The sequence below is a fragment of the Dermacentor variabilis genome, chromosome 8 (genome assembly GCF_050947875.1).
Source record: "Dermacentor variabilis isolate Ectoservices chromosome 8, ASM5094787v1, whole genome shotgun sequence".
Classification (NCBI taxonomy): Eukaryota; Metazoa; Arthropoda; class Arachnida; order Ixodida; family Ixodidae; genus Dermacentor; species Dermacentor variabilis.
The window spans coordinates 84,766,830-84,911,008 of record NC_134575.1 but is presented as its reverse complement, the minus strand read 5'-3'; the positions used below and the strand labels follow the sequence as shown (position 1 = coordinate 84,911,008).

Sequence of the window (144,179 nt, the reverse complement as noted above, 5' to 3'; positions counted from 1 at the left end):
ACATTGTCCTACACAGTGACGATTACCAACAGGCTGAAATCACTTTTGGCTGATGAATTGATAACACAATCAGAATACAAACTTCTTAAACCAAGCAACAAACCTGCCGGGCGTTTTTACCTCCTTCCAAAAATTCATAAAATTCCATCCGCTGAACTATACACTGCTATTATCCCAGGTCGTCCGATAGTATCAAACAACAACACCCCGACAGAGAGCATCTCCACATTCCTTAACCACTACCTTGGTGACTTGGCAAAAACACTTCCGTCATTTGTACAAGATACGCCCCACCTGCTGAGAATTATAGAGGACATTAATACTAAAGGCACACTACCCCCCAACACAATTCTCGCAACACTAGACGTCACAGCGCTGTACACCAACATCCCAATCCCTGATGGTTTATCTTCGATAAAACAAACGCTGTCTAAACACAATGCACAACACTCTACTGAAGTCTACTTGTCTCTCCTTGAATTAGTTCTAACACATAACTACTTCGAATTTGAGGAGAGCTACTACCTACAGATACATGGTACAAGCATGGGTACGCCTTTTGCACCAACCTACGAGAACATATTTATGGGGATTCTAGAAACAGATTTCCTATCGCGCTGCACTAGCAAGCCCCACACATACCTACGATACATACACGACATACTAATAATCTGGGGACAGGGTCAAGACAGTCTAGATAAATATGTAGCATTTCTAAACTCTGTTCACCTAACAATAAAATTCGCATCAGAATCCTCAACTGAGCGCATAAACTTTCTGGACACAACAATATACATTGACAATGGTGAGCTAAAGACAACGCTGTATAGGAAACCTTTCGACAAACAACTGTACCTACAATATACCAGCCACCACCCCAGACATTGCAAACGGGGCATCTTTAAAGGCCAAGCCACACGACTTCGTCGCATTTGCGATGAAAACCAAGACTACATTGATAGACTCGATCACCTTAAAGAAACCCTATCAAATAGGAACCACCCAAACAGTGACCTTCAAACAGCCTACATCGCTGCAACCAAACTTGATCGAGCCGAGGCCCTCAAACCCCGCCCTAGGATCACAAGAAGAACTACGCCTCTTCTTACTACTAAATTCTCAAGCGCACTCCCAAACGTGAATAACATCCTTAGTAAATACTACCCAATTCTTACCAGCAACCAGAAACTTAAGAAGATTTTTCCCGACCCTCCCAGAGTAGCCTACATAGCCTACAGACGCAACACTAACTTTAAAGATGTTCTTGTGCATGCCAAACTACAGAAAAAGAGGAGGTTGGGAACCAATCCCTGTGGCCGCCCCAGGTGCGCTCATTGCAAACATATTCAATCTACTACTACAGTAAAAAGCACAGCGTCGAATTACGCACACAAGGTAACTTCGGCTTTCACCTGCACATCAAGCAGCGTAGTCTACTGTTTAGAGTGCGCCGCTTTAGCAAACAATACATAGGTGAGACTGCACAACAAATTAATACAAGACTCAACGGTCACCGCGCGGACACAAAACACAATTTACCCAAAGCAGTAGTCAGCCACTTTAATGAACATGGCCATATATTTGACAAAGCAAGGCTCTATATACTAAAAACAAATTTCCGTTCCCCTCGCGAAAGGAAGTATATGGAATCATACCTCATACACAAGTTTAATTGCCTACACCCGAAAGGAATTAATTTGGTACGCGGCAACTTACAATCTTTAAAAGCGGTAACTTAAATCTGAAATTCTCACATCATCAACCAAGACACAAAACACATTAGGCCAACAGCTAACCTTAATTCTTAACCTCACCTACTCTTCCATTTCGCAAAAAAAATTTTTCCTGCCTCCTGCTCAATTTAATGAACTCTTTCAGGTTTTTACGTGTATACCAACTGTACGACCTCCTTCTGCCTTGTACACTTGCCCCCACCCGCTTCTACGCGCGTCACCCTCCTGTTTGTTATTCCGGCTTCGGTCCCCCCTCCCCTGCTCTTCTCCCTTCCTTTTTTTAAATCTATTTTTTGAAACCCCCTCATAAACACATTCCGAAGTCAATATGCCCCTTTCGGCGCCTCAACCCAGAGTATCGCCATCTCTGGATGCAGCCGTAACGACACCTACGTTGAGCGACTGGGGCATTGCCCCTTGAAAGACCATGCCGCTGCCTTACAGTCACCCCATACATTGCACCGCAGACTCCTCGTCGTCATCTTAACTATTCCAAAATTACTCGGCGTATTGCTGCTATGCTACTCAAGTCACTCTTTCAATTCATGTTTTTTGTGTGTGTGTGCGTTTTTTTTTTTGTCTTTTGGGTTACTCGCGCACTGACCGCCTGACTGGCCCTTCTCATACCACAAAAACATGCCGCCAACGACTCCCCCTGAACGCTTCTTAACCTCTCGCATCCCCAACACGCTCCCTAGCCCCTGGCTTTCTTAAAATTTTGTTTTTCTCTTTCTTGTTCTTTTCCTCTGTCCCCCTTTTTTCTGTCTTGGTGCCGCCCTGGCTTCCCCACCTTTTTTTTCCTTTCTTTCTGCTTTTGTTTCTTTTCTTTTCTCCCCGCGTGTCTACTTTCACGCTCTTGTCCCCTCGTCTTGGGAACGAAGCTCACAGACGTCAGACGACAGCGCTTGTTTCCTCTGGTAGTCTGTCTCTTTAAAACCAGCCGCCAGCGACAACACCCGCACGTGACGTCACTGCACTAACCCTTTAAAACTAACACGCCGGGGATGACGAGGCCGCCTTTGACGAAGATAGGTCCTCCTATCGAAACGTTGGCCAGCCTTTCTGAGGCACCTTATCCCTGTTTACGAACTTTATACCACAGCTATCTGTCGTGTGATATCTGACTACATAATGTAGTCGCCACTGATTACCCACTGGTTGGCGAGAAGCATTTCCACCCACCTTGTAGAAACTCACTACACTTTTCCCCAGCAGCTTCTGAATATACGGCGCAAAAACTTTGTTCATTTATTAATTTAACGTATCTCTCGTGAATGCTATTTCGTGGCTTCAGACACGTGGCGCAACCTCACTTCTCATTTTTAAACGGCTCCCTGTAGCCGGAATAAAACATCACGACATTGTACACCTTTTTTTTATATTTGCCATTCTCTGTTAATAGCTCTTTAATTTTGGTGCACAACTGCCAAGTTAGTTTCCTCAAGAAAGTCAGTACAAATGGCACATTTAGCATACTAAAACACTTCACATTGATATACTGAGCCTGGAGTTAGCCTAATATAATTTCCCTGTGGACGTCCTCTTAAAATTTATATGCGGCTTTGAAATTGTTGCCACTCGTTCATGGCATCGGCATTTCTTAAGGAAACATACGCATTGCACGGGTCCTGCTGCAGGTATTCTGACAACACACAAATATCATTGACCAATGCTACACAAGCGTAGGAACAGCATAAAATAAAAATTAAGTGGCAGTTGAGCTTTTCGAAATCTTTTCCAAAAACGCGGGTTTGTTCGCATTTAGCCGCCAGCGAAATGCGCCCGCCGTGGCAGGGATTCAATCCCGTGACCTGGTGCTTAGCAGCCCAACATCCTAGCCAATAAGCAACCACGGCGGGTCTCACGTGCAATAGGAATACACATTCTCACCATCGTATTGGCGACAACGCTCACGGTGTTTGTGATATCGAAAGCCTCCCTATTGAGAGACTGATAATCCGATAATAATTGCCGCTCGGCGAACGTTACCACAGGCGATAAATGTTAGACAAGGCGTGACACCATAGTCAGCGCAGCGGCGCCACACATAGCATTCTACTTTTATTCAGGATTTTTTTTCTGCGGTTTTAGGTGCGACAACCACTATCAGGCACACCGTAGTGAGAGACTCCGGATCATTTCTACCAACTGAAGTTCTTTACGGTGCACCCTTTGCATTGCCGGCGAAATGCAGCTGCAGCGGCCGGGAGTGCATCCCGCGACAATCGTGTTTAGCAGTGCAACGCCAAAGCTATTAAGGAACCACGACAGGTATATTATTCGTGGAACACTTTCTTTGGTTTTTCATATTTCAGACACGCGACTCTGCTTTACCCGACACTCGCACTCAACATCTGCTTTAACGGCACAGAGGCGACATCCTGCAGCTGCTAGATGTAGCTTCTGCTCCTTTAACATCATCTAGAGAAGGCTGCGTCTGTGGTGCCATCTGGAATCGCAAACAGAGACTCCTGTGCTCCTTCGACGCAGGGGACGCAAACGCTAAAGCCACATGTGGCAGCAAGGAGAATCGCACTTCGCTCAAACCGGTAACGGCGTTTTTTCGGAATGCAGACCATACCAGGTCTAAGGTTATATAGTGAATTTCTAGCAAGATTTAGAAATTCATTTCTAAAATTTGATTATTATCCCGTTAGCAATGGACATCTACGCCGCTTGAGTTTCAAGCCCAAGCCGTCCAAACCACTTTATGATTATGAGGCACGCCGTAGTGGAGGACTCCGGAAATTTTGACCACCTTGTGTTCTGTAACTTACACCTAGACCTAGGTACATAGGTGTTTTCGTCTCCATCAAAATGCGGCCGCCGTGGCCGAGATTCGATCCCCCGACCTCGTGCTCAGCAGCCCAACAGCATAGCCACTAAGCAACCACGGCGGGTTCCCACTCAGCTGATGCATACTCTAGTTTGGAACGAATAAAAATTTTATGAAGAAGGAGTTTTATAGAAGGGACCATCGAAAAACTTCGGCGCAGGTACCCAAGCATGCAGTTACCATCACTGGCTACATAATTAATGTGTCGTTTGCTAGACAGGTTAGAGTTAATGTGGACCCCTAAAGGAATCGAAAAGAATAGAATTTATTGACAGGAAAGACAGGGAGGTCGACCTGAGCTAGTGCGCTGTACTCTGCTACTCTGCACAGGGGAAGAGGGAAGGGGAGTGAAAGCACTGGAATGGATGATGATGATAAGAGAAGTGGAAATGCTTATTTATATGAAACGGTTGCCTTGCTAAACGTGCTCGTCGAGCTTGGCGTCCTGCAGAAACTTCAACAACACTTTAGTTGCATGCATTGAAGTTGCAGTGTCCGGCCATTGGCCAAGGATAACTTCCTCCCACATTGGTTGTCTGTCAACGCTGGCTAGGAAACTTTCTAACGTCCTTCGCTCCAGCATATATGCTGGACGATCGCACAGTATCTGTTCCAGTGTTTCAGGCATCTGACAGTGTTCACAATCAGGGCTGTTCGATTGGCCGTTGAGGTGTGCGTAGCGACGGGTGAAAGCAACACCCAGTCGAATCCTCTGCAGAAATGACCTTTCGCTCCGCGTAACCTTCGGGAGCAAACAAAATTTACCGTCCGGGCCGATCAAATGTAGGCATCTGTGAATGTCATCATCGTACGCTCTGCATGCCTTTGTAAGGTCCTGCATGAGTGCCGTGATCATGGAGTTGCTGTCACGTCGCAAGTAGGCAATTCGTACTTCATCAGAGGAAGAGAAGGCCGGTCTTGCCTCACTGTCAGCGAGTTCATTGCCAATCGCACCACAATGACTAGGCACCCACTGAAAAGTGATCACGTGGCCACTTAACTCGGCAATGTGATGAAGTTAGGCGATTCCCAGCACGATCAGGTAATATGGTCCTTTCTTTAAAAAACATTTTAGCGCCTGTAGCACAGATATGGCATCGAAGAATACCTTCCATTTATGAGGGGTCTGGGTTCTCATAAAAGAGACAGCCTCCCTATTCCGGCAAGTTCCGCAGCCGTAGATTTTGATTTTGGTCTAACTGAAATCGCCGTGTAATTCAATGTTGTGGGGTGACAAATGCGGACTTTGTGGCAGTTCGCGTAGTTGACATAGTTGACCGGAGCAGTGCGTTCGACGGTGCGGTATGGTCCATCATACTGCGAGAGAAGTTTTGTCGAAAGTCCAGGCGTGGTAGAAGGCACGGATAAGAAGACAAGTGTGCCGGGAGCGTAGTTCGGATTCGTAGCGTCGCCATCACGATTGACTTTTTGTCGTTGTTGTTCGGAGGAGGTGAACTTTCGGGCTAATTGACGGCATTCCTCGGCGTATCGGGCAACGGCTGAAACAGCAGCACACTCTGACGAGTCTGGTGTATAATGCAAAACCGTATCGATGGTATGGGAAGGATCGCGACCGTAGAGAAGAAAGTATCGAGAAAATCCTTTAGTACTCTGTGTAGCCGTATTATATGCGTACGTGACAAATGGGAGGATGATGTCCCAGTTTGTATGCTCCGATGAAACGTACATGGCGTGCATATCAACAAGGGTGCGATTGAAACGCTCTGTAAGCCCGTTAGTTTGAGGATGGTACGCCGTGGTGGTCCGGTAAACTATGCGGCAATGAGCAAGCAGAGCTTCAACCACTTGCGGCAAAAAAAACACGGCTTCTATCACTCAGCAGCTCCCGAGGTGGGCCATGACGAAGAATGAAACGATGGAGCAGAAAGGATGCAACGTCACTGGCGGTCGCTTCAGGTAAAGCAGCGGTTTCAGCATAGCGTGTAAGGTGATCAACTGCGACAATAATCCATCGTTTGCCAGCGGGTGTTAGCGGTAGCGGCCCGTACAGGTGAATTCCCACACGGTCGAAGGTACGAGCAGGGCACGGAAGAGGCTGTAATAAAACGTGGGCCGGATGAGGCGGAGATTTGTGGCGTTGGCATTGCGGGCACGAGCGGACAAACTTTTAGACAAAAGTAAACGTTCCTCGCCAGTGTTAACGTTGCCGCAGGCGCTCATACGTCTTCAAAACGCCTGCGTGTGCACATTGTGGGTCAGTATGGAAAGGCGCGCACATGTCGGAACGCAAAGTCTTAGGGATAACCAGGAGCCACTTGCCACCATCTGGCTGGCAGTTGAGTCGATACAAGAGGTTATCCCGGACAGCAAAGTGGGCAGCCTGGCGACGAAGCGAGCGGGAAATGGGAGATGCAGGCAAGCCAGAAAGAAGATCCAGAAGAGAGGCCACCCAAGGATCTTTGCTCTGTTCTGATGCGCAGGTGGCGATGTTGACCGAGGATACCGCCTCAATGGTGGAGAGTGAGGCCGTGTTGGCTGGCACCGGAGAGCGGGACAGAGCGTCAGCGTCAGTGTGCTTGCGACGTGAGGGGTAGATGACGTGTATGTCGTATTCTTGAATGAGCAGACCCCACCGGGCAAGGTGTCCAGACTGGAATTTTAAAGAGAATAACCAACAAAGTGCATGATGGTCAGTAACGACATGGAAAGGCCTGCCATATAAATAAGGACGAAACTTCCCGAGTTTCCCAAACGATGGCCAAGCATTCTTTTTCGGTGACGCTGTAATTGCGTTCCGCTTTGGTCAGCGCACGACTGGCGTAAGCAACGACGTACTCGGAGTACCCAGGCTTGCGCTGCGCAAGGACAGCGCCAAGGCCAATACCACTGGCATCGGTATGCACTTCAGTTGGGGCGGTCGGGTCTTAGTGTCGCAGTATAGGTGGAGACGTCAGGAGATGGCGTAAGGTCACGAACGCGGTGTCGCGAGCAGGAGACCAGGAGGATAGGTCGTTGGCGCCACTTAAGTGTTGTGTCAGAGGTGATATAATTGAGGCAAAATTGCGAACAAAGCGTCTGAAGTAAGAACAGAGGCCGATGAAGGCGCGGAGTTCTTTTAATGTCTTAGGTTTGGGAAACTCTGCCACAGCGCAAAGTTTTGATGGGTCGAGGCAAATGCCGTCTTGTGATACGACGTGACCCAGAATCATGAGTTTGCGTGCGGCAAACTGGCACTTTCTCAGGTTCGGTTGCAGACCTGCGTTGGTCAAGGACGTCAACACTTGCCTAAGGCGAAGAAGATGCGTGCCGAAATCAGGGGCGAACACAACGATGTCGTCGAGGTAGCAGAAACACGTGCTCCATATTAGACCACGCCCGATATTGTCCATCATTCTTGCAAACGTAGCAGGTGCATTGCATAGGCCAAATGGCAACACATTAAATTCGTATAAGCCATCTGGAGTAATCAATGCAGTTTTAGGGTGATTAACTGCTGACACCGGGACCTTCCAGCAGCCCGAGCGTAAATCCAACGAAGAAAAAAAATTCAGCGCCTTGCAAGCTGTCCAGAGCGTCGTCAATGCGTGGTAGAGGGTAGACGTCTTTTCGCGTTATCTTATTAGGACGAGGATAATCAACGCAGAAATAAATAGAACCATCTTTTTTGTGACCTGAACCACTGGTGATGCCCACGGGCTATTGGAAGGCCGAATTACGCCGCGCTGAAGCATGTCGTCCACGTGCTCACTGATCACCTGATGCTCCTTGGCAGATACGCGGTACGGGCGCTGCCGCAATGGCGCTTTGGAGCCAGTGTCGATGTTGTGGCTGACGGTTGACCTGCGACCCAATGTAGGCTGACCGACATCAAAAGAAGAACGGAACTGGGCAAGCAGGTGAAGAAGCTGGGAACGCTGCTAGGAAGTAAGGTCATGGGCAATGAAAGGTGTGAATAAGTCAGGTGATGGCGTAGTAGAAGTGGAAAGGGCACAGAAGTCAGTGAGCTCTGCATATGAAGCATCGGGCACGTCGGTTGTAAACATGTCATCAAGAGGCTGAACATGGCCAAGTGCTTCGCCGCAAAGAGCCATCAGTGCTGTAGGAAGCGGATTGCAGACAACGATCGCGCTGAGAGCGGCTGAAACGTCAAGCATTGCGAAAGGGACGGGAACATTTTTGCGGGTTATGAACAGTTCCGAAGGAGTGAAGAGGACAGTGCCTTCAGAGACAGCGCCACAGAAGACGGGAACAACGGTAGACGAGTACGGCGGTATGGCGATGTCTTCCCGAAGGACTAGCTTTGCGGGAAGAGAAGGGGCGCCGTCGAGGGGAACGTCACACAGAGGCGATAATTCGACTTCAGCACGTGCGCAATTGATGACGGCGTTATTTCGCGAAAGAAAATCCCACCCAAGTATAACGTCATGAGAGCAGGACCGAAAAACTACAAACTCCACAATATAGAGAACGCCCTGAATAACAACTCTAGCTGTGCATGCTGCTGAAGGCTGAACTGGCTGGGCGCTTGCTGTGCGAAGAGAAAACCGAGAAAGTGGCGTCGAAACTTTTCGTAAGGCACGAGAGAGGCGTTCGTTTAGGGCAGACACAGCTGCTCCAGTATCAATTAACGCAACGGTAAGGACGCCGTCAACAGTAAGGTCGACAACGCTCGAAGGCGACAATGGAGGACTTGTACAGATCGATGGCGACGCAGTTCCTGCCTCCTGAACTATGGCGCTTAGTTTTCCTCTTGCGTGGGTGAAGGGCGCCGACGCATGGAGGAGAACGAGCGGCGACGCGGGGAAGGCGAACGACGTCACCGCAGAATTCACCCGTCACCCGACACCGCAGAATTCATCGAGCAGCAGCGCAGGCCGGGCACATCGCAGCGACAGTCATGCTCACCCTCACCGCTGCGATATTTCCCTGCTCGCGATACCACCTCGAGGACGACGCAAGGGAGATCACTAAGTCCACGCCGGGAAAACTGATGTCAGTGAACTTCCGAGGTGGGGCCGTTGATACTCGACGCGCTGTAGACCTCGTATCGTGCCGACCGCAGAACAATGAAAACACGACGACGCCAGAACCAGTTCCCACCAACAAGATTTCACTGGACATGCCTGTGTTGATCAACGGCAGAAAAATGAGCGCACTTGTAGATACCGGCGCCGATTACTCCATTTTTATTGGCAAACTGGCGAGGGTTCTGTAAAAAGTTACGTTGCCCTGCAACGGGGCACCAGTTCGCACGGCAGGTGGCCACGTCGTAACACCACTTGGCTTATGCACGGCGAGAGCAGAAATTCGCGGTACTGCTTTGTCGCCACTTGTGTGGTTCTACGCGAGTGTTCCCGTGATTTAATTTTTGGGATGGACTTTCTAGACGCAAAGGGCAACAACATAGATTGACGCCGTGGGACACAGATCCGCACTTCGCGTTTTGGACGACAGCATCACGATACCGCCGCGTGCAAAGGTTATGGTTCCGGTCAAGTCCGACGAGCTACAAGACGGTGAAGCCATTGTAGAAGGCAACATTTCTATGTTGCTGACCCAAGGTATTTGTGTAGCGCGAAGCCTTGTGGAACTTCGTGAAAGCCAGAAAACGGTCCTCTTTACCAACTTTACCTTTGAGCATCGGCACATTTTTCGTGGCACTGCTGTCGCCTACGCCGAACCATCAACGGACATCGTCGAGTGCTTTGCTTCTGAAGTGGACTCAGACGACGGTTCTCTCAGAGACATCGATGTAGGCTCCGAGCTTACGGACGACCAAAAGAGCGCACAGCAGGAACTTCTGAACGAATTCCGCGCATGCTTCGCTTGGTCTACTAAGGTGGGCCAAACCCCGATCACAATGCCCCGAATAACGACATCCGCCGACGCACGCCCCATCAAACAACAGCCTTATCGTGTCTCGCCGAAAGAACGTGAGGCGATTCAAGCCCAAGTTAATGAGATGCTAGATGATGGTGTCATTCAGCCTTCGCACAGTCCGTGGTCGTCCCCGGTCGTTCTGGTCAAGAAAGAAGACGCTTCGTTTCTGTGTTGATTATCGACGCCTCAACGATGTCACCAAGAAGGACGTGTACCCACTACGACGTATCGATGACTCTTTAGACAGGTTGCGGCGAGCTTAGTATTTTTCGTCTCTCGATCTAAAGAGCGGTTACTGGCAAGTTGAGGTAGATGAATCAGGTAGATGAGGAATTAAGGGTACTTCCTTTCGGGCTCTGTTCGGCACCAGCAACTTTCCAGCGAATGATGGGCACCGTTCTCGCTGGTCTGAAGTCGCAAACCTGCCTCGTCTACCTCGACGACGTGGTTGTTTTTTCGGCGACATTTGACGAACACCTCAAACGAATGCGGGAAGTTCTCGAAGCCATCCGATCGGCTAACCTCACCCTTAAGCCCCAGAAGTGTCACTTCGGCTACAAGGAGCTTATGTTTGTGGGACATGTGGTCCGCGCGAAAGGCGTTAGCCTCGATCCCCCGAAAACAGCCGCTGTAGCCACGTTTCCAACACCGACCGACAAGAAAGGTGTCCGATGCTTCCTGGGCCTTTGCGCATACTACCGGCGTCTCATCAAAAAATTTTCGAAAATGGCGGGGTGGCTGACTCGACTCACGAGGGACGATGTATCGTTCGTCTGGGCCTCAGAGCAAGAGACTGCTTTCAATGATCTTCGACAGCGTCAGGTGTCAGCACCAGTTCTGGCCCACATTGATGAGGAGGCTGACACGGAAGTTCATACAGACGCAGTACCGTCGGTCTTGGTGCGGTGTTTGTACAACGGCAGGAAGGTATGGAAAGAGTGATTACCTACGGAAGTCGCACACTATCGCGTGCACAGACCTACTACACCACTACGGAGAAAGAGTGTCTTGCCGTCGCATGGGTGCAGGCCAAATTGCGACCTTACTTCTACGGCCTCCCCTTCAAAGTTGGAACCGAACATCACTCGTTATGTTGGCTTGCAAATTGGCGGGACCCTTCTGGATGACTGGCACGGTGGAGTCTACGTTTGCAGGAGTACGACGTGACCATCGTGTACAAGTCGGGCCGCATACACGAAGACGCTGACGCACTGTCGCGCGCCCCTATCGACACTACCAACCAAGACATTGAGGATGACGGCGTTTTTCTTGGGGCCGTCAGCATTACTGATTGGTCCACACGGCAGCGCGCAGACGGCTCACTAGACCTATATTCGAACATCTGGAAGAACGAAACCCTTCAATACCCCGGCACATCGCTCGAGGATTGTCGTCTTCTTGTTTACTACATGGCGTCTTGTTTAAGAAGAACTCCGCTGCTACCAACAAGACATACCTTTTCGTCATTCCAGAAGACTTCCGTGCCGAAGTTTTATTTGCCTGTCATAACGAGCCTCCGTCTGGCCATTTGGGTTTTACGCGAACGCTTGATAGAGTGCGCAAATTCTATTACTGGCCGAAACCTGCCGAGTGTGTTAAGCGGTACGTCCAAGCCTGCCGTGAATGCCAGCGCCGAAAGTCGCCAGCTGTGACTGCAAATCCTATTACTGGCCGAAACCTGCCGAGTGTGTTAAGCGGCACGCCCAAGCCTGCCGTGAATGCCAGCGCCGAAAGTCGCCAGCTGTGAAGCCTGCGGGATTGCTTAATCCGATGAACCCACCAGGCGAACCTTTCGACCAGGTCGGCATGGATCTTCTGGGCCCGTTTCCACTGTCATCTTCTGGCAACAGGTGCATAATCGTCGCCACGGGCTATTTAACGCGGTATGCTGATACCAAGGCGTTGCCTCTAGGCACAGCTTCCGAGGTTGCCCAGTTTTTCATACAGAGCATCGTCCTACGACATGGCGCCCCGTCGCACATCATCACAGAACGATGCAAAGCGTTTACAGCGCAGCTCATTGAAGACGTTTTTAAACTCAGCTCCACAACCCATCGAAGGACAACTGCCTAACATCCCCAGACAAACGGCTTGACTGAACGACTGAACAAAACGATGACTTACATGCTATCTATGTACGTGGACGTACAACACAAGACGTGGCCCGAGATACTCCCATACGTAACGTCTGTCTACAATACTGCTACGCAAGAAACAACACGCTTCACGCCGCTTTACCTCGTTTACGGCCGTGAAGTGCAGACTATGTTAGAAGCAATGCTACAATGCGACAACATCGCTCACCTCGATCACGCCCAAGATGCCGAACTCTTCGTGTAGCGCGCGGAAGAAGCCCGTCAGCTTGACCGAGTGCACATAAAGAAACAACAGAGCATCGATACGCAACGTTGCAATCTCCGCCATCGACAAGTCGAGTTCCAACCTGGCGATCAAGTTTTGGTCTGGACTCCCGTGCGCCGAAAAGGACTATCCGAGAAGCTTTTGAGTCGCTACTTTGGACCTTACAAAGTGTTGCAGCGAATTAGTCACGTGAATTACGAAGTCCTTCCTGGGGGAAGCCAGCCTCCCCGACGTCGACAACCGCAATCTGAGATTGTGCATGTTGTGCGGTTGAAACCGTACTATAGCCCCTAAAATTCGGCGTTTTCAGCCGCTTAGGATAGTTTTTGTTGTTGCTCGTCCCTCAGTGCCTTGTGACTATAACGCACACCACAGTGATTGTGACTATAGCCTATGTGTTCGTCCTAGGCCATCTCGGCGCTCTCACGTCAAGCCTATGTATGTTTTCATTCGTCTCTTTTTTTTTGAAGAGGGGGCAGTGCCACATGGTGTAGCACAGCATGGGGACTGAAGAGGAAGAGAACGAGGTTCGTCTCGGGCATCATGCGTCAACGGTTAGGTTTCGTGAAGTACAAACGCCAGGATCCCCATTCAGCATGTATACTTCAGCAGGGAATACGCGACAATGTATATATATATATATATATATATATATATATATATATACATATATATATATATATATATATATATATATATATATATATATATGCCCCAAGTTGCGTGGCAATTTCCCGTGCATTTAGGGGCTTCTTTAACGCTTGGCACAACATTTTAGGTAACTGGTATTGACCAACAGGATTCCGTATCGGGAGTTTGTCATGTCCCTGTACAATTTTCTCAATGACTATTTAGATCTTATTATTGGATTTGGGAAGTTGAATAATTTATAACGACTAATTGTGCAATTAGGCAGAATGAAAAAAATTTATCTGAGTATCTTGAAGCGAAGGTAAAGAACATTAATTTGGTTCTGTCAAGCTACGTGGCATTCGCGTACATTTAAACTCTAGCTAAGGTTAACTGGGACACCCCGTACCTATATGTATGGGCGCATCATACCCAGTGGCCCCAGGGCAGTTTTGTCAAACTGAGAGAAATTTCTATAGATCAAGGAATAATAATGCTTGGTAAAGAAAGAAAACAAAACTGTCGATGTTAGGGAAATTGTCCTAAGACATAGATAAAAGAAAAAGTTGGACACGTGAGCAAGAATGGTGGAGCAGATCATGAACCATAGAGACTACTGAAGTGACGGCATATTTTAATTTCAGTCAGCGCGAGTTATCTTCGTCTTAGCAAGATTAGCGAGGCTTTTGATTGTAATGCACTACAGAAGGCGTATCTCCGCAAATAAATGAGCGGGTCAGGGGTATGATTTCCCGAAGTCATTTTCGAGTATGAAAAATGCCTTTTGGAGCAGCTTGGAGCCAAGAATTCCATTTTGAAGCAATTTGGACCGGGTAACATTTTATTTTGAAACAATTTAGAGCAGGCCAATCTCAATTTTTGTGGAATAACGGAATATGGCAGCGCACTTCGTATCCACAAGGAAAAAGCACTACACCAACACGAAGCGCGTAGTAGAAGCTCACTTTGTAGTTATAACGTACTATAATATGGAAGAGTTTGTGGAGAACTAGCACGATGCATGCTTTCCTATAAAGGGGAGAATATCGGTAGGACTACGATCGAGCAATGTATTCCTGCGCGGATGCTCATGATGATAAGGGAAAATATGAAATTACACCATCGAATATACCTGGAAAAATGCTTTTTCGGTCACCATATTTCACCATAGACCCAGAGCGCTGCGGGCAACCCCGGGCTGTAAGCGCAAAGCTATTCAATTCTGTTTTTATTGCGATAAAAGTCTATGGCCGCTCTAGACGCATTTCTGCGTTGCCATATTTTTCCGTGTAAAGTTCAGGGCCGCTGTACACCATCGTCCCTGCGTGCCATATGCTGTACAGTATTTTCGAGTGAAAGTGCCCCAGGGTAAGCCAGTGATGGAAGCTCAATTTTATGCGCGGAAGGGAGCAAAGCGTGCAGGATTGCGCGTAGTGTTCTGTCACTCGGAAAGCACCGGCGGGTGCTACTCCGGCGGCTGCTGGGTATAGCAGGGCCGCGCGGCTCCTACCTTGGAAGCGACCTACGATGATGACAGAATACGAGTGCTGATACCTTCGTGTGAGCTGTGTTTTCGCTGCTTATATCACGTTGACGCAAGAGGCAGCACGAAGGTCATTTGGCTGCCACGTTCCCTCACCCCAGCCTTTTGACATCGACTTTCCGCGGCCGTCGAGTGAGATGTGTTTATCATTGCTTCGGCACCGCGTGACAGCGTGCTTCTTAATTTAGTTAGTACGTGAATGCTTATATGTTTATAAGGCCGATAAGTTACTATCTTTTCTTCGTACAGCTTTCTACTAATTTGAGATGGCAACGGAGGCTTCACACCTTTTGGGTGAAACTGAGAATTTTGATTTCAAATCCGCCATTAGGTTCACATGGCGCCTCAGCTATAGGAAGTGACGCGCCGCTCGGCCCGCTCAACCGTATTCTGGTGCACTCTAAATACAGCTGCCCAGGTTGCCCGCGCGCACCGGCGACTGGCCGCAAGCGTCGAAAAGTGCACCGTTATAAGGGCGACAATTCTGTTCTGGAGGCGCTGTTGCTCACTGTGCGGCATGCCAACGGCTGCACTCCCTTTCGTAGAACGAATCCACTCACTGTTCGCAGCGACTGCCGGAGAACAGACGCGGAGGCCGTTCTGGTGCAATTGGCGCTAATCAAAATAGTCTTTAAAAAAGTAGTCTTACTCGATTTTGATGTTTTGTCCTTTCTCCGTGCTGCCCATGGGCGCACATTGAACGAAATATTTTTCAGTAACCGGCAAAACAACCGCGTGTTGCAACACCCAACAAAGCAGCACAGGTAAACCTGGGTGCAGTCGGACGCACATAGAGCAGGGCATCGCAGTCGTGGGGCCAAGCAGTCGACTATGCACGCATGTTTTTGTATTGGCCACATAGCCGCTCAAAGAGAGAGGGACCATGAACATAACTCTAGTAGTCGCGTGTTTGCATGAGTACTATTTTCTATGATAGTTAAATGTGGTCGGCGTATCTGTGTACATTTCCGGCATATTACATGTAAGCGCGTAAGCGTGCTGGTGCTACCTTTGTGCCTGGCATGACAAAATAATATTCACATATTTTACATTATTGTTGTGAAGTGGCATAATGATTTGGCACGTTTAAAATCTGTGAGGCAGGTCCGCCGCCCATCTTCCTTACGAGTTTGAAATCATGCGCGGTTCGCACTGTGATTTATCTTGCACTTAACGTTACACCTATAATTCTTCTTTCCATAGCTCGCTGCGTCGTCCTCAATTTAAGTAGAACCCTTTTCGTAAGCCTCCAGGTTTCTGCCCCGTACGTGAGTACAGGTGAGACACATCTGTTATACAATTTTCTCCTCAGGGATAATGGCAACCTGCTGTTCATGATCTGAGAATGCCTGCCAAACGCACCCCAGCCCATCCTCATTCTTCTGATTATTTCAGTCTCATGATCCGGATCTACGGTCACTACCTGTCCTAAGTAGATGTATTCACTTGCCACTTCCACTGCCTCGCTGCCTATCGTAAACTGCTGTTCCCTGTTAAACATTACTTTAGTTTTCTGCAGATTAATTTTTAGACCCACCCTTTTGTTTTGCCTCTCCAGGTCAGTGAGCATGTATTTCAATTGGTCCCCTGAGTTAATAAGCAAGACAATATCATCAGCGAATAGAAAGTTACTAAGGTATTCTCCGTGAACTCTTATCCCCAATTCTTCCCAATCCAGGTCTCAGAATACCTCCTGTAAAACGCTGTGAAGAACATTGGAGAGATCGTATCTCCCTGCCTGACGCCTTTCTTTATTGGGATTTTGTTGCTCTCCTTATGGCACCCGCCGTGGTTGCTCAGTGGCTATGGTGTTGGGCTGCTGAGCACAAGGTCGCGGCATCGAATCCCGGCCACGGCGGCCGCATTTTGATGGGGGCGAAATGCGAAAACACTCGTGTACTTAGATTCAGGTGCACGTTAAAGAACTGCAGGTGGTCGAAATTTCCGGAGTCCTCCACTACGGCGTGCCTAATAATCAGAAAGTAGTTTTGGCAGGTAAAACCCCATAATTTTTTTTCTCTTTATGGAGTACTACGGTGGCTGTGGAGCCGCTATAGGTTATATAGGGCAGGATTAAACTGGTCAGAATTAAACAGGTCTGGGTTATATAGGGCAGGATTATACGGGTGAGGATTAAACAGGGCTAAGTAGGAAATAAACGGGTCAGGACTGAAGAGGATCAAACGGGGTCTCGTTGCATAACCCTATTGGATGAAACCTGTTTGAAAATAAATAGAATTTTCCAGTAGGGAAGACACGGCAGAGAAAGCAAACGCCTTTTTCTTCAACTGTTGGGAGTGCCGAATTGGATTGAACCGGATACGCAAGATGCTAACTGTCCCAAGCGCTTACGTTTTAATCCATCCAAGTCGTCTGGTAGCCGTTCCAATCTGTTTTATCTAATCGGACGGACTCGGCATCCGTTCCGATACGTTCGTCCGATAGCAGACGACACGGTACGATTGACGGCAGGAAGAGGTCACGGTCACGTCACACCTGACGTCATGGCGTTCATCACGGTTCAAATTGACCAATCGAGTGCGGCTCGGTGGAACGGACCACCTCTGTTCTGTTTTGAAACGCGTACAAGATCGCACCCCTGTTGCCTGCTACGAAAAGGTTCACTGAAGGGTGGCGTGGGGTGGCGAGCATAATCTTGGGGGTTGCTAGGGCAACCGTGGCTGTTTGCTAGTCTCGTGCTGGTCAGCGCGATGAGAGGGATGCAGATAGTGGCTTCTTTGATTGTGTTTCTGGCGACCATTGGCAAAACACAAAGACGTCACGAGAGGCAACGGCGCGACGCTTTCGACATGAACGAAGGCAAGTTCCGAAGGCATTTTAGGCGCCCCAAAAACAGAATGCGATGGATTTGAAACGAGCTAGAATATCGCGGACCACAATATTTAGTATCGTTGACACTGCGACGTAAGGGCTGTGCGCGGAACTTTTTTTCGTTTGCTAAGAGTTGTTTTCAGCAGTGCGTCTGGCATGTAGAAGCTTTTGGGATGTGGCAACCGTAAATCACTCGCATCATTACCGTCGTCGCTAGGGTCATTACGGTTCAGCGAAAAGAAAAGGGGGTGTGAGAATTTTGTCCGCGCAGCATGAGAAAGTCGCAGTCAAGAATGCTTCCTTGGGCCGTATAACGTAAAACTATTCCAATATGTTTTTATTCCAATCTTCTGACGTCAAATTTGCGTAACCTCCCACGGAAGCATCGGGCGGTCACCCGCAGTGCTGTCTCAACAAACCAATCAAATGCTCCCCTCGCTCATAGGAGGTCACTTTTGTTTGCTTGAAAAACGAATAACATTGCCTGCACTGAACGGCTCGTCTTACCTAATTGGCTCACAAGAGGCGAGGATGGTGTTCAAGAGGAGAGGGATTCGATGGGCCGAGCCACTGCAGTGAATATCGATAACCGGATGAAGAGGGTGGTGCCGGCGTGGTGTGCGATGGGTCCACTTTCTCTTAGCTTGCGGTGGCTCGTCGACAATCGCGGCGGCATGCAACGGAAGTTTAAAAATGACGCTAAAACGGATCCTCAGCAAAGAAGAGTTGGCCGAATGAGGTCGTAAACGTGCTGAAAGTTCTCGAAAACGTTACACGGCCACGCAAAAAGTTTTATTACACGCAAATGAACCCATGCTCTCCGGCAGGTGCGAGTACCCAGCGCCTGAGCGATCGGCGGCAGCCATCTTTTTTTCCTTTCGGAACGGGGCAGCGTGCGGGTATTCCGAAGAAAATTCAGTTTTGTTCGGCATATTAATGCGTCTTTAATGCGTACACGTCACTTTGACGCGGTGAGTTTTCGCGGTTTTGTGACGTCGCGTGACAGGCAGGAGAAGTGGGTGCAGCCCGTAAACTTTTGACCAATAGCCGGGGGCTAATGGCGAAAAGGCGTCGAATCAGAAATAACTATTTTTCTTTTTTCGGTCAAGCCATGTATAATCAGTGTGCACAAGTCATATCAGATGGAGAGCTATCGCGGTTGTCGTGACGTCGCATGACTGACAGGTGAAGGGGGGGTGGTCCAAAAATGTTTTTGACCAATCGCGGAGAGGTGATTACAGAATTGGAATAGAAAAGTTTGGAATAGTTTTACGTTATAGCGCCCCTTGACCACGGCACAATTGTCGAAGTTGTGGGATGCGTGGGCGGAACTGTCATCGCAATCGTCCGCCCTAAGAAGCTCAGCCGTGACTAAACGAAATCATATTAGAGCCGCAGCCTACGCACAGAGAATCACTTTGAATGCTTAACGTATGGTGCACCGACTAGCACAAAAAATTAATAAATAAAGCAACGCAGATAAAATTAAACCACTAGCTGTCTGCGCCGGAGGCTCAGTTTTTACTGGAAATTATATGTGCAAGCGTTGCGTACAAACCAATATTTTTACAGAACTAGCAACATCCTTCAGTTTCTCTATCGTCCCCAAAGTAGAAACAAAAATGATGACGTGACCCTGTGACAGAACGCCGCTTGTTCACTGTTCTCCCTCCGTGCCACGACATTCGATTCTTTCTCCGAGTGACGTCAACTTGAAGTAACAGCCATACCTAACCGGTTCCGAAGCGAACCATTACAGAATACGGCCCAGTGCATTGCCTGCTCGAAGTAAAATTGAAAAGCGGGGTGCTTGCTAAGAGTGTGCGCTGTGCCTTGCAATTGAGGACGAAAGTGCAGCACTCCTGAGCTAGACAAGAAATGGCACCCAAATAAGAGGTCTCCACAAGATCGTTCCGTCCGGACTCTAGTTTATCAGCCGAACGAAGGAAGGGCTGAAGCAGCCAAGGTCGAACCCTTTCGACTTGTTAATGGCGATCTACCAGCTATTTACGCTGTCGATAGCACTGCAAATTTGATATCACCATGCAAATATATCCTGGCATTGGCTTTGAAGCGGAAGCCACGGGAAAGCTGACACAGCCCTTCTACCAGCCAGTACAGTTATTGCAACAGCAACTTCGTTGACAGTGTGGCAAACAGAGATCTAGGCAATTCCGACTGATACTTCGCTTTCTACTGACCTGCAGGCCTGTGGCGATGAACCGCAACGCGCAATTTCTAGCGCTGCATGGAATGACCACTGCTACGCTTACACTCGAGTATCCTCCAGTTCGTGGGGTATACTGCAAAAGGCCTGTTTACAACGCCGGCAGCGGCGGTGCAGATAATTTTCCGCCAACTCTTCGAGCGCGTGGTGCGCTTCCAGCCGTGTTCGACACCGAAAGAGCCACGCTAAGCAGACCGCAAGGGCACGCCAAAGCCTCCGAAGCAACCAACGCACGCTTGCGCTATGCCCACATATCGCCGGGGTCGCCCTACCGGGTCGCGCTGCCAGTGTCACAAGCCAACAGCTCAGTCACAGCAACAGAGCGCAGAGCGGACTACCTGCTCGCCAGTTCCGCTCTTAGCCAACGACCGGTTCGCTTTGAAAAATGATTGAGAGATGCGTGACTGTCATGGTTTGTTACCCGTTGGCCGTCGGCACTAAGTCATTGACCGGGTAGACAAGCCAGCTGGTCGTTCCTTACTCACGCCAACGCAGCAAAGGAGTCAGCGTCGGGTGAAAGAAAGGAAAAAAAATATATTTAAAGGCTGACAACGAAACAGAACTTAAAGCAAAAACACAGGAACACTTATCTAGATCTTAAGACAATTATTATATATCAATGATGAAGACAAAAGAAATACACGAGTTAACAGTGCATATAGAAGTTAATATTACTCAAAACACAGTTAACGGTGGGCAACTAAACAGAGTTCAAAAGAAAACAAATGATGGCATGCGCATGACCGGGCAGCAGCAGCAAATACATAAAGCGTGGAGTTCACGGCAGGGCTTTGCTGAAGAACGCTGGCAAGTAGATCTCGCTGCGGGCGATACGATTGCTGGGCTCGGTGTCTCGACAAACTAGGTCTGACGTCCTCCCTCGAGCAGGTTCAGCTAACTTGAAGGAAACTGCCGTGAGCTTCGTTGCAGACGTTAGTTTGTCGTTTCTTTCGCCAACTAGTAACACGCATTTCAGACGCGGCTAGGGACCAGGCAATACTGGATGACACTGTCTCCTTGACGCTTCTCAGCAGAGTTTAGGCTAAGCTTCCAGACTGCTTAACTCGGTCTAAAATCTGCGTTTAAGTAACTTATCCTTTCCTAGTCCCCTGCAATGGGGAACGGGAGATATTGGTGACGATCAAATCAAGCTCATCCAATTGTATCCCGGCTCCTTCCAAGGTCATGTCCGCGTCCATCTTAATTAGGGGCGACAGAGTGGGTGATTTGCCCCTGCTGCTAGACGTCGCGCACTTCAATTGCACCACAAACGCACACCTTTGAGCCCGCGGCGAGGATCTATTCCTTCACAAACATAGGGGAAACGACGGCAGCCGGCCATGCGACGCAGTATCCACAGATACACTGTCAACAATTCGTAGACAAAGCATTGCCCAGAGACACGAACTATTTCGGAGTATGCACACCCCTGACTTCTTAGCAAGCTTCTCAATGCACGTTTTGGGCAGAGAATACACAGGTGTTAACACAAAAAGCCGTCAGGGCGTCACGGTCGCGCCGACGACAAAAACACAATTATCTCTAAACCTTCCTTCCACTTCTTTCTGCCGCTTACCCAAGTTTCCGGCAATAACCGACTTGCTCGCTAGTCCCCATTTCCACCCCCTTTTGGCGCCCGTTGATCGGTGCTTCACCGAACCGAATAATGCCGCACCGTACCAGTGACGTATTCATAATATGCGCGGCCGCGCAAATTTGAATAGGTCACTGGTACGGCTGGTACGGCTGGCTGTCTGTGACGGACTGTGACGCAAGAAAAATGTTGACCAATTACGTGAGGTCAAGTGAACCAGGTCCTCATGAAGATATCTTGGCTATCCCACGCAAACTACCTCCTCGTTCTGCCCGCAGCAGCCAGGTCAGAATTCCTGCATGCCCCGCACAATGATACGACAGCCGGACACCTAGGGTTTTGCCGTACGCTCGCAAGAATAAAAGACAATTACAATTTGCCGCGCCTGACCACCGATGTCACGGTTACGTCAAAAGTTATGAAGATTGCCTGCTTGCAAGACACCACCACCAAGGCCGGCGAGATTACTACTGCACATTGAGCCACCTTGCCAACAGTTTCAGCAGATCCGGATGGATTTGTTGGGGCCCTTTCTGACATCAACATCTGGAAACAAGCTGATAGTCGTGGCCACTGAATATCTCAACCGCTACGTCGAAATGAAAGCTCTGCTAAAAGGTAGGGCAGGCGACGTCGCTAAATATTTCACGGAGGTCATCCTGTTGCAACATGGTGTCCCAGAAGGCCTGATAATCTACAGGACAGCCTTCATGCAGAGCTCACCCAAGCCACTTTGCATTACAGCCAGACCAGCCATAGGAGGATTTTAGTAGCGTCTGAACAAGACCTACGCCAATATGCATGCATTGTACAGGGTCGCTAAAAATATGTGCGAACACGGCGAAGCGTTGCCGGGCTCCGCGGAGCGTCAGCGCATCCAGCGCGGTCGCGCATCAAAACAATGTGGCGCAGGCGCATAGGAGACTGCAGGTGGTGCTTCGTGTCGTCTGCTACAGCGCGGAAGGGCACCGTGCTTGCTTTGCTGGGAAGCGCACCTGTGTGCTGGGAGCGCCCAGACGCGCCGAGGTGGCATTGTCGCATTTTACTGACTGCAGCGCGTTGTTGGTGGTTCCGCATACGGCAAATCAGCAGCGTGTGCTCGCAGTGCAGCATTCTCAGTTAAATGCAGGTGTTGTTTCAAATTTCTTAGCTCTAGTCTGGATTGGTTTATGCTGTTAAATGCCCAAAAGCGACTCACGCTATGGGAGATGTCGACGTAGTAGAGGGATCTGGATCATTTCGACCCCCGGCGATTCTTACCATGCACGGATATAGCGCATTAAATGACCGTCTTTCCTTTCGCCTCCGTCAGGCGCTCCCCACAGAGCAGGCGCAGCGAGACATTCTCAGCACTTGACCGCACTCTGCAGGCAGCGTGGGGTAACGGAGCGCAGCTTTGTTTTCTGTGCGTTCTTCCTTACTCGAATGAGATGTTTTACAGCAAGCGCTGCTACACCGTGTGCACGGAGTTGGGTTCAGCCTTGCTCTTCTTGGTCCATGATCAGCCTAGGGCGAAAGAGCCCGCAGATTGCTTGACAGTACTTGGAATTTTACTATAGAAATGAAAGAAATCACCGAACCTTGCACAATTTTTTTAAAAGGTATCAAGGTAAATTTGTACAATCGTGCGACTTTTTCTTTACTCCAGATATCCTTACTTGCACCATTAAGAAGGCTGAACAACAATGTATTTGGTTGGAAGCTCATGCCATAAGTCAAAGGACCCTGATCGTAGCTCTGAAATGCCTTATTAGAATTATTTCTTCGCTGTTGCCGCGCCACTCACGTGTTTTTCCTGTCTCCGCTGACGCTTCCTGACGCTTTCTGCTGGCATCGCTTTCTTCGAACGTGGTGTGCCATAGCGTAACACCAAGGAAACAGCCGTATTTAACCGCGAGGAAAGGGCCTAATCAGGTAATCAGGAACAAATATTTATTGCAGGAAGCACATTTGCTATAGGCTTCCAGTCGAAAAGTTTCAGGTGGTGACGGTGGCAATAAATAGAACGCGGCACTTGGGCTCTATGCAAGTTAAACGCTCCTTGCAGCAGGATACTTGAGGCCAGAGACGTCATAATAAAAGGCTCCAGGAATGAAAGCGACAAAATGACGCGTTTGCGCGTAGGTTGATTGAAGGCTTTAGGCGGAATCACATTCAAGATCGGCACACAGAATTCATTCACAACAGAAACATCTTAGACGAAATAATTAGCTTTAAAATTTGAATGCCTCTGCCGTCATTGTTGTTGTCAAACATAAAAAGCTTATTTTATTTACTGTTGTGATTGCTCATGGCACACGGCCCACTGCTATATACTGTTAGCAGTTTTTTTTTTGCACCCTTTCACAGTCAAGTTCATTGCGTCGAAAAGAAGTATTTTTTTTAGTTCTCAACAATGAAATTGCTTAGTTTTGCGGATTAAAATACCAGCTGCTAATATTTTGCGGGGATGTGAAAACGTACAAAATGCCAGAACACATAGAAAGGGAACTCCCAAATGCCAAGAATTATTAAGAAAACACTCGGAAGAGAGTGAAATGAATTGCAATTCCAAAGCCGCTGATTACGCATCGTGTTACAAAAACGATTCTCTCTCTTACTTGGCAGAATATTGCTGCATAAATATGTAAACGACGCAAACCCTACTAAGAGCCCTAGTCTGCACAGCGAACTATGGCTCCCGCTCAAGCATTGCACCGGTTCCCTTTGACTTTCTGCTGTCATCTTTTTTTTCACTTAGTTTACCCAGAACGCTGCGCAGTGTGTCCCGAAATATTATTTACTACTTTGGTCATGAGACAGAAAAAGCTCTTACGGTGCCTCACACTCCCAGAAAAATGTGCGAATTTAGTTTGTACACAGTTGCGCTGATAGCGCGTCAAAAGTTGAGATTGTATCCTGCTATAGACGCCTAAGGTGTCCGTGCTCCTCTACGGACATTTTGCACATGGTAGGAATGCAGCACGCGTTTAAAAATCGCCAACATGACGAAACAAGCAACCATCTATCAGAATCGACAACTGGCGGGAAAATTACAACCCCACACTTCAGGTATCCTTTCATGGACCAAAAAAGTAGACATCAAGATAAAGCATCCAATTGAGAACGCAAAACTGATTGTAGGAAATAAAATTAATTGTCCACCCAGTTCGTTGAGGGTTTGCTCAGGCGTGGAGTTTTATTTTTTGGTATGTGCTGCTCTTCAACGAGTTCCATGACCAAGGTCAGTAGCAGGTCGGTTCGCCTCCTACGTTTACGAAGGCTTTCATCCTGTACTGGAGGGGCCTATATAGGGACCTACAAAGGCTCGCATTGGACCTCAGACGCTCCCACTTTACTTGAACAACAATCCATAGTGCGTCCGCTGAGAGGCCGTGCAGCTGTGGGCCGGTCATAGCGCTCTTCATGATGCCCCAAACATTCTGAATAGCATTTAGGTCAGGGGACTGAGCAGGCCATTCCAACACTGCGATGTCACGGAACTCAAGAAATGCAGCAACTCTTTTCGATTTGTGTATTGGGGAGTTACCATGCTGCAGACTGAAGTCGCTGTCCGGAAATGGTCCTCCTAGGAGGTACGCGAAGAGCACATCGTCCAGGATTGAGCAGTAGGCGTCTCAATTGAAGCGGCTCTCTAGGCGAACCAGGGGTACCAGGCCTTCGGCGGTCACAGCGCCCCAAACATTCACAGCGGACCGGCCGCTGGCAGCGACTTGCTGCATTTACTCAGGCATGTACCGGCAGAAAACGAAAAAAAATTGTTAGCGTTGGTAAAAAATGCAGGTGCCACCGGCAAGCTAGAAGGAACAAAAATATCAATTACTGTCTTTTAGGATTGTCTAGCGGTCATTACCGGGTCACCTAACACAATCATACAAAAGATTGCGAACGAGGCCATTCATTTATGAATTCAATTGTTTTGAGAGATCATCAAATATTCCAAGACTCAGACAAAGCATGATTCCTACGTATGCCACACTGTAAAAATTGGCTCTCTATCGGCACCTATTTCTTGATGAATGAATGAATGAATGAATGAATGAATGAATGAATGAATGAATGAATGAATCAATGAATGAACATTTTCGTCATAATGGGGCCTCACGGTTGGGGCGCAGCAATTAGGAGGCGGTGCTTCCCAGCCGGCTCTCACCACTGGAGACCGAGGAGGCAGTCTTGTAGTAAACTGTCTCCACCTGACGGATGATGAGTCTTTGCTGATCCGGGTCGTGGCTCCGGATCAGCTCTGCCCAGGTGGCAAGGTCTGGGATGCTTTGTGATTTAGCCCCAGCAGAATCCTGACACTCCGAAATTAAGTGATTTTGCGAAGTCGTTCTGTGGCAGCCACTGCAGAGCTCAGGCTCCCTAGTGTGTTCATCGTGCCGTATAGAGTACGGAAAGAATCTGTTGACCTGAAGCCTCCTGCAGGCCCTGCACTCCTTTGGAATGAGGGACCCATCCGGAAGTGAGACTGTTCTCCTATCCAATCTAGGTGTTTCTTCATACGTCATGAGATGGTCTTTATTCCCACTCAGGGGCACTTCAAGAGCAGCTCGGACGTATAATTCTCGAGCGAGGCTGTGGGCAGCCTCATTCCCTGTAATGCCCTCATGAGCAGGAACCCATATGAGGGAGACCTCTCCGCTTGAGGGGTATCCTCTTAGTAATTTGGTGGCTTGACTGGAGACCACCCGCTTACAAAAGTTGTGAACAGCTGCCTTACTGTCAGACAAGATGATATTGGCCTTGGTACTGACGCACGTTAGGGCAATAGCAGCCTCCTTTGCCACTAACATATTCCTAATATTAACCGATGCTACAGTCACTTTCTCCCCATTCCCATATTTCTTGATGAATAAGATGTTCTGCGCGATTCAAACGTACGCGCCAGCTTATGACATTCGATGTTAATAGATTTCAGCCGTAACTGACACAAACTCTGAAACTCCAGCTATTACGGTTGCAGCGCTCGTCACTGATTATAGCTGTGCAGTTATTTTAGAGAATTTCTTTATTTTTGTCGAAGTTTAACGTGCCATTTTGCATAACCTACGCGCTTTGCAAAACTATAGTTGTTACGCCACTGCAAAAATTATTCTTTATACTTGTTATAACATGCATATTAACGTGTAAAGCTTAATAACAGTAAATACTAGTGCCTAAAATGATCCTTCATTTTAGGATACAATTGCTTAAATGATTACACTTACCGGCAGTTTTCAGGCCGCCAGACTCGCTGACGCTGGTCCCACCTGGTCGTGAAAGCATATTCGTCAGTAAAGATGACCTTTCCCCGGTGCTCCTTTGTCCATTGCTCATGATCTCGGGTAAGTGCCAGGCGCTTCTCCTTGTTCTTTTCGCTCACAAGTGGCTTCTGTGCAGCTATTCTTGACTTGAGGCCAGCCGCGCGCAGGCGACGCTTCACCGTTGCGTTCGACACACCCAGAAGCCCGACAGTGTTCTTAATTTCAGTCGCACTGGCAGTGGGCTTGTCCACAGCGGCCGCAACGATGTTCATGTCGTCGTCTTCATTGGCGGCTTTGGGACTTCCTGTGCGCGAATGATCCTTGGTTCTTCGTTCCTTTCGGTATGCTCGAACGATCCGGTTCACGGTCGAAAGTGGCCGATTTTGTTAGCATTGATATCCTCCTTTGAGAGTATGCTTATAGGCTTAGCGCGACAATTCGCCATCTTTCGCTCTTTGAAACAGGAGACATCGCTTGCTCTCCCAAGGTTCGGCGAAAAATGACACACCCCTCGACTATTACACCGCTTTTATTAGTGAGGCAACATAAGAAATAAGCAAGGAAAGAGAAAAAAAGTGGCATCACTACTTTTTAAACTGATAGCTGGACGTTTGTCCGCCGACGAACATAAAGAATGGGCTGTGGATCGTGCTTTCACAAATCATCCGAGAATCATTCACTAGTAGATAGCAGTCGCTTAGCTTGGCACTTATTTGCAGCAGCTTATCAGCCGCGCCAGCGGATAAGGCATTGCCGTGCCCAAGCTAGCTCTCTCTGCCAGTTGATAGCCTTCCGTAGGACTGAACAACGCGCTGCAGTCAGTAAAATGCGGCAATCCCATCTCGGCGCGTCTGGGCGCTGCCAGCACACAGTTAGGTGCGCTTCCAAGCAAAGCAAGCACGGTGGGCTTCCGCGCTGTAAAAGACGACACGAAGCACCATCTCCAGTCTCCTGTGCGCCTGCGCTACATAGTTTCGATGCGCGACCGCACCGGATGCGCTGACGCTCCGCGGAGCGTGGCCACGATTCGCCGCGTTCGCACATATTTTGAACGACCCTTACATCGACGTCGAACACAACACGTGGGAAACCGTCCTGCCCTACGTAACCTTCGCTTACAACACGCCGCTGCAAGAAGAAACTGAGATCACGCCGTTCAAGCTGGTCTACGAAAGAAATTCGACGACAACTGTCGACGCCAAGCTGTCGCACGTCACCGATGATGAGGAGCTCGACGTCCTCGGCAATCTTTAACGCGCCGAAGTAGCGCGACAGCTCACCCACCTGCGGATGAAGAACCAGCAGAGGACCGACAGCCGACACTACAAGCTTTGACTAGGCTACGTCGAGCGCTAGCGCGGTGGGCATGTTTGGGTCTGAACTCCGATTCGCTGACAAGCACTTGGCGACAAACAGTAAGGCCGCCATTTTGGTGCCGACAAGATTATCCGACGGATTGGCGCGGACTATGAGGTCGTGCGAGACATTTCGCAATCAGAGTGGCACCGCGCACTCCCTGAACTCATCCATGTGGCGTGTCCTAAGCTTTTCTACGCCAGCTGACAAACTTAGGAAGTTAGTCTCTTATCTTATTGTTGTTTTCTTTAGTACGCGTGGTTTTTCTTTTGCTTTCGTTTTGGTAACATCGGGACAATGTTTTTTTTTTTCAGATGGGGCAACTGACACGTGTACACGTTCATCTTTATCCGGTTACGGTTTTTCACCATCTAACAAATGTTATCGCTTAGTGCAGGATGCACCTGCATGTATCGGAAGTTTTTCGAACGTTATCGATGGTTCTATCCGCCGTCTGTTGTCACCGAACCCTGTATAATCAGATTACATGTACGTTCACCGCAAGATGTGTAGTACTTTGTATAAGACAAGCAGACACGAGCGATTACTCGGAACTTTCGTTGACCCATGTATAAAAGCCAATGCGCTTGACCCGCTGATGAGGATTTTGACGATCGGCGACTGTATTTGCCGCTCGCGTTGTTCTTTGAGATAAGCCTGCTATTGAGGGCAAAGTTTTGCCCAGTAAGACGCAAATTCTGTCATTCATAGTTCCGGTGCTTTATTCTCCATCACTTCTACGTCACATCTGCCGGAACTGGTGCTATCACACCTTAAAAAGGCTACAGCCAATGAAAACACATACTCAATTCATTTTCTTTATTAGCAGTCTATATTTTTGTCACGTTAGGAAAGTGATCTTCCTGCATATCTTGTGAACGACAGAGGGAACTTCATGAGACTTCTTAATTCTTCGTAGACGCCATTCTTTCGCAACACTTGGGCCAGACGCTGCCGGTCCCATTCATGTAATCCCAAGCGTTTTGTGGCGCGGGACACCTGCAGACAAAAAGATAGATTGTATGCGCGATTGCTTTGCAATAACTGCAACACAACGAAACTTTCCGGCTGCTTTGATGATAGGCTTAGGAAGTGATGCAGAAGTTAACTTGGTAGCATGAAAAGTATGCCTCGAGCGGAGCAGGCGCAACATTAATGCTTCTAGTCGTTAGCTAAAAGTTGGAGATACGCTAATTTCAACATGGCGCGTAATGTGCAACTAAATTTCAAACAACTGTGCCTTTCTTTATAAGTTTCCTCAAAAATGATACAACTGTGAATTTGAATGCCCAGACAACAATTTCGTAATTCCATACATAGTGAACTTGTTGAAATTCAGACCGTTTATTTTCCAAAGGCAACGTTTCCTGTACTGCAACTAAAAGATTACCTATCGCAGTGGGCTATTAGCATTGTTGTCGTTATTGTTAGTATTCCTACTGTTACCTGAAATCTTGCCCACTCATTTGTCTAAAAAATTGTTCGCGACTTATTTCCGAAAATATTAAAACATTGCCTTATTCGTCAACGAACCTGTAAAGCATGTGAATACATTGTAATTCCGTAATTTCATTAGCATACTCTGCTGCTTTGAACTAATTATGTAGCATCTCCTCAGGGAGTTATCTGAATGATGTACAAGCATTTTGTACTGACGACGTGGTGTTGAGTAGTCGTCTGCTGGTATGTTTTGTATTATTGCTAGAACGACCGTGAATGAATCGTGAAACCAAGAAGCGTGGTGGCAACACCGAAGTAGTAAGCCACGCTGATGACGTTTCGATACGAAGCCATGGCTGCTCCACAATTCTGGGTAATTAAAGGTGTGCCAATTACCTGCCTGATCACTCGTCACGTGGCCAAAGAGACGCGCTCGGCCCACTGCAGGTGCCTTCGTCGTCAGCTTCTTCCATAGTTGGCTGGCTCTATCTTGAAAGCTATCATCCTTACTGAAGTACAGACGTACCGACAATATTGTCACGTGGTGGTGACAATTTCGCCTCCACCAGATGTCGAGTGGTGGTGCCGTAGAACAACACAGTAGCAATACTGTGAACGACAAAACTAACTTTTGTTGGGCGAACCTGTGCCCGCAAGACAGGCTACACTTATAGCACAACGATAGCGGCGAACACGGTCGGCGATCGTCGAAAACCTGATCAACGGGTCAAGCGCGTCGGCTTTTATAGATCAATCGTCGAATGTTCCAGACTAATCGCTGGGACCCGCGCGCCTTCCACAAAGTTCTACATTATTCGCGTCGCGCACACATGCAATCAGATTACACAAGTGTTGGTTTCAGTCAGTGGATGGAACCATCGATAACGTTCCAGAAACTTCCCACACATGCAAGCGCGTCCTGAACTGTGCCATAACATTTGTTAGATGGTGAAACGTGTCGCCTGATAAAGACAAGTACACGTGTCAATATTTCCATTGGGTAACCATAGAGGTGCTTACGCATTTAAGAAGAAACAGGCATATAATAGGAGCCTAGATGTCCAGGTTGCCTTTGAATGCGCTACTACTTGTTCTGAATGGCATGACTTCTAAAAACACCAATACTTAAATCATAGTATTAAACGCGACACCCATCCAGAACGACCTATTTGCGCAACGTACTATTCCAGCCTACTGTTGTATGTCGTAGGCACATCGGCAGCCGCATCGCCTGTTCATCGACACAGCCTGTGCAACGTGTATGACGGCATGACACCGGTGTGAAACGCAACCACTACCTCTGGTTACCTTCGTCAGGTCCCCTGGCAACATCGCCTTCCTTTAGCTGCTATGAACACTAAAGAGGAGACGTATAAAGAGCGGCTTGGTACCACTACACCGAGAATGGGCAATGTAAGAGCATTACAAGTCGAAAAGTGAATTCACTCCAGACATCTGCAGGCTTGGAGTGACGCCTGACACCAACGAAAGATGCCGAGAGCGAGTGAAGCTATACTAATCCAGGTACACCCAAGTTAGGAAGGCCCTTCACAACGACACTTGCTCACCAGAGCAGGAATTGGCCTCCCTGGTGCAGTATTGGGCCACAACCACCCTGACGATATCTACAGTTAAACAATCCCGTCAGTCCGCAGCAGATGTGGAGAACCTGACCAAGGCGGCGGCCAGACCTGTAACACAGCGGAGGGTGCTTAGGATATCGGAGTACGGACAGGTCGCCAGTGGAAATTGACCGTTGCAACGATTAACACTTGACCCCTCTCGCGTGAGGCTAGCTGAGCAGGACTTTTTGATGAGCTATCAGACATTGTTTGGGATATTATCAGCCTTAGATAGATGGAAGAACTGGTCAGCCTTGGACACTGCTAAGTACGGCCATGTCATCTGCTATAGAGGTCTCCCTGATAAGAAGCAATACGGTGTAGGATTCCTAATCCATAAGGACACAGCGGGTAACATTGACGAATCCTACAGCATTAATGAGAGGGTAAGAGCAGTCGTAATCAAACTTAATAAGAGGTATAGATTAAAGGTAGTACAAGCCAACGTCTCAACATCCAGTAATGAAGATGAGGAAGTAGATCAGTTTCTAGGTATACAGTAGTAATGGATGTCTTCAGTGCAAAAGTTGGGAAAGAGCAGGCGATTGAACAGCTAATAGGCAACTACGGTGTCGATTCTAGGAACGCTAGAGGAGAGAGGCTGGTATAATTTGCAGAAAGGAATAAGCTTCAAATAATGAACACCTTTTTCTGGAAGCGTAGCAAAAAAGTATACCTGGAAAAGCATAAATTGTTAAACATAAAATGAAATTGATTTAGTACTTTGCGCTGATCCCACCACAGTGCATGTTGTAGGAGTGACAGGTAGGGCAAAGTTCTGTTACCATATGTTAGTGTGGGCTAGGACTCACCTCAATTTGAACGGTGAAACAGGAAAATTGGTCAACAGAAATAGGTCAACTTAGAGGCAGTAAAGGTAAAAGCTGACAAATTTAGGCTGGTACTTGCAAACAAATATGCAGCCTTAGAACCGAGAGATGATGACGACATAGAGGTAATAAATGCAACCGTAATGAGGCAGGAGGTTTCACTCTACCCATCGGCGATGGGTAGAGTGCAAACTAAATACACTATACTAATGGGCGTCTTTAATGAAAAGGTAGGCAAGAAGCAGGCTGGAGACAAGGCAGTGGGGGAATATGGCATAGGCACTAGGAATAGCAGGGGAGAGTTATTAGTAGAGTTTGCGGAACAGAATAATATGAGGCTAATGAATACCTACTTCCGCAAGCGGGATAGGCGAAAGTGGACGTGGACGTGCCCCAGCGGCGAGACTAGAAATGAAATAGACTTCATGCTCTGCGCTAACCCTGGCACCATACAAGATGTGGACGTGCTCGGCAAGGTGCGCTGCAGTGACCACAGGATGGTAAGAACTCGAATTAGCCTACACCGGAGGAGGGAACGGAATAAACTGGTACATAAGAAGCCGATTAATGAGTTAGCGGTAAGAGGGAAAATAGAGGAATTCCAGATCAAGCTACAAAACAGGTATTCGTCTTTAACTCAGGAAGAGGACCTTAGTGTTGAAGCAATGAACGACAATCTTGTGGGCATCATTAAGGAGTGTGCAATGGAAGTCGGTGGTAACTCCGTCAGGCAGGATACCAGCAAACTATCGCAGGAGACTAAAGATCTGATCAAGAAACGACAATGTATGAAAGCATCTAACCCTGCAGCTAGAATAGAACTGGCAGAATTTCGAAGTTAATCAACAAGCATAAGACAGCTGATATAAGGAAGTATAATATGGGTAGAATTGAACATGCTCTCAGGAACGGAGGAAGCCTAAAACAGGGAAGAAGAAATTAGGTATTGGCAAGAATCAGATGTATGCGTTAAGAGACAAAGTCGGCAATATCATTACTAATATGGATGAGATAGTTCAAGTGGCTGAGGAGTTCTATAGAGATTTTTACAGTACTAGTGGCACCCACGACGATAATGGAAGAGAAAATAGTCTAGAGGAATTCGAAATCCCAAAGCTAACGCCGGAAGAAGTAAAGAAAACCTTGGGAGATATGCAAAGGGGGAAGGCAGCTGGGGAGGATCAGATAACAGCAGATTTGTTGAAGGATGGTGGACAGATTGTTCTAGAGAAACTGGCCACCCTGTATATGCAATGCCTCATGACCTCGGGCGTACCAGAATCTTGGAAGAACGCTAACATAATCCTAATCCATGATAAAGGGGACGCCAAAGACTTGAAAAATTATAGACCGATCAGCTTACTGTCGGTTGCCTACAAACTATTTACTAAGGGAATCGCAAATTGAATCAGGAACACCCTAGACTTCTGTCAAGCAAAGGACCAGGCAGGATTCTGTAAAGGCTACTCAACAATAGATCATATTCACACTATCAATCAGGTGATAGAGAAATGTGCGCAATATGACCAACCCTTACATATAGCTTTCATTGATTACTAGAAAGCATTTGATTCTGTCGAGACCTCAGCAGTCATGGAGGCATTACGGAATCAGGGTATAGACGAGCCGTTTGTAAAAATACTGAAAGATATATATATAGCGGCTCCACAGCCACCGTAGTCCTCCATAAAGCAAGCAACAAAATCTCAATAAAGAAAGGCGTCAGGCAGGAAGATACAATATCTCCAATGCTATTCATATTGTGTTTACAGGAGGTATTCAGAGACCTGGATTGGGAAGAATTGGGGATAAAATTTAATGGAGAATACCTTAGTAACTTGCGATTCGCTGATGATATTGCCTTGCTTAGTAACTCAGGGGACCAATTGCAATGCATGCTCACTGACCTGGAGAGGCGAAGCAGAAGAGTGGGTCTAAAAATTAATCTGCAGAAAACTAAGGTAATGCTTAACAGTCTCAGAAGAGTACAGCAATTTACAATAGGCAGCGAGGCGCTGGAAGTCGTAAGGGAATACATCTACTTAGGGCAGATAGTAACGGCGGATCCGGATCATGAGACGGAAATAGTCAGAAGAATAAGAATGGGCTGGGGTGCGTTTGGCAGGCATTCTCAGATCATGAACAGCAGGTTGCCATTATCCCTCGAGAGAAAAGTATATAACAGATGTGTCTTACCAGTACTCACCTACGGGGCAGAAACCTGGAGGCTTACGAAAAGGGTTCTACTCAAATTGAGGACGACGCAACGAGCTATGGAAAGAAAAATGATAGGTGTAACGTTAAGGGACAAGAAAAGAGCAGATTGGGTGAGGGAACAAACGCGAGTTAATGACATCTTTGTTGAAATCAAGAAAAAGAAATGGGCATAGGCAGGACATGTAATGAGGAGGGAAGATAAACGATGGTCATTAAGGGTTACGGACTGGATCCCAAGGGAAGGGAAGCGTAGCAGGGGGCGGCAGAAAGTTAGGTGGGCGGATGAGATTAAGAAGTTTGCAGGCATGGCATGGCCACAATTAGTACACGACCGAGGTTGTGGGAGAAGTATGGGAGAGGCCTTTGCCCTGTCGTGGGCGTAACCAGGCTCATGATGATGATGATGATGATGATGATGATGATGAATGAGGCAGGCTTCAGAGGCAGCAATTAAAGTGGAAAGCACGGCACCAAGGCTAGCCGTAGGCAAGCTCTCCCGAGTAAGAAATGACCTAATAAAGAAATGACAAATGAAAGCGTCCAACTGAAGAGATAAGATAGAATTCGCAGAAATGTCAAAACTGATCAACAAAACAAAAATAAGTGATATTCGAAGTTATAACGTGATAAAGAGTGAACAAGCCCTAAAAATAGACGCCGCCTGAAAGGAGTGTAAAGGAAACTTGGCATAGGACAAACCAAGATGTATGCACTGAAAGATAAGCAGGGTAATATCATCAGCAATCTCTAAGCTATAATAAGAACAGCGGAAGAATTCTATACTGACCTGTACAGTACCCAGAGGACTCACGAGTACTCTATTCGAAACAATAATGAACAGTATACATAAACTCCTCCTATAACTAGAGATGAAGTCAGAGAGGCCTTGCAAGGCATGAACCGGGGAAAATCGGCAGGAGAGGATGGAATAACAGTCGATTTAATCAAAGATGGAGGAGACAATGCTAGGAAAGCTGGCAGCTCTCTATACGAAGTGTGTATCGACTGCAACGGTCCCAGAAAACTGGGAGAATGCAAACATTATACTAATTCACAAAAAGGGAGACGGTACAGAACTGAAAAATATAGGCTCATTAGCTTACGCCCAGTATTCGAAAAAAATTTACCAAAATAATATCCGATAGAATAAGGGCAACACGGGACTTTACTTTAGTCTACCAATGGAACAGGATGACTTCAGGAAGGGATACTCTACAATCGATTACATCCAGGTCATCAATTAGGTTATCAAAAAATGCACAGAGTGCAATAACTCTCTGTGTGTGGCTTTCATAGATTACGAAAAAGCATTTGATTCAGAAGAGGTACCAGCAGTCATAGAGGCACTGCGTAATCAAGGAGTACAGATCGCTTACGTAAATACCGTGGAAAATACCTACAGACATTCCACAGCCGGCCTAGTACTACACAATAAAATTAGGAAGTTACCTATAAAGACAGGCGTCAGACAAGGTGACACAATCTCTCCAATGCTATTCACTGCGCGCTTGGAAGAAGTATTGAAGCTATTAAACTGGGAAGGTTTAGGAGCAAGGATCGACGGTGAAAACCTCAGCAACCTTCGGTTTGCCGATGACATTCAGCAACACTGCGAACGTGTTACAAGAAATCATTGGGGACCATAACAGGGAGCGTATCAAAGTAAGTTTAAAGATTATTATTCAGAAGACAAAGGTAGTGATAAATAACCGGGCAAGAGAACAAGAGTTCAAGATCGCAAGCCACCCTCTAGAGTCTGGGAAGGAGTACGTTTACCTAGGTCAACTAATCACAGAGAACCCTTACTATGAGAAGGGAATTCACAGAAGAATAAAAATGGGTTGTAGTGGCATACGGCAGACATCGTGAGCTCCTTACTGGGAGCTTAGCGTCAGCATTGAAAAGGAAAGTATACAATCGTTGCATATTACAGGTGCTAACATATGGGGCAGATACTTGGAGACTGACAAATAAACTTCAGAACAAGATGAGGACCTTACAAAGAGCGATGGAACGAATAATTTTAGTCATAACATTAAGAGACAGAAAGCGAACGGTTTGGATCAGAGATCAAACTGGTGGCACCGACATTCAAATACACATTAGGAGAAAAAAATGGCGCTGGGCAGATCAGGTAATGCGCAGATTAGATAACCATGGGACCATTAGGGTGGCAGAATGGGTACCAAGAGAAGGGAAGCGCAGTACAGGATGGCAGAAAACTAGGTGGTGCGACGAAATTAGGAAATTTGCGGGTGGCTAGTTGGCGTCTGTTGGCGCAGCACAGGGCTAATTGGGGACCGCTGGGAGATGCCTTCGTACTGCAGCGTAAAAACAATAGGCTGATCATGATGATGAATGGAGCCTTTTGCGCACAAGATGAGGACGAAGCAGAAGCTAGGCCTCTTCTTCTGCAGATCAGGACGTACTGCAGTCTTGCTGATGATCTAGCCTAGGCACAGAAGTTTATGGTAAGCGAAGCGACGCTCGTCTAGGCTTAGAGTGAGTCCGAATGGCTTGATGGACGCCAGCACGCTCCGAAGCCGCCTAAGTTGACTGTCCGAATTCCAGGCGAAGATGACAGCGTTCCAAGTAGATGAGCCGGGTCTGCCATTTCAAACCTTATAACACCGTCTCTATCACGTGATGGGATATTGCCTGTGCCAAGCGTATCCCGAAAGGCGTGACTTCAAACTGGTATAGCCCTTATGGTCTAATGAAGGCAGTCTTCTCGCGATCCCTCTCATCGATTTCTCTTTGTTATAGCCAGTCATTTCAATCGACCGACGAGAAGTAGGTCACGTTGCAGAGCTGATCCAATGCGTCGTAAATAAGTGGACGGAGGCATACATTTTTCTCTGTGACCTTCTTCAGCCGACGATATTCGATGCAGAAACGCAGTTTTCACAAAAGTCGCATTATTCATTGATGTCTGCACTTCACCGCCTCCATACACGCCTATTAGGCATTGCTCCTCTGAGAGAACGCAAACATACGCGCACCGCATTTGCGTAAACAATATGGAACGTAATATTCGGTGCATCCAGCAAACGCTGAGCTATGTGCACTCGTGACTGTTTTTGTGTATGACTGAATTTTTCACCAGGGAAGGTGAGCATTAGCAGCGTCTGAATAATGCCCAGACTGCATGCGTCTATATTTTTGGTCGTCGCTTCTGTTTTGCCTGAATTAAGTTGCCTTCTGGTGAAAGTGACAGCCAGTCGCGTCTAACTGCGGCAAAAGCCAGTGTTCGCAAGTGCATTTCAAGTGTTTTTCGGGAAGCATAGATTCCACGAAAATGCCTCAAGCAGACATTTGCAAACACCACAGGTTTACGTCAGCTTGAAGTACTAGACTAGCACACATTTACTGAAGGCTCGTCTAGAAAACATACCTGTAGCTGTTGTATTTGTTTCCTTCCATGGGCCAGGTATTTTCATGGCTTTAGATAATATAACCATCATCATTGTCTAAGATGTACACGATGATACAGGCGACAAAATTCGCACTGCGGTAGCTTCAGCAACAATGGACAGTACTCACAGATTATAAAGCAGCATTGCAAACCCTTTGGACAAAAAGGACTAAGTGAAATAATTATATTTTGGTCCAGGACTTTGGTCACCACCTGGCTTCAGCCGCTGGACATGTGATAGTATTTCAGTGGATTCAATGACATTGCTGTTTAATAGGTTATGAAAATGCGGATAAGGCAGACCGCAAGGGCAATGATTCCATAAAATTTCTAAAACTGTATTTTATTAAACGAAACCTCCTTCTAGGGCCTTTCTTGTTCTTCGTCCCATTATTATCATTATTTGTCTTGAACACAGATACACAGTTAGCAGGAAAGGGAAAGCGAGGAGCAGGCTGGCAACTGCCACCAGAAGGGGCACAACGCCTGCCTACACTTCTGAAGGGAGGTGACAGCAACAGAGAAATGGAAGATAGGAAGGAAGGGAGGAAAGAGGAAAGGAAGAGCAACAGGAAAAATGTAAAGACTAAAGTAGAACACACTACAGATCACACACAGTAGGACCGGTCACTGAAGGTCACGCTGCTACAGAATGTTGAATAGAATGATTTTGACGCTACAAACGAGAACCTCAGAAGAGGGAGGCCCTAGAACGAGGTTTTATTTAATAAAATACATTTTTTAGAAATTTTATGGAATCATTGCCTTTGCGGGCTGCCTTATCCGCATATCCGCCCCATTCTATGCGAATTAGCATGCAATCGAAAAAACGCCGGCTAAACACTGCTTTTTTTAATGAAGAGCTCTGTTTATCTGGACATGGCTAGAGGTGCATGCAGACGACTGAAGAAGTTTATTAAAAGGCAGCGATTCGGCACTTCACCTGTGTCCTGCGCTAAGGAGGAATGAACACCAAGTATCTCCCGGAAAAGCACAGGGCGAACATCAGTCTCGACATCAAACATCCCAGCCGTCGTGGAAGCCAGCCGCGTACGGGGATGCGCTGACTTCGAGGAACAAGTTCAAGTTGTATCGGTGTGGAAGGACTGCCGACGCGCAAGATTTACTTAATGTCACTCGCAAATAAACGAAAAGTGCCTCCAGCGGCCAGTCGCCCGGCAATTTATTGTATCATTTCAAGCGATATCTATACCATTTAAAACGTCGTGCAATTTTAGTTCTCATGAAATACTTTTCCACTATACAGGGTGTATCAGCTAACGTTAGCCAGAGATGAAAAATAAGCGAATGCCGCCTAGCTCGACAGAACCAATGAAATGTTGTTTGCCTTCGCTTCAATATCCACAGACTATTTTTTTTTCATTTTGCCTAATTACATAATTGGTCCAAATAATTGATCAACTTCCGAAATATTATAATTAGATGAAAAGTGTCTGTGTGAAAATTGTAGAGCGACATGAAAAACTTCCGGTACAGGTGTTTTCCAAGCGTGAAAGAACTCCCTAAATGCAAGCAAAATTGCCGTGCGACAGGCCGCTTCAGGCACTATGTGTGTATTCGCGGGTTTATTTCACTCTGGAAAAAACACCTTGTGTAGCACCTATTGAGAAACAGAAAGCTGTATCAGGAGTTTTTCATGATGCTACATAATTTTGTCACTGGCACTTTTCATCTAAATATAATATTTGAGAAGTTGATTAAGTAATTAGGACCAATGAAATCATAAGGTACAACGAAAGAAAAATTTGTCGATCACCAAGCGACAGCATCCAAGATTACCTTGCTCTGTTCATCTGGGCGGCATTCAAATAACTTTAAACTCTGTGTACAGTTAGTTGGGACCCCCTGTCGAGTACACGTATGCGAAAAAAAGAAGTGCATGGACCCAAATTATACTGGCAAAATCTTTAAACACGCCGAATTCATCCCTCAGCAGGCATAAAATTGTCTTTGCGCGTCGTCAACTGTAGGTGGGAAATTATCGAGGTTATAACGTACAAATAATTTACACCTACACATGATAAAGCTTATATTGTGACACTGCAACAAAATTTCGGTGTTTTACATTTCTTCGTGTAAGGTACTTGAATAAGTTTGTTAGAACAAGTGAAAAAAGCATATATTCATAAGGTTGTATAGGGTGCTCTCACCAAATACGAACATCTGCGGCTTATAGAGTCATTTGCAACCAGTGTCACTTATTTGTTAGTATTAGGAAGGGTTAACAAACAATGCATACCGGCGGATAACCGATAAAATAGGTCTGTGAGGTGAAAAGGAAGAAATGAAATTGTTAATGTCATGTGAAGCGTGGATCCAATAACTGATACCTTACTGCAGTAAGCGACAGTGGGACAAGGAAGGCAAAATAATTACGTATGGCACATGATCACGTGTAAGGTTGGGAAAGAGAATAAGCTTAGAGACACAGGATCCCATCCGCTGAATTCCGTAATGTCTACACAGAAAATAAAAGTGAAATATTTATGGCAGGGGAGACAAAGTACTGCGATGATGCTTACTTTGTTGACCCATCAACTGGCAGGTAATAAAAGTGCAATAGGCTTCATCAATATAATGAAGCAAGAGCGGCATATTGAACGATAACCATTTGCCTGTCTAGGCGAATATTTCTTCTAAATGCGTGAGTTCATCCCACAATTCCGCTGTGACGACGGCTGTTGCGCCTCCTTTTATTGGTGTCCGTGTACATGGATATTATTAGGCCCTGAATGCGTCAAAATTCTTAGCTATAGCAGTTGTCTTGTAGTATTGATAAAAACACTGGCTAAATGTCCGCATAACATTAAAAGTGACTGAACGGGGCTAGTTGGTATGACATCACAGTATTGTAGATGATACTGTAAACGTGCCAAGCAGTTGTTGGTGCACAAGGTCCGCCCTGGCTTTGTTTTAAGTGCGAAGCGTTTCTTTGTCTACTCAAAGACAATGTCAGAGCGAGGTCACACTCAGGTACACGATAATCTTTTGACGACCTTTTCGCTCCGAAAAACATTGGTCACCCTCAGAAATGGCGAAGACCAGTAATGGAAATATATAGCGAAGAAAGGCTCTCCAATCGGCTGATGCCCTACGTCGAGCAAAAACCAGATAAAGTGCAAGCTTAGGCGCTCTGATTGTCCAGTATTGGGTATAGTACAAACGGCAGATACAGTGCGAAATAAAACGGCCCAATTGGATCGTACCAGTTATAGTTCAAACAAACAATGTATAAAATGCGAGTTAGGGCAGCCTGCGGGTGCAGCTGCTAAACTGGTCGACTGGCTTTGTGTCACATTGTTGAGGCAACAACTTGGGTCTCTGAACAGCTTGTGTCACTGGATATGCGGCAACGTGTATGTACCTACCATTCTTCAAGGAACCTCTTTCATGCCGACATGGGGCACAGTAGATGCGGGACTCGGTAGGTATCGCTGTTCCAAGATAATCTTTGACACCGCATTTTAGCACTATATATGTGCCACATGCTCTATGCTGGCACCAACATCATGCCAACTTGGGTTAGTGGGTGTCTGCTAATTTCAACGAGCTTGTCTGCCACCAAATTTGGTAACTACTTATGCGCCATTGGAAATATGCCACTCCACGATGACAAATAAGATCCCTTAGGTTTCTTCCACACTTAGTATAATTGTACCCTCATCACAAGGGTTACTCAAGGACAGCAACTCGACGTTTTAGCAGGCTCCTCACAAATGCACAGGGTATTTGCGACATGGTCTATTCTGGTCTACAATGAACTAATTTTTTGCTAACTTGGTTTACTGTGTGTGCATCATACTTCAACGAGTTTCTTTGCCACCAACTTTGTCAACTCGGTATGTGCCCCTGAAGATGTGTCCCTCCACAATTACGAATGAGATCCCTTAAATTTCTCCCACGGCGAGCGCGTTTCCACCTACGTCTCATGGGTTACTCAACGACAGCAACTCGACGTCTTACAAGGCTCGCCATAAATGCGCGGTATAGGTGCCACATGGTCTATGCTGTTCTTAAGGGAACCAATTTAATGCCAACTTGAGTTAGAGGATGCGTTTTAATGAGTGTTCAACTACTCTTCAAGGAGCTTCTTGCCACCTACTATGGTAACTAGGCATGCGCCATGGGGAATGTGCCATTCCACGTTGACAAAAAGGTTCCCTTAAATTTCTCCCACACTCAGCCTAATTGTACCCACGTCACAACGGTTACTCAAGGAGAACATTCCGACGCTTTAGTAGGCTTGCCACATGTGCCCCGGATATGTGCCACATGTTCTACGTCGGTCTTCAATGAACCGATTTCATGCTAATTTGAGTAGTGGTTGTGTGCTAATGAGTGTTCACCACTCTTCAACGAGCTTCTTTGCCACCAACTTTCGTAACTAGGTATGCGCCACAGGGAACGCGCCACTCCACACTGACAAATAAGAACACATAAATTTATCCCACACTGAGCGTAATTGTACCCACGCCACGAGGGTCACTCAAGGACAGAAGCTCGACGCTTTTGAAGGCTCACCGCCAATATAGAATGTATAAGCGACATGTTGTAAGCTGGTCTTCAATGAACTACTTTTATGCCAACTTGGGTTAGTGGGTGTGCGCAGTGGGTGTGCACCACTCTTCAACGAGCGTTTTTGCCGCCAACTTTGGTAACTAGGTTGCACCACTGGGAGTGTGTTACTTCCCAATGACAGATAGCGTCCCTTAAATAGATACCACACCGAGCGAAATTGTACCCCCGTCATAATGTTTACTCAAGGACCGAAGCTCAACGCTTTAGCAGGCTTGCCACAAATGCACTGTGTGTGTGCCCCTTTCAATAACCATATTTATTTTATTCAGAAGAATGCTTCGAGCGCGCCGTAAATACACTGGGTAAGTGCCATTGTTCAATGAACTTCTCCCTACTTGGGTCTCTGAGTATGTGCCACTATAGGTGCGCGGCTAGTGATACAGCACTTCCCAGCTTACGGAAGCACCGGAGAACCAATTCTATTCAATTCTTTATGCAAAATCATCGTCATGAGGATGTTGGGTGCGTCGACAAAAAGCCAGAAGAAAGGCTTGACAGTGGTCGACGCACCCTACAATGACTTGGCAACAGTATCACAGTGCATCATACAGCATGTGTAAAGCATTCGCAGTAGTAACATTGACACAAATGAAACGGTATTTGAACATTACAGGCAAAACAAAAGCAAGCGCAAAGCACTATGACAAAAGTTTCAGCAGTACATAAACTTACATCAATTCACAGCGCGTTATTTAACATCTGTAGAAGAATGTAGCTAAGCATTTGGCGACCGTAATTCGTTCACGTTTTAGGCACAAACCACGTGAAGGCAGCGCGGGTAGCATACTTAAGTTCCTTGCATTTCAAACTTGCGAGGTTTAACATAAATGTGTTATTCTGTCTTATACTTGTTTTATACCGCCGTAACAGCAACTTTTCATGCAGTTGGGGAAGGTAGGTTACGCCAAGTGACGCAAAGATCGGTGCTGTATGTTCAAATCTCGAAGCATTAATAATATTTCGAACAATTCTCTTCTGAAGCATGTGCAGCCGTCTGATATTAATAAATGACGTTGTGCCCTAGACTAAGATACAGTAATTAACGACTGAAGAAAAGAGTGCATTGTACAGCATTTGCTTAACACGCTTCGGTAGGAAATCTTGCAGTCGGGATACGATACCAACAACCTTTGACAACTTGCCCCTGACCATTTCAACGTGCTCGTCCCACAATAAATTTTCGTTAAAGAAAACACCCAGACATTTGACCACAGGAACTATTTGAATGAACGACGTACCCGTCTTTAAGCAGGTCTGCGGAGTAGAAGCAATCTTGTTACGATCGAGGCCTAGATAATACCGCTTTACTTTTTTTCAAGTTTATGGTTAGCAAGTTCAATTCAGACCATTCGTGAAGTAGGCGCAGACACTCTGTAGCTTGCTGTTCAAGATCTCGTACATGTGCTGCTCGGAAGAAGAGAGTGGTATCATCTGCGCAGATCACAAATGTTGGGATCCTACTAAAGCAGACTGTGTCGTTGACATAAAGGAAGAAAAGCAGAGGTCCCAGAAGACTTCCCGGCGGAACGCCAGAGCACATACCATGCTTCTGGTCTCGGAGCCCGCGCGTGCATGACCTACTGGCGCGTTCCAGTAGGTCATGCTTTGTGTCCAGGAAGTGGCGCAACAGTGGAGACCAGTAGGTGCATGACGCGTTTCTCGGTGTTCGCACGCATCGGCGCGCTATGCATTTCAGAGGCTACGTGGACCCTTCGCGGCGGTGTTGCTAGATGGCGCCGGGTGTTCTGAGGAAAGCACGAATGAAGAGTCCCGATGCAGCACATGCAGCTCATATATAACTCGTTTTGGTAATGGGAATATGTTGCGTCACTGTTTTGATTCAATGGTTATGGCATTACCGCAGAGAGCCATCATGAGATGTGTGGTGCCATCTTTTTAACGCGAATCGAATTATAATACTTCGTCTTTTATATTCTATTCAATATTCACTACTTAAGCGCAGACGCGTGCATTTACAGCAAGGACATTTATTTCTCAGTATAATGAGGTAATCTGTTGCCCAAACTATCAGTCATTAAGAAAATATCATCGAACCTAATAAAATACTGTATAAATAGCCTTTAACAACATTAGAACGTCATTCACAACTAGCTCTCCAAGCAAGAATATCTATTGTATGCCTAGCTTTTAAAGAAAACGGCTGCCGAGAAAGATATAAGTTCTGCTCAAAGAAAAAGGTTCCTGAAGGAATTTCGGGTTATGTACCCATGGCGAAAGGGCCCGTTCCGTTGAAGGCATCACTGTTTGTAGCGTAATAGAAGAAATTTCTACATACCAAGAATATATGAAGGAGAACAAAAAACATAAGTTTGTGATTCGTTTTTCCGCCGCGAAACCAAAAACAAAGCTTCAACAAAAAATTGTGTTTCATTGCCCGTTTTCCTTCACAAGGTTGAGCTGTTGTCTCACTACTTATATTTAGCCATACATTGTTAAGCAGGTGAAGTACAGAAGCCACGCTTATGCCGTCATCTGTTCCAACATTTCTGCTCTTTTAAGGAATATTCGAAAATACGGAGTGTTTGATTTTTCAATAGCAAATGAATCGTCCACGATAACCTTTCGAATTAGAACTCGCCGCTTTGAAAATCCTCTCAGCCCTATGAAATATTGAAGTGGAGGGCAAAAATCGAAACTTTTATTTTGCAATACGAAAGGTCCTTTAGCACGGCGGCTACGGTGATCCACCTTCTGAGCTTCTACTATGCCTCTGCCTCTATGTTTTTCAAGAACAATATGAGTCTACCTTGAATGTAGCCGCCGTTAGGGTAAAAAGTGTGACGCCCTGCCACTGTGACGCTTACTATCGATGCCCGCTACTTGTGGGCTGCAGTACTTGCGCGAACCTGTGATTCGAACATTTCTAATTTGTTTTATTTCAAGCGGTTAAGGTTTCGTTCATTTTAATACGGGTTCGAGTAAACAGAATCAAGGCACGATCAATCGCACTTCATAAAAAAAAGCTTCTTAATACATAATAGAATAAGGCGCATACTTTTTGTTGGTTGAAAATCAAGTTTTGTTACAATTGTTCATCCGTTGACATTCATCTATAAGTGTGCATGCGCAGTATTGGTCAGCTGATGTCATTAGGAAGCTGAAAAGTAACTTACCCAGTCACTTCCACTTCATTGGTTGAAGTATTGCAACGTAATTTTTCGCATGGCCATTCAGTGACCTGTACCACACCATTCTCTAGTGTATCATTAAAATAAAGGCACGATGTATCTGCGTAAAATGAAGAACAAAATATATCGCACCTAACCGAATTCTTTAAACACGTTCGAAAGTTTTACGAAACTAGAGCGTATCAGACTGATGTTGCTATTATAGTGGCAATTTCATTATAGACACTGCACCACACGGCCAAGCGTTCTGATGCAACAGATTGTAGAATATATTACAGTTTTAAGTAATGGTATCTTTCATCGGAGTGTTAGCTTGAGAAGACTGTCATGTGAAATAAACTTTAAGAAAACTTTAAACTTTAAAATTCATTTCAGCAACCCCCATGGAAAATTTCGGTTATGTACTGGAAGTTAAAAGCCGCTGTCTAAGGAGCCTTTTACCGAAGAAGTTCTTCAGATGCGTCCATCATAGGAAGACAAAGGACGAATGTAACTTTCCTGTTCTTATTGAGTGACGATTCGAGCGTCATACTTAACAGAGATACTCTTCCCCTTATTCAGGTGTAGCATCAGCGTCAGCAATTACAATTCCTTCACTACCTTATAACTGAACCCGATCGATTGCTTCGCAATGATGTGATCAGCCCACCTCCTTTATCTACACAGAAGCTGTTTATGGCTAAGGTTAAGTGAAAGTTTCCTGTTTGCGAGAAAAAATATTATTACCAGCAATAGCTCTTTCTGCTGCTCGCACGTTCGTCCTTTTCTTCAACAGCTAGCTAGTTGGCTCCCCTCGGCGTAACCGGGCGAAACTGATCGCGCCACTGCTCGCGCGTTAGTCTTCATCCACAGCTAGATCCGATGGCGCTCGTCATGCCAGCGTTCCCATGATGCTTCTCCCCTCCCCCCCCCCTTCCGCGAAGGCGCTGACTAGGGTTATTGTTTATATGCCTCTCTACAGGATCCATAGTTGGGCAAAGTCCGACATCTTGCAATCCACTTTTCTACAGTGAAGTCATCTCTAGTTTGCGCTGGGGCAATTTTATTTATCATACCCTCGAGATCACAAAGGCATTACAGAGGGGATCCATCTCAGGAGCTGGTTGCAGCACTGTGGAAGCTACACGAATTCTTAGTCAATCAATAAGAAACCGAATCTTTCTCGATATGTGCACATTCGCGCCAAGCGCGTTCGATCACCGTCTACTTACCATCATGTTACATTCTCCATGGTTGGTGGATTGGGCAAGAAACGTTTTCACACCGTAAGCATAGGCTGCGTTTGCATGCATATTACAGCAAGGCTTCGCTTTACCTACACGCTTTCCTTCAAGTTATGTTGCAGCCTCCTTAGCAAGTACAACGGGCGAATGCGCCTACAAATGTTCACTTGCTCCACAGCGTCTGCTCGGCGTCTACTTGGTGTGTACTTGGCGTTTGCACGCTACCGTATTCACGTACCGTGCTGGAGCGAGGTAGTAAGTTAATGATGTAGTGAACAATTAGGCTTCCATAGTCTCGCCACTGTCAGCTCATCAACAATTCTAATCCTCAGCCGACATCTACTAACTATAAATGAAACCACTTTCACGGCTTCGAGCCGTGTCTGTATTCCTAGCAGCGTGAAAACAAACAGCCGATCTCTATCATTACGCCAAAACATACCCAATGATTTGACCTCAGCTTGAAATGAGACTTAGCGAAGATAGATATTGCTGATTACTTCTTTGCTGAGACGGATGACCCCCCCCCCACCGAGACAATAAATATGTCCATACCTTTATTCAAAACTCTCTGTCACCTATTGGTCGTTTGCTGCACTGCTTCTCTGGTCATCTTCTTTCGGAGAATAGAGGAGGATGAGGACAAACTTTATTTGCTCTAATTTGGCTCATGTCTCTTTCTTCTTTCTTTTTCCATTCGCTACATTTCTTGTGGCGACATTGTGCACCCCACGCTCAATAACTGGGTCCCTATAACGTAAAACTATTCCAATAGGTTTTTTTTTCCAATCTCCTGACGTCAAACTTGCGTAACCGCAAGGCAAGGATTGGCCGGTCACCCGCAGGATTGCCTGAACAGACCAGTCAAACCCTCCTCTCGTTCGTAGGAAGTCACTTTTGTTTCCTTGAAAAACGAATAACACTGTGTGCACTGACCGGTTTGTCTTATCTAATTGACTGACAAGAGGCGAGGAGCTGGCTCAAGTGGAGAAATATTCGATGGGGCCGAGCCACTGCACCGAAAATCGATAACTGGATCAAGAGGGTGGTGCCGGCGTCTGCGGTCGGTACGCTTTCCCTTACGTAGGTTGCGGTGGCTTGTCGAAACTCGAGGCGGCATGCAACGGAAGTATAAGAATGACGCTGAAACGGATCCTCAGCAAAGAAGAGTTGGCAGAACGAGATCGTAAACGTGCCGAAAATGCTCGAAAACGTTATACGGCCACGCAAAACTTTTTGCGTGGCCATGTAAGTGCGAGTCGCCAGTCCCTGAACGATCGGCGGCAGCCATCTTCTATTCCTTTCGGAACGGGGCAGCGTGCGTCTATTCAGAAGAAAACTCTTTTTTTTTTCGGCATAATAATGCACCTTTATCGCGTACAGTCACTTTGACGCGGTGAGTTTTTGCGATTTTGTGACGTCGTGTGAGAGGCAGGTGAAGTGGATGCAGCCCGAAAACTTTTAACCAATAGCCGAGGGCTAATGGCGAAAAGGGGTCGAATCAGAAACAACTGTTTTTCGTTTGTTCGGTCAAATCATGCATAATCAGTGTGTACACGTCTTATCAGATGGGGAGCTATTACTGTTTTCGTGCTGTCAGACGTTGCAAGCAATGCGTATTGTGCGGATCGGACCCCTTCATACTACGTGGTCCCGCTCGTATGGGCGGGGCTCAAGCGATTTTTATTGCATCATGGAGGTCAAATAATTGACTGAAATACTTTTATGTTATACCACGTCTTTATTCTCTCCCTAGGAGCGCGGCTCCCTTGAATCGGTGGGCGAGCGGTCTTCCGTGTGAAATGTTTGTCATTTTCGCGTCGTGCAGCTGTTTCTTTAACTTGAAGAGATGATGACCACCCCGTGATCGATGCTCAGCAACCCTTTGTTTGCTATACCTTGGCATGGTGAAGCGCACTAAAAGAAGCGGTTGTTATGCCTGCGACAAACTAGCTCTTTAAGGTCATAAACAGTGTGGAATGATCAAAATCGTGTTCGATGCGCCGAATGTTGTTAATTCGTTGAAGTTGTTCGGTTTAAGTAAACAATAAAAAATGGTTTTACACGACTGTAATGACTGTGGACACGTCGAAGGATTTCATTGTATAAACATAATGTTGTCTCTCCGTATCGTGTCTGATTTACTGTCTGCTTGTGTTGTACTTAGTGTATATTTTTTACAGAGTGTTACCTTTCGTAGCATACCGTTTTGAAAGTTCTTATATATCAATTACGATTCAGTTTATCTTGTCAATGCTCCAATAATACATATTTCAATCATATATTTATTACCTAGGGGTCATCTTCTTTGTCTCCAAGGATATGTTGAAGGGCTTGTAAAATGCATCTAACGTCTATTGAGACATTTTCACGAAGAACCAAAATTACATCTTACATCTCCACATGATTCTTCATATAATTCATCCCGGCCACGGTGAAATCACACAGTGGTGAAAGGTGCCAAGATAGGATGAGCAAAATATTTGCTAAATATATGCGAAATGCTTGCTATGCACTGAAAGAGACTTGCGGGCGAATGTGTGCGCTAAACGTAGAAACTGAAAACTCACTGATTCAAGCTTAAAAACAAGTGAAGCAATAATACATAGTCGTTACTGTAGTAAGAGCTATGACATCGTGCTTTGCCCTGTAAATCTGGGTGTTGGCGGCAGAGCGTCAATGCACGGGCAGTATCTGGACCTTGCAGTAATAGAAGGTCCAGATACTGCAAGCAAACACCCGCAATACCCGTCAGAGAAGCAAGTAAACACCCGCAACGTACATATATCAGTGAACCATTCTTGTGAACTCGTCACGCCAAAATGAAAAGTTACCATGTGCTTTATATTATACATTTTAGAACACAGCACCTGCCACTGCAATTACTTTTGGGACAAAGGATCGTGACTTAAAACAAACTGATGTGCTCAGCCTGAGATTAAAACGTTTCATGGTAAATTTCAACAATGACGCTTCAATTTTTACTGCATAAAATTGCGCACGCAATGGCCTACTGAACAGGGCGAAATCTCCTTGAAATACTTTTGCGTGCTACGCGCGCTCCTTGAAACACTTCCTGTCAATTACAAATCGTTGACAAACGTAATTCAGCAAAGCGGCAAGGCAACTGTTGAACAGGTAAATGCCATACTCATTCTTTGCTCGTGAAATTTTCCAGTATAATCTTTTTCCTTATTTAGTATATCGTTGTGCAAGTCAATTCATGCATGAGATGGCGCATCACTTCACTTTCAGGGCAGAGGACGTAGTGCTCGATGCGGACCTTGCCAGCCATCCACCATGGCCATAGACCACATCCGACTGCGGCAACGACGGGGAAGTACTCTTAGCAGTAGCCGAACCATATGTGTTACCTGAACCACATGCTTCTGGCGTTGGTAAAAAAATGGCGGTTGCTGAACATAATGATGAATGAATTCATGCTCGCACACCTCATTGAAGAGTAAAGAAAATTGAGGGTCGCACTGCGAACTTTCACAGAAAAAAGAGCGTTGTTATCGGGAGCGGCTTCTTTGGACGGCGCGAGAAGGCTGCTGGGCGTGAAGATGCACGGATGTAGGGGAAAATGAATGCATTGAATCACTCAACGTTCTCTTGTTTTTCATTTGCAGGAATCTTCAATGACATCACACACATGTAGTGTGCCTGGCGTTTACTTCGCTTATATTGACTAATAACTATCATGTGTTAGGAGCAAAAGGTACCGACGTGTTTCTTTCTTAGGAAAAACACGCCTGGTATTTACGTCAAAACACACCGGAAGAAGAATTGCTTCTGAGAGCTTGTTCGATGTAGCTATCTGACTCACCAGATCAAAACTACGTCTTTTATGCTCAAAAGCTTTTTGCGCACTACCGGCTGCTGCAGCTTGCCCACCCAGCAAGATTTTTTATGCGCTTGTGTAACTTTCACCTTCGATGCAATTGATATAGCTAGTAGACCCAGTGGTCTATTGTAAAGCGCAACAACCATGCAGAAAGAAAGCAGACTGCATGATTGTGACAATTACAACTTAAAACTGCGCTTTACCATAGATCACTGCCTGACACAGTAAACACTCTAGAAAAAAAAAGACTTGATGCTGACACTTGCTTACACAAAGCACAATAGAATGTTTTCTACTTACTACAAAAAAAAAACGAGCAGGCCCCACGCTCATTGGGAAACAATGTTAGGTGATGCATTAAGCAGGTAGCTGTCTATGTCGCAATGTTTGGCACCCATCAAAGTGTTGCCAAGGCGGCTCGTGTATTTGTGTAAATCTAGAAAGTGGCGCGAGATACAAGCGGCCTATTTCTACGACGTCAGAAAGTGGGGAGTTGTCACCGAAGACAAATTACTAGAAACTGGCAAGGATTGCACGTGCTGAATGTTTCACAAAGCTAGCTGGTTTCTGAATGGGAAATTGTGCGTCGATTCTCGCCTAGTGGTCAGCACGCTGGGCTGTTGTGCCCGACAGCAGATGTTCGATTGCCCATTGACAAAACATTATTTTCTTTTTGTTGAAGTGACGCGAGTAAGAAACCTACGACATGGCTAAGTCCCGCGAAGCGCGAATATCATAGAAGGGAAGCTTCGTACTAGAAACAAAGCTTCCAAGCAATTAATTTGATGTGATAAAAATGGTTACATTTCTCCTTGGGGAAATTTGGGAATGAATGTATTAAAACAGAATATTTTGCATGAAGCTCATTTTCACCGTGCATCACACCTCATGCCACACTATTGCTGCCGTATCTTCGTCGTGTCGAAATCCTCCACTGACGCTCCCAACGAACCAGAATTTACTTGATGTTCATGGCGACGGTGTCCCTTTGACGGCGTTAATAGATACTGGAGCCCTGGGCGCCATAATGAGTTGTAAGCTCCGTCGTCGACTGAGGAAGGTTCTCACTCCTGCTACAACACGAGGCTTACACGTTGCCGATGGCTGCAGTGTTTAGTTCACTGAAATGTGTACTTCCCGTATCGGTACGGCCGACCGTCACGCTCCGCTTCTTTTTACAGTGCTGACCAATTGTCCCGATGACCTAATCCTCGTACTCGACTTTCGTACGCCGCATTCAGCTTTTGTCGACTGTTCTGCCGGTACCCTTTGCCTTGAACTTCCTCTACTCGCGCATATTCATACTGAATTTCCAAACACCGTTAGTACGACTGCATTGGTATGCCGGCCGCCTAAAGCCTTGACGTTCATCGATTTGCAATAATCTTTTTTCTGTGTCCAATGGCGATTCCGTCGCCACACCAGTTCCTGATGTCCTTTTGATGCCCAATATACCTGTGCCACACTTCGTCGTCACCGTCGCCGATAACAGGACATGCCTCCCCGTCGTGAATTTCGGCATGACAAAGGAAGTTCTACCCCAAGGAATATAGGTTGCAACGCTGCGTGCTATAGGAGATGACGGCGTCATGGCGTTTTCAGCCGACGTCTTCTCAGATTCTTCACCATGTCCACAGCATTCTATTTTTCATGATGCAAAAATTCATCTCATGATTGCTGTGGACCTATTGCCTGAACAAGCAGCAGCTATGTGTCGCATTTTGGTTTCCTACCACTACATGTTCGACCTCAACAATCGCCAATTACGCCAGGCTTCAATTGGTGAGCATCACATAAATACTGGTGATGCTAGTCCTATTCATCGCGGGCGATATCACATTTCTGCTCCAGAACGTAAGGTTATTCAAGGTAAAGTGAACAAGATACTTGGCAAAGGCATTGTTGAACCTCCGTCAAGTCCTTGGGCGTCGTCTGTGGTGCTTGTTAAGAAGAAAAATGGCACATGGCGTTTCTGCGTCGATTATTCTCATACAAACCGCATTACTAAGAAATACGTGTACCCTTTGCCTTGCATTGACAACGCTCTCGGCTGTCTCCACGGCACCAACTACTCTTCATCAATATATCTTCGGTCTCGTTATTGGCAAATTTCTGTGGATGAAAAGCACCAAGAGAAGGCCGCGTTCGTCACACCTGATGGTCTACATCAATTCAAAGCAATGCCATTCAGTCTGTGGAATGCCCCAGCAACGCTCGAACGTAAGATGGACTCTTTGCTTCCAGGGTTCAAATCGTCAAGGTGCCTCTGCTACCTAGACGACGTTCTCATATTTTCGCCTACATTTGAGACACACCTTGAGCCCTTATCGGCTGTTGTTCAAGTCTCCCGTGAAGCCAGGCTTCAACTAAATTCATCGAAGTGTCACTTCGCTCGTAGGTAGATTACAGTGCTCGTAAACATCTTCGATGCTTCCGGTATTCAATCAGACCCTAAGAAAATTATTGCTCTCCCGTCTTTCGGAAGAAGACGAAGGAGCCGACTAGTGCGGATGCGATGATTTCGGCTTCTGGTTTTTCAATGATTTCGGTTCGTTTTCTTCCTAGAAACCGAGTAAATTATGCGTTAATCGACGCAGCAAGTTGTGAGGACTTCACCGGTACCGGACGATTCACGGTGGGTAACTTTTTGGGCGTTTTACGAGTGTGTGAAGTTCCGACTACGCCGGGGCACAGCCAACCCTAGTGCGGTAGCTAGGCCTAACCTCGGCGAGGCAGCGTGGGTAGGCCTGGGCATAGCCCTGTGACCACGGGCCAAGATGGAGCGCAGGATGGAGATCGTGGAGGGAGAAGACATCTCTCAAGCAGAAGCAAGCAGCTCCGGCTGGATGACGGCATATGGCCGCAAGAACGCCAAGGGGCTGAGAGCGGCGACTACTACTCGCGAAGGCAACCCAAGACGTGGCGAGCGAAATGACGAAGGCCGCACGGCCGCCCCACGGAGCGCGTACCAGCGCATCGTCGCCACTTCAAGGCTCCCTCGACTGCCGAGGGACACGTATCGCATCATCGTCAGGCCAAGGGACGGCCTCAGCGTGACCAAGGTTAACCAAATACGTTTCGTGCAAGCTCTAGCCATGGCGGCGGCGCTGGCTCTGGCCGAAATTGAAGAGGACACCATTTGCCCCAATGGTACCCAAAACATCTACGTAGTGTATACTCCTTACGAGAAAAATGCGTGCGCCTACGTAAAGGCACAGCAAGTCCGACTAGGCGAAAGCACGTACCGGATCTCTGTGTACCCGGCTCCCCCCGACGACACGTGTAAAGGAGTAATACGGGGTGTCGACGTGGATGTCAACGAGGCTCAACTCCGAGCAAGAATCGCGAACCGCGGCAACCCAGGAGCCATCGAGGCCAAAAGAATCAAGAACACCACGGCTGTGGTAGTATTGTTTAGGGGTATGAAGGTGCCCAGTCATGTGTCTTGCGGCGCAAGCATGTTTCGCTGCACGCTATACAGGAGACACACGGAGGTTTGATACGGCTGCGGAGGTTTACGGCATCGTGCTTACGTTTGCCCTAATCCAAACAGCAAGTGGTGCCACACGTGCGGACAGAAATCACCAGCGGATGATCATGAGTGCGTTCCAAAGTGTTCGCTATGCGAAGGTCCACATTCCATTGCGGACAGAGTATACAAACACAGGTTTCACGTCCCCTACATCATCAGAAGGACAGGACGCCAACGCCACCGGCGTGCCGAGAAGACGCAGGTGGCCCGAGGACTGCAGTCAAGCGACTCCAGCGTATGTACCAGCGTCGCCAGCACCCTCGGAAGAGGTCGCTCCAGGACGCCATCTACGCGGCGGCGCGATGCCAAGCGGAGCCGCTCCCGTTCCAGAGGGCGCTCGGCGTCTCGAACGAGATTTCAGGAGGAGCTCACCTGGGCGGATCGAGTGGCGAAAACGCCCAAACCCAGAAAGGTAACGCAGTCGGTATCGCCAGAGCATAGTGCAGAGCGGGAAATTCAACTACTACGTCAGGAGATTCCTAGTCTCAAAGAAGAGCTATGCAAGTAGAAAGTTGCGCATGCCATTCAAAGCAGTGTCGAGGGTGCGAAAGCGGCGGATAATGCCGTACAGAAAGGCACGCAGGAACCCAAAGTTGAGGGCAGCAAAGCCAAACGTAAGGCCCCCCTCCACTTGAGGACGACTCGGAGATGATCGATTCGGAGATGGCCGAGGGGGAAAGCTCGCAGAACAAAATGCTCCAAGAGTTACTTAGGATTTCTCAAGAAAATCAGGCAAGCATTAACCAGCTCGCGCAGCGCATGGGAGCACTTCAGGGTAAAGTAGAAGCTATAGAGAATAAAGTAGTAGCAGTTGAAAACAAGTTGGCGATAAAGGCCAATTCAAAGGTTCGTAGGCAAGCTGCAGCTAATGACGGTACTGGGACGGCCCCGAAGGGTCATCAAAATCTAAACTAGCAAAATGGCGGGCACTCAAAAGTATCTAGTAGTTTGGCAGTGGAATTGTGCTAGCTTTCAAAGGCGCAAGGCTTCGCTGCAACAGTACATTACAGCTGAGGCCAAAAGACCGCAAGTAATTTTGCTACAGGAGACACTGTGTATTACACCCACCCTCGCAGGGTACAAATCGGTGGCGGCAAGGGGGGAGTCGAAGAGAGGTATAGCTACGCTAGTGAGAAAAAAGCTTGCATACGTTGAACTTGACACTCAGCCAGGTCGCGGCCGAATGGAGGCGCTTCTGGTTCAGGTTATCCCCAAAAGCTGGCTTAAACAAAGCTTGTTCATCCTCAATGTTTACAGCCCACTATCCGATCAGAGACAGTCTTTCCACTCCCTCTTTATGAAGGCGGCGTCGCTCGCTAGAGAGTCACCGTTAGTAATCGCGGGAGACTTCAGCGCCCCACACTACACCTGGGGATACATCAGGCAGACAGCTAAGGGCACAAATCTAGCGCGGGCCGTCGATGATCTAGCGCTGACAGTCATCACCGATCCCCGTTTCTCCAGGAGACTGGACACGTCGGTCGCTAGAGACACAACCAAATCGTCAAGGTGCCTCTGCTACCTAGACGACGTTCTCATATTTTCGCCTACATTTGAGACACACCTTGAGCCCTTATCGGCTGTTGTTCAAGTCTCCCGTGAAGCCAGGCTTCAACTAAATTCATCGAAGTGTCACTTCGCTCGTAGGTAGATTACAGTGCTCGTAAACATCTTCGATGCTTCCGGTATTCAATCAGACCCTAAGAAAATTATTGCTCTCCCGTCTTTCGGAAGAAGACGAAGGAGCCGACTAGTGCGGATGCGATGATTTCGGCTTCTGGTTTTTCAATGATTTCGGTTCGTTTTCTTCCTAGAAACCGAGTAAATTATGCGTTAATCGACGCAGCAAGTTGTGAGGACTTCACCGGTACCGGACGATTCACGGTGGGTAACTTTTTGGGCGTTTTACGAGTGTGTGAAGTTCCGACTACGCCGGGGCACAGCCAACCCTAGTGCGGTAGCTAGGCCTAACCTCGGCGAGGCAGCGTGGGTAGGCCTGGGCATAGCCCTGTGACCACGGGCCAAGATGGAGCGCAGGATGGAGATCGTGGAGGGAGAAGACATCTCTCAAGCAGAAGCAAGCAGCTCCGGCTGGATGACGGCATATGGCCGCAAGAACGCCAAGGGGCTGAGAGCGGCGACTACTACTCGCGAAGGCAACCCAAGACGTGGCGAGCGAAATGACGAAGGCCGCACGGCCGCCCCACGGAGCGCGTACCAGCGCATCGTCGCCACTTCAAGGCTCCCTCGACTGCCGAGGGACACGTATCGCATCATCGTCAGGCCAAGGGACGGCCTCAGCGTGACCAAGGTTAACCAAATACGTTTCGTGCAAGCTCTAGCCATGGCGGCGGCGCTGGCTCTGGCCGAAATTGAAGAGGACACCATTTGCCCCAATGGTACCCAAAACATCTACGTAGTGTATACTCCTTACGAGAAAAATGCGTGCGCCTACGTAAAGGCACAGCAAGTCCGACTAGGCGAAAGCACGTACCGGATCTCTGTGTACCCGGCTCCCCCCGACGACACGTGTAAAGGAGTAATACGGGGTGTCGACGTGGATGTCAACGAGGCTCAACTCCGAGCAAGAATCGCGAACCGCGGCAACCCAGGAGCCATCGAGGCCAAAAGAATCAAGAACACCACGGCTGTGGTAGTATTGTTTAGGGGTATGAAGGTGCCCAGTCATGTGTCTTGCGGCGCAAGCATGTTTCGCTGCACGCTATACAGGAGACACACGGAGGTTTGATACGGCTGCGGAGGTTTACGGCATCGTGCTTACGTTTGCCCTAATCCAAACAGCAAGTGGTGCCACACGTGCGGACAGAAATCACCAGCGGATGATCATGAGTGCGTTCCAAAGTGTTCGCTATGCGAAGGTCCACATTCCATTGCGGACAGAGTATACAAACACAGGTTTCACGTCCCCTACATCATCAGAAGGACAGGACGCCAACGCCACCGGCGTGCCGAGAAGACGCAGGTGGCCCGAGGACTGCAGTCAAGCGACTCCAGCGTATGTACCAGCGTCGCCAGCACCCTCGGAAGAGGTCGCTCCAGGACGCCATCTACGCGGCGGCGCGATGCCAAGCGGAGCCGCTCCCGTTCCAGAGGGCGCTCGGCGTCTCGAACGAGATTTCAGGAGGAGCTCACCTGGGCGGATCGAGTGGCGAAAACGCCCAAACCCAGAAAGGTAACGCAGTCGGTATCGCCAGAGCATAGTGCAGAGCGGGAAATTCAACTACTACGTCAGGAGATTCCTAGTCTCAAAGAAGAGCTATGCAAGTAGAAAGTTGCGCATGCCATTCAAAGCAGTGTCGAGGGTGCGAAAGCGGCGGATAATGCCGTACAGAAAGGCACGCAGGAACCCAAAGTTGAGGGCAGCAAAGCCAAACGTAAGGCCCCCCTCCACTTGAGGACGACTCGGAGATGATCGATTCGGAGATGGCCGAGGGGGAAAGCTCGCAGAACAAAATGCTCCAAGAGTTACTTAGGATTTCTCAAGAAAATCAGGCAAGCATTAACCAGCTCGCGCAGCGCATGGGAGCACTTCAGGGTAAAGTAGAAGCTATAGAGAATAAAGTAGTAGCAGTTGAAAACAAGTTGGCGATAAAGGCCAATTCAAAGGTTCGTAGGCAAGCTGCAGCTAATGACGGTACTGGGACGGCCCCGAAGGGTCATCAAAATCTAAACTAGCAAAATGGCGGGCACTCAAAAGTATCTAGTAGTTTGGCAGTGGAATTGTGCTAGCTTTCAAAGGCGCAAGGCTTCGCTGCAACAGTACATTACAGCTGAGGCCAAAAGACCGCAAGTAATTTTGCTACAGGAGACACTGTGTATTACACCCACCCTCGCAGGGTACAAATCGGTGGCGGCAAGGGGGGAGTCGAAGAGAGGTATAGCTACGCTAGTGAGAAAAAAGCTTGCATACGTTGAACTTGACACTCAGCCAGGTCGCGGCCGAATGGAGGCGCTTCTGGTTCAGGTTATCCCCAAAAGCTGGCTTAAACAAAGCTTGTTCATCCTCAATGTTTACAGCCCACTATCCGATCAGAGACAGTCTTTCCACTCCCTCTTTATGAAGGCGGCGTCGCTCGCTAGAGAGTCACCGTTAGTAATCGCGGGAGACTTCAGCGCCCCACACTACACCTGGGGATACATCAGGCAGACAGCTAAGGGCACAAATCTAGCGCGGGCCGTCGATGATCTAGCGCTGACAGTCATCACCGATCCCCGTTTCTCCAGGAGACTGGACACGTCGGTCGCTAGAGACACAACCAAATCGTCAAGGTGCCTCTGCTACCTAGACGACGTTCTCATATTTTCGCCTACATTTGAGACACACCTTGAGCCCTTATCGGCTGTTGTTCAAGTCTCCCGTGAAGCCAGGCTTCAACTAAATTCATCGAAGTGTCACTTCGCTCGTAGGTAGATTACAGTGCTCGTAAACATCTTCGATGCTTCCGGTATTCAATCAGACCCTAAGAAAATTATTGCTCTCCCGTCTTTCGGAAGAAGACGAAGGAGCCGACTAGTGCGGATGCGATGATTTCGGCTTCTGGTTTTTCAATGATTTCGGTTCGTTTTCTTCCTAGAAACCGAGTAAATTATGCGTTAATCGACGCAGCAAGTTGTGAGGACTTCACCGGTACCGGACGATTCACGGTGGGTAACTTTTTGGGCGTTTTACGAGTGTGTGAAGTTCCGACTACGCCGGGGCACAGCCAACCCTAGTGCGGTAGCTAGGCCTAACCTCGGCGAGGCAGCGTGGGTAGGCCTGGGCATAGCCCTGTGACCACGGGCCAAGATGGAGCGCAGGATGGAGATCGTGGAGGGAGAAGACATCTCTCAAGCAGAAGCAAGCAGCTCCGGCTGGATGACGGCATATGGCCGCAAGAACGCCAAGGGGCTGAGAGCGGCGACTACTACTCGCGAAGGCAACCCAAGACGTGGCGAGCGAAATGACGAAGGCCGCACGGCCGCCCCACGGAGCGCGTACCAGCGCATCGTCGCCACTTCAAGGCTCCCTCGACTGCCGAGGGACACGTATCGCATCATCGTCAGGCCAAGGGACGGCCTCAGCGTGACCAAGGTTAACCAAATACGTTTCGTGCAAGCTCTAGCCATGGCGGCGGCGCTGGCTCTGGCCGAAATTGAAGAGGACACCATTTGCCCCAATGGTACCCAAAACATCTACGTAGTGTATACTCCTTACGAGAAAAATGCGTGCGCCTACGTAAAGGCACAGCAAGTCCGACTAGGCGAAAGCACGTACCGGATCTCTGTGTACCCGGCTCCCCCCGACGACACGTGTAAAGGAGTAATACGGGGTGTCGACGTGGATGTCAACGAGGCTCAACTCCGAGCAAGAATCGCGAACCGCGGCAACCCAGGAGCCATCGAGGCCAAAAGAATCAAGAACACCACGGCTGTGGTAGTATTGTTTAGGGGTATGAAGGTGCCCAGTCATGTGTCTTGCGGCGCAAGCATGTTTCGCTGCACGCTATACAGGAGACACACGGAGGTTTGATACGGCTGCGGAGGTTTACGGCATCGTGCTTACGTTTGCCCTAATCCAAACAGCAAGTGGTGCCACACGTGCGGACAGAAATCACCAGCGGATGATCATGAGTGCGTTCCAAAGTGTTCGCTATGCGAAGGTCCACATTCCATTGCGGACAGAGTATACAAACACAGGTTTCACGTCCCCTACATCATCAGAAGGACAGGACGCCAACGCCACCGGCGTGCCGAGAAGACGCAGGTGGCCCGAGGACTGCAGTCAAGCGACTCCAGCGTATGTACCAGCGTCGCCAGCACCCTCGGAAGAGGTCGCTCCAGGACGCCATCTACGCGGCGGCGCGATGCCAAGCGGAGCCGCTCCCGTTCCAGAGGGCGCTCGGCGTCTCGAACGAGATTTCAGGAGGAGCTCACCTGGGCGGATCGAGTGGCGAAAACGCCCAAACCCAGAAAGGTAACGCAGTCGGTATCGCCAGAGCATAGTGCAGAGCGGGAAATTCAACTACTACGTCAGGAGATTCCTAGTCTCAAAGAAGAGCTATGCAAGTAGAAAGTTGCGCATGCCATTCAAAGCAGTGTCGAGGGTGCGAAAGCGGCGGATAATGCCGTACAGAAAGGCACGCAGGAACCCAAAGTTGAGGGCAGCAAAGCCAAACGTAAGGCCCCCCTCCACTTGAGGACGACTCGGAGATGATCGATTCGGAGATGGCCGAGGGGGAAAGCTCGCAGAACAAAATGCTCCAAGAGTTACTTAGGATTTCTCAAGAAAATCAGGCAAGCATTAACCAGCTCGCGCAGCGCATGGGAGCACTTCAGGGTAAAGTAGAAGCTATAGAGAATAAAGTAGTAGCAGTTGAAAACAAGTTGGCGATAAAGGCCAATTCAAAGGTTCGTAGGCAAGCTGCAGCTAATGACGGTACTGGGACGGCCCCGAAGGGTCATCAAAATCTAAACTAGCAAAATGGCGGGCACTCAAAAGTATCTAGTAGTTTGGCAGTGGAATTGTGCTAGCTTTCAAAGGCGCAAGGCTTCGCTGCAACAGTACATTACAGCTGAGGCCAAAAGACCGCAAGTAATTTTGCTACAGGAGACACTGTGTATTACACCCACCCTCGCAGGGTACAAATCGGTGGCGGCAAGGGGGGAGTCGAAGAGAGGTATAGCTACGCTAGTGAGAAAAAAGCTTGCATACGTTGAACTTGACACTCAGCCAGGTCGCGGCCGAATGGAGGCGCTTCTGGTTCAGGTTATCCCCAAAAGCTGGCTTAAACAAAGCTTGTTCATCCTCAATGTTTACAGCCCACTATCCGATCAGAGACAGTCTTTCCACTCCCTCTTTATGAAGGCGGCGTCGCTCGCTAGAGAGTCACCGTTAGTAATCGCGGGAGACTTCAGCGCCCCACACTACACCTGGGGATACATCAGGCAGACAGCTAAGGGCACAAATCTAGCGCGGGCCGTCGATGATCTAGCGCTGACAGTCATCACCGATCCCCGTTTCTCCAGGAGACTGGACACGTCGGTCGCTAGAGACACAACCCCCGATCTTGCCCTTATCCGAAATGTAGAGCAAACAACATGGGATAACAAGCAAGAAAAGCTGGGCAGCGATCACTTCATCATTAGTGTTACCCTTCTGGTCAGAGTCCCCCAGGCCAGGGAAATTAAAGTGACGGACTGGGATGCTTTCCGTAAGCTCAGAAAGGAGGACACTGGCGAATACGCCAGCTTCAGCGAACTCGTCGAGACACTCAGAGCAGATGTTGAAAAGGCTACAAAAACTATTCAAACCGAGCTCGAGGTTTCCAGGATGGACCCGCACCTCGCAAATCTCTTGGAAGCTAAAGCCTCTATTTAGAGGCGATGGAAAACACAAAGGCTTAACCGGAGGTTGCGAAAGAGGGCTACCGCACTTAACAGGGAGATTGAACAGTACTGCACCGAGTTAGCTAGGCTACAATGGGATGAAATCTGTTCAGCAGTCGATGGGCGCATGCGCACAGGCGGAAAATGGAATCTCCTTAAACACATGCTAGATGGCATGCAAACGAAAAGCAATCAAAGACAGACATTGTACAGCCTCATTCACAGGCACAAGCAAGAAGGAGAAACCGAACAAACGCTCTTAGACGAGGTAGCCAATAGATATCTCCCGCTAGGCGCAGCACACTCTGAGGAATATCCCAACAACGAATGTGACACGGTAAAGGAGGTCGATGACCCCTTCACGGAGTCCGAAATCAGAGCAGTACTTCACGACTTAAATAGCAGGTCGGTCTCAGGTCCGGACGGCATCTCAAACAGACTGCTAAGGAACCTGGATGATAGATCAATCAAAAGAGGTCAACAAAAGTTGGGAGAACGGGTGCGTCCCGGACGAGTGGAAAGCGGCCTCGGTTGTGCTTATCCCGAAACCGGGTAAGCCCCTAAACCTTGACAGCCTAAGGCCAATATCGCCAACCTCTTGCGTAGGCAAGGTAGCGGAGCATGCGATCCTGCACAGGATATCAGATTACATAGAACGCAACGAACTGTTCCCGCACAACATGGTCGGCTTCAGGCCCAGCCTTTCCACACATGATGTAATGCTACTCCTTAAGAAGCACATTTTCTATACCAGCACTAGGGATGTTAGGGGCACCTTGGCCCTTAACCTGACCAAGGCCTTTGACACTGTATCTCATCGATTTGTCCTGCAGGCCACGGCCAGCCTAGGTCTGGGAACAAAGTTACAGGCTTTTGTCAGATCATTCCTCATGAACAGAACAGCCACCATCAGGATTGCACAACTCAAGTCAAATGAGTTCACACTAACGGCCAGAGGCACTGCCCAAGGAGCAGTCATCTCCCCCTTACTGTTCAAGATAGTGATGAAAGGCTTGTCGGAAAGGCTCAGATCCATTCCTAATATAAGCCACTCGCTATACGCAGACGATATCACGATTTGGTGCCCCGGAGCATCACTCGCTGAGGACTGGCTACAATCAGCCCTAGACGCAACGGAGGCCTACCTGGAAGAAACAGGCCTCCAACCATCCCAAAACAAATCTGAATTGTTACTTTACAGGCCGGCCAGGCAGGGTGTTAGGGGGCTCACCCCTTAAACCACCTTTCCATATCCCTCTTTGCAAGAAACGGGCAGCCCATTCCTCAAGTCGAATCTATCTGAATCCTAGGATTACTGATTGACGCGCGTGGATGTAATGCCAAAACGCTCACGCGCATCACGGCGAAAACCGAGAGCATGCTAACACTAGTTGCTAGAGTCATCATCATCATCATCATCATCATCATCATCAGCCTGGTTACGCCCACTGCAGGGCAAAGGCCTCTCCCATACTTCTCCAACAACCCCGGTCATGTACTAATTGTGGCCATGCCGTCCCTGCAAACTTCTTAATCTCATCCGCCCACCTAATTTTCTGCCGCCCCCTGCTACGCTTCCCTTCCCTTGGGATCCAGTCCGTAACCCTTAATGACCATCGGTTATCTTCCCTCCTCATTACATGTCCTGCCCATGCCCATTTCTTTTTCTTGATTTCTACTAAGATGTCATTAACTCGCGTTTGTTCCCTCACCCAATCTGCTCTTTTCTTATCCCTTAACGTTACACCTATCATTCTTCTTTCCATAGCTCGTTGTGTCGTCCTCAATTTGAGTAGAACCCTTTTCGTAAGCCTCCAGGTTTGTGCCCCGTAGGTGAGTACTGGTAAGACACAGCTATTATATACTTTTCTCTTGAGGGATAACGGCAACCTGCTGTTCATGATTTGGGAATGCCTGCCAAACGCACTCCAGCCCATTCTTATTCTTCTAGTTGCTAGAGTATCCGGACGAAAAAAGGGACTAGGTGATGACAACCTCCTCAGGATCCATCACGCTTTCCTAATGAGCCACATCAACTATGTAGCCTTGGCCCTTAACTGGACCAAAACCGAAAAGAATAAGTTTAACATTCTCATGCGCAAAAGCATGGAAAAGGTACTGGGGTTACCAGCAACCACTTGCACGGACAGGTTAAGCAAACTCGGTATGCACAACTGCATTGATGAAGTGATCGAAGCGCAGGTCACCACTGAGGTAGTCAGGCTCTCGTCAACCAGGGCAGGGAGACGCATCCTAGACGACGCCTACATGGCTCCAAGTATACTCAATGAACGGAAAATCACCTTATCCAGGGAGGCACGGGCAACCTTTGAGGTCAGCCCATTCCCTTGGAATATGCACCCGCAATACAATGTAGGGAGGCGAAAAGCCCGAGCACGGGCGATTTTACAGAAGGCCAGTGAGAATCAAGATTCGACTGTCTTTGTCGACGCGGCTCAGTACGGCAACTCTAGCACGTTCGCGTTGGCAATTATTGACGACAAAGGGGAATTACGCTTCTCGGCCTCGGTTAGGATTGCTTCGAGTGGAGTCGCGGAACAGGTCGCCATAGCCCTGGCCATGACCGACCCCTCACGCACCAACGTTTTCACCGACTCACGAGCGGCCATCAAAGCTTTCGAATCGGGTAACCTGGCCCAAGAGGCTGCCTCCAATCTGGAAAAGAGAACAAACCCTGGCGCTCACTTCATCTCTTGGTTTCCCGCTCATATGGGGTCGGACGTTCATCAAAACATACCTAACCTCAACGAGCTTGCCTATGACCGTGCGCAAGATCGAACGCGCCGCGGCGGCATGGAGGCCTTATGGGGACATAATTAAATGCAGCAGAACGATCCGCTCCTTACTTTTCACGAGATAACATCTCACTATCGGCTTAGCAGAAGGGCCTATCCTCTTCGTCACTCGAAGTTAGACAGGTCTCAGTCAGTTTCACTTAGAATGCTCCAGACGGGCTCATTCGCCTCACTGGGCTTTCTCAGCCGTATCTACACAGACGTCGATTCGAGCTGTTCGGACTGTAATGAGATCTATTGTTGGTTAACGCACATGCTCTGTCAATGCCCCGCGTTACCTAACGGCCGTCTATCCAGTGAAGCCGACTGGGAAGAGGCACTCCAAAGCCCGTCGCTCCAGACACAACTAGAAGCAATCCAGAGTGCCCGAGAAAGGGCGGAACATCACGGTATTCCTGCCCCGACTTGGACGCGGCCAGCGGCTTCCGCGGGTCCCCGATCGGGGCCTCCGCTGAGGCTCCTCAGGATCAAATAAAGTTCATTGTCTTGCTGTCTGTCTGTCTCCCGTCTTTTCCTGTACCTCTGTCTGTCGAAGGCGTTCGAAGTTTTGTAAGACTCTCCTCCTACTTCTGACGCTTCGTTAAAGACTGCGCAGCAATTGCCCCACCACTTACTGCTCTTCTGAACAAGCACGTGCTGTTTACATGGGGCCCCTCTCAAAATGCCGCGTTTTTCCACCTCACCAACATTCTTGCCACGCCACATATCCTGGCTTTGTTTGACCCGTCGTCTCCTACGGAGGTGTGTATCGATGCCAGTGGCCACGGTATCGGAGCCGTCTTAGCCCAGCGCCAACAGGGACAAGGTCGTTTTATCGCCTACGCTAGCCGCCTCCTCACAGCATTGGGGGCACCTATTCGTTTATAGATCGTGAATGCATGGCTCTCGTCTGTTCGCTTTCCAAATGCCACCCGTACTTATATGGCACGTTCTTCTCTGTAATGACAGACTACCAGGCGCTATGCTGGCTTTCCTCACTCAAGGATCCTACTGGCCGGATTGGTCGCTGGGCTCTGCGGCTGCAAGAATAAATATTCCTATGCAGTTGTGTACAAGTCGACACAGTTACATTAAGACACAGACTGTTTATCACGCTATACAGTCGATGAACTACCTGCCGACCCTGACCCCGATAACAACGCTTGCGTTTTCTTCGTTTCTCAGCTGCTACAGGTTGCCGACGAACAACGCCGTGATGCCGCTTTGCGCGCCATCATTGATGGCTTGGAATCTTTGCCTTCTGATTCGTCCCTTCATCTGTTTGTCCTCCAGAATGCTGTATTATACCGCCACAGTGTACGACCCGACGATCTTGCCGTCCTCCTCGTCATTTACAAGCACCTCCGATCAGCTTGGCGATTTTTTACGATTTAGCAAAGACAGGTCACCTTGGCGTCTCCCGCACCTACGACCGGATTCGCCGACGCTACTGGTGGCGAGACCTTGCCCGCTCCGTCTGGAAATATGTTGCGGCGTTTGAGAAATGCCAGCGCCGAAAAACACCATCGATGCTCCCTGCCGGGTGCCTTCGACCACTCGACATTTCTTGTGAGCGGTTCTTTCGCGTTGGCTTGGAGTTAGTTTGCCCTTTCCCTCTATCCACGTCTGGCAACAAGTGGGTCGGCATGGCGACAAATTACGCCAAGCGCTTCGCCATCACCAGAGCGCTTCCAACAACTGCGCCACAGATGTCACAATTTTGTTTTACGCAACGTGATTCTGCAGCATGGTGCTTCCCACCAACTGCTCACTGACCATGGTTGGACATTCCATTCGGAAGTCATCACCGACATCCTGCAGTCCTGCTCTACCAAGCGCAAGCTGACTGCGTCTTACTATCCCCATACTAATCATCTCACGGAGGGTCTGAATTGCACCCTGACCGACATGCTTGCAAAGTATGACTCGTCCGACCATACTGATTGGGACCTTGCACTACCCTATGTCACTTTTGCATATAATTCGCGTCACGACACTGCCGGTTATTCCCCGTTACTTCTGTTGTTAAGGCCGAGAACCCACATTGCCACTGGACGAATCCCTTCCATCTGCCGCAGCAGAGACCAATGAGAATGCTCTTGACGCCATCATCAGAGCCGCCCAAGCACCCGAAACTGCCAGGGCTCGCCTGCTGACTTATCAAGAGAAAGAACGGCGTTTGTACGATCGCCAGCACAGAGACGTCCTCTTTTCGGTAGGATATCTGGTACTCCCGTGGTCCCTTACTCGTCACGTTGATCTGTCAGAAAACTCCTGTCTCGAAACACAGACCCATATCGAGTGCTGCGTGCCGTGACTCCAGCTACGTACGAAATCGCCCCAGTCGGTAGCAGTGCCTCATCGACCCCGAATTCCACGGATGTCGTGCATGTCGCACACCTCAAACCTAATTATTCTCATGTTATCACTGATATTTAGACGCACCTGGCAGGTTCTTCTGCCGCCGGGAGTAATGATACGTGCATATTGCGTGTTTCTTGTGGACGATGCACGCGGGCGCCCCGACGCAGACAACGAATGCTCTCTGGCACTCGAGAGTCTGCTGAACTGGCCAGCGCAGAAGTTATCATTTGTAAATATGATTTGTAAATATGCTTTGTAAATAGTCTCCAGTTCTTAATTATTCAAAGTACGACTTCAGGTCGTAAGCACCTTACACCACACAGACATATGTTGACAGGATGTGTCACGACTGTGGTGTTTCTGGAGACAAGCAAATTATTGAAGCGAAAGCTTTAGTGGCCGCGAACTTGCGATTTCATCGTGGCGGTGCTCCGAGGAGAGACATGACGTCAGAACGCGGGCCTCGCCGCGGTTATTTCTCTCTCTCTCGCTCCCTTGACACTACTGCGCACAGGCGTTCCGCCGCTGCGCAGCGCCACACCTTTGCCGCCGCCGTTTGGTATGACGTCACACCGCGTTCATCGTCGCTGCGCTCCCCTCCGCTCGCTTCGCCAGCAGCGTCGCATGCCTGATAACATGTCGGAGGATTGAAAAGGGAAGCCCGCGTGCGCCGCGACCGCAGTTGAGGCGGCAGTATGGACGGCGACAATTCTGGTAAGCAGGGGGATGCCTAGAATTGATATCGGAACGAGATGAAGAGGAAACGAACCGCCCTGGAAACAGACGAACAGCGAGCCGAACGACTGGCTAAACGCCGCAACATAGCTAGACAACCAGACTAACCTGGACTTGCAATCAAGATTAACCAAGGCTAACTATGCTATAAGTCGTAGCTTTCGCTACGCATATCCTGGCATAGCCGAGCTAAGCCACTGCCATTTTTTTATTGGCAGATGCAACATTGCATCTTTTCAGGCCTAGACATGGACGGTGGATTAGCTGTCATGACAACGTTCAAAACAATTACTATTTGTATTCTACCTGTCCGCTCTGTTGTAAAATAGTGCTGTTTATCATCGAGTGGAAAATCTAGTCCAAAACTATCTTTGTGATAATACTAACGAGCAAGCTTCCAAAATTGCTTGCCCAGTGCAGGCAACCACTTCTCTGCCCTCAATAGTGTTGATTAAAGTCTTGAAGTTCTTACTCCCGCTGTTGCTCAGTGGGGCCCTTGGGCGTTTCATGGGTGTTGTGCTGCACACAGGGAACTCAGATGGCTTGTTTCGCAGTCGTGAGTTTGCACTTCATTCCTTTGGATGTGTATTTGAAGGGAGCTTCTAGTTGTTTCAAGGTATTTCCAGTGTTGTTTTTAGGCAAGTGGTAGTTCAAAACACCTTCACGTATTCTTGTAACGGCATTTGCAAATTAATTGAAGAGGTTAGGGTTGAAAGGGCACGCCAAGCTGCAGAGTAATATAGGGCTGCTTTTCAGTGCTTTCACTTTGGGCCAATTTGTAGAGCTTGGAGCTGCCGCAAGCACAGCCATCGTGACACATGTCTCGACTTCCTACTTATATGTATCCGTGAAGGTATTGAGGGTCCACCAGTGCCAAGAGCATGATATTGTGCCTGCGTAAAACAGACACAATAAACAGTAAACCAACAGAAGCAATCTGTAGCCAGCTTTAATATAGAATTGGTATTCTATAGGCTTGTTCAGATAGCTATTTATTCATAACAGGCATTGTTGAATTCTTAGTAACAATACTGACAATAATAGTACAAATAATAGTAACAAATGCTGCAAATAGTTACCCTAAAGCATGTCCGTAGTTTTTTTAAGACGTGAGAAGGTGGAAGAAACACATAAATAAAGCTCACCACCGTTTAGATTTGCAAAAGTCGGCAGCATGCACTGATGGTAGAGATATTGCAATGTGGAAGCCATCTAAAGCGTCCATGAGTTATGCAAAACAACTTACAATATAGATTTTCCCGGTGTCCTCTTGAATTTCCTTACGATGGACCAGGTGAAGCCAGCGAGCCACCAGTGCCTTGATTACCACCGAAAGCAATTGACGATAGACGGCATTTACTGTGCAATGCCCGACGCCAAAGAGATGTGCAATGGTTGCATAGTCTGCCGTCGAGCGCAGCCGGTATTGCGCGATGACGACGCATTTTTATACTGGCACAGCCAGCCAGATATTGTGTCTTGGCGTTTCTGTTCAACCTTCAAGCGCGCGCAAGGTACCGATACCTGTACAGTACAGTCAGTTATCGAAAAGTGCATAGTTAAAGGAAGGAACTCATATATCAAGAAAATTTTTGATTATTGAAAGATAATTATCGGACAAAAGCGAGTTTGAAGCTGTTTCTGGTTTGAGACTATCTTCATGGTTGTTCCTATGAGACTACAATAAATTTCGCTTTGTTGCAGCGCGCTGTAATAATGACATTACCGTCACCAAATGTCTTTGTTTAGAAATGACATCAGATTTTCCATGTGACAGGGGCTTTAAACACATGTTTCACAATGATGACAAAGGTTACATTAAACTTACCGTTAGTACCGTTAATAAGTGGTACTGGTACCCAAGTAACTGAACTAACTCTGCAAAATGTGGCTAGAGCTACACTTATGAACGGCAGGCAAAGGACGCTCATACTGTTGAACGGTAAATATAATCTTGCACGCTTATGAATAAAAACAACTCCAGAGACTGGCACTGCCGCTTTAAATACCCCTTCATTGCCTAAACCCAAGCTAACGAAAAAAGAATCGGCTAGCTTTGTTAGCAAAGTATGGTGCTCATTACATTTCCCGCAAACTTCTGCATCGATCTTCCTACATGAAAAGGTTGTCGACACCGTTGATGACCTCCACAATCAGCATAATCAAGGAACGCCTTCATACTTTAATATTTTGTGTGAGCCTATAGCCTGAAGTGCCCTTTGTGGCATTAAAGGCTCAGTGCAGCGTTCTGATCACTCATGAATATTCACGACAGTCGAGCGGATACAGAAGGAAAAGAAAACAACTAGCAGCGACACGTGTTACCGGCAAATCCTGCGACTGCAACACGTGCAGCTTAATCATTTGTGTAATTAGTATATTATATTCATCAACCGTGCTGGTTGAATGTTATGAAAAGCGCTGAACTCGAGGACACTCCTTTGTTTGCTGGCTGTCGCGACCGCAATTCTATGGGGGCGATCATGTCCGCTTACCTAGAATTAGTTGCGATATAAGAGCCCTAATGGTCAAAGTATACTTCGGGGACTCAAATATGGCGTTCTTCATGCCTGCTGATCGAATTTGGGATGTCGAGGTTAAATTAAATGTTCGGAACGTAATTGTCTGCACAGGATCGAAGTTCTAGTAAATAATTGAGGACATTTTTCATCCTTTGTTCATGGTTATAATAATGTCGTGGGCGCTTAACCCACTTCTCAAAAGGTACCCACGCTAGTCGGTTCACGCCATAAACCCGCCAGTTTTGTATGTAATGAATACTCAGCTGTCATGAGCACCTTTACACATATGTGTGCTGCTTAGCGCTCCAGCTGCAATTGAGGAATTAACATTTTGCAGCGGACACAGCTCAATATAACAAGCTCTTTTGATTCTATTATGTCAAAGGGCTTAATAAAAGCGCGTGCCACATACTTTTCATGTGTACATGATTATATTTTTGCCTGCTAATAACTACTAAAGATTAAGCAGCATTCTGTGCGGTTGACTTGCGGCATCATGGCCCATTGGACTGGTGTCGCGTCCTAAATCACTGTTGAGTCACAGTACTAGAAACATTCAAACTTCATGAAGCAAGCACTAGCTATAAATGCATCAAAAGCGCCACCCTAAAATGATTATATCAAGATTACCATAAAAATTAGAAGTACAAACTCACATACAATAACGGAATCAGCAACTGTTCCTTCAGAACCTAACCTACATTTTTTTTAAGCATTCGGTTCGGTTAACGATTTCTGGTAAGAAACAAATAACTGCTACTTTGCTGTCCTTCTCATGCAAGTGCTACTGAAACTACTCACGAGAATCGTTTTTTTTTGGTCAGTCAAGTGTTACAGCATATTCATTGCCCAACTAAGGAAGCTACAAATTGTGGGCAATCTCGCCATAGTTCGACACGTTTGGTGGCATCTCTCATATTTTGTTAATTTGTATGCTGACCCGTGTCGGCTAGGATTCGTTGGTTCAGATTACTTCCCCATGCAAAATACCTATAATCATTTGTTTTGTCTTGCAAATAAACGGACTGTGTTTTGGGATAAAAGGGCTCTGCCTAACTGTCGGTCATTAAACTAGGGGTGACGTGGTGCACGGCCTCGGCTGGGCTTTTCAGACAAATGTGTGCCTCATCGACAATCCATGAAATGGTTCCAAGCTACTTGTTTTCCAAGCTTCGACGCAACGGATTGTATTTGCGATACTTGTTTTACGCGCATTGAAGCCTATTTCGAGGCCAATGACATAAGAGAGAGGAAAAGATGAGAGGACTTTGGCATATGCTATTGCCACGCGAACAATAAGCCTGCAAGTTGGTAGCTGTGCCGCTCGGAAACCAGATGACTTGAGCTATAAGGAAGCACTGTCGTACCTCAGCAAGCATTACGGTCCCAAACACAATGAAATCGCCGCAAGTTAGAGGTTCTTTACTTGAAACTAGAGAACCGCCAAATCCAAATAGCTTGATTGAACTTCGCAAGCCTGCAAACAAATTCTACAGTGATATTGAGATGATAATAACTTGCAATATGCTAAGTGATCGCGTTATTTTTGGTGTGCGTAATCACAAATATAATTCCAGCCCATGTGTGATACTGATGGCGGAGTCCTTGAGCAAGTAAAACAAGAAAGATAGAAAGATAGAAGAAGAACTCTACTGGCACAAAGCGCCCTTGACATTCAGGGAAGCCAAAGTAGTCAGTGCCGAGGCGGAAGGGGCCGCGAGAAATGCCAGCATCATGTTTCAAACTCGTCAAGCGAGACACCAGTACGATCAGCAAAACGAGAACAACGTAAAAGCACCAGCCAACGTTTCGACAAGTGGACTTGCCTTTTTCAAGGTGACATAGGCTTTATTATGCGCAGTATATATAGTTTGGGTTCTAAACGGAAGAGGGGGTAAATTGGATGGCTGCGGCAACGACCGAACGTGTTTTGGCGGTGACGGTGTAGAATTGAGAATAAACAGTGCTGGGCATAAGGCCGATGACACGGCATTCTGTCAACCGGCATGTCAACGGCCGTGTGCACAGCACCCCTCTCTTGCCTGCTTCGAAGGTGATAGTGGGTTCTCGTGTCTCTGAAAGAGATAATAAAAGGAGCGGCAGAAAACTGTGCTCGGGAAAAAAAACTATAGAAATTGCTTAAATGGAGTGAATATATATGTAAAATATAGAACGAAAGCAAGCGAGGGAAAAAACACGAAGCAATGAGATTAAGTATTGTTGCCTGTACCTTGAAGTTTAGCATAGCGAACAGATTTCAAAGCTCCCTTTGTAACGTTTATGCCGATTGTTTGCAATGTCTTGAACTTATGAATAAAGCGTGATTCTCTGTAGTTTCTTTGTCATTCAGAATGAGACTTTGACTGTAAGATCTAGAGTTTAAATTCATCAAAGTTATGACAAGATTAGTTGAAATGCTCGGCATCGGCGTTGGGAAGCTTTTTAGCAGTGTCCTCATTATGTTCGTGTAATGTGAAGTTCATTAATGGTTTCGTTTCACTCATATATTGTTTCTTACAGAAAGTACATTCAAACATATAAATCACACTCGAACTTTCACATTCGAAGAGTCGAGCTTTTCCTAGTGGGTGTGGTTGCTTAGTTTGGAGGCCTCATTCTTGTACTCTTCTAGGCCAGGTTACGAGACTGCCGCCTGTGCCGGCTGGTTTTAGTGTCGTAATCTGTCCTATAGAAAAGTACAAGAATGGGCCTTCAAACAGCTGAGGAACAACACCCATTACAGAAAACTCGACTCTAGCCCAGCTTCAGGCTACAGCAATACTGTGCAAAGCAGAAAATCAGAGCTCAGCTCCTGTCCAGGGAACTAATCGCGCAGTCTGAATATCGCTTCACGATGCCCAAGAACAAAGAAGCAGGGCGCTGTTATCTTTTTCCTAGATTAAATAAGCTTCACGTACAAAAAATATTTACAGCAGAAATTGAGGGACGCCTATAGTGTCTAATAACAACACACCTTCCGAGTTACCATCTTATTTTTAAGTCACCATTTGTCAAACATCCCCGGTCCCCTCCAACCTTTTGTTCAGACACGGCGCACTTCCTTCGAATTAAACTCATTGGATTCATTCTGTAGATGTCAGTCCCATCGCACGATCCCCTAATTTTATGTCCGATGCTGTGCGACATGTTATTAAGTGCGAGCTCGACCAGGTGCTCATCGAAAACATCATTGAACGTTCCCGTAGTCTATGGGAATCACCGGTCGCCCTATAAAGAAGCAATAAATTATCGCGACGGCCACCTCATCCTTCTGATGATCTTAACATAAGAGATTCTTAGATTAGCGGACGCAAGCAGCTTGCGTACGCACGAACTAGTGGCCATGGTACTGCGCACGCAAGCTGCATGCGTTTACTAACCTAAAGCTATCCATTATCTCTGACTTGTGTACCACGTGGATCATGGCGCTAAATAAAAAAAAATACACAATAATTCCTTTTGTACGTCCCGGGCAGTCCCAGTCCCGGGCATCATCCCATAAATATATTCGCGTTTACCTTACACCAGGCCTCTCCTGGTACGATCACATCACTGCAGCCTACAGGAAAGCCTAAAAAATATTACGGTATTTGAGCCGCAACCTGCGTTTTTGTCCCTCTAATGCTCGATAATAATCCTACCTAACGTTCGCCTGTGCACAACATGAGTACGCCTAGCCAGTTTGGTCCGCTTTCGCTCATTATCAAATTAGTATGCCTGAAACAGTTCGAAACACAGCGGCCCATTGTATTTAATGGAACTCTGGCCATCATTCAAGTATGACTCGGCTAAAAGTGGATCATTCGCTTCAACCATTGGCCATTCGCCGTCAAATGTCTCTCCTATGCCTGTTTCACAAGTATGTCTACAGCATTAACATACACGCCTTACATCTTGAACATCTCTTGACGTCCCGGAGGCTACATATAATCATCTCACCTTCACGCGCATCTTTGATAACACGAATGCTTTGAACACATCCGCACTTGCCCAAGCCATCCGCATGAGGAATGATCTTCGGGAGGATATTGGCTCTGATAGTAAACCGAATACGTTTTGTCATGAGCTTGAGGTGAATTTTTCGCGATAGCCCTGTATCATGCATTAGTCGTTCAAGGTCATAATTTGTTAATTTTGTGATGTGTTGCATTTTGTTTCTCCACTTGCACTGAAACGTTCTTTTAGTCCTTCATTCGCAAAGGTGTTTTTCCGTGTTGCGTTTTATTTTTGTTCACTTGCATTGTACCCTTCCTTTGCAGTTTGCTATTCACTTTGTTGCGTTACGTTTCGACGTTCACTTCCTTAGTTACCCTGTTCCTTACTAGTTTGCATCATTTACCTTCACTGTAATAACGAGACCTTCCTTATTCAATGATCTTTGGGCCTGTGGCATATTTGAAATAAATTAAATAAATCAATATATGGACGTCCACTTTCAAATGGGGCGGTGACAAATAGCCAGCAAGTATGCTTGAGTTTTTCAGGTATGGCGCACAAGCCTTCCGTTCCAGCACATTTGTATACATCTCCTTAATCTTTTTTCTCCCCGACAATGGGGAGAAAAAATAGGGGACGCCGGTGTGTGTGAACGATTAGAAACGCGTCATGCGGCAACCAGGCTTCTCTCTCCCCCGTTTCTTTCTGGACGCGATGCGATATGCAGTGGAGCTGCCGATGCTTGGCATGTATTTCAAGACGATAAGCATGGCGCGCTGGCTTCTGCGAACGCTGAGAATTGCAGCCTCACTAGCCGCACAAACACTCGTGCAATCTCGGTGACCCAAGTTGGCGAGAGCTTCATTTAAAAGAGGTACACATAGGCGGTGCATTTGGGGCGCAGCCTGCTACAGTGCCGCGTTACGGTCCCTGAGGGAAGCCTGGCTAAATGGGCTCGATTCCGCTTAACATAGGAGAAACTTAATGGTTATTTTTCGTCATTTTAACACGGCACGGTCGCACTAGCACAGGCCAAGTTACCAAACTTGTTGGCGTCAACGTCGTTCATTGAAGATCGGCGCCCACTCTATAGTACATACTGACCGAAGCTCGGATTAGACAGCTTGATTAAAGATCAGCACAGACCGAGTGGCACATTTGCAGTGCTCCAAGTCGAGTGGTCTTTGAGCGATGGTACCTACCAAGTGCCGCATCTAATGTTACGACGGTCGGCAAGAAGGAGGGTGCTTAAAGAGCTGCACATATATTCAGGTTTTCATGTATTCAGTAACCTTAGTTGATCTGACGCCTGGTTTCTAACCTTTTTCCTTCAGAACAACAGCTAGATGTGCTTTCTCAGTTGCCTTCACCCCATCCTACCCTACCTGCCCATCAAAGCTGTTTTTGCTTAGTCTCTGAGCAGCAAATACAAAGGCATCTGTAAGGAGGGTTCTAAATGGAGAAGGAGCATTAGATGCGTGAAAGCACTAAGGATTTTTTTTCACATAGCAGAGAGACCCGTGGCTGGTTTCAGTTATGCTGTGGATCGAGTCAAACCTTATTAATTATTAAAACGAAAACAAAGAGATGAGCAACGAAATGCTACGTTTTGGGAACAAAAATCCAAAATAATAATTAAGCAACACAGGACAAAACTAAACCTAAGCTTTAGTTTCCGGTTCGTGCCCTCTGGTTGGGAGTCCGCGGTGCTATAATTTATATGACTAAAAAGAAAAAAATAGATGACGGATCGCTGGGGGTCCGCGGTACTATAATTTATATGACTGAAAAGAAAAAAATAGATGACGGATCGCTGTAGTGTACAGCTTTCTAAATAACGTCGCGCCATATGTGCACGTATAAGCCACTAAGACCCTGGTGCAGACGATTCAGCAATAATATGGTTGGATTTCTCAAGCTGCCAAGTAAATTTAAATGACTGTACGTTAAAAATTGTTTTAGCGAACACTGTTATGATAAGGCCGTATAATCGATGGAGGCATCAGTCGAAGGCTGTCTTCATACAACATACGTCGTCCCGACTAATACGATAGCTTCTGATGTTTTAATACGGAGACCGTTTTATGTCGAAAATTAGGTAAACATTTTAATCGTTTCAATAAATTTTCATCGTTCCCAGTTTGACACTGCAGGAACGAAGTTCTGGCTTTTTCTTTACAAAATTCAAGATTTTTCTCGAGTGACTTGTCCTCTGGAACTTCTTTGTCACCTGCAATTTTCAGTATTCGTCCTGTGCTTTTATTATTCGCGCTTTATTACCCGCTCGTTCGATTACAAGTGGGATAAGTTTGCGCTGGGGTCGCTTGACACGCAAAGTGTTACGCTCGCAACTAAGCTTGATACTGCCCAATTTTGCGAACATTATCGTCTAATTGTGCATCGGGAGGAGCAATGCTTTCCATGTTGAACGTGCGACAAAAGTGCTTTTAAGCAATGTCAAATCTACGCGAGCCTGAGGGACTGCTCTAGATTGTGCTGATTGACTCAAAACTCCGCGGGACGCGTGAATACACCACTAATTTGCCTATACAGTTGCAAGGAGACAGTCGGTAAAATGCCCTGCGCAGCAACTTAGTGTATGCTGCCGCATTTCTTTTTCGTAAAGGGAAAAGGCAAATGGCTCTGCCACTTAGCATTAGGGTCGCGTCAGAGAAATCCGGGAGGAATACAGGATCTCTCACCCCGTCATACCTGACATTAAGATCGTGCTTAGGACATGTTAAACCACGGATATTAATCACGTTTGAACTAAAAGCTGACGTTGTGTGCATGTAACCAAGGTTGTTACACTATTTAACCTTTCTGCGATTTGAAGGAGTTGACGCTGACGGAACGTTGACACCCTTTTTACAAGAGCGACTAGGTTCAACGAATTCCACTTGTTCACATCTATCTTGACTTTAACTTGCACTTTGATTTTCTGCATTTTTGACTTTTTAATGCCCTTTTCATTTGCATCCATCCCCTATAACGCATATCTCTTTAAATCGAAATTCTTATGCAAATTCTTAGGATATGATTCAGTGAACGACCGCAAATGTCCTTTGAATTCGACAGATAGAGTGGAATGTTTCTGGTTTGTACGCTCAGAAAATTGTGGTCGGCGGGCAACGTCCATCTGCACAAGAACCCGAAGGAAAGTGCTATAAAACAAAAACTAAATAGAGAGACATCAGAATTTTTCAGCCTTGCTGTGGCTGAACCGAATTTTCCGTAAGGCTGTCTAATACCAGCGCCTGCAACAAGAATTTCGGTTACCTGAAAAAAAATACAATTTTAGATCGCAACGTCATATAAACAGAAACTTTTAAACCCCTCCCGCAAATGACGCTTTTTATAAATTATAATATGTACAATTACACTTTACATTAGGTGTAACAATTACAAGTTGTTTGTTAATACGCTCTAAATGTTCCTGAATAACTGTATACGTAATTCATTGTATGTGTCATTAGAAACCTACCCACTATGAGTTTCGTCAAAATATTAACAATAACGTGCCTGTAGTCTTCAACGGCTATAAATATCTCTCCTTTTTCTTCGCCGAGGACACCGCGCCTTTATTTGGAAGCTTGTATACTGCACAAAAAGAAGGAAGGAATGTTTAGATCGCAAAAATCAATGTCATGCAAAATATTTACATGCAGTTGGCGGCCTGCTGTTAATGTCAGGTACTATATCTTATACCATAAATGTATATCATACATACTATGAACACATACAAACGCGTTTGTGTAAATTGAATAGCAGTATGTTAGACGACAGCAACAAGATGATGATGACGGTGACGACAATCGCATGACGACCACGGCATAATTCCTGTTGTAGCCGTTGGACACAAATTTATATAACAAGTCCATTGGTTGTTTCTTCATAGGTAGGGAACGGGCGTCACAAAAATGGCTTGTCACATTATCCACAACTACGTGTTGTAGAATGTAGCGTAGCTAGCTAGGTCTACATAATTTACTGTTTGGTAAAACGACGAAGGCAATTCCAGTGGGTCGTTAAGGTTACTTGTAAGTAGAAAACTACAGCCAATCCTGGTGCTCGACATAATAGGGAAGCCCCACCGGGGATATAGAACTTGTCTGCATTCGCTTCCACTTCATGCAGTGTCCGATATCTCTTTTAAGCATCACGCTGCACGAACTGTGGCGCTATAAGCGCAATCGCGGCGCGTTTAAGAAAAGGCGGCAAAAGGGTGCCAAAGCTCGACCCATGGTGTCACAATGGGCGACGTCATGGGTCAATGGGACAGACGACGTAGTGTTCGTGATATGGGTTCGCGTACTGAAATAATAGGTTTTCAGAAAGCGTGACATATCGGGATTACGTCACGTTCTGCAGTGATCCGACTAGTTCTCATAATCGCCCTCTGTACCCTGACCGAGTTCAATGGTGCGCGTGTGCATTGAGAAGGCTAAATATATTGTATTTAATTTTCTTTAGATTGAAGTTGTTAGTGGACCTGCTGGATTATCTGTTTATGCCCGTCCTTGGTTGTCCGAGGCGGTGAATTCAGCCACAGAGCGTTGTGCGTGCTGCGCCTTGGACAGTCCGCAGCGGCCATGGACTGATAATCGAAGAGGCGTAGTAGCACATATTATGCGTGTCTGTGTGTCTTGTTTATGTATTATATAGCGCTAAAATAAGTTCTTAGCACGTCATGTACCGACGGCAACCAAGTTGTTTCGGGAAGCAGAACGTTGATGTCCTGACCTACGCGGAATAGGGTCTAAGTTGGAGCGTCTATGGTAAAGATTTTTGTAGAAAGTTTAGACAGCTTTTTCACCGTTACCAGAACTTGCAGGCGTGAATGTAACACCCTACATAGCTTACTAGGCCAGACCAATTAAATTGGCTGCGCACGTAGTCATATGTGCTAGACATATTACCGTTACCAGTGGTTAATTTTCGATAATCTTACACTGAGTTCGCACAGATTCTCTGGTAAAACTACAGGAAGGTACAGATGTTCAGGAAATGTACTACTTCGATATATTGTGTCATCTCGCAGGGTGAAGATTTGCATGCAAGCGACGCTAAATGAGAACTCGAGGCTCCACATAAGTTCATTCAAATAAGAATTCTGACACTGCTTCTAGCCGATGTGTAGGAGCTGAAGCAAGTAATAGAAGCTGTCCATGGATTCTGCGCGCGTAGAGTCAAGTTGGCCACAAGGTAGCGAGGTAGACATAAAGCAACTTGTTGTAATAACTTGTAGTCGACCTATAGTATTACTTGTACATATATATGTCGGCAAAATAACTTGAATTCACTCAGAATCACATCTCAAATAATATATTATTGTGTTACCCCCGGAACGCTCATGCGAATGACAAGTCTGTCGGTATGCGTACGGCTAAGCATGAAAGAGGAAAGAAGTGGATAGAAGCAAGTTCCTCGAATTACGTGTTTTTCATGTTTTATTACGATTAAACCATTAGCTGCTCTAGCTAAAACCTAAATATATGGAATATATTTAACTTGTTTATTCCTAATTAGGGTGGTTGCACCCTGAAAGCTACAACAAGTCTCCCAAGGTTGGTAAAAATTTGTAGCGACATCAGTCACATTACTGGCATCACTCTAATGGTGTACGAGATGAGATGGGTTGTAAACTGATGACCCTAGCGTCCAGTTGTATATTAGATACATTTATCTTAAAATTTACTCTTTCTTCCACTTAACCTACAACGTAAGCACAGAGTTTCAACAGGTACCTTTGTGTGCTCACTCATTGCGTAGGCCACCACGCATACCAGCAGGGGAAGGCTGCCTCTCCTCCACCAGGGATTAGATTGAGGGTACTGTTTATTGTGCGCCCAATTGGCTTGCTTGTTTTTGAAGCCAAGCGCACTCTGTATGCCTAGAATTCATATGAGCCTGCGCGCCTGAGCTGTGCATGTGCCATAAATAGCGGTACAATACGACGACGGCAATGTTCTATTAGTGTAGAGTATGCATATATTTGCTTTATTTATGTAAGGGGGCTGTATGCATTATATAGGAACCACGAAAACTTACACTATTACAGCCAAAATAAAATAAGAACAAGAGCACGGGCATTCTATGATTAATCTAAATATTACATAGATATGCGTACTCAGAACTGAAAAATTAAATAACATGTACAGTATAGTAACTGACGTGTGAATATCATGGGAGTATATACAGTATAATTCTTATATAATTCTTATATACAGCGTGTGGCAACTATCATGGACCAAGGAATAAAAGTATGCAAATGCCACGCCGCTCCACAGAACCAAAGCTGTCATGCTTCCTGTCACTTGGAGATACTCAGACTACTTTATGCATTCTCTCTAACTGCATATTTAGTCTTAATTATTCAACTTCTCACATATCAAAATTAAACGAAAAGTGTCAATGCGATTATTGTAGAGCAACATCAAAAACAACTGATGTACCTTTCTAATGCACAATACGTGCCACAATACGCGTTCCTGCGCCACAAATGCATGTTAGTAACTGTCACGGAGAAGAGCACAACGCTAAACGCCAGCCGGCCGACTCTGTAGGAAGGAGGAAACAGAAACATTGAAAGAAAGCAAATGACTCACATGCAGCCCTTAGTACTAGGAAACCTCGAAAGTTAGCGACCACGTGATGATAAGTGAAGCATGCCAGGTACTGTTGCGTCGGCTGTGGCACAGTAGTACTTTACCACGTGTGAACTTCTCTGGCACATGCAAATAGGCTTCCCAAACAAGCAGGTGTGTTAACTTTACTAAACCTCCACATATATCACGAATATGCCTTCTTCGCCTGCAGTCTGCAGGGAACTGCTATGTTTTGTTTAATGTCCGTGCGCAATAATACCCTGATAAACGATGCAGGTAGTAAAAAAATTTGGAATATTCCTCAAGGGAAAAGGCAATATCTCCTAATATTGCTGAACTTGTGGTATTTGATCATGCTTAGATCATGATCTAGAAGTTTTAAGTTATTCTCCTATATTCGCAAACACTGCTGACGATATCTGCATAATGTTTTATCTCAGAAAAAATAAATGTACCTAAGCCTACTTACAATAATCACGAATTTAGGTACACTACAAAAAAAATTCATGCACAAGGCCATTGCAGCCGCACATCGCTCTGGTCATCTACGGTGAAGGTATGGCAAACACAGGAATGGGGAAAACGGAGGTTAGAAATGCAGCATGGGCGTATAATCATCAATATAGAAATTATTGCCGTTGCAAGAACAAAATGCCTTTTACTTTCTGACAGTTCTGCCCCACGTACCTGTTATCAAGGCACACCTTCATTATCGCTACAGTAGAGCTTGTTTACTTGGCGCCAGTATGTGGACGGTAATTCCGGTAGGCTGCACGATAACGAAATGGGCGGCTGTTTTGGAAACAGGCGTGTGTCGAAAAGTGTGAGTGCTAATACTAGGTATGATTTATGAGCAGCTTGATCGCATCAGGAATGAATAAAATTTAGGCAGAACCCACCTCCTGATGTCTGTCAACGGTAACGCGTTATTATTAAATCAATTACTTGCACGACCTATTACGAAGGTGCCGACAACTTGTGTATAAACCGTGCACTGCTGTAGGATTCATCTTTGGCACCTATGTGATGATGGTGACATTGATGAAGATGATAATGATTATGTTATACAGACCGATGAATTGTCCCAACGGACACCATTGCCTTCATGATGATCTCAACATTATCTCTGACTGGTGTAACGCGTGAATCATGTCTATAAGTACAACCAAATGCAAAATCATTTCATTTCGACATAATCATGACGTTTCTAATATTTTCGATCACATACAAGAAGACAAGCAGTTTCGGACATCATCTCATAAATATCTTGTTGTTTACCTTACACCCAGCGTCTCCTTGTATGATGACATCACTGCAGCCTGCAGGAAAGCCTCAGAAATATTAGGGTATTTACACCGCAAACACCGTCATTGTCCCTCTAATGATCGCAAGTAATCCTATGTATCCTTCGTCCGCCCGAAACTTGAGTGTGCCTCATCTAGTTGGTCCCCTTCCGCTCATGTCAAAGTAACATGCTTGGAGCAGTTCCCGACAGAGGCGACTGTTATTGCTAGGAACTATGACTGCTGTTCAAGTGTGAGTCGGCTTGAACTCGATCATTCCCTTCAACGATTGGCCATTCGCCATCAAATGTCTCTCCTATGCCTGTTTTGCAAGTAGGTCTACGGCCATAAAATAGCCTCGCTACATCTTGAACGCCCCTTTTTGACTTCACTCAGGCTACATAAAATCACCTCAGCTCCACACGCATCTTTGGTCAGCCATCCGAATATGGAACGATCTTCTCGATGGTATCGCCTCTGATAATAATCTGAATACTTTTCGTCACAAGCTTGAGGTGAATATTGTGTCATGCGCGGTGTCATGGACTAGTCGGTTATGTGCATAATTTGTTTATTCTGTGATGCGTTGCATCTTTTTCTTCAGTTGCACTCAAACGCACCTTTGGTCCCTATTTCGCAAACGTATTTTGCTGATTCGCGTCTTTTTTTTTTGTTGACTTGCGTTGAAACCTTGTTCTGTAATTTGTTATTTACGTTACTGCGTAGGATTTCTATGTTCATTTCCTTAGTAACCCTGTTAATTACTAGGCTGCATGATTTACTTTCATTGTGATGACTAAACCCTCCTTAATGCCCTTTGTCCCTCTAAGGTATTTCAAATAAAATACATGAATCATTTTATTGATTTACCCTTGAAATGCGGCAGCGAAATATAGTCAACTTGTGTGCTTGGGTTATTCTGGTATGCTGTATAAGCCTTCCATTCCTGCGTTTTCGTATACATCTCTTTAAGCTCTCTCTTCCGCAACGATACTCGGCACCATCTGGCGTCGCTACCGCGAATCCTGTGTCTGGCATCCGAAAAGAATTGGACGCCGCCACTGAGTGGGAACGCGTAGACACGCGTCATGCGGCAGCCAGGCTACCCTGTCTCCCGTCTCTTTCTGCACGCGATGCGACATCCAGTGATGCTGCACGACGCCTGGCGTGTAGGCTCCGAGACGATACGCATGGCGCGCTGGTGCCTGCGAACGCTGAGGATTGCTTGCCACACAACCAATCGCAAAATCTCGGTGACCAACGTTAGCGAGAGATTGTTTGAAAAGCGGCACATACGTGGTGCATTTGTGGCGCGGCCTACTGCAGCACCGCGTCACAGTATTCGAGGGAAGCCTGGCGAAATGGGCTCGCTTCCGTTCAACGTAGGCGAAAGTGAATGGATTGTTTTTGTAATTGTAGAGCGGCACATTTTCCTTTGCACACACTTAGTGACTGATGTTGTTGGCGTCAACATCGTTCATTGAAGAACGGCACACACTCTATAGCACATAACTACTAACCAAAGTTGGAATTAGACAGCTTCTTTAAAGATCAGCACAGACCGAGTGGCACATTTGCCGTGCTCCAAGTCGGTGTCAAAGAGTGGTCTTTGAGCAACGGTCATTAGTACATAAATGCACTAATGATTTTTATTCACGTAGCATAGAGACTCCTGGCTGGTTTTAGTTATGTTGTGGATCCAATCACACCTTATTAATTATTAAAATGAAGACTTAAGAGATACCTAATGAAATACTACGTTTTGGGAAGAAGAGGCCAAAATATAATATTTATAGAGCAACACAGCACAAAATTAAACCTAAGTTTTAGTTCCTGGTTCCGGCCATCTTGTTGGGGTAAGCAGTAGCAAGATTTGTATGACTGAAAAAAAAATAATGGATCGCTGTAGTTACCAGCTGTCAGCATGACATCGCGCCATATGTGCGTATATAAGCCGTTAAGGCTGTGGTACTGACAATTTAGCAATCAAATGCTTAAGTTTAACATTCTGCCTCGTAAACCTGAATGACTCTAAGTTAAAAATTGCTTTCGCGAACAGCCTTACGATAACGCCGTAGAATGCACAGAGGCAACAATCGTAGGCTGAGTCTTCGTGAAACACACGTCGTCGCGACTATTACGATACCATCTGATGTTCCAATATGGAGATTATTTTATATAAAGAATTACATGAAAGTTTTAATTGCTTCCATGAATGTTCATTGTTCGAACATTGACCTCTACGGGAACGAAGTTTTGGCTTTTTCTTCGAAAAGGTTAAATATTTTCTGTTGTGAATTGTCTTCTAGAACTTATTTGTCGCCAGCCTTTTCAGTATTCCTCCTGTACTTTTATTATTCGTGCTTTATTATCCGCTCCTACGATTATTAACGTGATACGTGCGCGCCAGGATCGCTTGGTGCGCAAAGTACTACGTTTGCAGCAAAGCCTGACATGGCTAAATTTTGCGAACACTATCGTCTAATTGTGTTTTGCATATTGAGCCCGTGACAAAAGTGGTTCTCCGCAATATCAAAGCCACGCGAGCCTTAATGACTGCTATAGACTACACTGATGGCGTCAAAACACGGTGGGGCATGTACTCAGAAGACAATGTGAATATGCTATCGATTGGCCTTTGCAGTTGCAACGAGAAACAAGGTAATGTTACTCTCACAGCAGCTTCGTGTGCGCGGCTGCTTTTTTCATATTTGTAAAAGGCAATTCACCTCCGCACTTAGCATTAGGGGTGCGTTAGAGAACTCCGAGTGGTAAATAATACAGGGTCTCTCACTCCGGCATACCTGATATTAAGATCGTACTTAACGCATGTTAAACCACGGATATCAATTATTCCTGAACTAAAATTTATGTTGTTTGCATATAGCCAAGGTTGTCACACTATTTAACCTTTCCGCGATTTGAATGAGTTGACGCTGACAGAATGATGACTCCCTCCCAACGAAATTGAAAAATGGCGATAGGTTGTACAAATACCACTTGTTCACATTTATCTCAACTTTGACTTGAACTTTGAAGGTAGTTAAGAAACTCAGAACGTTTTGAAAGATTTTCTTCGTTTATGAATTTCTATTATCATTTGCCTTCACAGCCATAGACTATGCCATATATCTCTTTAAATCGAAATTCTTACGCACCATGAATTTAACGTGACTCAAGTAAAAATGTGCATGGTCGGCGTATGAATTCAGTTAACGAGCGCAAATTTTTTCCCATTGTAGAGCCACCGCTGGAGTGCAAATTTTCCACTTTGTACGCTCACAAAATTGTGGTCGACGCCAATGTGCATATTTTAGAATGCGAACAAACTTCTATCAGAAACACAAGGAAAGTGCTATAAAGCAAAAACGAACAAGAGAGACAGGAGAATTGTTCAGCCTTGCTGTGGCGCAACCGAAATTTCAGTGAAGCTGTTTAATACGAGCGCCTACAACAAGAACTTCGACTGCCTGTAAAAAAAACACCCACACTTTCACTTCGCTACGTCATATAACTGGAAACTTTCCAACCTCTCCTGCAAATGACGCTTTTCGTGAAGTGTAATTTATTACAGTGTGGGTAATTCAGACGCACATATCTACTTCAAGAGAACATTACCCCCATTTTTTCGCACGTTTTGCTCTCTGTAGTGTTGGTAACTTTCGTAAGGCTCCGACACAAATTACAAGTTGTTTCTTAATACACTTTAAATGTTGCGGAATAATTGTATACGTAATTCACTGTGAATGTCATTATAAGTCTACATACTTTGAGTTTCGGCTAAATATGAGCAATACAATGCCTCTAGTTTCCGACAGCTATAAACAACTCAACTTTCTGTTCGCCGAGGACACTGCACGTTGATTAGGAAGCTTGTATAATACATCAAAAAGTAAAATGGTTTAGATCGCAAAAATGAATGTAATGCAATGTAGCAGGCAGTTGACTGCCTGCTGTTGTTTAAGGTTATGTACCATACCATATACCATTAATATATACCATACGTACCATGAACACATAAAAACACCTTTGCGTAAATTGTATAGTGGTATGTTTGACGACAGCAGCAAGGTAATGATGGCGGTGCGGTGGTGCGACATCGCGGCGTTTCTTCCCGCAGCGACGTCTCTCAACTTTGGTAGCTTCCATGCTTCGTATGCGATATAGCAGCAATGTGCAAATCGGTGAATGAAATCTCCTGGAATAGGACGCGTTAGGGAAAGACGGTGAAAAAAAGAATTCTGCCAGCGGCTACGAAGGCCTCCCGTTAGGAGGTCCTGACAGTAGCTCCTAAGAATTAAATAAACTTAGTTATCTGTCTAACTGTCTGTCGACTGGAAGAAGATCGTCCATCTAATATTAAACGCGGCTGCCGCCGATATTCCGTGCTATTGGAGTCTTAAATTGCTCATGTCAAAAAAAGGAAGAAAGGTCGAAGGCAATGACAACGAAATGCTGGCGGGAGCGTATCAAAGGCAAGGGACGATGTATATCAATGCTAACAAATTCAAAATGTGCCTCCGGGCAAGGGAGAAGTTGTAGTAAGCTGATAGCAGGAGATATTCAGCGTTTGCGGTGCTTACGTGACGCACAAGAGGCAACGTATTTGGCCACGATAGGGATAGGTTAGGCCAAAAGCAGTGGGTCTTTATGCAGTCGTAGGTCTTGTGCAAGCCTAAATGATTATCCCAAGCGTCGTCGCAAAATGCCTCTAATACTCGAAGGCGAAGGCAGCGAAGTAAGTCTGGGACGCACCGGCTACCTGTCTGGTGCTAAACGCAGTGGTATAGCACAGCGTCTTGAAGGCTGAATTAACGAAGCCGTCATCGCAAGCGACTATAAAGTGGCACCGCTCACCCAATAAAGCGATTCATGAGAGTTCCGCAGTAGAAGTGGGGCCGCTGCAGAAAGAAGAAATCAGAGCGTGATGAAAGCGTAACTGGGTCCAGTGGCGTTAGCGATAGATGCCATGAAGCAGGCGTTCCGTCAGAACGATGTTTGGTGAAGACGACAGCCCCTTGCCGAGATAGAGCTAGAGTGGGCAGCGAGACATTGCATGTGCATCTTGTGCGTTATTTAAAGTCATATTCCTGCAGGAGGAATATCCAGCGTCCTAAGTGTCCTGACATGTTTTTCATTGATGACAGCCAACACAGAGCAATAAAAAGAATTATAGTGTTTCATATACCAAAGCAACGATCTACTTTTCAGACACGTCGTAGTGGGAGACCAAAAGTTTCGGCCACCTGGAGTTATTTACCGTGCGCCTAACTCTAGGTACCCGGCTGATTTCGCATTTCGCCTTCATCGAAATGCGGTCTCCGTGGCCGGGATTTGATCCCGCGACCACGTGAACAGAAGACATAGCCGTAGGTGACGTTGGTAAAGTGCTGGCGGTAAAGGTAAGCGCGAAATTTCTGAACAGACCCAACAATAGGCCCACACCCTTGCTCTGTGATGGTGGAGTTCAACTCAGCTGGAGAAAGTGTCCGGCCTGCGTATGCTATAGCTTACTCTTCAGACGCCGCATTCCGTTGCAGGAGTACTGCTCCAATGCCTTGTGTGCTTGTGTCAGTATAGACTAGGGTGGGATCTCTGTCATGAATGTGACGAAGCACCTGTCTGGAAGTAAGGTATTGCTTGACTGCTTGAAAAGCCGACTCTCAGTCTTCGATACATGTGAAAGAGGCACTGGCAACTCGCAGCTGGTGTAGAGAAGTCACTGTTGCAGCGAGGTTGCGGATAAATCAAAGAAAATTGGACGGCGTGACCAGGAAACTGCGCGAATCTCTCTGTTGCTGTGGGCAAGGAAACTAGAGAACAGCAGTAATCATTTCAGGATTTTTCTGTATGCCATCGTTAAAGGACGTGGCCTAATACTTTCCACTTTTGTTTACAAATTTGCTTTCTTTTCTCGATTTGGAGATGAGCATTCGCAAGGCATTCGAGAACTTCGTCTAATCGTTGAAGATGTTGGCTGAAATTACAGGAGAAGATGGCACTCTTATCCAGATAACAAAGTAAGGTCTTAAATTTCGGTCCACCGAAAACGTTGCCTAGCACACGCTCGAATGTCGCTGGAGCACTACAAAGGCCAAAAGGGATCATGGTAAATTCATAAAATTGGTGTGTTGCAGCGAACATCTTTATCATCTCAATTTCGTTCATCGAAATTTTCCAATATCCTATTTGAATATCATGTCTGGAGAAATACTCCGCCCCAAGTGTGTCAAAAGCGTCGTTAATTCCACGTATGGAATATACGTCCTTGCTAGTGATCTTATTTAGCGCTCGATAATCATAGGAAATGGTAACGTAGCCGTCTTTTTCTTTACCAGAACCACAGGAGAAGCCTGGTAGTTCGATCTAGGCTGTATTAACTTTCGCGCGAGCATGCCACAGACTTGTTCTTCAATGCCCTGTCGTTCGGACGACGTTACACGATAAGAGCGCCGTCGTATTATAGCAGAACCATCGGTTTCGATGCTGCGTGTGGCCACAGAAGTCTGGCTCAGCAGTGGGGAACACCTACCGAAACAGGCTTTGTGCTTCGCCAACGAGCCAGTAAGGCTTCGGACTGAGTCTTACTGAGGTCAGAATTATTTATGGTTAAGGATAGAAAGAATCATCTAAACGGGAAATTGGTGCTGGGGATGAAAAAGGGCAAAGTGTGACAATAGGGATGGATTGAGGGTCGCCGAGGGTTGCTATAGTCATCCTTTTGGGCAACATCACATGATCTGGGGTTCGGTTGCAGGAAGAAAAAAGGGTGCGGCCACATGAAAACTGGACGAGGCAAGCGGCGATGAAAATTCTGTGAGAAATACAGCCGGGAGAAGGGGCGGCTAGAGAATCTCCGTCGGCAATGTGACTGCATCTGACGGCCACAACGTCATCGTGACCAGGACGCAGGATGTAACCTACAGCGACAGCCAAATTAAAGCATGAAGGTGAATCTAATTCAAGCTGTATCTTGAGCTCACAAAAGTATTAGTCGTGTCGCAGATTGGAATAAAGGAGCTTGAGCAGCCGTGTTCATTCTTGCCATATTTGACAATGAATACCCCTTTCGTTCTGTTGTGTTTCCTTTTGACTGGCCAGATAGCTATATTCTTGAACTATATCTCGCAAATGCATATGACGTGTCTTGTTTTAGTAGTTCGTAATCAAGCGATGAATACAAGTTATCGCGATTGTCCCACTGTTCTGGAGTTAACACGAGACCCAGAAGTCGTTCAGACACGTTCTGACAGTCACCCACGAAGCCTGACGCTGATCGATATTATCGCACCGATAACAAAACTGAGGTGATTCGGGCATTTACGCTTTTCCTTCATATAATAGATAAAAGGTTCTCCGGCTCAAATACACAAATTTTAGCATCTTCCCAGTGCCCATGCCAAGATATTTCCTTTCCACCGAAGTGTACACCTCGCGTACACGCCGAGTGCGTCTACATGCTATCCACCCATCTGGGCTCGGTAATAAGCAAAGCTAACAAGGATAAATCACCCTATATTTCAGCTTTGGAATCATTGCTCTTTAATAAACCAATTTTCTTTCTTGCCCGCAGTGTCAGCTCACTAAGCGGTTAGCGCCGATGTGACGCAATATAAACATACGTATATGGCCTATCGCCGAAGGCTCCAGGCGCTCACCCACGCTTCCCTGACGAATACATGTGACAACACAGACGTGTCGTACAAACCACATTGTTGAACTAAGGGAATGTTGACTATCGTATGCGCGGAGAACTAGAAACGGCTATACAAATCGGCAGCAACTGTCCATACAGCAGCCCAGCTCTGCGGTCAATTGGCATTTTTCGGAGTTCAAATGCCAATGGCAAAATAATCAGCCTTGTGGCACGTCTAAGCATACCACAAAACACGGACAACAATTTTTCTTTCAAATAGAGGCGTAAGTTGCAGTTGCAGGGTGACATCGCATCTACCATATCTGTGTGAGACACGCCTCTACGACTGCCATTGGATCTTGATATGGCAAATTATTCACAGCATGCCGTGTGCTGGCGTGGCGTAGTGAGGAAGAAAAGGACGATATTCCGAACGGTCAGTTTTTTTCATGCCTCCTCTTCACGGGCTTATGGTCCTCTAGCGGAGGTGCGGCTCAGGATTCATCCAGCAATAACGACAACCGTATTGTGCTACCTCGTCTTCCTACCGGTAAGCTAGTTGTGGGCTCCGTTTTCTTGCATGCTTACTTATGTGGTCGACCGGCAAGGGCCCAAGACTTCAGAGACGACTTTCGGGACGTCATTGACATAAAGGAAATAAGTTCATAGATCAATTTGAGATGATGCACGTGTGGATGGTGACGTGCAAATCAGCAATGACAAAATCAAAGCTACTCACGTGGGGAGTATTCTCAGTGAAAAGCACAAACTGCGTCGTTATTGATCCTAGGCCCATGGAATATATATTGGAGCTTTTATGGCTTCCGGACCATTTGGAAGACACCCGCATTCGAGATGGATGGTAGGCTTAGGGCAAATTGAAGTCTATATCAGCAACAAGTTGGAGGGCATCGGAGATGGAACAAATGCGTACCCTAAATTGTGACCTGGTGTTGACTCTTGTCAATGTTGACAGCATGGGTGACGTTCCACATCTACAACTTGTCTGGTCAGTGCAGAGGCTTCTATTGATTCCTGGAAGGGCGCCACTTTGTCTCCGCTGTAACAACGTTTGGAACATTCGTCGCAAATGCAGAATCCCATGTTGTGAAGGATGCCGGCGCTTTGTCCAGGTACTTCAAGAATGTGTCGCAACATATGTCGATAAGTTAAGCCACAGAATGCCCGGAAGAAATCTTGCAAGATCACATAATGGATGTTGCGCAAATTATCGAAGCGACTAGATGCGTTTCATCTTCCGAGGCAACCAGCTGTGCCAGCAAGTCCCCTCTAGATGTTAAAGAGAATAGCATCGCAGAACTGCGCGTGGAAAATGAAAGTCGCGAAGAGACAGATCATCAATCCAATCAACAACGCAAAGACGCATCCGTAACCACGCAGCGAGTTGCTGCCCAGGAGGCGACTGATGCAGCTGCTGATTACTCATATGCTACACCCAAGCATCTAAACACGTGCTCTATGCTGGCAGATGACACATGAAGTAGCGCGGATACATAAATTTCGAAGCGCTGTGCGACGAACTGATCGGATACAAGCACGAACAACGACGCCACCAGTACCAGAAGGAAGCCACGTCACTGCTAAACACTGAAAGACTCAGGAAAGTGGCTGCGATCATGGTCCGGGAGGCCTGGTGAAAGTTCCGAGCAAGCGTCATCGTTCCCTCAAGGACTGACCACATAGATCATGTAGTTGAAATTGTAACTAGTCACCATGGCCGTGTTCCAGAAACTTCTAATCACAACTGTGCACATACGAGGCCTCAGCTCTTTGCAGGAAGAGCCATATTTTCGCCAGCTTTTTTCTAGGAAGCTCCTAGACTTTGTCGCCATGCTGGAAACAAACATTGAGAGTGATGTTAAGACAGAAAGGGCTTCGTGACCTGTTTTATCTGAGTATAATGTCAGCGTTTCAAACCCTCTTGGTTTCTCCGTGGGCTGTTTCCTGTTTTTGATAAAGAGCCTACTTTGTTCAGATTTTAGTTACCATGCAAACACTGAAGGTCAATATATGTAGAGTAATTTGGTTTCGCAGGTTCACGTATGGAGACAACTGTTCTCTTTCTATTGTGGCTTGGAGTGCCTTTTACGAATACATTTGCGTGCCCCATCGGAATGCCTGATAGTACTGCCTGTAACAGTTGTGGCAACGAGGAAACCATTGACCATATCCTATGTCATTGTCGCTGCTACAGCTCCTAGAGACATTCGCGCGTGACGGAGTTGGCATGACTCAATGACTGGCCGCTTTCTGGTCAGACGATCTCAGGGCGGGGGCTGATGCGCTCTTCACACCAGAAGGCCATAAAGGCAGGACTAAGTTCCTCCGGTCAGGGGACCTGTTTCAACAACTGTGACACTACTGAGATCCTTCATGTCGGTGTGTGTATTTAGTTATCTTTTTTGCGTAATCCCCTCTTTTTATATATGTGCATTTTTCTTTATGTTTTGGTCTTCGCTTATCCCTTCCTCAGCGTGGGGTAGCAAACCCTATATCTATCTTCCGGTTAGCCTCCCTGCCTTTGGTATTTCGCTTATCACTCTCACTCTTTGAAGTGCTATGGCGAATAGTCAACGTCTGCGCATTTAATGACGCTGTTAAACAAATTCCTTTTTTTATGCTACATCTAGCCTAATGGACTGTGCCCACTGTATCTTGTTAATGGCAGATTTCAATTGTACATGCGGTCCAACTGATGGAAACGGCATTAACAATTAGCGAGAGCGGAGGTGTGAAGTTTTGTCTAAATATATAGAAAATGTAGGGCTCATTGACATGGAAGTATTGGGACAGGGATCTCGCACTGATGCACGAATTCTAGGTCGCTGTTATGACCCTACCCCCCCCTTGATAGGATTTTTGTCTTTTCGTCACTCCTCTCCCCAGGACCGTCCTGTATTACCATCCCAGTTTCGTTCTATGATCGTTGTGTGGGTATTACAAAGATTACTGTGAAAGCTGTAACCAATTTTCGACCAAAGAGGGCACTCTTGAAGGTTACCTCTGAGCTCCTAGATGGTCAGAAATTTATTAATCCCGTTCGTATGGCCCTAACAACGTGTCTCTCTACTGACTTGCCGTTATGTACATCCTGAGAACGCTTTAAGCAAGAGGTTAGTACAGCGGCAAGAGGAACTGGATCCGTCAAAGCAGTCTATAGAAAGAACGAGGAAAAAAATGCTTCTTAAGAGCCTATGTAGCCTTTGTCCAATGGCATTAAAAACGCTAGGCACTTACATTGTTGAGATAGGAAATATTAAATGTGAGTTACAAAAAGTATGATGCAGTACGTTACAGAGGTGCACAAGTTCGATCTCGAAATAGGCCTGATCTGCAGTCTGAGCAGTCAACATGTCTTGATTTACTTGATGAGCGACGTCACGTTGTTCCCAAATAGTGCCGGAAATATACTCCAAGAGAGAGAGACAGTGGAAAGGAGAAAGACAGGGAGGTTAGCCATAGGGGAAGATCCGATTTGCTACACTGTGCTGGGGAAAGAGGAAAGGGGAGTAAAGTGACAGCAAAGTAGAGATAAATAAAGAAAGGATCATAGACACAGACAATCTGCCACTGTCACCACATATTGTCACCGGACAGCACAGTAACAATTGCAGCACTATAAATATCAGTTCAGGCTACAGCCACTTGTCCAATTCTGTTTCCCTTAAAAAGTGCAACAGTGCCCTCGTCGTCCTCTGCTGAGATATCGCTTGGGATGACGGCATTTTAAAATAAGTTCTTCTGTTAGAGGTCTGAGGTCAAAGAGCGATATCGTGATTGCGAGCGATCGTCTCTCTAAATTATAGCCAGGGAAGTCACAGAGAAGGTGCTGAAGAGTCTCCTCGTTACCACTGTCACCACACGAGGCCCCGTCGGCCCATGCGATTCGGAGAGCAAGAGACATGGTGAACGCCACCCGTAGCCATATTCGACAAATCAGGGTAGCTTCGAGGCGGCAGAATCCAGCTGGAATGCAAAAGCGTAGAGAAGAGTCTAGGTTGTGCGGCGGGTTGTTGCGAAATCTTCCAGCGTTTGAAAAAGAGAACGTGATATAATGGTTGAGGGCTCCAAGTTTTCTGGCGCTATTTCTCCTTGATAATGGTATCGGCTCGTCTTCATCAACTTGAACAGCCGACCGAACAGGTTTATCGGCGCCTTCGTTCCCTATGACGGCGCAAGGAGACAGTTGAGCATTGCTTTATTAGCTGTGCCGACGCCATCCTACTTTGGTATGTGCTGTAAGGACTTCAAGGAAAAAGGCTTTGAAATCAACGCTCATACCAGCCGCCGACCAATAAAAGTAATGCACCTTTCGACAAGTTTTTTTTTTTCCTAATGGGAATTTACAGTTCTTTTTTTAAACACGAATTATGGAGGGAAGCGTCGAAATGCTTGTGCTTAAATGGTGCATTACGTCCAGATTACTATACACCTGAAACGTTTACATCATGGAATTCATATTCAACTAGACTGGTACCCCTTTGGAGAGTTGCCTATCCTGGTTACGCCTGTAAAGTGTCGATGTGTTTTCCATTCTATGACTACACACAACTGGTGAATGTTTTATAAGCCTGTACTCTACTGTCTTAAATACCATGAAAAAATAATATAGTTTAGCTTAGTGATAAGGTACCGGGCATGAGATCTGTAGCTCAGGTGATCGGATACTGATAGTAACATTTCTTTTTACATTTTTTTTATTATACTAATATGTGCTTGTTGCTTTCTCTATTCAGAAAAATATATATGGTAGTTGCGCATTTCTCGCTCTACAGCTGCTTCTCGCACTAGTGCCCAGCGGCTCCCAGTTTTCTGCGCCTGCCCAGTGCTCCAGCATCCAGGGCGCGACATTGGGCGCATAATCCGGCACGGCCCTGTACACTGGATACTGAAATAGTAACTTAGCGCCATAAAAACCACGCAGGTAACAAAGGTGGCTAAGCGCTTGTCTTTGTCCATCTTTCTTGTCCTCGTGGTTTTTATCGCGCAAGTTACTAGTTCAAATATGGAAAACCAACTAGCCCGACCATCAGCTCTACTGTAGACAAGGTCAACATGAAAATTTTTTCATGTCGACGCGCGGATAGACGGGCGGACATGACCACTGCCGGTGGCTTGCTATATACAGCATCGCTGGAGAAGCATGAGGGCTCCCTGAAGAAAACGGCTCTTGTTGGTGTACCTGGTCGTAAATACGCTCTGACTGCGTTGGGATATGGCATCAACACTACGGGCAGGCTGCCAACCGTAGACAGTTCGGGCCAAGGCGTGGCCTGTTTAATCACTGGCACAGCTCCCAACGGGCGGAAGGTCTGTGTTCAATGCTAAAGCTGGGGTTGCTTTAGCATTGAAAATTGAAAATTAAGAGGCAGTGTCTAGAAATATCACGTGCGAAATAATATATGCTAATAGCAGTGACGGCCGTGCCGAGTCCCAATAACGGTGGTGACCGGACACATAATTGGAAAGGTCGTTAGGGAAAAGATAAAACACACGGCGAGTCGATTATAGGGGAATGGTACGATGTGGTGAACATGAGCTGGGTAAAGCAGCAGCGCCGGATGATGTCTCCCAATTAAAAGAAAATTTAAGGCCTCGTGGGGTTAGAAATGGTCGCGGGGTGCAGGGTGTCACAATTACGTTTTGAATGATAAAGTTCATTACAGCTGTGGCGCTGTTGGTAGAAATCGCTCAATTCATTGCTTATTACGTCATGTTCTGCAGGGATCCGACTAGTTCTTATAATCGCCCTTTTTACTCTTACCGATTTCAATGGTCTATCTGCGCGTTGAGAAGGCTAAATATATTGTATTTTGTTTTCTTTAGATTGAAGTATAGAGTGGACTTGCTGAATTATTTGTTTATTCCCGTCCTGGCCTGTCCGAGACGTGCATTCAGCCAGAGAGCGTTGTGCGCGCGGCGCCTCTGACAGTCCGCAACTGTCATAGACTGATAATCGAAGAGGCCCAGTAGCACGTACGTTGCGTCTCTGTGTCTCTTCTTTATGTACTGCTTAGCGCCACAATAGGTTCTTAGCACGTCATGTAGCGATGGCCACCCAGTTGTTTCGGGAAGCAGAACGTGGATGTCCTGGGCTACGCGGAATAGGGACTAGGTTGGAACATCTATGGTAAAGATTTTTGTAGAAAGTTTAGACCGCTTCTTTCAGCGTTAACAGAACTTGCAGGCGCGAATGCAACGCCCTACTTAGCCAACTAGGCCAGACCAATTGAAGCGGCTGCGCATATGGTCATATGTGCTAGACACATTAAGGTTACCAGTGGTTACCAGTGCACAGCTGTGCTGGTGAAACTACAGGAAGGTACAGATGTTCAGGAAATGTACTACTTCGATAAATTGTGCCATCCCGCAGGGTGAAGATTTGCATGCAAGCGACGCTAAATGAGAACTCGAGGCTCCACATAAATTCATTCAAATAAGAATTCTGACACTGCTTCTAGCCGATGTGTAGGCGCTGAGGCAAGTAATTGAGGCTGTCCACGGATTCTGCGCGCGTAGACTCATGTCCTCCACAAGTTAGCTGGGTAGACATTAAGCAACTTGGTGAAGTAACTTGTAGTCGACCTATAGTATTACTTGTACATATATATGTCGGCGAAATAATTGGAATTCACTCAGACTTGCATCTCAAATGATGTGTTACTGTGTTACCACCAGAACGCTCATGCGAATGAATACCTGTCTATCGGTATGCGTACGGCTAAGCATGGAAGAGGAAAGAAGTGGAGAGAAGCAAGTTCGTCGAATTGCGCGTTTTACTGTTTCATTGGGATTAATATCATAGCTGATTTAGCTTAAATCTAAATCTATGTGAGGTATTAACTAGTTGATTCCTAATTAGGGTGGTTGCACCCTGAAAGCTACCACTTGTCTCACAAGGCTGGAAAAAATCTGTAGCGACATAAGTGTCATTGATGGCATCACTCTGATGGTGCACGAGATGAGATGGGCGGTAAACTGATGACTTTAGCATCCAGCTGCATATTAGATACATTTATTTTAAGATTTACTGTCCGTTCCACTTAAACTACAACGTAAGCACAGCAGTTCATCGGATACCCTTGTGTGCTCACTCATTGCGTGGCCAACACGGATATCACGAGTGGAAGGCTGCCTCTCCTCCGCCAAGGATCTGATTGAGAATACCGTCTAGTGTGCACCAAATTGGCTTCCTTGCTTTGGAAGCCAAGCGCACTACGTATCCATCCCTTCCATCAACAATGTTGTTGATCTCGTTTTATATGTGCAACACGAAAGCTCCCGTAAGCGTTTATCTGCAGTTTTATTCTTAGATGTGAAAGAGGCATACGATAATGTATTACATGAGTCCATTCTCGACGCTCTCGCGACGGTTTGCCTAGGTACTCGAGTTTTTTTTGTGGATTGCAAGTTACCTATCTGCAACATCATTGTACGTATTAACTGACGATGGCCCAACTACGCGACGCTATACCAGCAGGGGCGTTCGTCAAGGCGGTGCTCTCAGCCCGACGCTATTCAACCTCGCTCTTGTTATACTTGCTGAATACTTGCCAACTAACATCAAAATTTCAATATACGCTGACATCTGTGTCTGGACTTCGGTAGTCACACGTCCTCAGATACGTGCGCGGCTTCAAAGGGCGGCCACTTTCACAGCGAACTACATGCGTAAACAGGGTCTCAGCATATCACCTGAAAAATGCGCACTAGTAGCACTTAATCGCAAACCGATGACGGCTTATGTCAACTCAATCAATGGGCGGACCATTTCCTATGTCCGAACCCACAGATTCCTTGGCGTAATTATTGACCGAGACCTCTGTTGGAGCCCGCACGTGGCCTACATGAAACAGCGCCTGACAGCAACCTCCCAGTTGTTTAAATACTTGACAGGAAAGACGTGGAGGATGTCATTGGACGCAATGCTTGAACTCTACAGAGCTCTCTTTCTCGGTTTTTTACGAGACAGTATACCTGTACTGACCAACACCTGCAAGACAAATATTCGTGTTCTCCAGGCAGCACAAGCTCAATCACTCAGAGTCTGCGTTGGTTTGCCCAGATGCACGTCAACAGAGGCCACACTTGCGATTGTTTGGGACCATCCAATGCGAACTCACATTATGGTGGAAGCCCTGAGAACGCCCATCAGACATTTTGCACGAGCCCCCTTTCACCACCTTGCAACACTACCTTCAGGCAGGCACCCATAATCATTCTCTAAAGCTATCATCAAGTACAACGACAAACTTCCCCCGGGCTTCACCGCTGCATCTAAACCATCGATACCTCCTTGGTGTCTTCTTAGCCCGACAGTCCATCTCAGTGCACCAGGAATCGGGAAAAAGTCTGAACTGTCGTCGCCTGTGCTGCAGCAACTGTCTCTGCTTCTTCTGCACGAGAGGTACGCGGGACAGTGAACACATTTATACTGACGGTTCCACAAACATCCAGTGTTCGTCCGGTGCTGTGGTTGTCCCAGCAAAAGCTATTACCATCAGCTTTACGACTGACCACCCTACAACATCGACATCAGCTGAACTAGCTGCTCTTCGCGCTGCACTTTGTTTCGTAAATCGGGAGCCACCTCGACATCGGTCAATCTTCAGCGACTCAAAGGCAGCCCTACAATCTGTACTATCGGCTCTGCATCGCGGGCCGTTCGAACAGCTCGTATTCGATATTAGATGCCTACTCCATACCTCACAGGAGAAAGGACACCGCGTGACGTTTCAGTGGCTGCCAAGTCACTGCGGCGTCACTGGAAACGAAGACGACGATAATGCCGCTCGGGCAGCTATTGAAGACGCAGAAGAAGAGGCCATACCACTTTCACAATCCGACGCCGCTAGCAGACTTCAAATGCTTGCACAGGAGATCGCGCTCTCGCTATGGTGCACACCAAACAGCCAGAGCAACCAGAGCAACCGTCAATACCAACTGCCCTCTTTGATGCACCTCTATATGCCAACTGTACTCCGCCAAAGAGAGGCGACTCTGCTTTATCGATAATGGCTACGGGTGGTTTTCACGAAATCGTACTCATTTCGCATTGGAATGACCGACAACGCTCTCTGCAATGCCTGCCTTTGCTAGGAGACTCTGGAAGACATTCTGTGCGACTGTCCTGAATATAATATTCAGCGACAGTCCCTGGCATCCGTTCTAGCGCACCTTCACACTAGACCATTGTCCCTCGACACAATTTTCACATGCAACCGACAGGAGACATCGCAGGTGAAGGCAACGAAGGGACTACTTCGGTTTTTGAAAGAGACGGGATTGGACACGCGGCTATGAGAGTGATATCCCGTACCATGCCAGATTGATGGACTCTAACAGACGATGTGTGTGTGCTGTGCTATGTGCTCTCTCTCTCTCTTCCCCTTCCCCATCTTTCATCGCCCCCATCCCTCTCCCATGTGTAGGGTAGCAAACCGGTTAAGCTAAACTGGTCAACCTCACGGCCTTCCCTTCTCCACTTTTTCCTTCCCTCCTTCCTGGAATTCATATAAGCCGGCGCGTCTCAGCGTTGCATGCGCCATAAATAGCGGTACAAGACGACGGCGGCAATGCTCCATTAGTCTAAAGTAGGCACATATTTGCTTTATTTAAATAAGGGGGTTGTATGCATTATATAGGAACCAGGAAAACTTAAACTAATAAAGCCAAAATAAAAAAAGAACAAGAGCACGGGCATTCTATGAATCACCGGCTTTTGAGTAATATAAAGATGACATAGATATGCGTACTCAGAACTGAACAATTAAATGCTATGTAAAGTATAGTAAATGACATGTGAAAATCATTGGAGTAAAATTAAAATTCTTATATACAGCGTGTGGCAATCATCATGGACCAAGGAATAAACGTATGGAAATGCCACGCAGCTCCATAGAACCAAAGTATTTTTGTTTGCAGTCACTTGGATATACTCATACTACTTTTTGCATTCTCTCTAACTGCATATTTAGTCTTAATTATACAACTTTTCACAAATCAAAATTAAATGAAAAGTGGAAATGCGAATATTGTCGAGCAGCATCAAAAACAACCGATATACGTTTCAGATGCACAATACGTGCCGCAATACCCGCTCCTGTGCCACAAAGGCAGGTTGGCAGATGCCACATATATCACAAATACGCCTTCTTCGCCTGCAGTCTCCAGGAAACTGTCACGTTTTGTTTAATGTCCATGCGCAATAATACCTTGAAAAAGGATGCGGACAGTAAACAGAAAATTTGGAATATTTCTCCAGAGGAAAGGCCACATCTCTCAACATTGCTGTCCTTGTGGTTTTTGATCATCTGTCCACGCTCTAGAAGTTTAGAGTTATTCGCCTATATACGCAATCACTGCTGACGATATCTGCATAATGTTTTATCTCAGAAAAAAGAAATGTACATAAGCCTACTTACAATAATCATGAATGTACACTGCAAAAAATATTCATGCACAAGCCCATTGCAGCCGCACATCGCTCTTTTCATGTACGATGAAGGCATGGTAAGCACAGGAACGGGGAAAATGGAGATTGGAAATGCAGCAGGGGCGTTTATACAACAACAGAGAAACATTGCGTTTGCAAGAACAAAATGTCTCCTACTTTCTGACGGTTTTTTCCCACGTACCTGATATCAAGGCGCACCTCGATTGTCGCTCCATTATACCTTGTTTAAGTGGCGCCAGTATGTGCACGGTAATTCTGGTAGGCTGCACACTAACGAAATGGACGGCCCTCTGCGAAACAGGCGTGTCTCGGAAAGTATGAGTGCTAATACTAGGTATGATTTATGAGTAGCTTGATCGCATCAGGAATGAATGAAATTTAGGCAGACCGCGCCTCCTGTTGTCTGTCGACGGTAACGCGTCATCATTGAATCAATATACTTACACGACCTATTTCCACGGTCCCGACAACTGGTGCATAAACCTTGCACTGCAGTAGGATTTCTCTTTGGCGCTTATATTATAATGGTGATAATCATGATGATGGTAATGATTATGTTGTAGAGACCGATAAGCTGTCCCGACCAGCACCATAGCTTTCAAGATGATCTTAACACTATCTCTCACTGATGTAACGCGTGGATGATCTCCATAAGTGCAAGAAAATGCAGAATCATTTCTTTTGGACGTAATCGAGAGGTTTCTAATATTTCCTATTACATGCAAGAAGACGAGTTGTTTCGGATATCTGCTCATAAATGTCTTCTGGTTTACCTAACACCAGGCGTCTCCTTGTATGATGACATCACTGCAGCCTGCAGGAAAGCCTCAAAACATTACGGCATGTACAGCGCAACCACCGTCATTGTCCCTCTAATGATCGCAAGTAATCATATGCATCCTTTGTCCGCTCCAAACTTGAGTGTGCCTCATCTAGCTGGTATCCTTCCGCTCATTTCAAAGTAACATGCTTGCAGCAGTTCATGACAGCAGCAACCTGTAAGACTGGGAACTATGACTATCATTCAAGAGTGACTCGGCTTAAGCTCGATCAATCCCTTCAACAATTGGCCATTCGTCATCAAATGTCTCTCCTATTCATGCTTCGAAAGTAGGTCTGCAGCCATAAATTAGCCGCATTAAATCTTGAACGCGTCGTAGTGACTTCACGCACGCTACATATAATCACCTCAGCTTCACACAGCTTTGGTAACAGGAATGATTTTAACACATCTGCACTTCCACAAGCTATCAGAATGTGGAATGATCTTCCCAATGATATCACCTCTGATAATATTTCGAGTACTCTTCATCACAAGCTTGAAGGGAATTTTGTTTCAAGCGCGGTATCATGGACTAGATGGAGTATATTTTTTTCTATGGTGATGCGTTGCATTTTTTTCTTCACTTGCACTCAAACGCTCTTGTAGTACTTATTTCGCAAACCTATTTTGCTGTGTCGCGTTTTTTTTTTGCGTTCACTTGCGTTGGAACCTTGTTCTATAATTTGTTATTTACGTTGCTGCGTTACGTTTCGATGTTTATTTCCTTAGTAACTCCGTTAATTTCTACGTTGCATGATTTATATTCATTGAAATGACTAAATCCTCCTCACTCATTGCCCTTTTGGCCTCTAAGGTATTTCGAATAAATTAAATAAATCATTTTATAGATTTCCCCTTGAAATGTGGCTGCAAGAAATTGTCAACTTGTGTGCTTGGGTTATTCTGGTATGGTGCATAAGCCTTCCATTCCTGCGTTTTCCTACACATCTCCTTAAGCTCTTTCCTTCCCAACGATACTCGGCACCATCTGGCGTCGCCACCGCGATTCCTGCGTCTGGCACCCGAAAAGCATTGGACGCCATTGAGTGGGAACGCGTAGAATTGCGTCAAGCGGCAGCCAGGCTACTCTGTCTCCCGCTTCATTCTGGACGCAATGCGACATCCAGTGATGCTGGACGACGCATGGCGTGTAGGCTCCGACACGATACGCATGGCGCGCTGGTGCCTGCGAAAGCTGAGGATTGCTTGCCACACAACCACTCGCACAATCTCGGTGACCAACGTTGGCGAGAGCTTGTTTCAAAAGCGGCACATACGTGGTCCATTTGTGGCGCGGCCTACTACAGCATCGCGTTACAGTCCTCGAAGGAAGCCTGGCGAAACGGGCTCGTTTCCGTCCAACATAGGAGAAAGTTAAGGGATTGTTTTTGTCATTGTAGAGTGGCACATTCTCATTTGTAAATACTTAGTGACTGAAGTTGTTGCCGTCAACGTCATTCATTGAAGATCGGCACCCACTCTATAGCACATACATACTGACCGAAGCTCGGATTAGACAGCTTCATTAAAGATCAGCACAGACCGAGTGGCACATTTGCCATGCACCAATTCGGTGTGAAAGAGTGGTCTTTGTGCAATTATACGTAGCAAGTGCCGTATCTAATGTTACCAAGGTCGGCGTGAATGAGGGTGCTTAAATAGCGGCACATATATTGAGGTTTTCATGTAATCAGTGACCTTAGTTGATATGACGGCTGGTTTCTAACTTTCTTTTTCAGCATAACTGTTAGATGCACTTTGCCACGTGCCTTGGCCCCATTCTGAATTATCTGCCCATAAAGGCAATGTATTTTATTTATTTGATGAACAGCAATTACAGAGGCATCTATAAGGAGGGTTCTGTACGGAGCAGGAGCATTACATGCATGAATGCACTAAGCATTTTTTTTCACGTAGCACAGAGACCCGCGGCTGGTTTCAGTTATGTTGTGGATGGACTCAAACCTTATTATATATAAAGCGATGACCTAGTAAATGAACAATGAAATACTACGTTTTGGGATAAAAAAAAACACTAATATAAAATTTGATTAGGAACACTGCAAAAAAAAAGAAAAGTAAGCTTTAGTTTCTGGTTCCGGCCATCTTATTCCAGTCAGCAGTACCAAGATTTATATGACGGATCGCTGTAGTTACCAGCTGTCAGCATGACATCGCGCCATATGTGCGTGTATAAGCCCTTGAGACTCAGGCACTCACGATTCAGCAATGAAATGCTCGGATTTAACAATCTGCCACGTAAACCTGAATGACTGCACGTTAAAAATTGCTTTCGGGAACAGCCTTACGATAAGGCCATAGAATCCACACAGGCATAAATCGAAGGTTGAGTCTTCGTGCAACATATGTCGTCTCTGATGTTTTAATACGGAGACCGTTTCATCTAAATAATTGGACAAACATTTTAATTGCTACCTTAAATTTTCATTGTTCGAACTTTTACCACTACAGGAACGAAGTTCTGACTTTTTCTTTTAAACGTTTAAAATTTTTCTGGTGTCGCTTGTCCTCTAGAACTTCTTTTTCGCCTGACTTTTCACAATTTCACTTTTATTATTCGCGCTTTATTATCCGATCCTTCGATTATTAACGTGACATGTTTGCGCCGGGCTCGCTTGGCGCGCAAAGTGTTACGTTTGCAGGAAAGCTTTATGTGGCTAAATTTTGCGAACAATATCGTCTAATTGAGCATTCCATATTGAGCCCACGACAAAAGTGGTTCTCCGCAATATCAAATCTGTGCGAGCCTTAGTGACTGCTATAGAATACGCTGATGGCGTCAAAACACTGCGGGACATGTAATCTGAAGAAAATGTGAATGTGCGGTCGATTTGCCTATGCAGTTGCATGGAGAAAGAAGGTAAAGTTACTCTCACAGCAGCTTAGTGCACGCTGCCGCATTTTTTTTTTATAATTGCAAAAGGCAATTCACCTCCGCCCTTAGCATTAGGGGCGCGTTAGAGAATTCCGAGTGGTAAATAATACAGGGTCTCTCACTCCGGCATACCTGATATTAAGAAGGTACTTAAGACATGTTAAACCACGAATAATAATTATTCCTTAACTAAAATTTTTGTTATTTGCATAAAGCCAAGGTTGTCACACTATTTAACCTTTCTGCGATTTGAATGAGTTGACGCTGAGAGAATGATGACGCCCTCCCTATGGAATTGAAAGGGCGACTAGGTTCTACAAGTACCACTTGTTCACATTTATCTCAACTTTGACTCGCACTTTGAACGTAATTAAGAAACTCAAAAATTTTCCAAAGATCTTCCTTGTTTTTGAGTTTCAAATATCCTTTTCATTCACTGCAAAAAACTATACCATATATCTCTTTAAATCGAAATTCTTACGCACCATGAAACTAACGTGACCTAAGTGACGATGCGCGTGGCCAGCGTATGAATTCAATTAACGACCGCAAATTTTTTCGCTTTGTAGTTCCACAGCTAGAGTGCAAAGTTTGTGTTTTGTACGCTCACAAAATTCTGGTCGACGGCGACGTTCATATTCCAGAATAAGAACATGCTTCGATCAAAAACACAAGGAAAGTGCTATAAAAAAGGAACTAGAGAGACAGCAAAATTGTGCAGCCTTGCTATGGCGAAACCGAAATTTCAATGAAACTGTTTAATACGAGCGCCTGCAACAAGAACTTCGACTGCATGTAAAAAAACACATACACTTTCAGATCGCTACGTCATATAACTGGAAACTTTCCAACCTCTCCCGCAAATGACGCTTTTCATAAAGTGTAATTTATTACAGTGTGGGTAATTCAGCCACATATTTCTACTTCGAGAGAACATTACCCTCAATTTTCCCACCTTTTGCTCTCTGTAGTGTTGATAACTTTCGTAAGGCTCTCAGACAAATTACAAGTTGTTTCTTAATACGCTTTAAATCTTGCGGAATAATTGTATATGTAATTCACTGTGAATGTGAATAAGTCACTGTGAATAAGTCCGCACACTTTGAGTTTCGGCTAAATATTATCAATACCGTGCCTATAGTTTTCAACAGGTATATAATACATGAAAAAAATGTAAGAAATTTTTAGAATGCAAAATCAATGTAATTCTATGTGGCAGGCAGTTGGCTACCTGCTGTTGTGTAAGGTTAGGTACCGTACCATATGCCTTAAATATATATCATACATACCATGAACACATACAAACACGTTCGTATAAATCAAAAAGCAGTATGGTTAACGACAGCAACAAGGCGGTGATGGTGGTTCGGTGGTGCGACGTCGCGGCGTTGTTCTCTCATATATTTGTGCGTGGCATCAGCGGCCAGAACAACTTCTCCGAGAATTTGGGAAATAAGCGCCTTGCCACGGTCACTCTTAGGAATCCGCGAAGAGCCGTGGCTCAAGACAATTGAGCGCAAGAAAAAGCCATGATTTCAGTAGAGGCACTGGATTGAAGAGGTGTAGTCTCGGCTCATCTTGTTAAGTGGTCGAAGGCAGTGACAACCGAATGCTGACCAGAGGGTGTCAAAGGCAAGCCCGACGATGTAGATCAATGCTAACAAATTCAAAAAGTGCATCAGGGCAAGGGAGAGGAGAGGCAAGGGAGCGAGACAATGCGTCTGCATCCTGATCACTTTTGCCAGACTTGTACATTATTTTGTCATATTCCCGCAGGCTGAATATCCAGCGTCCTAAGCGTCCTCACATGTTTTTCATTGTTGACAGCCAACAAAGAGCAATAAAAAGAATGATAGGGCTTTATGTACCAAAAGAACAATCTAATTATGAGGCACGTCGTAGTGGGAGACAACAAATTTGGGCCACCTGGGGTTCTTTAACGTGCGCTTAAATCTACGCATCCGGCCGTTTTCGCATTTTGCCGTCATTTAAATGCGGTCGCCGTGGCCGGGATTCGATCCCGCGGCCACGTGAACAAAAATGATAGTGGTCGGTGACGATGGTGAAGGTAAGTGCGAAATATCGGAACAGAACAGACACTCTTTCACTGGGATGGAGGTGTTCCGCTCCGCTGGAGAAAACGATCGGCCTGCGCGTGCTATAGCTTCCTCTTTAGACGCCGCATTACGTTGCAGAAGTACTGCTCCAACGCCTTGGGTGTTTGCGTAACTATGGAGTAGGGTGGTATCTCTGCCATGAATGTGTAGAAGCAGCTGTCTGGAAGTTAGGTATTGCTTCACAGCTTGATAAGGCGACTCGCAGTCTTCACTCTATGTGAAAGAGGCACCGGCAATTCTTATCTGGTGTAGAGAAGCCGCTGTTGCAGTAAAGTTGCGGATAAATCAAATAAAATTGGACGGCATGCCGAGGAAACTCCGCAAATATTTCTAATGCTGTGGGCGAGGAAACTAGATAACAGCAGTAATCGTTTCAGGATCGGGCTGTATGCTATTATAAGACGACGTGGCCTAATACTTGTGCACTTTTGCTTAAAAATGGGCTATTTTCTTGATTTGGAGATGAGCATTTGGAAGGCATTCGAAAACTTTGTCTAATCGCTGAAGATGTTGGCTGAACTTAGAGAAGAAGATGACACTCTTATCCAGATACGAAAGGAAAGCCTTCCGTTTTAGCCCACCAAGAACGTTGCCCAGCATACGCTCAAATGTAGCTGAGGCGCTACAAAGGCTAAAAGGCATTATGGTAAACTTATAAAATCCGCCCGGTGTTCGCGAACATCGTCTTTATCATCTCTGTTTCGTTCGTTGGAATTTTCCAATGTCCTAATTGAAGATCAAGGCTGGAGAAATACTCCCATCAAAGTGTGTCCAAAGCGTCGCTATTTCAAGGCATGCAATATACGTTCTTGCTTGTGATCTTATTTAGCGCTCGATAATCATAGCAAAAGATAACGGAGCCGCCTTTTTCTTTACCAGAACCACAGGAAAAGCCTAAGAGTTCGATCAAGGCCGCATTATCTATCGCGCGAGCATGCCATAGACTTGTACTTCAACTCCATGGCGTTTGGACGGCATTACACGATAAGAGCGGTGTCGTATTATAGCAGAACCGTCGGTTTCGATGCAGCGTTGGCCACAGAAGTCTCGCTCAGCAGAGGGGAACACTTATGGAAACAGGCTTTGTGCTTCGCCAAGAGAGCGACCAAGGCTTCGGACTGAGTATAACTGAGGTTAGAATAAATTATGGCTAAGGAGGGAAATAATTATCTAAAGGTGAAATTGGTGCTGGGGATGAAGAAGGGCATAGTGCGACAATACGAATGGATTGAGGGTCGGCGAGGGTTGCTACAGTCATCCTTTTGGGCAATATTACAGGATGTGGGGTTCGGTTGCAGGAAGAAAAAAGGGCGCGGCCACGTGAAAACTGGAGGAGGCAAGCGGCGATCAAAATTCTGTGAGAAATACACCGGGAGAACGGGCGGCTAGAGAATCTCCGTCGGCAATTGACTGCATCTGACGGCCACAACGTCATCGTGACCAGGACGCAGGATGTAACGTACAGCGACAGCCAAATTTAAGCATGAAGGTGAATCTAATTCAAGCTGTATCTTGAGCTCACAAAAGTATTATTCGTGTCGCAGATTGGAATAAAGGAGCTTGAGCAGCCGTGTTTATTCTTGTGATATTTGACAATGCATACCCCTTTCGTTCTGTTCTGCTTCCTTTTGACTGCCCAGAAAGCTATGTTCTTGAACTATATCTCGCAAATGCATATGACGTGTCTTGTTTTAGTAGTTCGTACTCAAGCGATGAATACGAGTTATCGCCATTGTTCCACTGTTCTGGAGTTAACTCGAGACCCAGAAGTCGTTCAGACACGTTCTGACAGTCACCCACGAAGCCTGACGCTGATCGAAAGTATTGCAGCGATAACAAAACTGAGGTGATTCGTGCACTTACGCTTTTCCTCTATATAATAGATAAAAGGCTCTCAGGCTCAAACGCACACATTTTAGCATTCTCCCCCTGCCCGTGCCAAGCTGGTTCCCTTCCAGCGAAGTGTACGCCGCGCGAACACGCCGAGTGCGTCTACATGCCATCCACCCATCTGGGCTCGGTAATAAACAAAGGTAACAAAGATAAATCGCCCTATATTTCAGCTGTGGAATCAATGTTCTTTACCAAAGCAATTTTATTTCTTGCCTACACGGTCAGCACAAAAAGCGATAAGTGTCGATGTGACGCAATTTAAACGTACGTATATATGCTATCGCCGAATGCTCCTGCCGCTCGCCCGCGCTTCTCTGACGAATACATGTGACAACAGAGACGTGTCGTACAAACCACATCGTTGAACTAAGGGAACGTTTCGTATCGAATGCGCGAAGAACAAGAAACGGCTATACGAATCGGCAGCAACTGTCCATACAGCAACTCAGGTCGGCGGTTAATTGGCATTTTTCGGAGTTAAAATGCCAATGGCAAAATATCAGCGTTGTGGCACATTCAAGCTTACCATAGAACACGGACATCGATTTTTCTTTCAGATAGGGGCGTAAGTTCTAGTTGCAGCATGACATCGCAGCTAAAATATCTGTGCGAGAGACGCCTCTGCGACTGCCACTAGATCTTGATATGGCAAATTATTCACAGTATGCCGTGTGTTGGCGTGGCGCAGTGAGAAAAAAACACGGTATTTCGAACGGTCGCTTTTTTCATCCTGTCCTCGTCACAGGGCTTATAGGCCTCTAGCGGAGGTAATGTTCAGGATTGAGCCAGCAGCAACGACCACCCTATTGTGCTACCTCGTCTTCCTACTGGTAAACTAGTTGTGGACACCCTTTTCCTGCATGTTTATTCAAGTGGACGACCCTGCAGAGCCTAAGACCTGAGAGACGACTTTCGAAACGTTATTGATCTAAAAAAAAGTAAGTTCATCGGTCAATCTGAGATGACGCATGTGTGGATGGTGACCTGCAAATCAGCAATGAAAAAAGGAAAGCTAATCACGTGCGAAGTATTATCAGTGAGGAATATAAACTGCGTCGTTTTGATATTAGGCCCACGGAATATATATTGAAGCGTTTATGGGTTCCTGAGCATTTGGAAGAGACCTACATTCGTGATGCACTGCAGGCTTAGGGGAAATTGGCGTCTATATCAGCAGAAAGCTGGAGCGTATCGGCGATGGAACAAAGGACGTTCCCTAACTCGCGACATGGTGTTGACTCTTGTGGTGTTGAGTTGGCGTGGGTGGCCGAACCAAACTCGGCTACATGTAGCACCGCCAACGCGAAGCCAACGTGTGGCATCCGAAATGCGTGGCACGTCTTTGCGATCGAGCGTTTAGAAAAGCGTCATGCTGCAAACAGCTCCTCTCGCTCCTGTTTCTTTCTGGACACGATGCGACATCCAGTGATGCTGCCGAAGCGTGGCGTGTAGGCTCCGAATCAATAAGCATGGCGCGCTGGTGCCTGCGAACGCTGAGAATCGCTCCCTCGCTTGGCACAGAACCTCTTGTCGACGAGAGGTCGTTGAAAAGAGGCACATACCCAGTGCATTCATCGCACAGCTCACTGACACGTTAGCGCGAAAGACGTTCATAGAAACGAGGCAAATACGCGGTGTATTTGTGGCGAAGCATGCTACAGCGTTGGTTGACTGTCCTTGAGGACGCCTTTCGAAAGGGGTTTCATACCGCTCAACACCGGAAAAACCTAATAGACCTTTTTCGTCACTGTGGAATGACGCATTCCCACTGGCACATGCCAACTTACCTAAGTTGAAGGAGTCAACGTAATTTATTCAAGATCGGCACACACCTAATAGCCCATACCCACTGAGCCATGTTGGAATTAGAGCGCTTCATTGAAGATCAGCACAAACCTAGTGGAGCATGTGTCATGCTCCAAGTCGGCGTCAAATAGTGCTCTTTGAGCAGCGGTACCTACCCATTCCCGTATCCAATGAGGCTGTTTGAAGATCGGAACATATGTACATGTTTTCATGTATTCAGTGACCTTAGTTGAACAAACGGCTGGTGTCCAACCTTTTTTCTTCAGCACAACAGCTAGATGGGCTTACTTTCTTACTTGCCTTCGCCGCATTCCACTCTACCTGCCCATACAACCTATGTTTGTTATTTTGGTTATGAGCAGCTATTACTAAGTCCTCTATAAGCAGTGTTCGATCACCACAACCTGCCAAAGCTGAGCCTTTAAGGTGCGCAACATGCACGAATGTACATAATATCTTTTTTTTTTTCACCTAGTACCAAGACCTGCGTCAGCTTCCACTTAGGTTGTCGATGGAATCCAATAGTATTATTAAAGCGCAGACTTTATAAATGAGCAGTGAAATGGAACGTTTTGGAACGGGAACCCAAAATATATTATTTCATGAGCAACACTGAAGAACAAGATCCATACCGAAGCTTCAGTTTCTAGTTCCTGCCCTCTGGTTGGGAGTCAGCGGTATTGAGTTTTATGTGACTGAAAAGAAAAAGATGACAGATCGCTGTAGTGAACAGCTGTCACCATGACGTCACGCGTTATCTGCTTGTATGAAGCATTCAGACACTGGTACCGACTATTGAGCAATAATATTGTTACGCGACGGACTAGTCAGTAATACGAGCAACTATTTGCAGGTTATATTTACAACAGCGGTTGCAGCTCTGACCGCTTAGATTCATAGCGCGAGCCCAGTTCGTTCTTCCTCCTCTTTTCTCGAGTGATGGCGCCCACGCGCCTCGTTCAAACAATCAAATACCACGCGCGTGTAGCATAATCCCCCGCCGGCAGATGCGACGTCCCGGAGCGTCTAAATGTCATTCCGGGGAGGGTGATACTGCATCAGTCGTGCAACCTGCATGATATCACTGGACTGGGAAACAGATGGAGTGCCAGGGGCGATCTCGTAGGTGACGGGAGTAACGGCCTGAAGCACTCGGTATGGGCCGGTGCAACGAGACAGCAGTTTTTTTTTTTTTGACAACGGCCGATAACAGTCCGACCTGACGCGACAGAGGCCGTAGAAGAACCAAAGAACCAGAGGGGAAGTGCACATCTCAGTGTCGCCGGTGGTAAAAAGGCCTTTGACTCTTCTTTTTTGTTTTTCAGAAGGCTGTCACGTGCAATTTTCCTTGCGTTGGCACAACGGGCGATGGCGTCAAGTGTATATTCATTGGCCAGCGCCACCTAAACAGGGACGGTTGTGTCGAGAGGCAGTGCTGGTTCTCGGCAGAACAGAAGAAAAAATAGGAAATAACCGGCTACGTCGTGGCTCGTGCAATTATAAGCAAATGTTACAAACGGTAAAGCGAGGTCCCAGTCAGTGTGGTCTGAAGAGACAAATTTTGCTAGCATGCCTGTGAGAGTGCGATGGAAACGCTCCATGAGGCCATTTGTTTTCGGGTGGTACGACGTGCACAGCTTGTGCCTCGTGGCACAAGTCTGCAGAATGTCGGCGGTAACTTTTGATAGGAATGTCCAGCCACGGTATCTGAGAAGTTGTCGCGGATCTCCATGTAATAGAATCACGTCGCGTAGAAAAAAATCGCCGACATCTGTGGCGCAGCTTGTAGGAAGCGCTCGGGTGATGGCGTAGCGAGTGGCGCAATCCGTGGTCAGAGCGATCCACCTGTTTCCAGAGGTAGAAAGAGGAAAAGGGCCAAGTAAGTCCAAACCAACCCGAAAGAATAGTTCCGCGGGAACGTCGAATGGATTAAGGTACCCAGCAGGCAGCGTCGATGGTGTTTTGCGTCGCTGCCATTTCTCACACGCTGCTAAGTATCTTCGACGGGAGCGTGCAAGCACTGGCCAAAAGAAGCGTCAGGTCCTAGGTACGTCACACAACCAGGTCACCGGAAGTGGGGAGGTCGCGAAGTTCGTGGAGAACAGCCTAGCGAAGATGTTTAGGGATCACAAGAAGTAATGCAGAGCCATCGGGATGAACGTGGTGGCGGTAGAGTATGCCATCTGGAAATGTGAATAAGCGAAGGGAACTGTCGGCGAGTGACCATTCCAGGCGGTCTATTCTGATACGCAAGGACGGGTCACAACGTTGCTCTTCGGCGACATGGAGCAGTGGAAAAGAGAGAGAACACAGGTGTCGGTGTTAGTATCAGACGTAGAGGTCGCGTCTTCGACTAGGTAGCGAGAGAGGCAACGTGCGGCCTGGTGTTGACGTCCCGACTTGTAAGTCAATGTGTAGGGATTATCTTGTAGTCGGAGGGCCCAACTACCGAGCCAGGCAGTAGGATCCTTGAGCGACGAAAGCCAACAGAGCGCATGATGATCTGTGCTTACTGAGAAGGGCTTGTCATAAATATGTGGCTGGAACATTGAAACAGCCCAGACGAGAGCAAGACATTCGCGCTCGGTAGTCGAATAGTTGCACTCTGCAGATGTCAGGAGGCGGCTAGCCTAGGCTCTAACGCGGTCGTGTACGTGTTGGAGTTGCGAAAAGACGGCGCCGATCCCATAACCACTGGCATCTGTTCGGACCTCTGCAGGTGCGGGCGGGTCAAAGTGGGCCAAGACCGTTGGATCGGTGAGAATCGCGATAGGGCATGAACATGCGTCAGCGTGAGGCAGCCTGAACCTGAGGCCTGAGGCAGCCCCACGTAAAAGGCACATCTTCCTTCACAGGTTCAGTGAGTGGTCGAGCGATTGCTGCGAAATCGTTCACGAACTGTCGGAAATAAGAACAGAGCCCCACAAAACTCCGGACGTCTTTCACAGACTGAGGTACAGGATAATCCGCTACTGCTAGAACCTTCTCCGGATCGGGTCTCACTCCGGAGGCATCGACGAGATGGCCTAGCACTGTAATCTGTCGGCGCTCGAAGTGGCAATTCGATGAGTTTAATTGGAGCCCAGCGTTGCGGAAGACGTCGAGGATAGTTGCGACGGGCTCAAGGTGCGTCTCAAATGTAGGAGAAAAGACAAGGACCTCTTCGAGGTAACAAAGGCAGGCTGACGTGGTGGGGACATTGCGTAAACCGAACGGCATAACCTTGAATGGGTAGAGGCCATCTGGTGTGACGAAAGCGGTTTTTCTTGGTCTTGCTCATGGATGGATATCTGGCAATAACCAAATCGAAGGACGATGGACGAAAAGTATTTGGCACCATGAAGACAATCAAGAGCGTGATAAATTGTAAACGTTCTTTTTATTAATTCCGTTTAGGTGGCAGTAATCAGCGGAGAAACGCCACGTGCCATCTTTCTTTTGAATGAGCACGACCGGCGACGCCCAAGGACTCGATGAGGGCTCAGCGACGCCTCTGGCGAGCATCCTGTTTACTTCCTGTTGAATAACTTGCCGCTCTGCCGTGGACACGGGATACGGTCGGCGCTGAATGGGAACAGCATCAGCAGTGTTTATCCGATGCTTAACAAGGGACGTCTGACAAGTGGTCGATTGTCAGTGTCAAATATCTCGCGATAGGAAAGCAAAAGGCGATATAGGGCGGCTGCTTGGTCAGGTGCTGGGTCTGGAACGACCATGGGACGTAATGGGCCATCCAGGTTCAAGGCATCCTGCGGATAATCCGGAGGGCCTGGAGACGCATCGGCTGCAAAAACATTCAAGTGGTCGTCTGTCACTGACCGGAGCGTGGCCACCGCTATACCTTCAGATAACACTAGCTTCGTCAAGCCAAAATTGATAATGGTTAGCGGCAAGGGTTACGACGGAGTGTGGCACAGAGATGTCATGAGCCAGGAGGACATCAGGTATGGGTGCGACGACATAGTCGCTATCAGGCACTGTTGCCGTTGAGGCCAATTCGATGACAGTTAAGGATTTTGGATGTAAGCGAACAAACGCTGTAGTGCAGAGGGTGTTCGGTTGTTCGGGGAATATCTGAAAGAAGAGGAAGCTCTAGGTACAGCGTGCCAGTCGAACAGTCGATGAGGGCAGAATGCATCTTCACAAAGTCGAGCCCGAAGATTAGGTCATGGACAGGACATGGACATGGAAGAAGGCACTGGGCAGCAAGGTAGGCAGCTGGACAGCACGGTCGACAGGACTGGAACTTGGCGGGCAGCAATTGTTATGCGAGCAGTGCACATATCGCTGACGGCAACAGTGGCCCCATTGATGACGCGTACGGCTGAAAGAATGACAGTCGTAAGATTTTTTTTTTGATGCGACGACATAGGTTAGCGCTCATTACGGACACTTGGCGTAAACGGAACGCCATCTACGTCTACTTCAATTAGGTCCCTGTTGGTGAGGAGCGTCAACGGAGGATTTTGGACAGGACGAACCTGATGCAGCACTGCCTCCAAGAGCTGCATGGCCTAGTTTTCCGTCCGTCGGTTTTGCAAGGAAAAGCGGCGACATTGGGGTGACCTGGACCGATGGCGTTGAAGCGGCGGCGATCGCACGGAGGAGCGGCTGTCAGGGGCATCAGAAGTAGGGGACAGACCGCGAGGTGAATAACGGCGAGCGTCGGCGTATGGGCGAGCAGCAGGGAATGAGCTCCAGTACGGCGGCATCCAAGTGGTGCGGCAGTGGTGGGATACATGACCAACGCGGCGGCACCGGAAGCAGATCGGTTTGTCGTCTGGGGTTGGCCATTCAGGAAGATTGCGTGGTCTGGGAGGTAAATACTGGTCAGTACAGGTTGTGGACATGGGAATTCGTGCCGAATCTGGTAGGAAGACCGAGTAGGTGGTAGGCATGCCAAGGTTTGTAATTTCTTGCAGCACAACTGCTTGTGTAACGGAAATAGTAGGGGCCGCTTGGTCAAAGGTACCGTCAGGGGGTCGTGAGTGAAGGGGGCCGGACTCGGCACTTCAATCTCATGGTGAACGATACGTGTAACGTTCTCTTGAATCGGTCGTGTGGCGGTAAAAGCGCAGCAAGAGGACGTGGCATCGGTGTTTGGGAGCCGGGAAAACTGTGGGACGACGCGGCGGCTTTTGGCTACCTTGAAAATGGCGTCGACGGTACAAACGTCATTACGGATGAGTAAATTGAAGGCGTCGCCTGCGATGCCTTTTAGGATATGGCCCACCTTGTCAACCTCGGTCATGTGCTCGTCGACTTTCCGGCAAATCACGAGCACTTCCTGTATGTAGCAGACATACGATTCGGTCGACGACTGGACGCAGGTGGCAAGCTCCTTTCGCGCTGCCTGTTGGTGACCTGACGGGTTGCCAAATAGGTCGCGAAGCCGCTCTTTGAATATGTACCAGCTGGAGAGCTCCATCTCATGGGTGCGAAACCAGACATGCGATGCCCCGTCCAGATAGAAGATCACATTGGCAAGCATGACGGTAGGGTCCGAGTGGTGGCTTTGGCTAACCCGCTCATACATGCTGAACCATTCGTCGACGTCAACGTCATTTTGGGCGCACCATGTCACAGGATCACGAAGACTAGGAATCATAACGTACGTTGTGGCAGGCGTCGCAGGTGTAGGTGGCGACGGGGTGGTTCGATAGGAATTCATGGCTGAGAAGACGACGGTGCGGCCGCTTCGGAGCTTCGTGGTGAGGACTGGTAACGTTCCACCTCCACCACAATGTTACACGATGAACAAGTCAGTAAGGCGAGCAACTATTTACAGGTTATATTTGCAACAGCGGTTGAAGCGCTGACGGCTTAGATTCACAGCGCGAGCCCAGTTCGTTCTTCCTACCTTTTCTCAATTGATGGCGCCCACGCACCTCGTTGAAACAATCAAATCCACACGCGTGTAGCAATATGCTTGAATTTATCAAGCTGTCACGTAAAGGAAAGCTGCTGTATTTGAAAAATTGCTTTCCGGAACAGTGTTACGATAAGACCGTAGAATCAACAGAGGCATCAATTGAAGGCTGAGTCTTCGCAAAGCATACGTCGCCCCGGCTATTACGACACCTTCCGCAGTTTTAATAGAGAGACCGTGCATCTGAAAAATTATGTAAGCATTTTAATCGCTATCCTAGTCTTTCATTGCTGGAACTTTGAGCAATGTCGGAAGAAAGTTCTAGCTTTTCCCTTCCAAAATTAGGTTTTCTTTTATTTTGTGGCTTGTCATATGAAACCACGCTGTCACCAGCCTTTTTCAGTATTTACCCTGTACATTTTAGTCGCCATTTATTTTGCGCTCGTTCGATTATAAATGCGATAACTTCACGCCGAGGTCGCTTAGCGCGCAAGTTGTTACGTTTGCAACAATGCTTGATATGGCCAAGTTTTGTGAACACTGTCGTCTAATTCTGCACTGTAAGAAGTGTTGCTTGAAAACATTTAACGCGTGACGAGAGTGGTGTTCTTCAATATCAAATGTACGCGACTCTTAGCCACAGCTCCAGAACAAACTGATGGCCTCAATAGTCTGCGGCGCATGGACTGAGCAGAAAATGTGAATATCCCACCGGTTTGCCTATGAAGCTGCAATGAGACAGAAGATAACGATACCCTGAGGAGTAGCTTAGTGCACGCTGCCGCATATTGGCAAGGGCGAAAGGCAAAATTGCTCCTGCCCTTAAGGTGCGCGTCAGAGAACTCAAGGTGGTAAATAACCCAATGTCTCTCACTCCGGAGTGCCTCATATTCAGACCGTAGCTAAGGCATGTTTAGCTACTAATATCAATTTTGTTTAGACTAAAAGTTCCGTTCGTTTGCATATAGCCGTGGTTATTACGCTATTTATCTTCTATGTAATTTGAAACAGTTGATGCAGATTGAATGATGACGCACTCCCGACGGAATCGACTAGGGTGACTCTGTTCAAGAAATACCCCTTGTTCTCATCTATCTTAACTTTCACTCGCACTTTGAACATGAGTAAGAAACACAGCACTCTTTCAAAACGCTAATTCATTTTTGAATATTATATGGCCGTTTCATTCGCTTGCATAGATTATAAAGTATATCTCCTTAATTCTGTATTTTTATTCACCAAGACACTCAAGATACTTAAGTTAGGAGGGACATGGACAGCATATGATTTAAGTTGACGATAGAAAATTTATATTATTTGTAGTTCAACAGCAGAAGTGCAACGTTGCCGGTTTGAACACCCACGAAATTGTCGCTGGGAACGTGTAGCTTCTATAATAAGAATGACATACGATCAGAAACATAAGGCAAGTGCTGAAAAACATGTACGAAATATAGAAACAGGAGAATTGTTCAGCCTGCCCGAAGCACAACCGAATTTTCAATGAAACAGTTAAATAGGAGCAGCTTCAACAAGAATTTCAAATGGATGTATAAAGAACTGCACTTTTAAATCGCAACTTGATATACCTGTACACTTTCAAACCTCTGCCGCAAACAATGGTTTCTATAAATTGCAATTTAATGCAAGGTGGGTAGTATAGCCACACATATATTTAGTCAAGAGAACATGACTTAATTTTTCCACATTGTGGTCTCGGTAGCCTAGAAAATTTTCGTGAGGCTCTGAGATAAATTACAAGTTTTTGTTTATACGCTTTACATGTTGCAGAATAATTGTGTACGTAATTTACTGTAAATGTGACTATATATCCACACACTTTGAGTTTCGGCTGAATATTAGCAATAACATGCCTGCAGTTTTCAACCCTTATAAAGATCTCACATTTTTCTCCGGTGTGGACACCGTGCCTTGACTGGGAAGCTTGTGTAATGCATGGAAAGACGGAACAAATGTTTAAATCACAGAAAATCAATGTCATGCGAAGCACTAGCTTCTCAGGTACTTACCTGTCTGCTGATGTTTAAGGTTAGATACCATACCATATATAGAGAGAGAGGGCTCTTTATTGGAAAAACAGAGAATTTTGCCGGCGCGTATATAACTGCTGGCATGCTACTCTGTATAGGGATGGGGAATGGGATTAAAAGATTCCAGAAAAGAGTTCGAGAAAAAAAGGATAAAAGTAAATATGAAATGTCCGAGTGGACCTGATACTAATATTTACAGGTGACATGGCGGGTAAACTTAAGCTTTTGTATAGGAAGGATGCAATTTTTAAAGCTTTCCTATTTGACCAATTTCTGTCAGGTAATTGAACAATCAATCCAAAACCCGTCGCTGGTTTGAAGGGCCGGGCATTGGACCTAAGATGCTCGGTAACGTTAACGGTTCGTGGCAAATCATGTCCATTTGGTGCTCAAAAAATTGTCTCTCGTCGCGGTACGCGGGGAATTCTAGTAATATGTGCTCAATTGTCTCTAAGTTGCGACAGTTATCACAGTATGGGTTAGTGGTAAGTCCTATGCTGTACAGATAATTGTTCGTGTATGCCACATTCAGTCGAAGACGATGGTACAATGTCTCTAAGTGTCGAGGAAGTGGTCGTGGAATTTTCGGTCTCATTTCTGGGTCAATGTAACGTAGGAAGTTATCTTGGTGAAGCGGCAGATTCAAGATGCGGTCTTTTTCTTGATAGGCATATTTTTTTGCCATGTTTGAAGCATCGGCTTTTGTCAAATATGTTCTTTTGAACTTGCGGTAATGGAGTCCATTTCTGGCGGCTTCGTCCGCTCTTTCATTTCCCGAAATGCCGGCATGGCCAGGTATCCACTGGAACTTTATGCAATGCCCAGCAATCTTAGCCCTGTGGTGAAGATAAGCAATGTCAAATGCTGCTGGTTGATTATTGCAACGCTTGTGCCTGTTCCAGATACTTTGTAGGGCTCCTTTTGAGTCTGTGAAAATCACCCATGTCCTTGGCGGCTGCTGTCGAAGTACATACACAAGGGCCTCCTTAATGCCATATAGCTCCGCTGAAGTAGATGATGTCGCTCGCTCAAGACGAAACGAGAATCGTTGCCCTGTAGAGGGTACAAAAAGTCCGCATGATGAACGATGTGGAGTTGTAGAGCCATCTGTGAAAATGTGCGTTGCGGCTGCGTATTCTTTGTGCATATATTCTAAAGCTATCTGATAAGTCGCTGCCTGAGGCATTTTCTTTTTCGCACTGATTCCAGGTATATATGACACGATTTCCAGTGGGGACAGTGTCCATGGTGAAATGTTGCGCGGCATAATTTGTGACGCCTGAGCAGGAATCGAAATAGATATGCTTCCGACGGCCTGCCCAAAGCTAGATGTAGCACGGGTTCTGGAAATATCCTTTACAAAGTGAGTCTTCGTATGAATGACGTGGCGGAGGTGTATCCGAAGTGTCTCCTGCGAACATAGCACTTCCAGAGGCAGGCATCCAGCTTCTGCTACAGTCCCTGACCGGGACGACCCCTTCGGAAGGCCAAGACATACGCGAAGGCAGTTGTTTCGTGCTGCCTCGAGTTTTCTCTTGCTTGTGGGAGATATTTTGTGCAGGATCGGGAGGTAATATCGTAGTGTTCCGTCGACGTAGGCCTTATGGAGGAGCACCATTGATCTACAGTTGCTGCCCCACTGTGTTCCGGCTAAAAATCGGAATACGTGCGACGCCGAGGAAATCTTCTCACTCAGTTTTTCACTTGGGGCGACCATGTGAGGTTCCTATCGATCGTCACTCCAAGAAACCTTTGCGTCTTGACGTATGGAAGGGCACGACCACCCAACACTAGTGGGTATTTGTCCATACACCTCCGCGTGAAAGCCATGGGAACGCTTTTGTCGGGGGACAATTTCAGACCCCTTGGATTTAGGTAGGCCGATATATTTGCTAGCGCTCTCTGGAGGCGTTGTTGGGTGGTACTGCGGGAACGCGCCGCACTCCAAATGCAGATGTCGTCCGCATACAGTGTGATTTTGACACCAGGGGGCAGGTTTCTTTTCAGATGGATGAGGACTAAATTAAATAATACCGGGCTTAACACAGCTCCTTGTGGCACTCCCTTCTCGACGGCATAAAGCGCCGTGGGGCCATCCGGGGTACACATGAAAAGTTGGCGTCCTTGAAGATAGTCTTCAATCCATGCGTAGAGCCGTCCTCCAAGACCAAGGGTTGCCAAAGCGTCAAGTATTGCTTTATGATAGACCGAATCATATGCTGCCTTAATGTCTAAAAATAATGCAGTAGGTATGTTTCCAGAGACCAATTCCTCTTCAATTGATGAGACCAAGGCAATGACATTATCAATTGCGGATCTATTTTGCCGGAAGCCATTCATTTCCTCCGGGTAAACTTTTGCAGTTTCCAAGAACCAATTTAGTCGTTTGTAGATCATTTTTTCGAATAGCTTCCCTACGCAGCTAAGCAGAGATATGGGTCTGAAGGAGGCGTAATTTGTTGGCTGCTTCGCTGGTTTCAATATAGGAATGACTTTCGCAAGCTTCCATTCCGTAGGAACCTCCCCAGTTATCCATGAGGCGTTGTAGTATTCCAGAAGGCGTAGGCGAGATGTGTGGCCTAGATTTGCGAGCGCTGCATAACTCACGCCGTCATGGCCAGGTGATGATCGCTTGTTTACGTCGCCGATTGCTGCCGTGAGCTCTTCGATGGTGAATGGTAATTCTAAGTCAGGAAGGGTAGCTCGAGGTGGACTAGGCTGACGACTTGCAATTTGCCGCAAAGGTTGTGCCCCGTTGGAAAGGAGCCTGCAGTACTGCTCTGCCACCTCTTTCAGGGATGCGCGCTCATGTAATGAGAGGGCGATAAAAGGATACAGCTGTTGCGGCTCTTTGCGAATGCCTCTGACGACTCGCCAGATTTTGCTCAGCGGTTGTCGTATGTCCAGTGTCCCACAAAAGTCCCTCCACCTTTTTCGGTCCAGTTTGGTGAGGTAACGTCGTATATGTCTTTGTGTACGTCGACAAGTTCTGAGGTCTTCGATATCCTTCGTACGTAGAGCCTTCCTTTCGGCACGCCTTCGAATGGCACATAACCTTTCAAATTCCTCGTCGTTTGTTGGTACATTACAATGCTTAGTGGCAGAGCGGGTACTTTGTTTGAGGCAATGAGCTATTGTCGGTATTATTTTTGTATTCGTAGTTGAGGCTGTGATTCCTTTGTCTACGGCTGCTGTGTAAGCTTCCCAGTCTACCGACTTCAGTTTCACTTTTCTGGGCGACGTCCGAAAATGGAGGGCAGAGATTAGGATCGGGTAGTGATCACTACCTCGAGTCTCGAAATCTGTACACCATCCGAACATAGGGGCCACTTGACTTGATACGAGTGTGACGTCAATGCAGCTAACAGTCGTCGGATTTTTAAGGTATGTTATGCTGCCATCGTTCAAGGGCTCTATATTGTATTTTGCAAAAAGCTTCGCCAGCTTGGCACCCCGAGCACATGTATGTGAACTGCCCCAGATCTCGTTATGTGCGTTGAAATCGCCACAAATAATATGTGGAGACTGAGTGTTTGTCAACAAGTTTTCCAATCTTGTCACGTCGAAAGGTGATCCTGGTTCCAAGTAGACACCGATCAGGGTAAACACTTTAGATGCAATCACTGTGGTTGCGCAAATATATTCGTTCTTGTCATGTGGTGCTACGTCAATCGCAGAGGCAGGTATGTCGTTGCGAAATCCAACGAGAAGTCGGCTAATTCCATTTTGTCGCCTTGAATGATGAAAATAATACCCCTTTATCCTAAAGTGCTCGTCGATGCGAGACTCGGAAATGACTAAAAAAGGGAATCGGTACACTCGCGTAAGAGCTAACTTAGAGCGCAACCCGCGAGCGTTCCACTGGAATATAGTACATGTGCGGCAGTGTTTGTTGGTGGACACCGCTTGTGAGACGATTGTTGGCGAAGCCATCGTTGCTACTGCGAAGAATCACGGCTTTGCGCCGTGAAAGATGACGGCATTAGCGGTTCCAAAGCCAGGACGGCCTCTATTTCAGGGATGCTCTTAAACGATGGGCTGGCGCGCAGAATAGCCTTGATTGCGGCGAACATCATGGGAATCAGCATACTTGGTATCTCATTTGCAGTGCTACCATCTAACAACTTTTCTTGGTTCTTCCTGTTCTTCTGCTGCGACCTTGAGGACACTTGTTGCTGTCGTGGGCTTGAGGTTATATCACTTGAGGGCTTTGATGGATTCGTTGCAGTTGAAGGCCTTTGCTGGTTTTCTTTCGCGACTGAGGCGTAGGACTTTTTCAAAACCGTGTCGCTGCGCTGCACCGTGTCGTGTTGCGTTTGGTTTGTAGATGTATACATCACATCCGGATTTGGTGGTGGTTCTCGTCGTTTCCGCACTTTTCCTTGGATTTGCTCCATCGTCCGTGCAAGAGTGGCTGATTTCTTCTTAGGACACCCTCCGTATGACGCAGCATGCTCAGCTCCACAGTTTTCACACCGAGGCTGGGAGCGTGACGTACACTCCTTATGCGTATGTGGACCAGCGCATATCTTGCAGCGGATGGGGCCTTTACAATATTTCGCTATATGTCCATGTCTTTGACATCTGAAACATTGAGTAGCAGACCCCATGTATTCCGTCACAGGATAACTGCAGAATCCAAGCGACACTCGGTTTGGTAAAGGGGCGTCCCTAGAGAATTCCAGGATGACCGAGCGTCTACGGGTTTCCGTTACTACGCCATCTTCGTTAGGGACGTAGAAAACTTGCCTTTTAGCAGATATGACTCCTTGTTCGCTCAAATACTCCTTGAGGTCGTCATCTGAGTACTCAACAGGAACGTCCTGTATCCTCCCGTACGTGGCAGAGTAGGAGTATGCAACTCGAGCTTCTACAGGAATACCCGATAGATCTGTCACTGTGAGGAGACGATTGGCTGCAGGAAGTGTAGACACTGACACCATGAGGCTGCCATCCTTGTTGAGACGGTGGCTGAGTATGTTTTCTTGGGCTGTTGTCACGACCGCAGAAGCCAGAAGATTTGGGTTTACTTTCCATAAGCTGCTGTCAGGCTGAGTTGGCTTGAATATAACAGGAACACCTGCGGCTCTTTTCTTTTTGTAAGAGACAACAGTGAAGGCTGTCTGGTCCATCTCTTCGTTGTCTCCTGTAGATTGCCTTGCGTCGATGTCATCTTCACGTAGCCTTTTCCTTGCTTGCTCATCTTCTCTGTGGTCTACAGGAGCAACGTGCTGACCTGATTGCTGATTGCTTGCGACGGATGCCATCAGAGCATCACGGAGGTTGGCCGACGGCGGAGGCTCGCCGCGCTGCTTCGGTCCGGTGCGCTTCGGGAGCCGCTTGCTGTGCTTCTCTCGCAGGACGGTGACCCCCAGGCCGGCGTTCGGTGAAAGAGAGGCACAAAGAGTAAAAAGGCGCTCTACACTTGCTAAAAAAGACTTAAAATTACAGACGGGCGTTTGTGTAAATTGAATGACAGTGTGTTTGACGACAGCAACAAGATGACAATGTCGGTGACGACAATCGCATTACCGACCACGGAATGATTCATATTGTGGCTGTTCGACACAAATTTATATGACATGTCGATTGGTTCTTTTCTTCATAGGTATAGAATGGCCTTCACGAAAATGGTTTGTGACGTTATCAGCAAGTATATGTTGTAGAATGAATCGTACGTAGGTATACATGATCGGGTGTACGGTAAAAGAACCATGGCAATTGTATTGAATGGCTAAGATAATTATTAAGCGGAAAATTACAACCAATCCTGATGCTGTACATAAACTTAGGGAAACGCCACTGCCATTCTATAGCCTCTCTGCATTCGGTTCGAGTTCATGTAGTGGCCTATATCTCTTTCAAGCATCACGCTGCACGACCTGTGGCGATATAAGCGCAATCACGGCTCCTTCAAGAAGAGGCAGCGGGAGAATGGCAAAGCTTGACGCATGACGTCACATGGGAGACCTCATGGGTCAACGGGGCAGACGACGTAGTGTCACTGGAGCACATTATCTCGCGCGTGACGACAGTCATATGGCGAAGGACGTGGTACGGGTTCGCGCAGTGTAAAAAAAAGATGCTTTTCAGAGAGTGCCACGCATCGGGATGTGGAACAAAAAGCAGCAGGGCAGCCGGAAGAAAACAGTAGTCCTGGTGGTGTCACTAGTAGTAGGAGTGCTGTGGTGAGGAATACACTTTAATACAAATCAACAAACATGTCCCTTCTTGCGCACTATTGTTTTGTTCTTTTATAATAATTTATTTATACTTATATACAGCTTCTGCGGTCTTCCACCTTTACGAAGTGGAAGGGCCCTGAAATTTTTATTCAGTGAGAAGTTTCATATTCACTTAGATACAAATTGCATAGAAAAAATTTATTTGCTTGCATAATAATAGCAAACTTCACCGCAACGGACTTTCATTTCATCAGGACACGTACTATATTCTTACTAGTACTACTGCTTAATCCCTACGTTGAGCTTAATTATCAGCTTCAGCATTAGTAGGCTCTCTTGTGGTAGCATTTGAAGTTGTTGTCGGTTCAGTACTAGTCGTATTCGACTCTGTGGTATTTGTGGTCGGGTCAGTAGTAGTTGTAGTAGTCTCTGTGGTAGTTGTTGTTGGTTCAGTACTAGTTGTAGTAGGCTCTGTGGTAGTAGTTGTTGTCGTTTCATGTATAATTAACTGCTTCCGTCTTGCGCAGCAGAACGGCCACTCTGTGCCCGGGTAGCTTAGTAAATTTTCAGTGTAATAATTGGCAAGCGGGCACCTGCACATAAAAAGATTAGGACTTATTAAGCAATATCAGCAAATTGTAGCCATGGTTTCGAACATCACTTGCGGCTCATACGTAGACAAGGGACCAAAAGAACGACGAAGACAAGCGCTGACTTTCAGATGAGTTTAGTTTTCAGTAACACGCATATTTAACTTCGTCGTTCTTTTGGTCCCTTGTCTATGTATGGGCTGTGAGTGATGTTTGAAACACTGGAATACCAATTAGCCTGTACCCAAACCTTGCATGCATGGGTCTGCGGTTTCGAAACAGTGCAAAGCAACAAGAGTAGAGGTAAAATATTTTTGCTTTCTACCGGAATTAGATAATATGCATTATTTGTAACAATACAAATTCACTAAACGCATTTACTAAGTTGAATGGGAGAAACTGAAGTTCAGCAAAATACTTAATTCTGGGGTTTAGCAGAGCGTAAAGAACAAAAAATCTGCTAATCCAAGCGTAACACACAATTTAAATCAAACATCCTGAGTAGCTTAGGAGAGTAGAAAATGTAGCAAGAAATCCTTCAAAGACAGGGAACCACATACAACTTCACGTAAAGGGAACATTACTCTATTGTTTCACATCCTTGTGTGTCTTTTCCAATTTGGTGCAAGTTTAATTTGCTGGATTATTGCGGCGAATATACGAAAATTGCGCTGGCAGCATAAAAAAAATCGCACTATGGTTCTGATATTTTTGTTACATTGGCGTAACATGAAACCGAATAGTAAATATAGTTTTCACTTTTGCTGCACACTAATCTATGGTGCAGCAGTACTTGAACTTGCAATTGTCACGCGATACCTTCGGCAATTATGAGGTCTTTTTTGTATACCTAACGACCAAAAAGCAGTTTTAAACGTTTGTTTGGTAGATTTTTATCAATAAATCCACTCAGCTGCTCTCTATGGCGACAAATTTCGAATACCGAGCTAATGTATAGTCATTCAGGATTCATACACTAATCGCTAACCTAGGTGAGTAATGTGAAACTCTCCTTTGTGTGACGGTGAAAATGTCATTCCTTCATATGTATAAATGTTCCTAAGACGCAATTGTAAAAGTCCGAAGGGGCCGAATTGAAGGTTTATTTATTAGGCCTGTAGATAGAAATTTATAAATGGCAAAATATATGAATAAATGTTCTGGCGGAATGCTATGCATACAGAGCCAAATGGCGCATTGATCCTCCTCGAGAGCGACGACATGAATGGTGCAACACTCTTTGAACGGTAACATATTTCAATCAGGTAACATTCCTAACAAGCAGTCTGAAAATATGCGAAATGTTAAACGTAAAGAAAAAAAAAGATATGCCGAACAAAGAAATAGTAGTTACGTCGAGATTTTCCATTAATAGCTTGACGCCCTCTCAACAATGTAAGCACGTATTTCAAGCTGAACGAAAGTGTTTTGCCTCCAAGAATTTTCCTAAATCCCAGGATAATACAAAACCTCAGTGCCAATCATGTCAATCAAGTGTATGCACAAAGTATGCTCAATATATTCAAGCGCGCACAGCTTTTGTGAACAGCGGAAGGGAGAACGCTGTACTGGCTGCACTAGTGAGCCCATCAATATTAACGTTGACGCTGTGTGCCCGCTTTGCGTCATCCTTTCTCCCACCAAACGCCCTAGGCTTGTTAGGATATCTTCTAACTCTCCACGTCTGAGCAGCGCCTGCGCTGTGAAAAGTGGGACAGCACGATGAAGGTGGTAGTGCCTGTGGCAGTAACGCGTTTGAAACGTCTATATACTGTATTTGCTTTTTCTACACCTGCTGGCGTACAAATTTTAGAACTACCGGGAGTACCTGGTAACGTTGATTTCAAAATATTTATGTGCCACCTACATGCTAAGAAATCCTCTCTTTTGAATTGGTACACATTAGACAGTATCAAGTGTTCCGCGTACCTAACTAATCAGTTATATGCATGATATTATAAAGTACCAGGTAACGGTCATAGTAGATCAGATGAAATATATGACGAAAGACTCCTAAGCAGCCCTCATAGTAAATTTTTCTTATACGAAGATCGTTGTAGAACGCTGTTTAGGTATTGTTACAGAGGTTTCCTTTTTGGCTCAACAAGATATGAGAAAGAATACATTTCTTAGCTTGTAACCATACCAGCAAATACAAGCGCTACTGACAAAAGAGATACGGTTCCCATTTGCTTCTACTGGCCACCGTAAGCTCCGTTCCTTCGATTCTTTTTGGGCAAGGCTCCATTCCTTCGCGCTGATGCCGAAAGAATTGTCTCCTTTATTTCTGCCGTGCTTTTTTCCAACTAAAGAGACGTCATCTCTCTACGTATCATTCTGACTCATCAGCCTACCTGGACTCTCGGCATTGACATTGCTGTTCCCCGGCCAGCACCTCAGCTCCGCATTGAGTCACCTCCTCACGACCCTGGGAGAACACGGGGCTGATGTGGAACTTGTTCATGCACCGCCTTGCTACCGCTGACAGAAAATGACCCTGTAACCGCCTCGACATTCTCTCTAACCGCATTGACATTCTCACGATTCTTTCTTCTTTATGTCCTCTCTCCTTTCTCCAAGGCGCTGAGACATGCTGCCTAAGGTTCACAGAAAATAGCGCCTCTTCCTCTGCACAGTCACTGTATACTCTTCTCTACTTTCTGCCGGGCAGCAGCCAAGGTATCACGTTGGAGGTAGGCTAAAATACCTGCCTTTTTTTCCCTTTGTTCTACTTTCTTGTTAAATATGAAGTATTTGTTTACCTAGTCGGAGCATAAATCAAATCAAATGCTAGGCCTTCCAAAGTCAGATAATTGGTTGCCCATGAACGCGCAGCTCCATGCGTCCACTCGCTCTCCGATATTGGTTCAGCCCCTCCTTGATGCGTGTCCGCGCGATTTCCCCCGCAATAGTTCATAGGGCGTTACTTGCCTAGCGCTGCCTCTTCTTGCTTCACTCGCCTAGTACGGGTGTGCACGCCATAAATACACGTGACTGGGTTGCGCTAGCTACGCCATGTTGTGCGTGAGCCTCTACTTGAACATACAATAAGTCTTCGATAGTATAAAGCAGAAGAAGGGCGTAAGCGCCGCGCAAAACTTTTTTTAGACTGCAGACGCATGATATGCGCATCGTTCCAGCGAGGCAGGGGACGAAGTAACGGTCCCGTGTAATACACAAGGCAATCGAGACCCAGCAAGAGCAAAAGCGATTTGAGGCTGAATAACAGCGCAAGACCAAGCGAACGGCTGCTGATGAGGCAGCCGATACCACGCGTACTTTCAGAAGCTCTTTGTAAATGACAAATTTGGTGTGGCATGTAGCTTCTTCGTCTGCTTCTGTTTGCGATCGTACGTCGTTGCGCTGTCATGGCCAACGCACGTTTTAGTCCTCCCTAGAGCGTTTCTTTCCGATAACGTCATTTTCTTGGTGCTTTCTGCCACGTGCAGGGAAGAAATGCTTTGCATTTATTTAGAAAATCATAGAAGATAGTTTCTGGCGGGATTTCTTTTACCACGTCGAACATTTTCAGTGGTAGCTTTGAGCTTTGTCATTTGGATGATTTAGAGAAGTTACGTGTCGTAGTGAGTGACGTTGTTAGCAGTGCCTTATAAATAGAATAGTTTGTGCGCGTTTACATTGGCCTCTCTGGCTTCAAGAGAAGCGTCTTGGAGAAGGAGTGAGCGTAACGTTTGGGGCACGTCGGCGGGTAATTCGTCAGCGCGTGATTTACGCAATGCTCGTCTCTATTCAATATGCCCAGACCTGGCAAGGCGCCGTTTGAGAGTACATGGGTCATGAACTTCTTTACGCATGGGTGTACATACATATTTTTCCACGTGGCTGTACTTACGAGTTGAAGAAAACATGGAATATTAGGGTTCTGGCAGGATGAATCATATACATATCCATTACGGTTCTTTTTTAAGTCTTTGAGATGAGCGCTGTTAAAGATGTCCACTGTACAGAAAACATTACTGTACAACATTAAAACCCTTCCCACCCGGATAAAGGACGTGCTGTGTTCCATCGCAACGGCGTAAAAATCGTTTTTCTTTTCTTCTCGTAATCATTTCCGCCTATAGCTAACATGCACTTCACTTCTTCTTTCATTGGGTTAATAAAAATCAAACGAGCAAATCAAGCCCAAAGTCTGTGACTGCTCAGTATATTCAGACCTGTTTGCTCTTTAGCTCTGAGGACTCGCCACGAGATACACACACTGGCTTTTCAGTGGATTAATGGAGGCTTAGTTCTCTACCAACGAAATGTAGTAATTCCTTCTTAAGTGCTTAGCAGCAATTACTCTGTACAAAGGTAACTCATGTTTTTATTTAATTTTTACTTTTACTAATGCATTACTTTACTCCTTACTAATGCTATAGCAATACGTCGTGAACGTTTCAGGCCCAGGTTCTATAATTGCAACCGAGTTCAACGCATTGCGATGTGTTGCTCAGGAGCTCACTCGACTTAGGTCTTCTTCTCCGACTAGGAAGATTCAGCTGTCGGTGGTCCGCAGCATGCCTCCGTCAGCTATAATATATATATATATATATATATATATATATATATATATATATATATATATATATATATATATATATATATATATTTATATATCATTTTCTTTCCTTAATGACCCCGTAGTTTGGGTATTACATCAGAAATGGGGATGCAACATATACACACAAGTGTTTTAATGCATTCAATTCTGTGAATAAAAGGGTTGTTACATCTTGAACAAATTGTAAACGGGAGGTGATGGCAGCGATTTGATGAAGACGATTTGATGAGATGCTTGGTAGGAAATAGAGGCTGAAAATGTATTTGTGTGTCAATGTGGTTGTGCAACGTGCTGGGGATGGCCAATGCGTCGTGACCAGCGCATTGGGGGAACAATTTATGGTGGTAAATTAAGCGTCGAATAGTAGAACCTGTGGTGGCAACCTGTGGTGGAAAGTGTGGCAATGTGGCCACAAAAAGATAGAAGCGATAAGGAAGATTGTTTTTTTAAAGATTATACGCTGATGTTGTAAGAGTATGTGGAATAAGTATACCTGGTGGTGCGATTTCGAACTGCCTCGAGGGTATTAGCGACATGTGCTTGATGCGGATCCCAGATGGCAGATGCGTATTCGAGTTTAGTTCTTAGTAACGATCAATAGGCTAACTGTTTTAGATGCAATGGATCAAGGCGAAGGTGAAGTGTTATAAATACATATACATATGTATATATGTATATATATATGGCCTTGTAAGCTCTCTCTTCCCCTCTATAACTCTCCTACGTGTCCGACTTCCCAATTCATATACATACACTGTTCTCTACTTTGACACTCCTATGGCTTGTTTCGCAATATCAAAGCATGCTTCGCCGTAAGGGCGTGTGAATGCCAAGACAAGCGGTTAACATCGGCCATTTTTCTGCGTATTTATTGCTCCCGACCCCGCGTCTCATGTCTCCAGCGTTCCCCCGACCTCCGATTTATACTTTTTCCTACACACTTGCAAATATAGCGGTCGATAGCGCTTTTGCGAGGGCCTGCTTTACGCGCATAGCTGCAGAGTAGGGACGCTAGCGTGTGTGCCCGCAGCAATGTTGCCAGGAGTGGCAGCCAGAGAGCCCGAATCTTATAAGAGTTCGCAAGGAACTGGTTCAACTGGTCGTCAGAGAAAGTGGGGTGGTGCCGCAAATTACGATGACGTCACGCATCTGTCAATCATTTCTAAAGTGCACCGGTCTTTTGCTAAGAGCCGAACCAGTGAAGGAGTAGTCTGTTATGGGTTCGGTTGCTGTGGCTTGGCTGTTGCTTCGCGACCCTGGCAGTGCGCGCCGGTCGCGCGACCCCGGAGACACGCGGGCCTCACACTTGCTTGCGTTGGTTGCTTCGGAGGCTGTTACTTGCCTTCGTCGTCTGCTTGGCGTTGCTATTTCGGTGTCGACCACGGCTGGAAGTGCGATACGCGTCCGAAGAAATGACGGATAATGAGTTGCACCGCCCCTGCCGGCTTTCTAACCAGACCTTTTGCAGGCTGCGCTAACAACTGGAGAAGACTCGGGTGCAAGCATATCAGTGGTCATTCCACGCAGAGGAAGGAATTGCACGCTGCGGTTCATCGCCACCGACCGGCAGCTCCTTGGGGTCGGTCAAACGCGAAGCATTGATCGGAATGGCCTAGATCTCTGCTGCCAGCACTGTTCACGAAGTTGCTCTCGCATTTACTGTGCTGGCCGGTAGAACGGCTGGGTGATCTTTCCCGTGACGTCCGCTTCAAAGCCAATGCCAAAGAGATTGTTGTATGGTGAAATCGAATTGCCAGTGCCATCGAAAGCGTGAATACCTTGCAGATCGCCGTTCAGCAATCTGAAAGGTTCCACCTACGCTGGCCTAGCGCTTCCTTCGTTAGGCTAATAAAACTATACAGTCAGGACGGGAAGTTATTGTGGAGATCTCTTACTTGGCTACCCTTCTTTCTCTAGTTTGGGGACTGCCGCACTTTGTTCCTCAATTTCACAGCACAGCGCGCACTGGCAGCACCCCGCTCTTCGAATTTACTTCGCGCAGCCAATGCAGGGCCCGCATATCGCAAGGCTCGATTTAAAGATCCATTGCTTCTATCACGCGACGCGCCATGGGGCAGATCGCAGGGATAGCGGCAGCGCGGCGGCGAGCGAGTTATGCCCGAGCCGATGACGAAGGGCGAAAAAAGAAGGAAAATTCATGTAGTCGGCGAGTAAAAGTTACCCTAAGAACCAGTTTGATTCTGTCGAAACCTTAGCCGTCATGGAGGCATTCCGGGATCGGGGTTAGATGAGCCGTATGTAAAGATACTCAAAGATATCTATAGCGGCTCCACAGGGCTCCACAGCCACCGTAGTGCTCCATAAAGAAAGCAACAAAATTCCAATAAAGAAAGGCGTCAGGCGGGGAGATACTATCTCTCGAACGCTATTCACAGCGTGTTTACAGGAGCTATTCAGAGACCTCGATTGGGAAGAATTGGGGATAAGAGTTAATATTGAGTACCTTAGGTAATTGCGATTCACTGGTGTATTGCCTCGCTTAGCAACTCAGGGGACGATTTGCGATGCATGCTCACTGACCTGGAGAGGCAAAGCAGGAGAGTGGGTCTAAAAATAATCTGCTGAAAACTAATTAATGTTTAAGAGTCTCTGAAGAGAACAGCAGTTTACGAAAGGTAGCGAGGCACGGGAAGTGGTAAGGGAATACATCTACTAATAAAGGTAAGTCAATACATCCGCAAGTAGTGACTACGCATCCGGATCATGAGACTGAATAATCAGAATAATAAGAATGGGCTGGGGCTTCGTTTGGCAGGCATTCTCAGATCATGAACAGCAGGTTGCCATTATCCCTCAAGTGGAAAGTGTATAACAGCTGTGTCTTTCCAGTACTCACGTACGGGGCAGAAACCTGGAGGCTTACGAAAAGGGTTCTACTTAAGTTGAGGAAGACTCAAAGCGCTATGGAAAGAAGAATGATGGGTGTAACGTTAAGGGATAAGAAAAGAGCAGATTGGGTGAGGGAACAAACGCGAGTTAATGACATCTTAGTTGAAATCAAGAAAAATAAATGCGCATGGGCAGGGCATGTAATGAGGAGCGAAGATGACCGATGGTCATTAAGGGTTACGGACTGGATTCCAAGGGACAGGAAGCGTAGCAAGGGGAGGCAGGAGGTTAGGTGGGCGGATGAGATTAAGAAGTTTGCAGAGATGACATGGCCACAATTAGTACATGACCGGGGTAGTTGGAGAACTATGGGAGAGGCCTTTGGCCTGCAGTGAGCGTAACCAGGCTGATGATGATGATGAAGAAGAACCAGATCATGGTTTTGTTGCGGTCGCTACTTAGGAAGTGCTGGCGGTGCACTCCTGTTGCGTGCACCGTGCAAGCTCCTGGAAGCAGACCACATAGCGCTGCGCTCTGCCAACTCATTTACGCTTGCGATACCGTCTGTCGGCTCAAGATGAAAAAAAAAATAACATTAATGAACTACTACTGCGTTGCCTAAACGCCCGGCACCACGCGTTTATACTTCAGAACTTCCCGTATAATTATCAATTTACATTTTGCAATTATTCAGCAAGCAGAAATATTCTGCAATTCCTCGATTAGCACGTCATATAATGGCGTACACTTCAGAGGTGGCAATCTCGCATGTATTGGTCGCGTCCTCCCCTTGTTCCACCACCGGCTTGGGAGTGGCACATTCAGTGACGTAAGCGGCCAATGGTACGGTTCGTTTTCCGAACTGTTATAAGATTCCGCCCCAGAAGGCAGCCTTTGCTCCTGGAGCGCTGACCAAGCGGAACGGGACTGTGCGTCGTCTTGGGATTCCTTGATATTGCAGTCATACGCACTGCGTACTGCGGTAGAGATCACGCATGCGCCAACGATGGTGTGAAACAATGACGGTGATGAGGGCGCCAACGCAGATCGAATTTCCACATGGTTGACATCGCAAGAACGCACATTGGCTAATACACTCTGTTCGCTGTCTTTATTTTGCTTTGTGAGTCGCGTTTGCCAAGAGATGGTAACGAAGCTAGCAGTGTTATTTAGTACTTTCGCGCATCTTGCAGATTGTAGCATGTTCGTACTGCTTGGACTTGCGCCGTTCATAGAAATCTGCCGATGAAATCTGCGGTTGTTTTTGCGCTTTAGTTCAATTCCATAGCCAGTTCGTCGCTGCATGTGACTATTCTAGCTTTTTTAAGACAGATTCATTGTTCAAGTTAAAACACAAATAAACGACTTGCTTTCCGACAATATTACGCAATGAAAGAACCAACCTCGCTTAAATATCCGCACTACAACAAATATAGGCGTTGGAGTACATCACTTCGGTAAACAAGTGTTCCGCTATTCGGTTACATCGGCAATCGTCGGAGAGTGTCTGCACGATACATTACATAAATAAAAGAAATAGACCATACCCGCTTACAGTGACCATGCTCTTTTCCAGACTACAAGAAACTCTTGCACAAGGCCACTCCATTCTCACGTCTTTTTTATCTTCTACGGTCAAGTTATGGTAAACACAAGAACCTGAAATATGAGACCATCGAAATGCAGCACATTCATATTGATCATTAAAGGAAGTAGCATTTGAACTACAAAGCTCTTTTTTTTTCAGTCCACATGTTCACCCATACAACTGCCTAAAATAAAGCTAGGTCCGATGGAACTTTCGTTCCATCGGACCTAGCTTAAGCAATCCCAGTATTCAACCCTATTTTGTATAAGTTGAGTAAAGAAGCAGGGGTCTCTTGCCTGTACTACAGGCAGGCCTCAATATGCTAGCGTGCGGACATCCCAGATGGTTTATTTGAGGAACGTCACCGCAAGATAAACAGAAGGAAAAGTGAATTAGTCGATTTATTTTGGATATTGGAAAAATATTAATTTCCGTGGCTATACGGCCAGTCTGTGAACGGGGTGAAAAGGCTAAACTTGGGAAAAGAAAGTGAAAGGACAATCTTTTTAGTCGCTAGAAGCTATATGAAGTAGGTGTAGCGCCTAACGTTCTTTTTTCGCACAGACTGTTTCAAACTGAACAGGGGGATATAGACACGTTGTGGTGATGGATAAGAACGACACAGTGCCAAGCTGTGACTTTTAAAGTTAAATGTTTAGTGGGCGAACGTGGGCCCAGCACATCAATAACACTCTTGCACAAAGATAGCGGCAAGATAAATTTCGCGGTCATCGGAAATTTTATTGTAGGCAACAAGCGGCTCCGTTTTTATACGTGACTCGTCGAACGTTGCAGCGTAATCGCTGGTGCCTTCATGCCTTCCAGAAAGTACTACACAATTCGTGTTGCGTGTATGTTCTGGGGCGCGATCGCAGATCTTTCTTCGATACACGTTCTGTTCGGTTGCTGCAACGTCACAAAGTGGCAGTATGTAAAATTTATGACAAAACGGGGCAGAGAGAGCAGCCAATCGGCAGGCGGTGAACTTCCCAGAAGTTTACTTCCCTCATTTGCCGTCTGCTTGCTGCCGCCCACTTCTTCGCTGCGTTAAATTACGAACTATCTCTCGTATCATAAGAAGCCAACAAACACTGACACCAAGGACAAGATAGGGGAAATTACTTGTGCGCAATAAATGAAATAAAGAAACGATAAACTAATGCAAATTAAAGTGGATGAAAAAACAACTTGCCGCAGGTGGGAACCGAACCTACAACCTTCGCATTTCGCGTGCGATGCTCTACCAATTGAGCTACCGCGGCGCTGTTTCCCCATCCACTTTCTTGGGTATTTATGTGTAGTAGTAGAACCTTGGGAGTGTTAGCCAGCGCTACCACTCACAGACCTTGGCGGCGGACGTGGAACGTCTTTTTTGCCGCAGGCGCCACGAGAGCGTGATCTTTTTGGGTGAAGGCAACTGGTCAATAAACCCACACATGCTACCTGAAGGCATCAATGTTGCCGGATTCGAGACCCTCGTTATGTATCTATCTATCTCTCGTGTGATATGTGACTGGATAATATATTCGCCACTAATTACCCAATGGTTGGCGAGAAACATTTTCAGCCATCTTTTAGACACTCAATACACTTTTCTCCAGAAGCTTCTAAAGAAACGGCGCGACAACCGTGTTCATTTATTAATGTGTCGTATCTCAAATGAGTGCTATTACGTGCTGCGGACACGTGGCGAAACCCCACTTCTCATTTTTTAATTGGCTCCCTGTAGTTTGGAATAAGACGTCACGACATTGTACACTTTTTCTATACTCGCCATTCTGTTAAAAGTTCTTTAATTTTGGTACAAAAGTGCCAAGTTGGTTTCCTCAAGAAAGGCAGTACAAATGACGAATTTAGCATAGAGAAACGCTTCACATTGATATACTGAGCCTGGAATTAGCGTGATATAATTTCACTGTGCACGCCCTTTTATACTTTCTATGCGACGGAAGAAATCGTTGCCACTCATTCATAACGTTGAGAAGATTTCTTAAGGAAACATACGCATTGCGCTCGTGTAGTTGGAGGTATTCAGACAACATACGAATATCACTGACGAATGCTGCACACGCGTACGAATAGTAGAAAACAAAAATTCAGCGGCAGCTGAGCTTTTGAAAATGCATATCGGTTTACTACAAGCTCAGTTTGCAGCTTATGTTTAGTGTCAGATGATTTTGAAATAACACAAATCTGGAACGCAGTGATAGCGCTCTCCAATTCACTATTCTATGAGTGATGTGGTGCATCCGCAATAATAAGGAACTCTGCAATGTGTAATTGTAGTTGAGCACAACCACTCATGTGTTCAAGCCGTAGTAAAACATAATCTTTTGGTGGAACCGTCTTTACGTATTTGCTAATAAATTGTTAGGAAACCACTGAGACATGCGTACGCTTCCACAAGGTATGAACTCGACAGGATTTCAATTTCATTTCATTTATGTTAGCCAATTGTTCTCGCTGGGATTAGCTATGGACCTGAAACCTCTCCCTTTTAATGTAACAGTTCTGGAGCTCGTCTTTTTTGCACAAGCTTCTCACGATTTTCGCCATTACAAACACAGACATTGCGCGACACGTGCAAAGCAATGATCAATATTTATTTATTTATTTATTTGTGATACCCTCAAGGCACATAATTGTACATTGCAGAGGGGAGGGGCGAGAATACATTCGAAGAGTAAAAAATGCAGGATTAGTTCAAGGAATTTCCAGGGAACAAAAGCAATATGAAAAAATTAGTAATGCATTCATAACAAATAGCAGACTTACATAACATGAAAAATACAGAAAGAATACACTTTGGCAAGCAGATAATGTTCCGGAATAAGTACATAATTATGCCATTTGCCACCATACATTATTTTATGTTGATTAGTGCATTCTTAAAGAGAGTGAGGTCACTGATGCTTACTAATGATGTAGGTAGATTATTCCAGTCGACTGCAGTCCTAGGAAGGAATGATTGTGAGCACGCGACGGTGTTATGACGGGGTACGTTAACTTTATGTACGTGATCACTACGAGCCGAATAATAAGGCGCAGGTTGGATCCGAAGAGGGCGAAGATATGCGTTGTGGTAGTAGATCTTATGAAAAAGGGAAATGCGCGATTCTCTTCTGCAAAGAGATAATAATGGAATTTAAAGTGTACTCTTCATTAATGTAACACTAGCAGTGCGATGGTAGTTAGCTAAGATGAAACGAACCGAGCGATTTTGCACTGATTCAATTTCGTTAATTAATGTGATCTGATGAGGATCCCAAACGGATGAGGCATATTCTAATTGCGGGCGGACGTATGTCGTTTGACTTATGTCGTTTAAGGCAAGAACTTGACTGTTGTGGGTTAGCACTCCCTGGCCCTCAACAAGCCTATTAGAACCTCTTAGAGGGCATATGGCCCGCAGACACAACAGCAGACCTAACACGATACTTGAGACCCAGAATGTACCAAGAAAAGCTTCTTGTAGAACTTGAACTCGTCCGATTACCGCCACGTTGAAAAAAATGGTGTCTAGTGCTGTACGCCATCATCAAATCGATTAACTGCCGAATTACAAATATTGACTTTTTCCCACAGTCTATGGCATACGCCAAGCGCGAAGCAACTAAGGCTCTGCGGCTTTTCCGGACAACCCATATCTCGATATGCCCCAGCTTCACATAATCAGCACCTTCGAATATTCTTCAGTTATTAAGTAAAGGGGCTCCCGCAGAGGCTACTAACAAAACTGTGCTCCCTCCATCAGGAAATCACGAAATATGCGGGCCAGCTCGCCCCACAGAAATGGATACAGATGTGGAAGGAAAAATAATGGATTGACGTAGTCAAGCAAAGCGGGCGATATTGTGAGATATCTTCTGAAGCAAAGTAGAACATGCTGCGTTACCGCGTGTGGCCTTGAAGGAAGGCATCACCTATCGCAAACTATAAGACAGCGGCAGACGTTTTCGCAGAGAAATGGCACGATGGCAGACCGCACGCCAGTAACGCTGATCAAGGCGGACATGACGATCTAAACTAACCCTTTCCCGGTAAGCGTGCTCAAAGACTCAACTCAGTAGGAACACCCGTGGCGCACGAATGGTTGATGTACGCACGTCAGCGCACGACAACAACCTTACAGAAGAATGTAAAATAACTGTTTTGGTAGTGTTGAACTATGCATGAAAAGAGTGCCCCTCTAGATCTTCCAGTTTTTCCAAAGCAAAACAAACCGCCGAACTGCCTTCGTTCATTAAGGCCACTTTGTCTCCCGCCAGACCTGTGAAAATGTTTGGCGAGCATAGTGATCGCGAAAAATACTAGAGTTAGAGGAAAATACTATTCTGCTTTGCACTCAGTATGAATTCCATCCTGGGCTTTCTACGCTATTATTATGATTGGCTTAAGGAAAGGAGTGTTCGACACTTCGTCCTCGTGCCCACGCATTGTTAGGGTATGCGTCAAAAAGGCATTCGACGACCTTCCCCGAACACCTTTCATGAAGCAATACAAGAAATCGAACATAAGGTGAACACGTAAAAGTTCATTGTTGGCTTCCTACAGAAAAGAATGTTTCACGCTCTAGTTGGAATCGAGCAGGGCTTGTATTACAACCTGGTCGGAGTCCGACACGGCGTTGCAATCTACCCTTCGAAAACCAGCCTTGCTTTAGCAGTTCTTCCTAGAAAACTAGACAAACTGCAAGCATTGAATAAGTGATTTCCAGATATTATTTGACGCTATCGTCTGCGCGAGGTTACCTGTGAGAACGCGAGTTCAACGGACAGCTGCCGTTAATTAAAAACGACTGATTTTCATAAGAGATAGGGCTGGCGCTACCGCCGGAAATAAGTATCCCGTTATGCATGAGTTGAGATGGCAACAGTCAAAGGACAAATAAATAGTCAGCGTCCATTTCTATAGGACAGACACCACTTCTCAGGGTGCGGGCCATGTGCACACCCGGAATGTTTCTGGACGAGCAGTGCATATTCACAACTTGGTTTAAGCAGCGACTAAGAGTCATCACGCAGGCCACAGAAGACTTCTGCTGGATTTCGAAACGCACGAGGGGCTACAAGGATTCGAGACACTTTGTGCAGACTTTCCTATGATCTCGTATTCTATATGGCGTCCCTTTTCCTCCCGATCAATCAAGCACATCTGCGTGCCCTGACGCACCTCAACAACGAAGCCAACAAAGTAATAGGATTGTCAAAGTTCGCGCCCCTCTTTGCACTCAAAACATGCTGTACTCTATGGGACATCTCCGACATTATCTTAATGCGGGATTTTGTGCAGGTGACATGGCCCAATTCCGCATGGTGATGACGATTTATTGGCAGCCCCCTTACGCAGCCACCTAGCCTTCTTGAGTTGCATAGCTATGCTATGCATGCTTTTCATTTTAGAATTTTTGTATAAATCTCTTTCATCTTTTTTTTCTCAAAACTTCTCTATCCTGTACCGCTCCCTATGCCGGAAACGAATCTGGTCATATCAAATTCAGCGGGCCGGCCAGGCTAAAAATTGGTATGACATTTATAACCGTCCTACGCTTCCACACTCATCTGCCCCTTGGGAGCACATACCAATAGCGGGCCAAACCATGACGGAATTACTTACGACGCAGTCAATCACCAAGGGGGGTAAGTGAAACACTAAAAGAAATTCACACAGCAATCGCGAGAAGACGACGGGGAAGCAAAAAAAGTGAGAGATGCCGTTCACACTTCTAGGGCAGAAATGCATGTCATTATAGAGTTTGATATGCATGTCGTGACATTTGCTCTCCGTTTCTGAAGCGATACTAATCAACACCGCAGAGTGTTTACGGGCTCTCGAGATCTCTTTTGAGCTTGTAAGTACGTTTACTCAAGTACCGCTGTCGTTGAAGGACCCCACATGCACATGTGGCGTCTACGTCAACAAGGGCACGATTTGAGCTTGCACTGAATCTCCAGTTACACGGTCATAGCAAGAAACGGACCGGCTCATCGACTTCCGCGTGTAATGCAGACTATGCTGTCAAATACGCTGTCCTGTCATACAATCATATGCAAGGAATAGCCGAAGCTGTGCGTCACTACCGTCGTTCTCTTCTCTAATTTCCTACCCCTAGACGTTCTTCCCATTCCCTTTCAAGCTGCTATCCGCCAGAAGCAGGCTGTTATACGGCAGTTACCTGCTGAGACACCCGTACTCCCTTCCTCATGACGCATTTTTTCGCTGCACACAACAAAGAACCACGACTGTCCGTCTCTGATGTACAGTGGTTGCTGACGCCTTGCGTAGGTCCCGTTTGAACGCGTAGTCAATTGCGTAGCCGTGGCGAAGTGGCCGGCTTTTTCCCGTTGAATAGTAAATCATTTTACACAACCCTACCATTACACGCGGAGCTTTCCACCGCGAGCCGCGCTTCACAATTCCGCTTGAGTAAATAAGGTGAATTTCAAAGAAAAATATGCACCATGTGCTTTGGGCCAGATGTTCAGCTTTGAATATTGGAGCGTGCGAGTGGACCTTATGATGCTTCTCTGCAACAGTTAAACATTACATGGGCCGTGAATATTGTCACAGAACTAAATATGGTATTTAGGTTATTTAGTTAATCAGTGGCTTTGGTTTCTCTCGCAAATGTTGCCTGCGCCGGCAGATTAGGTATTTCTGTCACTTTATTTGATTATATGATTAATGATGGCGCAGTTGTAAACGCCAGAAATCACCTCACAGCGAACACAGAGAGATGAAAAATGGCTGTGGCTTAGCTAAGGTTAAGCCCAGGATGCGAAGCATACTAGCCTTTATTTTAGTTGTTGAACCACTGTTTAGACTGGTGAACTGCTGTTGCTTGGCTATATTTGGTTCGGCTAGACGAAGAAACAACTCATGCGTTACTCTGCTTCGCCTTCAAGAGTGGAACGCGACAGCGTTCCCGTCGACCCGCCAAGGGGTGTAAGACAATGGGCTACGGCGCAGCGACTACGCGCTCCGCATTGGACGCGGTGAGCGTCGAGCAACGCAGCGTTCGGCGTGGCAACGAAATGTGCGCCTGAGCAAGCGACGCACGCCTGAGCCTTAGAAACAGCTCGTTTCTAAGGCAACACCGCATTCACTAGAGGCGCTTTTGTACCGCTTTGAAGCATCGTACTCGTGGCTCAGTGGTAGCGTCTCCGTCTCACACTCCGGAGACCCTGGTTCGATTCCCACCCAGCCCATCTTGCAAGAGTTGAGCCAAAGCCACCTAGACACAAGCGCAGCTGCTTATATACTGCCACGACGCCGCGAGCGACGGCGCGAGTTGGAGCCCCGTTTCTCCTCTGTCGTGACGTCACGGTGTCACGTGGTATTGAAGGCGACACCGCCGCGCCTGAGGAGCTGGGTTGAGCTCTAGTAATATGCTTCGCATAAAAAGAGAGCGCGAGGGGGAACGCCGAGGAGGAGTGGAGGGGGGACCCCACATCCGCTGAGTGGCCGGTGGCCAAGACATCCGCAGGCGCACGGGCGATCTCATCTGCGCTTCAGAGGGGGAGGGGGTTGAATGTTGGCATGGTGTGCGGATAGCTGAGTTCGTCCGCGGCATCAGCTGCTCAGGTCAGTCCATGGTGGCAGCGTGTGCGATGGGGAACACTGCTCTGGCAAAGGGCGATGGCGAGCGGCTACGTGTAAGGCCCTTGGATGTTGTCGCCGCTGACACTACTAGAACGAGTTCTTCGCGAAGGGTTGGTGTCGTCCTTGGTGGAATGAAAACGTGAGAGAAAAAGCGCAAAGCCGCGAAAAAAGAGTAGCACGACGACGATGACGACGACATGGCTCCACAGTTGCGCGAGTCGTCTGTATGGAAACCAAGTGCTGCATGAGCGGCGGTCGGTCCTCGGAGCCTGCCGGAAATCGCGCCTACGCGTCGCCCCGGAGTTACCTCTCGCGATCTCCCGATTGGCGAGGCAGTCGCGTCACACTTCACTTCGTTCGCTGTGTGTCACACGAGACAGACTGTTTCAGCTAGGTGTTACTCATATAGTTATCATCCTCTTATAGACCGAGCACCTATATAATCATCATACAAAATATTGGCAGGCGATGTGAAAACACGTAGAGCTGCGCTCAAATTTCGCATTATGGCATATCGTAATCTTAAGTAAATATTTCGAAGCAAGACGTTTCAACTAGAGAAACTTAACACTCTGTATGATACAAGCAAATAATTTAGAAAAGAAGCATTACGTATGATACATATCTAAGTCATTCATATGAAATCAGCCTCTTCCTAAAGGCCTACAAATACGCAGAATATTTCTTATTGTCGCGTGTATCAATAAGACCCAAAACTCTTTCAAAACAGTAATAAGAGATCGTGGTAAAGTGCAAGCCAGTGCAACGTAAGGATGCATGAAGATATGAAGAACCTAAAATTGGTTTATGTGAACATGCTACTAAATACACTAATGCAACTTTGACAAAGGTACTTTTCCTACTTAAAGACTGACCATTGTCTCACCATTATTTGTGCGGACATAAACATCACTTTTGGTACCATTCGTAACCACGATAGCATGTAGTCCGACAGCCAGTGCTACAAAAATGGAAATCGGCCACCTACAGTGCATCTTTGTCGAAGGAATACCTGGAAACCAAAAGAAAGACATTATGCCGCTAGCTAACCTTAATTAATAACCTTACCTATTCCTCCATTTCCAAATTTTTCTGGTCACTCCACTACCAATAAATTTAATATACTCTTGCATGTTTTTTTTCGCATATACGCCTGTCCCATCCCGCTTTTACTTATGTCATCCTCCTATTTGTTATTTCGGTTTTGATTTCTATCCGCCCCTTTGTGGGTGTCTTTTTTCTTCTTACACCCTCACAAACACATTCTAAAGTCCCAGACGCCAGAATACTTTATCGGCGCCTCAGCCACGCAGGGTGTCGCCACTTCTGTAACCACCATGACGATGCCTACATTAAGATACTGAGGCTAAAGTCTCTTGAAAGGCCAAGCCGCTGCCTACCACCTACCCCATGCACTGTACCCCAGACTCCTTGTTGCCATCTTAAGTCCTTCAAAATTACCCGTCGCTTGTGTACTGCGCTACTCAAGTCATTCCTTCAACTACTGTCTCTTTCAGGTTCTCTTTCTTTTTTTGTTTTTCGGGCACTGACTGGCTGAGCGGCTCTTCTAGGGAGACAAAAGCATGCCGATATGGCACCCCTGAATGCTTCCTAAACTGTCGGTGCCACAACATCCTCCCATGCCTTTTATTTTTATTTTCTCGTTCTTTTTACCCTGTTGGTCTTTCTCTTTTCTTTTCTCTCCCCCTTCCCACTGCCCTGCTTGTGTCCGCTCATCTTAGGAACGACGCTTAGAGACGTTAGGCAACAGTGCTCACCTTTGCAGTCTCTGCCTTTACAGCCAGCCGCCACCGACAACAGCCGAACGCGACGTCACTCCACTAACCCATTAAATATAAGATGACCCATAATATAAAAGGATGATAAGGCCGCCTTTGAGGAACATAGGTCATCCTATCGAAACGTTGTCCAGTCTTTTTAAGGCACCTTAATCCTATATATAGCCTCTTCACCGCAGGTTGTATTATGCTATTCTGTTGACAAGTCGTCTATATTTTTCAGTTAAATATGGGTATACGACTGCTATTCATATGCTGCAGGTAATGAAATTTCGAGATTACGCGTTGGATTTCGCTCCATTTGTTCAAGATGAATCCACTGGCAGAGCAGTACTGCTACGACATTCTGCAAGAAAATAAAACCGTAAACAAAGCGCCCCCCCCACCCCATCACACCACCCATGGTCGTCGTGCTATTATTAAAAAAATTACCTTGCCTGTAGCCGCCTCAAAAGCAAATCAAGCATGCAGCAAATGATTACATCGGAACTCACAAGAACAGAAGTCTTTTCGTGGCGTATACGTACCTCACAACAGCACGGAAACTGATAGTTTACGGCTTAGGCGTTGTCGTTCAGCGGCGCCGAGTGGATGAGCAACAGGCAAGGAGAGCTATCGCAGTTCCCTTAAATACCACGAGCAGGAAATATTGTCCCCACGAATGTGACGGTTAACATGTGTGAATTACCTTTGTTGATCTTTAGCAGATCCCCTTTCCACGTGCTTGCAAAACTTCGTTCGCCTATGAAACACCACCTGTAGCGGCGACAGTAAGATTAAAATTCAAAACGAGATCAGTTCACACATTGCAATCGCTTGTGAAAGTTAAAGGGGCATTGGTCTAACATGCATGAAAGGCGCTAAGGGAAAAACCGCCGATATATTAAATTATAAAAAAAACTTTGCTACCCTGTGAGGCTTATCTTTATTAGGTTGTGTACTGCGCGATTACCAGCGTCGAGCTGTGGGACTTTCGAAAGAAGAATGAAGCACGCAGGCCAGTGTAACCATAGTTATTCCAGATTATTTTGTTGCGTAGCTTTCTTTTCTAAGTCAACCCAGTTTTTTTTGGAATCTGGCATCTCACCCCTTTGCGAAGGAGCCACTAAACGAAGCAGTGAGAAAAAAAAAGGCTTCGGTTCGGATGGTCGTGGTACGTATGTTTCTGCCCAAATAAAATTACCATGGTTCTTAATAAACCCAACTACATAGTATGCATAAATAACCGTGACTTCTGTGCGCGTTTTGAGATTCTGCCCTGATACTAAGGCCGGGCACCCTTCCAGTAACTTTTGAGGTCTCAATTCCGGTAGCGCAAGGGTTAGCTAATATATGGTGCCGCTGCGCCCTAGTTGCTCCAAGAACACTCTAGAGGCTTGCATTGAGCTCTTTCTGGCCTATGTGCGGCGGATTTCAAGAGACGTGCATGCCCAACGCCCCAAACGTATCTGCCGATATCCAAAGGCAGTGTTCCCCCGAGTACGCTTAAAACACTCCCACATTTGGGGAATATGTATGTGGTTGCAAAGTTCGGTAATATAATCTCAGTGAAGACAAGCTTTTGTGTGTGTTACGCAAATAAACTGCAAACTACGGAGTTTGCCGTTTCATTTATAAGCTAGCTTTAGAATAGCAATAAAATGAGGCAACTGGACTGAAGCTGAACGGGTGTCGCAGTATAGGTTCTGCTAGCAACAGAGCCTCCAGCCCTAGTCGCAAAAGACGTCT

The 144,179-nt window shown here is 46.4% G+C and overlaps 2 long non-coding RNA genes across 2 annotated transcripts; both read right to left on the bottom strand.

Annotated features, from left to right (window-relative positions):
• Positions 1 to 29,003: 29,003 nt before the first annotated feature.
• LOC142591153 (uncharacterized) lies at positions 29,004 to 69,340 on the bottom strand. The gene is made up of 3 exons (XR_012830361.1): positions 69,182 to 69,340; positions 45,457 to 45,571; positions 29,004 to 29,198 (listed from the first exon to the last, which is right to left on the bottom strand). It is a non-coding gene; the product is annotated as an uncharacterized LOC142591153 (long non-coding RNA).
• A 54,292-nt stretch (positions 69,341 to 123,632) lies between these two features.
• LOC142591152 (uncharacterized) lies at positions 123,633 to 143,129 on the bottom strand. The gene is made up of 4 exons (XR_012830360.1): positions 142,979 to 143,129; positions 141,539 to 141,664; positions 133,010 to 133,121; positions 123,633 to 124,048 (listed from the first exon to the last, which is right to left on the bottom strand). It is a non-coding gene; the product is annotated as an uncharacterized LOC142591152 (long non-coding RNA).
• Between the last annotated feature and the right edge of the window lie 1,050 nt (positions 143,130 to 144,179).